At 45.3% G+C, this 135303-nt stretch overlaps 2 protein-coding genes and 1 long non-coding RNA gene across 7 annotated transcripts; 1 reads left to right on the top strand and 2 right to left on the bottom strand.

Annotated features, from left to right (window-relative positions):
* Positions 1 to 15727: 15727 nt before the first annotated feature.
* Positions 15728 to 16561, bottom strand: LOC137335515 (protein TsetseEP-like). Its single transcript, XM_068000853.1, has one exon. The coding sequence runs from the start codon at positions 16559 to 16561 to the stop codon at positions 15728 to 15730; it is 834 nt and encodes a 277-aa protein (XP_067856954.1).
* Positions 16562 to 45579: 29018 nt separating this feature from the next.
* On the bottom strand, positions 45580 to 86352 carry LOC137335111 (uncharacterized). 5 transcript variants are annotated; one of them, XR_010966336.1, is made up of 5 exons: positions 86282 to 86352; positions 78736 to 78902; positions 62516 to 62652; positions 61233 to 61308; positions 45580 to 45675 (listed from the first exon to the last, which is right to left on the bottom strand). It is a non-coding gene; the product is annotated as an uncharacterized lncRNA (long non-coding RNA). The 5 variants fall into 5 exon arrangements; XR_010966339.1 differs by lacking the exon at positions 45580 to 45675 and adding an exon at positions 52427 to 52825; XR_010966337.1 differs by lacking the exon at positions 45580 to 45675 and adding an exon at positions 65057 to 65237 and having other exon boundaries at positions 59716 to 61308.
* Positions 81332 to 109147, top strand: gdf5 (growth differentiation factor 5). The gene is made up of 2 exons (XM_068000228.1): positions 81332 to 82107; positions 107851 to 109147. Exons 1-2 carry the CDS (start codon positions 81603 to 81605, stop codon positions 108720 to 108722), a joined length of 1377 nt encoding a protein of 458 aa, XP_067856329.1. The 5' UTR covers positions 81332 to 81602; the 3' UTR covers positions 108723 to 109147.
* The last annotated feature ends 26156 nt before the right edge of the window (positions 109148 to 135303 follow it).

Here is a 135303-nt window from a genome sequence, read left to right as displayed (position 1 = left end):
TATGTGTGTGTGTGTGTGTGTATGTGTGTGTGTGTATGTGTGTGTGTGTGTTTGTGTGTGTTTGTGTGTATGTGTGTGTGTATGTGTGTGTGTGTGTGTGTGTGTATGTGTGTGTGTATGTGTGTGTGTGATTGTAGTCCTCATCACAGCATCCAAGATCCAACAATGGTACAGGTCAACAGAGCAGAGTAAATAAATCCTGAATAGGATAAACCTGCTGGTGAATGGGCGCAAGATTAAAGGGCAACCTTCAGGAAAACAGTGATAAAATAACTGCTTAGGCGCACATGGAACAATGATCAAACTACAATGGGCAGCAATAAATAATATAAATTAACTGGACCATACACAACCTAAAATTTCTATTCACGATGAAACGTATAATGCATTGAGGCGTGCCATGTCTTTTTAGAATGGCTTAACTGATTCGCTGCCAATTAATGGGTCGAGGGAGAGAGTGGGAGAGAGTGAAGAGAGTATTAAAGACTGATCGAGGCAGAAACAGAGAGAAAATGAGTGCTGTTACAATCGGGATCAATGCCAATCTCTACTCAGCATGCACGTGCAGCTCTCTTTCTCAAAGTTTTAGGGATAAATAAGGAGATTTGCTACATTTATGTTGTGACGCTGGGGCCATTTTGTTTTGAAAGAAAAGAACAGACTGTGCAAGGAAAGAAAGAAAGAGCTTGTGCCTTTCACAACCTCAGGACGTCCCAAAGCGCTTTACAGCCAATGAAGTACTTTCGAAGTGTCACTGTTGTAGGAAACGCGGCAGCCACTTAACGCACAGCAAGATCCCACAAACAGCAATGTGATAATGACCAGATAATCTGCTTGTTTGTTCTTTTGAATCGGTAGATACCATCTACTGCCCACACTCATCCCTAAAACCTTCAGAAAGAATGACATATATAGAAATCACAACACGGAAACAGGCCAATGGGCCCCAACCAGTCCGTATTGGTGTTTATCCTCCACAGGAGCAGTAGTCCTAACCCCACGTGGCCGTGCTCAGTTCATGAATCCCTTTATTCCCCTTTCCGACAAACAGGCCTCCTGACGCAGCTCGCCGGATTGAGGCCTCAAGATCGGGGGGGGGGGGGGGGGGGGGGTGGGTGGGTGCTGCCGCCGGAAAGGTAAGCTGCGGGGCTGGGGGGAGGGGAGGAACATTCCTGTTCCTCCGGGGTCTAGAAGAGGAATTGAACACTTAAATTTAGAGGGGGCCTCTTTGGCTCCATGACTCGTGGCACCAGTTGGAGTGCGCGCTCCGCCCAGTTCCGACCCAAGATGGCCAATCGGGGTCCCACTTACACCAAAGGACCCCGATTCCCATATTAAAAGGGGCCGATCGCCTGAAACAGGGACGCCTGGCTGCCCCTTTCAGAATGCCGCCGGCCGCATCTCCTGGTGCTAACGGCGGCGGGAAGGAGACCGACCCCATTTTGAGGCCTTTACCGCCTCGTTAACGCCAGTGAAACGCGACTCTAGAGTGTTTTTTTTATCGAAGCACTCACAGCTAAAGCAGAACGACAGAGATTGCCAGTGGCATTGCTATAAACTGTACTGAAATATTCTCTTGCCTCTGGGATTAATATACCAAGTTCCCCCCCGCCCCCCCCAACTCTGACTGTTAAAATCTGCTCCCTCACTGAGGACAAGGCTGCAGTCAATTATAAGGAGCTAATACTTTTCTTTTCCCCAGTTGGTGCTGCCTTTGTTGGTGTGAACCAGAAAATCAAGAGTGGGTGAGAATTGGTCGATTAACATAATATCCTGTGCAACGAGTGGCTCATCGGACTTGTACGTCCTCTTAGGACGACTCAGTATTGATAGTGCGCTGTTAGCTCCTCATTCCCAGAGCTGCTGGCACCCTATCAATGAAAAGCACTAAAGTCCAGGACCTAACGTCCTTCCTGGTTCCCAACAGGGTCTGGTCAGATGTGGGGCTCATTCTCCACTAGGGATACGGGTAATGAAAAAATCGGGAGAGCAACGCTCGGCCGCTATGAGTCGCCACTTGAGCTCTGCTCTCCCAACATCAACATAAAGGCAGCTACCTCAACAACTTGCGTTTATATAGCGCCTTTAACGTAGTAAAACGTCCCAAGGAGCTTCACAGGAGCGATTATCCACCAAGCCACATAGGGAGCTATTAGGACAGGTGACCAAAAGCTTAGTCAAAGGTGTAGGTTTTAAGGAGCGTCTTAAAGGCGGAGAGAGAGGTCGAGAGGGGGAGAGGTTTAGGGAGGGAATTCCAGAGCTTAGGGCCGAGGCAGCTGAAGGCACGGCCCCCAATGGTGGAGCGATTAAAATCGGGGATGCGCAAGAGGCAAGAATTGGGAGAGCGCAGAGATCTCGGAGGGTTGTAGGGCTGGAGGAGGTTACAGAGATAGGGAGGGAGGGGCGAGGCCATGGAGGGATTTGAAAGGCAGCTATGTCCTGTGGCTCAATAGGTAGTGGCACTGCCTTGAACTGGATGGACTCAATCTGGAAGATCACAGATTCAATCCCGAGTCTGTGCTAACTTAGCCGATCTTAGCTGGGGGATGGGGGCAATGGTAGGGGATCTATAATTGGAACAGTCCTCGCTCCTGATTGCTGTCCGGTGGGATGGGTGCTTGTGGATGGTGGTTGAGGACAGGGTGGGACTTGGTTACAATCCCCTCCAAAGAAAGAACTTCCATTTCTATAGCACCTTTCACAACCTCAGGACGTCCCAAAGTGCTGTACATCCAATGAAGTCTTTTTGCAGTACAATCACTGTTGTAATGTAGGAAACGCGGCAACCAATTTGCACACAGCAAGATCCCACAATCAGCAATGTGATAATGACCAGCTAACCTGTTTTTGGTGTTGATTGGGGGATGGATATTGGCGAGGACCCTGGGAAGAACTCCCCTGCTCTTCTTTGAATAGTCATAGAGTCATAGAGTCATAGAGTTATACAGCACGGATAGAGGCCCTTCGGCCCATCGTGTCCGCGCCGGCCATCAGCCCTGTCTACTCTAATCCCATATTCCAGCATTTGGTCCGTATGGGTGCCGTAGGGTCTTTTATATCCACCTGAGAGGCAAGCCCCCGTCGAGTGAGTGACGTTCCCCATTAATAGGTATTTACTACAGATAAACTGAAAAGAATAAAACGAGACTCTGGAGGAAGGACTTGAACCCACAACCTTCTGATGTCAGAGGCAAAAGTGCTACCCACTGAACCAAAGTTGACCCCCCCATAACTAGATAACCTACTGAGACCTATTGCCTAGGCTCATATGTGAAGTATCTCCTCTTGGGTGAGGCACTGGAGGCTGCCGCCCGTGGAACAGTCACATTGACCAGCTCTCCCACGTTCAACTGGGGTCTTCAGTTATGTGGAGAGACTAGAGAAGCTGGGGTTGTTTCTCCTTAGAGGAAAGAAAGGTGATTTAATAGAGGTGTTCAAAATTTAGAGGGTTTTGATAAGAGTAGATGGGGAGAAACTGTTTCCATTGGCAGGAGGGTTGGTAGCCAGAGGACACAGATTTAAGATAATTGGCAAAAGAACCAGAGGGGGAGATGAGCAGAAACTTTATTACGCAGCGAGTTTTTATGATCTGGAATGCGCTGCCTGAATGGTTGGTGGAAGCAGATTCAATCGTAACTTTCAAAAGGGAATTGGATAAATACTTGAAAAGGAAAAACTTGCAGAGCTATGGGGGAATGGGACTAATTGGATAGCTCTTTCAAAGAGGGCCGAATAGCCACCTTCTGTGCAGTGATTCTATGATTCTATGCGATGCCAAGATCCTGCCCGAGGATTGTGACCTCTCATCAACTTTGACTGTGCTGTTAGTCCCCAGAGTTTCCGAGCGTGAGGGAGGGTTAGCCCAGGTTCAACAGGAATGGGTAATATCCCCTGTGCAATCTGTGGGCCTTACTATAGATTCAGTAGAGGGTTTCACCATAGCTCTTCAGAGATATGAAGAGAAAGATGGTCAAAAGTTCCACAGACCATGGAGAAAGAAAGAACTTATATTCATCGTCTGATCTTTTGAAGTCCGGTTGCCATTATTATGTCGGCAGTCATTATGCGCACAGCAAGATCCCACAAGCAGCAAATCGATTCCTGTTGGTTGAGGGAGGAATGCGGCCTAGGTCACCAGACCTTCTCCGAATAGGGGGCCGTGGGATCTTAAAGCATCCTAAGCAGGCAGACGGGGCCTCGGTTTAACGTCTCGTCTTCAAGATGGGTGTGTGATAGTAATAAAAGAAATAAATGCAGAAAGATAAGAGAGAAGGACCTGGTTAATGTGCCCCCTCGAGGGCTGAGCTGATTGAGGGGACTGATCTATACAGACCAGGAATCGCCTCTTCCAATTCCCAGTCTCCCTTTTGATCGGTAAGTGAGCAAAATATTAGGAACATAGGAACGGGAGTAGGCCATTCAGCCCCTCGTGCCTGCTCCGCCATTTGATAAGATCATGGCTGATCTGTGATCTAACTCCATCTACCTGCCCTTGGCCCGTATTGCCCTCAATACTCCTGCGTTAGGGGGAAATAAACCAGTGCTCCCCCTACTGATCACGGTCCAGCAATCCCTGGTGGAGGCGCGGTGTGGTCAAGCCCGGGCTCTGCCGTGATGCCCCGTGTGGCCGAATAGTCTGTCAAGACTCCCACGTGAAAAATTGCTCAGTTGGGCTAGGTACTGGAGGGTGACTGGCGCCTGTGGAGCCAAACTCCAGTAAGGGGCCTATGCCTTCAGGAGATGAAGAGGGGAGGGAAGAAATTTTTGCAGAAGGAGGAAAGAGGAACAAAAGAAAGAAAGAAACGAGGTATTCTCCACCAGTCGGTGCCAGCTGGCCGCCATTAGCCACTGTTTGTACTTCGGTGCGAGTTGAGTCCGCTCTCCACCGAAAATCTCACGCCTAGGAGTTGTCGAAAGCATAGGTCAGTTCAGGAGAGGAGGGGAGAGAATTGGAATAAATTAGAGGGAAAAGAAGTGACTATTTCATAGAATCGGAGAATTTTACAGTGCAGAAGGAGGCCACTCCCCTCACGGCGGCTTTGCCAGTTCTCTGAAAGAGCTCTCTACTCAGACCCATTCCCTGTACCATTTCAATTTCTAATTTAAAATTTGGCATTTTAATGAGGCAGGAAGGGGGGGGCACTCCCGTCCTCCACGTCCTCTAACTCTGCTCATCGACAGTCCCATTGGAGGCCGAGCTCCGGACCTGATAAAACCTGGGACCCGACAGTCTGTCGAAGGATTCACCGTTGTGATTTTTCTTCAACTGCTTTGGGTGCCTGGGAGAATTCAACGACAATAATAACTTGCATTTATATAGCGCCCTTAATGTAGCAAACTGTCCCAAGGCGCCTCACAGGAATGTAATCAGACAAAAATTGACACCGAGCCATGTAAGGAGATATTAAGACAGGTGAACAAAAGAGGTAGGTTTTAAGGAGCATCTTGAATGAGGAGAGAGAGGTAGAGAGGTGGAGAGGTTTAGGGAGGGAATTCCAGAGCTAAGGGCCGAGGCAGCTGAAGGCACGGCCGCCAATGGTGGAGCGATGAAAATCGAGGATGCGCAGGGGAACTGAGTTGGAGGAGCGCAGAGATCTCGGAGGGTTGTAGGGCTGGAGGAGATTACAGAGATAACGAGGGGCGAGGCCATCGAAGGATTTGAACATGAGGATGAGAATGTTCAAATCAAGGCGTTGCTGGACCAGGAGCCAATGTAGGTCAGCGAGCACAGTGGGGTGATGGGTGAATGGGATTTGGTGCGAGTTAGGATACAGGCAGCAGAGTTTTGGTACTCAGGGCCTTCTACATAAGAACATAAGAAATAGGAGCAGGAGTAGGCCAATCGGCCCCTCGAGCCTGCTCCGCCATTCAATAAGATCATGGCTGATCTGATCCTAACCTCAAATCTAAATTCATGTCCAATTCCCTGCCCGCTCCCCGTAACCCCTAATTCCCTTTACTTCTGCCGGCTGCTGTCCAGTACCAGCCAGAAGGCTTGATCGCGAGGGTGTGGAGTGCAGCCACACGTTGGGTTTCCTGCCCATCTTTCAGGCACACAGCCCAGCCAAGGTGGGCCTGAGCTTGGAGCCCACCCGGGGCCATGCTACTGGCCCAGGGATGAAGAGAATGGGCAGTTGCTTCCTCAAGGGGTACCCAGGACAGAGAATTGACCCCATTGTTACCGGCAATCTAACCCTGACACTCTGACTCGTTCGAGACTGCCTCAAGGAAGACCAACTGGAAAGTGAAAAGGGGAAATTTTGTTTGATAATCGCTCCTGTGAAGCGCCTTGGGGATGTTTGACTACATTATATAAACGCAAGTTGTTGTTGTTGAAATAGAAACTGAGACATGGAGTGAAATAAAAAAGGGAAAGGCCGGAAATGTGAAATAAAAACAGAAACTGCTGGCAGAACTTAGCAAATCAGTCCCCATCTGTACAGGGCAGAGACAGGTGTGACAATTTGGGTGCGGACCCTCTCATTACTTCCATCTTTACCCTATACAGATGCTCACTGACCCACTGTGTATTTCCAGCATGTTAAATTACTGTGCACAGTTCTGGTCTCTGGTCTAAAAAGGATTCAGAGGCATTGGAAAAGGTGCTAAAAAGATTTACAAGGAGGATACCAGAACTGAGAGGTTACACCTATCAGGAAAGATTGAACAGGCTGGGGCTCTTTTCTCTAGAAAAGAGAAGGCTGAGGGGTGACCTGATAGAGGTCTTCAAGATTACGAAAGGGTTTGATAGGGTAGATGTAGAGAAAATGTTTCCACTTGTGGGGAGCCCAAAACTAGAGGTCATAAATATTAGATAGTCACTAATAAATCCATTGAGGAATTCAGGAGAAACTTCTTTACCCAGAGAGTGGTGAGAATGTGGAACTTGCTACCACAAGGAGTTGAGACGACTAGTATAGATACATTTAAGGGGAACCTAGGAAAGCATGAGGGAGAAAGGAATAGAAGGATATGCTGATAGAGTTAGATGAAGTAGGAAGGGAGGAGGCTCGTGTGGAGTATAAATGCCAACATGCAGCAGTTGGGCCAAATGGCCTGTTTCTGTGCTCTGCATTCTATGTAATTCCATGTAATGTTCAATGTCACTCTTTAAACGCCTGGGCTAGGCCTTTGAACACAGTGGGGAATATAAATCATGCTTGCAAAAATAGGAATGGGTCCATACAGAATAGTGGATAAATGCCAGCATAGACCAGTTGGGCCAAATGGCCTGTTTCTGTGCTGTAAACTTGATGCAATTCTATGTAATTTTAATTGAGCTACAGAGACAAGCACAGGGTACATGGGCGGGAGGAGAGAGAGAGAGAGAGAGACTGAGATCCAAATGCTATGAAGCGTGAAATTGGATGAATCGTGAGGTAGTTAAGGAGATAAAGCAGATAAGAGGAGGTGTCAATGACAGACAGAGGAGTGAACAATGTGATGGAAGTAGGAGCTTGATGTGATGAACAGCACAAAGACAGATTAACGCAGATTACTCAGACAAATAGAAATTGGTGCTGGTGGGGGAGGGAGAAGTGCAAGGTGCTACAGAGTAAGAGGCAAGTGTTTTACACCAGGGATCTGAAGACAAGTTAATTGAATGTCAAGAGTGCAGGTTGAATGGAGTGCAGGTTGAGGCCTGATATCATCCATTCCCTGGACATTTTCAGCAGAGCATCCTCAACGCTGCTCAAGTCATAGAATCATAGAATCTTACGGCAAAGAAGGAGGCCATTCGGCCCATTGTGCCTGCGCCGGCTCTTTGAAAGAGCTGTCCAATTTAGTCCCACACCCCAGCTTTTTCCCCATAACCCTGTAAATGAGTCCTCTTCAGGTACGTGTCCAATTGCCTTTTGAAAGTTCCTATGGAATCGGATTCCACCATCTCAATGGACTCAATTGGTCCTGATCTGTGATCAACGGCCAATGAGTATCTGGACAGTCAAATGATCCAGTAAAAGGTAATGGGGCGGGTTTTTCTCTTCTACCGTAAAGAATCGCACAGAGGGAAGTAGGGCGGGGGAGGATCGCAAGCCTGGAACACGGCAGTCCCAACTTTCTGCTCATTAAGGTTGTTACCTCAGAACAACAACAACAACTTGCGTCTAAATCGCGCCGTTAACATAGTGAAATGGCCCAAGGCACTTCACAAGAGCGATTATCAAACAAAATTTGACACCGAGCCACACAAGGAGATATTAGAACAGGTGCTTGGTCACAGAGGTTTTAAGGAGTGTCTTAAAGGAGGGGAGAGAGGCGGAGAGGTTTAGGGAGGGAATTCCAGAGCTTAGGGCTTAGGCAGCTGAAGGCACTGTCGCCAACAGAGGAGCGAAGAAAATCGGGGATTCGCAAGAGGCCAGAATTGGAGGAAATGCAGTAATACCTTTGTGATTTTTCACTTGACGTGAGAATTTGTCAATGTGATATCGGGCAGAATCTCTGTAGAATAATCATAAATAATAAACCCTTGCACTTTAATATGTCACCTTTTCACATCAAAATGTCTCAAAGTGTTTCACACAGTAAATTACTTAATTTTTGTGATTTGCAGTGACTATTGTGAACCGGAAAGCTTCAAACCGAGGGAGGTCTTTGGTTAAAAAAACCATCACCACGGTAACAACTACTGAATATGAAAGTGAAATCGCAGAGAAAATAGGGTCACTTCAGTTTTCCATTACAGTCAGTCTCTTTCACCCAGTTAGAAAGTCGGGAAACACACAGTAGAATCTGTGTGATTTTAAACCTGACGTGAGATGGGGGGGAAAAAATTTATGCAGTGAGTTGTTACGATCTGGAATGCACTGCCTGAGAGGGCGGTGGAAGCAGATTCAATAGTAACTTTCAAAAGGGAATCGGATAAATACTTGAAAAGGAAACATTTGCAGGGCTGTGGGGAAAGAGCAGGGGATTGGTACTAATTGGATAGCTCTGCCAGAGATCCGGTACAGGCACGATGGGCCGAATGGCCTCCTTCTCTGCAGTATCATTCTATGATACGTTATTATGACTAGTAATACTTGTATTTATATCGCATGTTATCACATCAAAATGTCTCAAAGCGCTTCACACAACAAATTAAAGTGCAGTGACTGTAGTTATGTAGGCGATTGCTTCCTGAGGTCACGGGGGACGCCTCCACCTCGAGGGGGGGGCTCCGATCCCAAGGCATAAGTCATACGTCGCCCTGATTTCTCTTTTCAATCTTGCTACATTCAAGCCGTACTGATCACATCTTATATAGCATAATACTCACCAGTTCAAGGGACCAGGCAGTGGGGAAGAGTCCTGTCTAATATAATCTGACCTGTTCAAGGACCAGGGGAAGAGTCTTATAAAGCACAGTGAGAAACACATAGAGAAATGGAGACAGAGAGAGAGAGTAGCAGAGAGAGTTAAAAACAGAGAAAGAGAGCGGTAACAGGTACAAGGAGAGTGTAACTGAGAGGGAAAAAAAGAGTGACAAAGAAAGAAAGACTTGCATTTATATAGCGCAGGACATCCCAAAACGCTTTACAGCCAATAAAGTACTTTTGAAGTGTAGTCACTGTCGTAATGTAGGCAATGTGACAACCAATTTACGCACAGCAAGGTCCCACAAACAGTAATGTGATAACGGCCAGATAATCTGTTTTTTAGTGATGTTGGTTAAGGGATAAATATTGGCCAGGATACTGCTCTTCTTCTAAATAGTGCCATGGGATCTTTTATGTCCACCTGAGGGGCCAGACGGGACCTCGGTTTAAGGTCTCTTACAGGGAGAGAGCAAGAGCGAGAAAAACACAAAGAGAAAAGAAAGAATAATAGATAAAGGGAGAAAGCAACAGAGGGAATGATATATTGTGAAAGGGGGAGACTAACAGGGACACAGAGGGGGAGTAACAGGAGGAAACACAGAGAGAAAGAGGAAGGTTATGGGGAGATGTGATAGAGGTGTTCAAGATCATGAACAGTTTTGATAGAGTAAATAAGGAGAAACTGTTTCCAGTGGCGGAAGGGTCGGTAACCAGAGGACACAGATTTAAGGTGATCGGCAAAGGAGCCAGAGGCGACATGAGGAAACATTTTTTACGCAGTGGGTTGTAATGATCTAAAATTCACTGCCTGAAAGGGTGGTGCAAACAGATTTAATAGTAACTTTCAAAAGGGATTTAGATAAATAATTGAAGGGAAAAAATTTACAGGGCTATGGGGAAAGAGCAGGGGAATGGGACTAATGGGATAGCTCTTTCAAAGAGCCGGCACAGGCACGATGGCCCGAGTGGCCTCCTCCTGTGCTGTACCTACGAGGATACTATGGTACTATGATAAGAGAGATAGAAAAACACACAGAGTAAATTGTGTGGTGGGCTAAAATTTTCGGGGATGAATTTCAGCAGGGGGTTCTCCCGATCACCTGCCGTAACTTAGGAAGAAGATCATTGGAATCCTGGAGTAAAGGCGTATTTGCTGCTTACGCTGTTTCTCCGGGCTTTCCATGGATCTTCCATCGGAGCTACGGCAACAATTGGGAAAACCCTGGCGGAAATTCAAGCCTCCTGTCTTCATCGCAGGAAGCAAGGAAAGAATAATTTAGAGAGGCCGACACATGACTGAGAACACATGATGGGACAGGAAATAGGACTAAGAGGGTATAGAATGTCTCGTAAAGATAGTCCAGAGAAACTGATTGGAGGAGTGACACTATTGATGGGAGAAGACTTAACACCTGTCGAAAAGATGGTCCTAATAACAGAAGAAATTTGGAAGTCAGAAAATTACCCCTTATGTCCAATGGAAGAGCTTCCAATTATAAGAATCAGAAGTGTGAAAGATTTGGACATTGTTTAAGAAAGAAAGGCTTGCATTTATATAGCACTTTTCACAACCTCAGGATATCGCAAAGTAATTTACAGCCAATGAAGTATTGTCACTGTTGTAATGTAGGAAACATGGCAGCCAATATGCGCACAGCAAGGTCCCACAAACAGCAATGTGATAATGACCAGATAATCTATTTTTAGTGACGTTGGTTGAGGGATGAATATTGGCCAGGACAGTGAGATGAACTCCCCTGCTCTTCTTCGCAATATTGCTGTGGGATCTTTTACATCCACCTGAGAGGGCACGATAGGGCCTCTGTTTAATATCTCACCTGAGAGATAGCACCTCCAACAATGCAGTACTGCACTAGAGTGTCAGCCTAGATTTTTTTATACTCAAGTCTCTGGAGTGGGATTTGATCCCACAACATCAGAGGCGAGAGAGCTACCTACTGAGCCACAATAAACTGAACACGTTTATTGATGATTGTTCTCAGTTATCGTGTTGAGGCATCTCAAAGGTATTTCATTACAAATCAAAGCAGCTTATTTTAACACTCACTAACTCATTGCCCAGGCCACCTTTGAAGTCTGTGTCCAGTTTTGGTTACCTTTATCTTTGAAAAAACCTGGAGACATTGGAGAGGATACAGAGAAGAATGAGACTGGAAGCATGCCGGAAGTTAGAGCTTAAATTATAAGGATTGACTGTAGAAATTGAATTAGATTGAGAGGCGACAAGATTGAAGTTTTTAAAGTTTCCCAACATTACAACAGTGACTATGCTTCAGAAGTATTTCAATTGGCTGTAAAGCACTTTGGGACATCCTGAGTTATAAATTGGATAGCCAGGAGGTGAAGGATAGAATACTGGAGCCTGGTCTTCTGTTGCTTCCAAGCCTCTATTCTCAGAGCTCCACATTACACCCACCCCACTCTCTAGATCAGCTCTCTTATAAATGGATACAAGAGAGTTCTCAATTGATATGCTCCACCTGGATACAATTAACACTAATTGATATAAATTAAATGGATACAATTAACACTGAGGTCATGAAAGACAATATATAAATGCAAATCTTTCTTTCTTTGAAGTAAGGAGAGGAACAGATGATATAAATGTAAGTACTTTTTTGTTTCAGCTGTGATTGTGAGACTAAAAGAGCTAGATTCGAAATAGTCAAGCCTCGTGCAAGGCTAGAGGTTTGTAGGATTTTTGGTCCCTCACACAATGATTGATGTGAGCAATTGACTTTTATCGAAGTTAATGCTAATTCATTGAGCTCATTTAAAAAGAACCTGGACGGTTATCTGGCAAGAAATAGGACTGAAGGTTACAAAGACAAACTTGTGCAAAAGTTATTCATTAGTTTATAGAACACTTGTTGTGTGTCATTTAATGACCAGAACATTTGAGGGATGTTTGCTGTTTTGGCTATTTGGAAATTATCTAGAAATTATAACAGGGAAACTGGCCATTTGGCCCAATCAGTCCGTTAGTGTTTATTCTCCACATGAGCAGTAGTCCGAATCCCATGTGCCTGCTCAGTTCCCAAATCCCTTTATTCCCCTTCCCTTCAACCACCTATCTAGCCTATTCTTAAATGTTGACATATTCTCTGCTTCAACCATTAACTCCGGTACATTCCACATTCTCACAACCCGCTATGTAAAAGAAAATTCTCCTGCTCTCTGTTCTAAATCTCCTGCATTTAATCTAGACCGCTCAGCCACTGGAAACAGTCTGTTTCTACCTATCCTGTCTATCCTGTCATCCCTTCCTAAAGTTAACAAGTTTTAAAAAATTCGTTCATGGGATGTGGGCGTCGCTGGCGAGGCCAGCATTTATTGCCCATCCCTAATTGCCCCCTTGAGAAGGTGGTGGTGAGCCGCCTTCTTGAACCGCTGCAGTCCGTGTGGTGACGGTTCTCCCACAGTGCTGTTAGGAAGGGAGTTCCAGGATTTTGACCCAGCGACGATGAAGGAACAGCGATATATTTCCAAGTCGGGATGGTGTGTGATTTGGAGGGGAACGTGCAGGTGGTGTTGTTCCCATGTGCCTGCTGTCCTTGTCCTTCTAGGTGGTAGAGGTCGTGGGTTTGGGAGGTGCTGTCGAAGAAGCCTTGGCGAGTTGCTGCAGTGCATCCTGTGGATGGTACACACTGCAGCCACAGTGCGCCGGTGGTGAAGGGAGTGAATGTTTAGGGTGGTGGATGGGGTGCCAATGAAGCGGGCTGCTTTGTCCTGGATGGTGTCGAGCTTCTTGAGTGTTGTTGGAGCTGCACTCATCCAGGCAAGTGGAGAGTATTCCATCACACTCCTGACTTGTGCCTTGTAGATGGTGGAAAGGCTTTGGGGAGTCAGGAGGTGAGTCACTCGCCGCAGAATACCCAGCCTCTGACCTGCTCTTGTAGCCACAGTATTTATATGGCTGGTCCAGTTAATTTTCTGGTCAATGGTGATCTCCGGGTTGTTGATGGTGGGGGATTCGGCGATGGTAATGCCGTTGAATGTCAAGGGGAGGTGGTTAGACTCTCTCTTGTTGGAGATGGTCATTGCCTGGCACTTGTCTGGCGCGAATGTTACTTGCCACTTATCAGCCCAAGCCTGGATGTTGTCCAGGTCTTGCTGCATGCAGGCTCGGACTGCTTCATTATCTGAGGGGTTGCGAATGGAACTGAACACTGTGCAATCATCAGCGAACATCCCCATTTCTGACCTTATGATGGAGGGAAGGTCATTGATGAAGCAGCTGAAGATGGTTGGGCCTTGGACACTGCCCTGACGAACTCCTGCAGCAATGACCTGGGGCTGAGATGATTGGCCTCCAACAACCACTACCATCTTCCTCTGCGCTAGGTATGACTCCAGCCACTGGAGAGTTTTCCCTCTGATTCCCATTGACTTCACTTTTACTAGGGCTCCTTGGTGCCACACTCGGTCAAATGCTGCCTTGATATATCAGCCTTGGCTCATTGGTAGCACTCTCGCCTCTGAGTCAGATGGTCATGATGTCAAGTTCCACTACAGAGACCTGAGCACAAATATCTAGGCCGACACTCCCAGTGCAGAACTGAGGGAGTGCTGCATTGTCAGAGGTGCTGTCTTTCGGATGAGACGTTGAACCGAGGCCCTGACTACCCTCTCAGGTTGACATAAATGATCCCGGGGCACTATTTTGAAGAAGAGCTGGGGAGTTCTCCTCGGTGTCCTGGCCAATATTTATCCCTCAACCAACATCACTAATACAGATTATCTAGTTATTATCTCAGTGCTGTTTGTGGGATCTTGCTGTGCGCAAATTGGCTGGCGTGTTTGCTACATTACAACAGTGACTACACTTCAAAGGTACTCCATTGGCTGTGGAGCGTTGGAACGCCCTGAGGTTGTGAAAAACGCTATATAAATGCAAGCTTTTTTTTTCTATTTAAATGGGTTAACCCTTCCATTAAAATAGTGCACTGAAGAATGTCACTTACGAACATAAAGAGGGCCATTTTAACCTAACCTGGCGGGCAGGAAACAGACGGGTTCGGGTTGGATGCCCGTTTTACACACCGCCCGATTTTACTCTCCATTGACTGAGCGAGCTTAAAATTATCCTCAAAGTGTTATTCCACCGACAGCAATGTTGAGATCTTTACCCCCCCTCCCCACGACCCCTCACCACACACACGCACATACACACGCATCCTGGGCACCCCCTTCCCCGTCTGAAAGAAAGACCTGTCATCACTGGGCATGAGGAAGGTGTGAGATTTATAATCCCAGGCCTCACTATACCACACTGCCTTGCACTCTCATCTTGTCCACGCTCTCTTGAGCTGCCATAGTTGGGATGGACCTGAGTCTGACTGGTGGTAGTGAAGTTTGGTAATTGGCAGCACAGTTTAACCGAATGAGAAAGCTTCCAAACAAAGACCGCAGTGTGAAAACATCCATTACGTGTAAATAGAAGTGACACACATAACATTAGGTGGTTTCACCTGAACCTATCACTAATAGTAGATTTCCTGAAACATCTCTAAAGCTATTTTTTGAATTATGCCAGTGTGGATTTGTCTTTTCCGATCTCCTTCTCTGTCCTTTAAATGCCCACTTTTTAACTTGTGCCTGCTCCCAGCTTCAGTAAATAATAATTAAGAGGCAAACTCCACTCCTTGTGAAGTATTTCCCCTGTTCACAAGCACGCACACTCCCTATTGGTGGGATCCTGCGCACAGGTAGAATGTTAAAAGTGCAGTTTACAATTGCCCTGCTGTAAATGAATGGACGTTAATTAAAGCAGAAATAAAATCCTTGTTTTCCAATCCCTCCATGGCCTCACCTCTCCCCATCTCTGTAACCTCCTCCAGCCCTTCAACCCTCCGAGATCTCTGCGCTCCTCCAATTCTGGCCTCTTGCCCGTCCCCGATTTTCATCGCTCCACCATTGGCGGCCGTGCCTTCAGCTGCCGAGGCCCTAAGCTCCAGAATTTCCTTCCTAAACCTCTCCGCCTCTCTACCTCTCTCTCCTCCTTTAAGACACTTCTTAAAACCTACCTCTTTGACCAAGCTTTTGGTCACCTGTCCTAATAATCTCCTTATGTGGCTCGGTGTCAAATTTTGTTCGATAATCCTCCTGTGAAGCACCTTGGGACTTTTTATTACGTTAAAGGCGCTATATAAATGCAAGTTGTTGTTGATTCATGTTCTCCGAGGTATGATAATGGTTGACTTTATCTCTCCTAGAACTAACTTGTAAAACTTTATTTTTTGAGAGAAAGTTTCTCTTTCACCCAAACCCACTCTTTACTTCCCGTTTGACCAACAACAGACCCAGCACAATCCACTGGAAACTTTTGCATGGCAATCTGTGATTTCAGCTTTAGTTGTGTGTTCCCTGCCACTTTGAAAAGTTTCACTTTCAATTTTCAAATATACTTAATCGATTTTATCTCTTTTAATTTCTCTTCTCGCTGCTCGAGATGCTGGACCGTGTTCGGGCACAGATTCGCGCACAATTTCGGGCACAGTTTCGGGCACAGGTTTGGGCACAGATTTGGGCACAGTTTCGGGCACAGTCTCGGGCACAGTCTCGGGCACAGGTTCGGGCACAGTTTCGGGCACAGGTTCGGGCACAGTTTCGGGCACAGGTTCGGGCACAGGTTCGGGCACAGGTTCGGGCACAGTTTCAGGCACAGTCTCGGGCACAGTCTCGGGCACAGGTTCGGGCACAGGTTCGGGCACAGGTTCGGGCACAGATTCGGGCACAGGTTCGGGCACAGTTTCAGGCACAGTTTCGGGCACAGTTTCGGGCACAGTCTCGGGCACAGGTTCGGGCACAGGTTCGGGCACAGTTTCGGGCACAGTTTCGGGCACAGGTTCGGGCACAGATTCGGGCACAGGTTCGGGCACAGTTTCGGGCACAGTCTCGGGCACAGGTTTGGGCACAGTTTCGGGCACAGTTTCGGGCACAGGTTCGGGCACAGTTTCGGGCACAGTCTCGGGCACAGGTTCGGGCACAGTTTCGGGCACAGTTTCGGGCACAGGTTCGGGCACAGGTTCGGGCACAGATTCGGGCACAGGTTCGGGCACAGGTTCGGGCACAGTTTCAGGCACAGATTCGGGCACAGGTTCGGGCACAGTTTCGGGCACAGTTTCAGGCACAGGTTCGGACACAGGTTCGGGCACAGATTCGGGCACAGTCTTGGGCACAGTCTTGGGCACAGGTTCGGGTACAGTCTCGGGCACAGGTTCGGGCACAGTTTTGGGCATAGGTTCAGGAATAGGTTCAGGCATAGATTCAGAAGCTGTTTTGGGTGCAGTTTCAGGCACAGGTTCGGGCACAGGTTTGGGCACAGGTTCACAACTGCAGTCATCCCCCTCTGTACCTCTCTCAAGTACTCATTCTTCATATGGGAGTCTGGCTAGTGAATGTCGGTGGGCTATTTAAAAAAAAAACATTTATACAGTACCTTTCAAGACCCCAGGACATCCCAAGACACATTACAGCCAATGAAGTACTTTTGTTGTAATGTAGGAACTGGAGCAGCCAATTTATGCACAGCAAGGTCCCACAAACAGCAATATGATAATGACCAGATAATCTGTTTAAGTGATGTTGGTTGAGGGATAAATATTGGCCCAGGACACATTCCCTGGTCTGCTTTGAAATAGTGCCATGGGATCTTTTATATCCACCTGACAGGGCCTCGTTTTAATGTCTCACGGCACCTCCGACAGTGCAGCACTCCCTCAGTACTGCATGGAGAGCATCAGTCTGCATTACATGATCAAGCCTCTGGAGTTGGGACTTGAACCCACAAACACTCCTGACTCAGAGGCGAGAGTGCTACCCACTGAGCCATAACTGACACCTTAAACGGCACTGAGATATAGGGATGATGTAATCCTAGGTTTAATCTCTGGCCGTTGCTGAGTAGCAGTCAGCCTGCTCCACTGAGCCTCAGTTATGGAGCGTAAACATCAGCTCGGGTTCCTGCATCGGATCGCAATCCAATGACCCTTGGAAAGTGCATGTGTGTGTAGGTAGCATATAGAGTCATAGAATCATAGAATTGTACTGCACTGAAGGAGGCCATTTGGCCCATCGTGCCTATGCTGGTTGTTTGAAAGAGCTATCCAATTAGTCCCACTCCCCCTGTTCTTTCTCCACAGCCCTGCTTTTTTTTCCAAGTATTTTTTTTTATTGAATCTGCTTCCACCACCCTATCAGGCAGTGCATTCCACATCAAATCAACTCGCTGCGTTAAAAAAAAAACTCTCCTCATCTCGCCTCTGGTTCTTTTGCCAGTTGCCTTAAATCTGTGTCCTCTGGTTACCAACCCCCCTGCCAGTGGAAACAGTTTCTCCTTATTTACTCTATCAAATCCCTTCATGGTTTTGAACACCATAGGAACAGGAGTAGGCCATTCAGCCCCTCGTGCCTGCTCCGCCATTTGATAAGATTATGGCTGATCTGTGATCTAACTCCATATACCTGCCTTTGGCCCATATCCCTTAATACCACTATCAAATCTCTCCCTTAACCTTCTCTGCTCTAGGGGGAATAGTATAGGTACAGGACTGGGCTCGGCTGTCAAATATGTTAACTGAGACTCACTGTTTAGACACACGCATATAGAATGGCCACAGAGTAAAGTATCGCTGGGCTACTTATCATGCATCTGCACCTTCGAGAGAGGAAGTGACAAAACTGCGATAAAGAGAAATCATGCCAGATACGAGCAACACCAACCGTTGCTTGTTGCCAAACACGACAAAATATGCTGAAGTGCACCTTACCCTAGTGACGCTGCCCCTTTAAGGGAGCAAGCATCGAGAAATAGGAATTATTTTACTCACTGCCAGCAGCGTCGAACTACAAAAACAGAGCGAGCAGGTTAAGAACTGTTTTATAACCTTTGATGATTACTAATTAACTGCGCGGGAACTGGGCCAGGCTCACTCAATGGCAAGGTCGCAGTTTGATCTGTCTAAACATTTACTGATTTAGTTGGTTTCCCAGGGGGTACGGGATATAAAAGCAATTCAGGGAGTGACTTGGCCCAACACAAGGCAAGGGCCTACAAGCTTCATTAAGTTTTAGGGGCAAGTAGGCGGCTTCATTTGCAATCCTGACAATAGTTGTTTTTTAAAAAAAGTGAGGTGATTATTAAAGCAGCAATACTGGGCTAGGTTCATAGAATCATACAAAACAGAAAGAGGCCATTCAGCCCATCGTGCCTGTGCCGGCTCTTTGAAAGAGCTATCCAATTAGTCCCACTCCCTCCTGCTCTTTCCCCATAGTCCTGCAAATTTTTCCCCTTCAAGTATATATCCAACTCCAGTTAGGGGATCTCAACTTGAGTGGCAGTAGGGTGAGGGGGGGGGTGTATAATTAACTTCAATGATCCCGACTGGGGAAAGGGGACCGAGTCACAACTCCTGCCTGTTTACTTTTTATTCTCACTGGTGATTATTGCTCACAAGGTAATACTGACCGTTTTTAACAATTGGGCGGCTTGCGAGAGCACAAAGAGTCAACCACATAACACGGGACTGGAGTCACATGTAGGCCAGACAACAACAACATGCATTTATATAGTGCCTTTAATGTAGTAAAACATCCCAAGGCGCTTCATGGGAGCTTAACCAGACAAAAATTAACACCAAGCCACATAAAGAGATATTAGGACAGGTGACCAAAAGCTTGGTCAAAGAGGTAGGTTTTAAGGAGCCTCTTAAAGGAGGAGAGAAAGGTCGAAAGGTGGAGAGGTTTAGGGAGGGAATTCTAGAGCTTAAGGCGTAGGCAGCTGAAGGCATGGCCGCCAATGGTGGACCCATGAAAATGAAGGATATGCAGGATGCCAGAATTGATTAGGGCCGCTTCAGTGTTGTGGCAGAGTTGTGTTGGCAGTGCTGAAGGAGATGTGGGGTGGGGGCAGTGATGTGGAAACCTGATCGGAGGGGTTCAAACATGGAGTTACGGGAAAGATGGGCAAGGATTTGGGAAGTGACAATACGTTCAAGGACTTTGGAGAGGAAAGGAAAGTTGGAGGTGAAGTGTAACTGAAGCTACACTGAAAGAAAATGGTAGTCAGGGACTCCCTCGATAGCTCAGTGAGTGAATGTGCCACTCAGTGTAGTACTTAGCCATACGGATAGACAAGTCCCAGGTGCAATGGTTTGTGTTGAGTCAGCTAGCCACAGCCAGCACTCCAATTGGCCTGAATGTCCCTGTGGAATTGTAACCCCGAATGAGCCAGAGCTTTGGGGAAAGGATGGGAGGCAATTGAGGTTAGAGGGGGTCATGAACTCTGATGCCACTCTAACGAAATGAAAACGGTGGCTGTCGGTCTGCGATAGGGGCCTGAAACTTCTGAAACTTCCATCCCAGATGCAAGTGCACAAAAGGGGGCGACAGGCAGGGTGCGTCCAGTTTTTTTTTAATTGGTTGCCTATTCTGCCGTTTTGTGATGAAGTCATTGCTCTTTCATTGGGTGCGGGTACGCAGTCGTTGTGAGTTTTGTTTTCAACCCAAGCTGGTTGAGGTGGCAATTGGTTCCTTTCTTTTTGAAACTGCTGTGTTAGGAAAATGCCTAAACCCTAACCCTCCCGCTTTAAGAGTGAGGATTTATAGAGCGCCTCATCTTGTCATTAGAATGGCCCCAAAGCTCTCACATACAGTGCAGTGACTGTTGATATCTACCTCTCTCTCCACCTTTAAGATGCTCCTTAAATGCAAGTCTTTCTTCGAGTCTTTCTTTTACCTCTTTGACCAAACTCTTGGGTCATCTGTCCAAATATCTCCTTATGTGGCTCGGTGTCAAATTTTGTTTGATACTCGTTCCTGTTCAAATCGCTCTATGGCCTCGCTCTCCCCATCTCTGTAACTTCCTCTCGTCCTGCAACCCTCCGAAAACTCTGCGCTCCTCCGATTCTGGTCACTTGTGCATCCCCCACTCCCTTTACCCCGCCATTGGCGGCCGTGCCTTCAGCTGCCTGGGCCCTAAACTCTGACATTGCCTCCCTGAACCTCTCCACCTCTCCACCTCTCTCTCCTCCATTAAGAAGCTCCTTAAAACCTACCTCTTTGACCAAGCTTTTGGTCACCTGTCCTAATATCTCCTTAAGTGGCTTGGTGTCAAATTTTGTTTGATAATCGCTCCTGTGAAGCGCCTTGGGATGTTTTACTTTGTTAAAGGCGCTATATAAATGCAAGTTGTTGTTGTTGTTCCGGGAATGAGCCTTAAATGGAAATTGTCCGCAATGGATGATCCTGCCTCTTTAAACCCTGACGCTGGAGATTGGAGATGGGGCTGAGCAGAATGTTTGTAATTGGCAACAGCGTTGTGCTTCCAGGAACTGTGACTAATGTGTTTCAGCCCATTAAAACGTAAAAACCAAACCCAACGACTGAAGTTGCTGGAATCATAAAGTTTAAATGGCGCAATAATGAAGTACAATCCGCCCAAGTGGGATGAGTTAAGGGCGGTGGATAATTGAAGGGTTTTATTTATTTGTTCTCAGGATGTGGGCATCTCTGGCAAGGCCGACCTTAATTGCCCATCCTTGCTGTCCCAAGAAGGGGGTGGGGGGCTTTCTCCTTGAACCGATGTTGCCCTTATGGTGGGGAGATGCTCCCACGATGATGCTCGGTAAAAGAAACAAAAAAGAACAAACTTGCATTTATATAGCGTCTTTCACAATCTCAGGATGTCCCAAAGTGCTTTACAGCCAATGAAATACTTGTTGAAGTGTAGTCGCTGTTGTAATGTAGGAAACATGGCAGCCAATTTGCGCACAGCAAGATCCCACAAACAGCAGTGTGATAATGACCAGATAATCTGTTTTAGCGATGTTGATTGACAGATAAATATTGGCCAGGACACCTCCCCTGCTCTTCTTTGAAATAGCAGCCATGGGATCTTCTACATCCACTTGAGAGGGCAGACGGAGCCTCAGTTTAACGTCTCATCCGAAAGACAGCACCTCTGACAGTGTAGCACTCCCTCACTACTCCACTGCGAGTGTCAGCCTAGATTATGTGCTCAAGTCTTTAGAGTGGGAGTATGAAACCACAACCTTCTGACTCAGCGGTAAGAGTGCTACCCACTGAGCCACGGCTGACAGGTAGGGAAGTCCAGGATTTTGATGTGGCAACAATGAAGGAACAGCGATTTATCTCCAAGTCAGGATGGTGTGTGACTTGGAGAGACACTTGCAGGTAATGCTCCTTTCCTTCTCAGAGGGAGGTGCTGTCGAGGTAAGCTTGGTGAGTTGCTGGAGTGCATCCAGCAACAACTCACATATATATTGTGCCTTTAACGTGGAAAACACATCCCAAGGCTGTAAATTGTGCATCCTCGGCGTGCCAGTGGTGGAAGGGGCCGAACAAGGAGATTGCTTTTTCCTGGATGGTGTCAAGCTTGTAGAATAACAGATACCCTTGGAGTGAGGTGTGGGCTGGAATCTAATCCTGCTCCCGACTGCTGTCCAGTGATGTCTGCCGGAAAATTGCGCGCGCGTGGATATTAGTTCGGGACAGGATGCGGCTCAACTGGGATGCCCACCGTGGTCAAATAGCATTGCTGGCATTCACAACCCAGACTAGGGGTTGCCAACCCTCCAGGGTTGTCCTGGAGTCTCCAGGGATTAAATGTTAATCTCCAGCATTGGAGAAAAATCATAGGGCCATTCAAGAGTAATGTTTTTTTTTTCATTTTGTTTGAACACTCCCGTTTATTGGTTATAAAAATATTAGCGATAGGGGGAGAAAAGGCTGTTTGACTGACGCTCAAGAAGCATCCAATCGGGTAAAGGATGGATGCATTCGGCGACCAATGCCGGGGCGGTTGGAGGCGGGAGGGTCATGTGACGATTCATTCAACCAGAGTTGGCAACCCGAGCCCCGACCCATCAATGAAGAATATGGTTCCTGTCAATCTTGTTACAGTATGGTGATATAGGCCTCAGCCATACTCCCGGAGCTCACCTAACTGGCCTTCTTTCGTGAATGAGCCTGGACAGACAGTATCAGCAAGGCCAAGCCTGACACTATAGAATGTACAGCACAGAAATAGGCCATTCGGCCCAACAGGCCTATGCCAGTGTTTATGCTCCACACAAGCCTCCTCCCACACATTTTCCAACAGGAAGCACTGGACGGTGATCCAGTTTGGGGATCCTGTCTGGTCTTATCCCTTCCCTAACCCAGGGGTATGAGAATCAATCATGGCGACCCTGAAGCATCCCCAGCTAGGATCAATTCCCACAACGGAAACTTGGGATCTGGAGTACATCAGGAGCACTGTGCCCAGTTCTGGGCACCTCACCTTAGAAAAGCTGGCCCCTGTGGAACTCTACACTAACTCAAGTCACCGGTCACTGCCTTCAAAGTGAAAATTACGAGAACTAACTCAATCAATCTGGCTGATTAAGTGGCCATCAGCTCTCAATTACTAGTGAGTAATATGATTAGTGTGTATCAAAAGAAAGAGTCAGTAAAGGGACAATGTGATCATTGCACAGTTCACATTACTAATGTGTGGTAGTTAGGCTCAGAAGAGACACTCCAGGACAGACAGAGGGTGTGCCCATTGTCGGAGATGCTGTCCCTCTGGATGAAACATTAAACCGAGGCCCTGTCTGCCTGGTGAAGTGGCTCAGGTGGGATTTAAAGATTCCTGGGAACAGAGGAATTATTGGATGAAGAAAGACCAAGGTCCATCTAATTGTCCTTTTACCATGATACAACGCTAATGGAGTTGTCGACTAATCGCAGCAATCAATCTCCATCAATCAGTCTGCAACGGACCCAGACATGAGGCGAGGAAAACCCCCAGTGGTGGAGAGCTTTGGGAACCATAGGTCCAAAGTCACCTTTCTCTTTCTGCTGCCTTCCCAGCCGTTTAGATTTTTACCACACCAAATCAGGCCATCGACGAGGCTCCCAGGAAAGGCAGGCTGGGGCCCAGTTAACATCATTAAGTGAACGTCGGTGGGGGGAGGGGGGAGTCTCGGGCTGTCGACTGCCCGGCAACAGCTCCAAGGCTGGAGGAGCCGACTAGGCCAAGTACTAAAGATCTGCTCCTTTTACAACTCCTTGTGGGCCAGGAGGAGCAGGGTGCGCTCCCCCTCTCCCTCAGGCCCCTCAAGGAGTCCTTGGGCCTCCTCCCCCCTCCCGCTGATTTTGCTGTCAATCTGGCCGTGAGTCAGCAGATTTTTATTTACACAGGGCCTTGCCGCGTTTTGTCGCCCACTACCGGGCTCCCATTAATATCGAGGTTGTTGACTCTTGTTTCTCTCTCTCTCTCTCTCTCCGCAGACGCTGCCTGCCCTGCTGAGTGTTTGCCAGCAGTTTCTGTTTTTATTTCAGATTTCCAGCATCTGCAGTACTTTATTTTTGCTCAATTAGTTGAACTGAATAGGTTATGGGAGGACTCGGTTAGATGTCAGGAGGTGGTTCTTTTCCCAGAGAACAGTGGACTTCTGGAACAGGCTGCCGGCTCCTGCAGTGAATTCCTTCGAGCCAGAGCTGGACCTGTTTCTGGCTGGGGTGGAGGTCACCCCATACAAAAGGTAGGTACTACATGACATTAATCAGGGCTAGAGTGATCTCCTGGACTAGTTTCGATCGCCTAAAGGGGTCGGAGAGGAATTCACCCAGATTTTCCCCATCTAATTGGCCTGTGTTTTTTCTCGCCTCTCCCGGGAGATCACATGGATGATGGGTGGGGTGGAGAGTGTCTGTATTGTGATGAATAAGGCATTTGAACTCTGTGTGTGTGACAGTGTGCGTGTGTGTGACTGTGTGTGTGTGACTGTGTGTGTGACTGTGTGTGTGACTGTGTGTGTGTGTGTGTGAGACTCTGTGTGTGTGTGAGACTCTGTGTGTGTGTGTGTGTGTGACAGTGTGCGTGTGTGTGTGTGTGTGTGTGAGACTCTGTGTGTGTGTGTGTGTGACAGTGTGCGTGTGTGTGAGACTCTGTGTGTGTGTGTGTGTGACTGTGTGTGTGTGTGTGTGAGACTCTGTGTGTGTGTGAGACTCTGTGTGTGTGTGTGACTGTGTGTGTGTGTGTGTGAGACTCTGTGTGTGTGTGAGACTCTGTGTGTGTGTGACAGTGTGCGTGTGTGTGTGTGTGTGTGTGACAGTGTGCGTGTGAGACTCTGTGTGTGTGTGTGACAGTGTGTGTGTGAGACTCTGTGTGTGTGTGTGTGTGACAGTGTGCGTGTGAGACTCTGTGTGTGTGTGTGACTGTGTGTGTGTGAGACTCTGTGTGTGTGTGTGTGTGTGTGACAGTGTGCGTGTGTGTGTGTGTGTGACAGTGTGCGTGTGAGACTCTGTGTGTGTGTGTGTGTGACAGTGTGCGTGTGTGTGTGACTGTGTGTGTGTGAGACTCTGTGTGTGTGTGAGACAGTGTGCGTGTGTGTGTGTGTGTGTGACAGTGTGCGTGTGAGACTCTGTGTGTGTGTGTGAGACAGTGTGCGTGTGTGTGTGACTGTGTGTGTGTGAGACTCTGTGTGTGTGTGAGACAGTGTGCGTGTGTGTGTGACAGTGTGTGTGTGTGTGTGTGTGTGTGTGACTGTGTGTGTGTGAGACTCTGTGTGTGTGTGTGTGTGTGACAGTGTGCGTGTGTGTGTGTGTGTGACAGTGTGCGTGTGAGACTCTGTGTGTGTGTGTGAGACAGTGTGCGTGTGTGTGTGACTGTGTGTGTGTGAGACTCTGTGTGTGTGTGAGACAGTGTGCGTGTGTGTGTGACAGTGTGTGTGTGAGACTCTGTGTGTGTGTGACAGTGTGCGTGTGTGTGTGACTGTGTGTGTGTGAGACTCTGTGTGTGTGTGAGACAGTGTGCGTGTGTGTGTGACAGTGTGTGTGTGTGTGTGTGAGGGGATGGGCTGGATGGACCTGAGGGTCTTTTACTTTCCAACATATGTTCGCATCTAAAACATTGACAAAAAAATGTGTCCCTAAATTAATGTAAGATGCTTTCGTCGTCGATTTAAACAAAAAAAATTTCTCCCACTTTTGCTGAGGTATAATTCCTGGCGACAGGCCTCCCGCTGATACCGTGCCCAATCAGCCATCGTTCAACCGAGCCCCAGGGGTCACTGTCGGGCAGTTGTGAAGCCACATTGTAGCCCAGCCCTGGTCTGGGCCCCTTTGCCAATTGTGTGCACGGAGACCAGTGGATTCTGATCAGATGTGAAATTCTTGGCTGATTTCCCCCCGCCCGTTCTGTGAATGGAGGCATCGACCCCAGCTGTGAGACCCCTATTACCAGGTAGTTCAGAGGTCAGAGACTTGAGCCTCATAATCCAGGCTGACACTCCAGTGCAGGACTGAGGGAGTGCTGCACTGTCAGGGGTGCCGTCTTTCGGATGAGACATTAAACCAAGACCCCATCTGCCCTCTCCGGTGGACGTGAACGATCCCATGGCACTATTTCTAAGAAGAGCAGGGGAGTTCTCCCTGGTGTTCTGCACAATATTTTATCCCTTAAATAACCTCACTAAAACAGGTTATCTGGCCATTATCACATTGCTGTTTGTGGGATCTTACTGTGCACGAATTGGCTGCTGCATTTCCTACATTACAAAAATGACTACACTTCAAAAGTCCTTAATCAGCTGTAAAGAGCTTTGGGACATCCTGAGGTCGTGAAAGGCGCTATATAAATGCAAGTTCTTTCTTTAAACCTGGGACATTCCTGGTTTGTAGGCACTTTGTCTTGTTCTCCTTTTAATTCTGGATCTCCGGAATCCAGAGTCTAAGAGCCCATCACCGGGCTAGGGAAGCGGCTTTGATGGTGGGAGCAGGATTCCGGATGTAGGCCGTTGACAATCCAAATTACAAGAGGAAGTATAAAGGGGGAATAATCTCAGAATAAGGGGCTGCTCTTTCAAAACTGAGATGAGGAGAAACTTCTTCACTCAGAGGGTAGTAGGTCTGTGGAATTTGCTGCCCCAGGAAGCTGTGGAAGCTACATCATTAAATAAATTTAAAACAGAAATAGACAGTTTCCTAGAAGTAAAGGGAATTAGTGGTCACGGGGAGCGGGCAGGAAATTGGACATGAATTTAGATTTGAGGTTAGGATCAGATCAGCCATGATCTTATTGAATGGCGGAGGAGCAGGCTCGAGGGGCCGACTGGCCTACTCCTGCTCCTATTTCTTATGTTCTTATAAAGGCGGCTTTACACCGAGGCTCAGTCTCCAGGCGGGCAGGCGATGGAGGAGAGGCCTGTGACCCCAGAAAGTTAACCTCACCCCTTTTCTACCGCATCGGTGGTCAGCCTGTCCCCACTGGACAGTTAACAGAAAAAGGCCCCTTGTTTTTTTTTGCAACTCTGATGTCCAGTCTCGGGACTCATGAAAAGTTGGGTACCGTGGATTTTCGTGTGGGGCCTCTGCTCCGACCGGAATAAGACAAGGTGAGGAGTTCTATATTCATCAGTGCCACTTGAAAATGTAAAGTGCACGAGTTGTCATGGTTGCGATAGAGACCTCAGAAATGGCTCGGTTCAAAACTGGACAAAAAAGACCTACATTTATACAGCAACTTTCATGGCCTCAGGACGTCCCAAAGCACTTTACAGCCAATGAAGTACTTCTGAAGTGTAGTCACTGCTGTAATGTAGGAAATGCAGCAGCCAATTCACGCACAGCAAGATCCCACAAACAGCAATGTGATAATGACCAGATCATCTGTTTAAGTGATGCTATTTAAGGGATAAATATTGGCCAGGACACCGGGGAGAACTCCCCTGCTCTTCTTTGAAATAGTGCCATGGGATCTTTTAGGTCCACCACAGAGGGCAGATGGGGCCTCGGTTTAATGTCTCATTCGAAAGACGGCACCTCTGACAGTGCAGCACTCCCACTGGAGTGTCAGCCTGGATTATGTGCTCAAGTCTCCAGAGTTGGAACCTGAACCTACAACCTTCTGACTCAGAAAGCGAGAGTGCTACCAACTGAAAATACTGAGACACCAAATACTGAGTCATGGGACGTGCAAACTGAATTTATTTGCACTGTTAATCAGAAGTAGTATCTTATAAATAAAATAACTCATCTGAATATGATGTGGTGGCTACAAATTTTTCTACACAAACAGTGACACATAGTCTAGGTCACGTACGAGAGGTCCCTGGAGTGGAGCATGAACCTATAACCCGAGTGATGTAATGTACTCCCATTGAGTCCAGGATAAATAGTAAACAAAAAGTGATAACATCCCAGACAGTAATTTCTGCCATACATCCAGTCACATGTACCCCACCCCGAGATTCCAACTTACTTGCTTAAAATCCATCAGCAAAAGTTTATTTTTAAATGTCCTTTCTAATAAATAAACCACGTTAGATTGTGAAGAGGGAGTGGGAATTTGAACCAGGGAGTCGGAAGCCAGTTTCTGTTTTAACTTCACACCAACTCATCTGTCAGCAGCGAATCAAACTTCCAAAGTAACTTTCTTTTCTTTGGATCCGAAAGTGATTTGTTTTACTCCTTTGTCCTTTAATTTTTTTTTTCTCTTTCGTTTGGCACGAATATCCTCAGTGTTCGACCGAAAGTTCTGAGTCATTCCGGAAAGAGATGTCGAAACTCCCGAAAATGTTCCTGAAAGTTGCGATACATCGAGAGACAGGGAGGGGAAGTCCGGGCTGCTGGAGGCGGCTCCGCGGCACGGGCACTGGAGTGTGTGCGTGTGTTTGTAAATGTGTATGCGTGTGACTGTGTATATGTGTGAGTGTGAATGTGAGTGTAAATGTATATGAATGTATGTGTAAATGTCTGTAGGTGTAAATCTGTAAGGAGTGTGTGTAAATGTACTTGTGTAAATATGGTGTGTGTGTATGTCTGTAAATATGTAAATTGTGTGTAAATGTGTATGCGTATGTAATTGTGTATGTGTAAATGTGTGTAAATTTGTGTGTGCGCATAAATGTGTGTGTGTAAATGTGTGTGGGTGTAAATGCATACACGTGTAAATGTGTGCATGTGTAAATGTTGATGTGTATGTGTGTAAATGTGTGCATGTGTAAAGGTGTAAATGTACATGCATGTAAATGTGTATGTTTGCATGTAATTGTATGTGTGTGAATGTGTTCACGTGTGTGTAAATGTGTTTGTGTCTGTAAATTTGTATGTGTTTATAAATGTGTTTGTGTGTAAATGTGTAAATGTACATGCAGGTAAATATATGTTTGCATGTAAATGTATGTATGTGTGTAAATGTATTTGTGTGTGTAAAGATGTATGTGTGTGTGTAAATGTGTAAATGTATGTGCATGTAAAGGTGTGTGTGTGTAAAGGTGTGTGTGTAAATGTGTATATGTGTGTGTAAAGGTGTGTGTGTGTAAATGTGTATATGTGTGTGTAAAGGTGTGTGTGTGTAAATGTGTTAAGGAGATAGAGAGGAGTGGTCCTGTATTAAGAGGGTAACTTTGTGGGTTTTGAGTGGAAGTTTTTGAGTGTGCTCATACTTGGAACAGCCTGCACAGAAAATGCTGCTTCAGATCCCCTGAGTCGGCTTCCGGGGAAACTTCTCGCTGCAGCAGATTGTCGGTTAAATAAGGGGAATGAAAAGATCAGCTAAGTCTGGTATCAGCTGCGATCGGCTCACTCAGCACAGAACGGGGAGCAAAGCAACCTCTAGCAACCTTTCAGGGGAGTTCACCTTCCACTTTATTAAACGGTTAATCAGAGGTGAGCGTTACCCACGCGGAAACTGATATGAGGCATCAATGTGCGGCGTGATGTCTGATGTTAGTTTCCGCGCGGGTAACGCTCACCTCTGATTAACCGTTCGATAAAGTGGAAGGTGAACTCCCCTGAAAGGTTGCTTTGATCCCCGCTCTGTGCTGATTTAGCTGATCTCAGCCAGGGTAGTCGTAAGTGTTCTTTGGTTAAGGAGGGGAATAATTGACCAGGGTTCGTGATGACTGTCCAGCTGGCAGTCCGCTTGTGTGGACATCAGGTGAGAGCAGGACAAGGCAAGCCCGCGAGGCCCTCCTAGGCTTACACATAATAATTTAATTCATACAATGCCTTAACACAAGGAAACACCTCAAAGTGTTACACACTGAGTTACTTTGAGTTATGTAGCCAACATGAAGACTGGCCCAAGCAAGGCGCCTGGGAACACCATCACCTCCAAGCTCACCTCCAAGTCACACACCATCCCGACTTGGACATATGTCGCCGTTCCTTCGTCGTCGCTGGGTCAAAATCCTGGAGCTCCCCGCCTAACAGCACTGTGGGAGAACCGTCACCACACGGACTGCAGCGGTTCAAGAAGAAGGCCCATCATCCACCTTCTCAAGGGGCAACTAGGGATGGGCAATAAAGGCCAGCCTTGGCAGCGACACCCACATCCCAAGAATGAATTAAAAATAAGGTGCCTGTGGGACAGTCTTAACAAGTCAGGGCAAAAGGGGAAGAAAAGTTTCAAAAAGGGGGAGTTTTGTAGGCTGTAACTCATCATTGCGTAGTTGCGATTACAAAGCTGCGAAATGGAATGTAAATAAATTTATCAGGGTGACAATAATTTGACTGATGGGCCCCATCTCTCTTAATGTCGATAGGTTAAATAAGAGGAATCAAGAGATCAGCCAAGGTTGGTGTCAGCCGTGGCTCAGTGATAGCACTCTCGCCTCTGAGTCAGAAGTTTGTGGGTCTCAAGTCCCATCTAGAGACTTGAGCACATAATCTAGGCTGACACTCCAGTGCAGTACAGAGGGAGTGCTGCACAGTCGGAGGTGCCGTCTTTCAGATGAGATGTTAAACTGAAGCCCCGTTTGCCCTCTCAGGTGGATGTAAAAGATCCCATTTGAAGAAGAGGAGGGGAGTTCTCCCTGGTGTCCTAGTCAATATTCATCCCTCAACCAACACCTAAAAGCAGATGATCTGGTCATTCATTTTATCGCTGTTTGTGGGATCTTGCTGTGCGCAAATTGGCTGCTGCATTTCCCTACATCGCAACAGTGACCACACTTCAAAAAATTACTTCATTTTGCGTGAAGCGCTTTGGGATGCGATGAAAGGCATTATATAAATACGAGTTCTTTCTTTGAAATTGAATTTGTAAATATGTAAAACCCGGTTGTTTACATCCCTTAGAACTGGCACCAGGTGAGCCAGAGGGAGCAGCAGATTGGCTGGGTACGGAGGTTTATCAATAACAAGGCGAGGGCATATTAAGGTGGTTTCCAACCTGCTCGTTTGCGATACAGCCTGCCTCGTAAAACATTGGTGCTGAGCCTGTCTTTCAGGTGCCAAGTGTGTGCGTAATATCTGGTTATTGTACGATTTCTCTGTCTCTCTTCCTCTCCTGAAGGTGCTGACTCTGGCGGGAATGCAGTTCCTCAGGTGCTAGCTGACCTCCCGTGCCTCCCCAGTGCCCATTCCTCATGTGCGAGTCTAGACAGAGCGGGGTTGAAATCGGTCTACGCTCCTGGCGAACCAGCAGCCCGTGTTTACACCATTGAAGTTAATGGAAAGGAAAATTGCGTGCGGTGTAAAAATCCAGCTGCTGATTCGCCATCAGCCTGTTTCGAGCTGATGGCGCAGACCAATGTCGCCCCTGATGTTTTGGCTATTTGATATGGAAAGCATCACAAACCAAGCACAGAGATGCATCTTCCAGCAGAGATCATGGGATAGTGATTTGCAGCAGGAACTTGGGGCTGATTATTCCCCCCCACCGCCCCCAGCTCAGGGACACCCTGGCCGACTGTAATACTTCCTATATAGCACAGAACGGGCAATCAGTAGACTCGGAAATGAACCATTGGTGTCTCAATCCAAATAATGACGTTCAGAAAATCTCATCAGTGCTGGGGGAAAGTGATTTCCTATGGTCACAATGTGCTATCAACATCATGAGAAAAGGGATGCTGTAATTGGCCTTAATGGCCCTGGGATGAGGAAGGACATACAAGATGAGCCAGAATTCCTGCTACTGATTGATATCCAGTGACTGCTGTCACCAAGCACATCCGTGTGGGCAAGGGGGGAAGGGGGGGGAGAGGGGATGAGGGCAGCATTGATTGTGAGGCTTTCAGTATCGAATAGCCTGCTGACATTCACTGTCTCGTCTCAGGTGCTTCTTGTTAGAGGTTCTGGGGGGCAGGCAGGGCTTGTAGAACGGTACCACATGGTCTGAGTCACTGCCTTCTGGAAAGGAAGGGAGAGAATTGCAAAAAGAAGCAAAAGTTGGCTTGAAAACTTCTCCAAGTATAGTTAATAGTTTCCAGCTCTTCAAAATTATTCTCATTAAAAAATACAATTTATTTCATACAGTGGTGTGCATGCTCATACAATTATATTCAGAGTCATGTTACTGGTACCATTGTACGTATATAAAAGGACATTACAGAATTCCACATTAGCATTAACACCCCAAACATTTGTGACCGGGGATTATGGTCACGGAGGTTGTTGTACAAAGTGGGAGAGAGGGAGGGGCAGGTGATATTTTCTCCCTTTCTTTCCAGATCCTGTCCTAGGAACATAGGAACAGGAGTAGGCCATTCAGCCCCTCGTGCCTGCTCCGCCATTTGATAAGATCATGGCTGATCTGTGATCTAACTCCATATACCTGCCTTTGGCCCATATCCCTTAATACCTTTGGTTGCCAAAAAGCTATCTATCTCAGATTTAAATTTAGCAATTGAGCTAGTATCAATTGCCGTTTGCGGAAGAGAGTTCCAAACTTCTACCACCCTTTGTGTGTAGAAATGTTTTCTAATCTCACTCCTGAAAGGTCTGGCTCTAATTTTTAGACTGTGCCCCCACTCCTAGAATCCCCAACCAGCGGAAATAGTTTCTCTCTATCCACCCTATCTGTTCCCCTTAATATCTTATAAACTTCGATCAGATCACCCCTTAACCTTCGAAACTCTAGAGAATACAACCCCAATTTGTGTAATCTCTCCTCGTAACTTAACCCTTGAAGTCCGGGTCCTGAAGGCATTCTTACTTTGTTCCACAACCGCTCCCAAGTAGCTCAGCCAAGTGTGAGTGATAACAGTCAGTGTACATGAGTCAAGCCAGCTTGAGAATTTCAATTCAGTTTAAAAAGCAAGATCTTGAAATAAAAAGAAAAATTAGTTTCAGTTAAAGTGACCGTGAAGCTGTTGCATTGTCGTTAAAAAAAACCCCAACTGGTTCACTGACACCCTTTAGGGGAAGGAAACCTGCCGTCCTTACCCGGTCTGGGCCTATATGTGACTCCAGCCCCATACCAACGTGGTTGACTCTTAATTGCTCCCTGTAGTGTCCTAGCAAGCCACTCCGTTGTATCAAATCGCTACACTGCAGCAGTTCAAGGAGGCCCATCACCACCTTCTCAAGGGCAACTAGGGATGGGCAATAAACGCCAGCCTTACTGGCGACGCCCACATCCCGAGAAAGAATAAAAAGAAATGATGCTGCCCTCACCTTAAGATCCGGAATGCAGTACCTGAAAGGGTGGTGGAAGCAGATTCCGTAGGAACTTTCAAAAGGGAATTGGACATGTAGATCAAGTAGGGAGGGAGGAGGCTGATGTGCAGCATAAATGCTGGCATAGACCAGTTGGGCCGAATGGCCTGTTTCCATGATGTAGTTTCAATGTAATACTTGAAGAGGGCTAATTTGCATGGTTATGGGGAAAAAGCTGGTTATGGGGACTAAACTGGACAGCTCTTTCAAAGAGCCGGCACAGGCAGGGCGGGCCAAATGGCCTCCTCCTGTGCTGTAAGTTTCTATGATTCTATGATCTTACCTGACACCAATGAATGATGTCATGAATTTTTTGACAGGAGTCACTTTGATAATGATCGGGAGAGGGAATCTTAGGCTAACTGTAATTCCCCTGTTTATGCACAGGTTGAGATAAGCTTTCTCAGCACAGACAAAGGTTGAACTAGGGACCTTTCTAGTCTGTATATCAGGGATGTTGTCATTCCCTTCCCTCTCCGGGAAGGTGGGGAGGGAAGGGAAACCCCAAGGAATGGAGGTGATGGGACACTAGGACACAGGCTGATACAACTTGGACCTTTCTGGTCTGTATGCTTGAGATACAATTTGGATCTATTTGGGTATCCTGCCTGACGAGTTAGGTTAAAATTACCCCCCTATATCTTTCCTCATTCTTCACTTGTAAGGAACATCCTAGCTCCTGGCTATAGGTTTTCTGTGTTCTGTGAGGACCAGGTGTTTTGCAGAGAAGGTTACAAAAGTAAAAGAAAGATTTCAGGCATGCAGGCCTTCACAGTCTTGCCTTATTACTGAATTCTTAGTTTAGTTTGATTTGCTGTGGCTCCCATATTCTCAAGAGTTAAAACCTCTGGGCCAAATTGAAGAGATTCCTGATCATTGACAGAACAACAAGTAGGATTATTACTATTCCAATGCTCTCCTGGCCGGCCTTCCGTCTTCCACCCTCCATAAACTTGAGTTCAATTAAAATGCTGCTGCCCGAATTCTAACTCGCACCAAGTCCCATTCACCCATAACCCCCTGTGCTCACCGACCTACATTGGTCCTGGCCTGGCAACGCCTCAAATGAAAAATTCAAATCCCTCCGTGGCCTCGCCCCCTCCCTATCTCTGTAACCTTCTCCAGCCCTACAACCCTCCGAGATCTCTGCGCTCCTCCAATTCTGGTCTCTCGTCCATCCCCCACTTCCTTCACCCCACCTTTGGCGGCCGTGCCTTCAGCTGCCTAGGCCCCAAGCTCTGGAATTCCCTCCCTAAACCTCTCCGCCTCTCTCCCTCTCTCTCCTCCTTTAAGACGCTCCTTAAAACCTACCTCTTTGACCAAGCTTTTGGTCACCTGTCCTAATATCTCCTTATTGTGGCTCGGTGTCAAATTTTGTTTGATAATCGCTCCTGTGAAGCACCTTGGGACGTTTTTACTACGTTAAAGGAGTTATATAAATGCAAGTTATTGCTGCTGTTGTTATGGGTGGGTGTGAAATAAGCAGATAGTATCCAGGGCAGAGTGGGTAAGCAGCACAGTGTGAAACAAAAAGGCCCAGCACTCGGGAGGTGACAATCCAATCCCACACGCCTCTCTGCCTGGCGCGAGTCCAGCTCCTTCACGATTTACTGGCACTATTCTCCTTCCTCACGCCCTCCCGTCTTGAAAAGACTGCTTGAGGGGCACCAGTGAGCAATCCTTTTCACAGTCTGATTGTCGTCTGATAAAGATTCACGATAAGATTTTACTGTTCTCCCCTGGGCTCTGGTTGGATTTTACTTGGATTTAACCCGTTCGCGACTTAATTCCTTCTGCCGTGAGGAAGGACAGGAAAGGAAATCAAATAGCTCCATGCTGAGATAGCTCATCTCATTCGGAGTGCTACGATGAGTCTCGTTACCCTTGGGTTAGTGGAAGGAGGGAAGAAAACAGCAATCAGCCAGAGTTCCTGCTCCTGCTCAGCGTACAATGACCCATTCACATGTTCATGGACACTGGGTGAGGGCATGATGCCGTCCGTATAGCCTGTCACGGCACATCGTCACACTGACACCCTGTGCCACTAGACGAACAGAGCTCCTCACAGCATCTGTCCCGACAGTGAAGGGTTTACAGGATATTGTGCAATGGAATTTTCTGAGTAATGCACAAGTCAGACTTCCATGATGAATGAATGCGCTTGACAGGATCACCAATCCCACGTAGAGACACTGACTCCATCCTGAATAGTGCAATTCTTTTTTTTTTAGGTATTGTTAGACTTTTCCAAGTATTGAGCTGCTTCTGAGCTTTTTGATGCTTTATCTGTTATCTGGTTGCTAATGGTACGAGTGGGTAACCTGTCATGTCTTAATTAACTGATGTTTGTGAGGCATCCCAGTCGATGTATCAGAACCAACGGTAAGGAAATCAGATTCTTACAGAGAGGGTCTCACCAACTCACCCCATTACAGAGAGAGGGTCTCACCAACTCACCCCATTACAGGGAGAGGGTCTCACCAACTCACCCCATTACAGAGAGAGGGTCTCACCAACTCACCCCATTACAGAGAGGGTCTCACCAACTCACCCCATTACAGAGACAAGGTCTCACCAACTCACCCCATTACAGAGACAAGGTCTCACCAACTCACCCCATTACAGAGACAAGGTCTCACCAACTCACCCCATTACAGAGAGGGTCTCACCAACTCACCCCATTACAGGGAGAGGGTCTCACCAACTCACCCCATTACAGAGAGAGGGTCTCACCAACTCACCCCATTACAGGGAGAGGGTCTCACCAACTCACCCCATTACAGAGAGAGGGTCTCACCAACTCACCCCATTACAGAGAGAGGGTCTCATCATCAGGACCCATTAAGAGAGGATCGGCTCACCGTGAAGATCCCTTTTATCATTAGCGTTGCACATGGATAAACTTGTTGGATCGAGTTGAGGTATCTGGAGCTGCGAATAACTTACACACTGGTGACACCTGCTGTTTGAAATGAGGTGCATGGTAACCATTTTCTGCTTATGTTATTGACCGCACCAAGAGCAGGGAGGGGGAGTAGAGAGACGGACATAATACCTGCAATATTCACAGTAATGCAATAAATGTCAGGCTGACACTCCCAGTCCTGTATTGAGGGAATGCTGCACTGTCGGAGATGCCGTCTTTTGGATGAGACATTTAAACCAAGGCCCCGTCTGCCTCTCGGGTGGATATAAAAGGTCCTATGCATAATTTCGAAGAAGAGCAGGGGAGTTCTCCCCGGTGACCCGGCCAATATTTATCCCTCAACCAACATCAGTAAAAACAGATTATCTGGTCATGATCACGTTGCTGTTTGTGGGATCTTGCTGTGCGCACATTGGCTGCCGCATTTCCTACACTGTAGCAGTGACTACACTTCATTGGCTGTAAAGCACTTTGGGACGTCCTGAGGTCGTGAAAGGCACTGTATAAATGCGAGTCTTACTTCTCTATTTATTTAATAAACCTGTGTTCGATTGTTCGCTCCAATTTTCCTCCTCTCACTTTCCCCTCGTGAAGCTGCTGGTTCATTCAGCCGTTCCGTTTATTCACCGCTTGGCTCCATCTGGTATCTCAACCCAATGGCCCTTCTTCATTTGTGAGCTTGAAGAGTGAACAGCAGCAGAGTATTCTGCCGCGCCCCATCCTGTCCTCACCCATTGTTAACAAACACTGGACCAGGGGCACAGGACGCTGGCTTAATTTTCCTGCCCTGTCCCAGACAACCCAGATAAGTGTAGTGCCCCACCACTGGTACCTGTAAAAGCAACCACGAAGCTGTCGGATTGTCGTAAAAACCCCAACTGGTTCACCAACACCATTTAGGGAAGGAAACCTGCCGTCCTTATTCGGTCTGGTCTGTACGTAACTCCAGTCCCACACCAACTTGGTTGACTCAACTGCCCTCTGAAGTGCCCTAGCAAGCCACTCAGTTGTAACAAACTGCAGCGGTTCAAGAAGGAGGCCCCCCACCACCTTCTCAGCACAACTAGTGATGGGCAATAAATGCTGGCCTTGCCTGCGACGCCCACATCCTGAAAATGAATTCAAACTATCCTGGCTGCGGACAGATTGGGGGCTTCGCTGCGACGACAACAACAACTTGCATTTATATAGCTCCTGTAACATAGTAAAAACGTCCCAAGGCGCTTCACAGGAGCGGTAATCAAACAAAATTTGACTCTGGGCCACATAAGGAGCTATTAGAACAGGTGATCAAAAGCTTGGTCAAAGAGGTAGGTTTTAAGGAGCGTCATAAAGGAGGAGAGAGAGAGGAGGAGAGGTTTAGGGAGGGAACTCCAGAGCTTAGGGCCCAGGCAGCCGAAGGCACGGCCGCCAATGGTTGGGCGAAGGAAGTGGGGGATGCGCAAGAGGCCAGAATTGGAGGAACGCCGAGATCCCGGAGGGTCGTAGGGCTGGAGGAGGTTACAGAGATAGGGAGGGGCGAGGGCGTGGGGGGGATCTGAACACAAGGATTTATTAGGCGGTCTCTCTGTGCGCCCGTTTGCTGAAAGTACCTCCTCAATTCCTGTGTGCGCAAAGATGTTGGGCACTAGTCCTTGCCCAGCTGCGCCCACGGGAAAAACCCGCTTTCTGCTCGAGTGGAAAATTCATATTTCATTGACACTGAAATGGATTTTTTGCTGCAGAGAAGCGGCTCGGCACATACCGGGAAGAGAAAGTAACCAAAAAAAGAAAAGCTATATTGAGCATTTCAGTAGGTCAGAGGGAGTGCTTGGATCCTGTTTAAACTGGGACAAGTGTCCTCCCAAAAAACAGAACATTTTCTCCTTCTATTTCGCTCCTCCTCTCCCAAAGGTCTTGTACTGACCTTGCCAGGCAGCGATTCCTCTTGCACAAACCTAACTATTTTCCTTCGAGGGGGGGGGGTTGCTAAGAGTGTCAATCTCGCATGTTTTGCTTTTCCCTCTTGTCTTTGAAGTGCTCAGACTCTTGGGACTGAGGTGGGCCCTCCCCCCTAAAAGAAAAAGGACAAATTTGACCTTATTTATCCCCTCCGTTTTTCGGATGGGACCTTAAACCGAGGTTCCGTCTGCCCCTCTCAGGTGGACGTAGAAGATCCCACACAGATTCATTAAGTTCGATTTTACAACTGGCCACTGCGGGATTTGAACTCGCAACTCATGGGTCAGTGGGTAACACTCTCGCCTCTGCGTCAGAAGATCGTGGCTTCAAGTCCCACTCCAGAGACTTGAACCCCATAATTCAAGCTGACACTCCCTGTGCAGTTATGAGGGAGCGCTGCACTGACTTTCGAATGAGACGTTAAACTGAGGCCCCGTCTGCCCTCTCAGGTGGACGTTAAAAGATCCCATGGCACTATTACGAAGAAGAGCAGGGGAGTCTGTGTGTGTTTACACTCCAACCCGCAGCTGGAGAGGCGGCGGTCTGCCTTCTTCTGGTCTGACATGGGCCCAACTCTTCACCATGACAACGCGTGTGTCCGTTTGGCTCAGTTGGTGATGCTCCTGCTTCTCAGTCAGAAGATTGTGGGTTGAAGCCTCCCTCTGGTGCATGATCTAGGCTGACCCTCCAGTACAAGAGTGAGGGAGAGCGATTGAATTGGATGAGATGTTAAACCAGGGCCCTGTCTACCTGTTGCAATGAGAGTGATTCCGATGCTCTCCTGGCTGGGCTCCCATCTTCCGCCCTCCATAAAGTTGAGCTCATCCAAAACTCTGCTGCCCATATCCTAACTCACACCAAGTCCCGTTCACCCCTCACCCCTGTGCTCACTGACCCACATTGGGTCCAGGTCCGGGAACGCCTCGATTTTAAAATTCTCATCTTTGTGTTCAAAGCCCCACAACCCTCCGAGATCTCTGCGCTCCCCCCAATTCTTGTCTCTTTCACATCCCTGATTTTAGTCGTTCCACCATTGGCAGCCGTGCCTTCAGCTGCCTAGGCCCAAAGCTCTGGAATTCCCTCCCTAAACCTCTCCGCCTCTCTCTCCTCCTTTAAGACGCTCCTTAAAACTTACATGTTTGACCAACCTGTCCTTATATGGCTTGGTGTCAAATTTTGTTTGATAATGGCTCCTGTGAAGCGCCTTGGGACGCCTTTCTATGTTACAGACGCTATATAAATGCAAGTTGTTGTTACTGTTAAGTGTTGAAGATCACGTGATGTTATTTGTAGAACAGTCTGGTGTCCTCGGCCGATATTCCTTCCCAAACAACGCCATCAAAATACAGAATAGCCAGTCAGTCGTCGCATTGTTGTCTGCAGGAGATATTGATGTGGGAACCATTTTGGCCACATGATGACAGTCACTGTGCTTCAAAGGTAACTCACTGTGTGAAGCGCTTTGGGAGCTCCTGGCATGGTGCTTATATAAACACAAGTCTCTGCATTTTATTTATTCTCAGATGAGTAAAAAGGGTACGGTTGTGTAGTGGTTATGTTACTAGACTAATAATCCAGACAACTGAGTTCAAATCCCAACTGGGCAGATTGAGACTTTGAATTCAGTTTAAAAAAAACTCTGGAAATGGGAAGCTAGGATCAGTAAAAGTGTCCATGAAGCTTTCGGATTGTCGTAATAAACCCAACTGGTTCACAGATATCCATTAGGGAAGGTAACCTTCTGTCCTAACCCAGTCTGGCTCCTTCAAGTGAGAGCTGGACATCACCTCGTACAAAAGGTAGATAATGTAATGCATAGAAGTATCAGGGACAGAGTGGTCTCCTGGGCTAGTTTCAATCGGCAAAGGGGTCGGAGAGGAATTCCCTAGATTTTTCCCTCCCAAATTGGCCTGGGTTTTTTATTTGGTTTTCTCGCCTCTCCCAGGAGATCACATGGTGTGGGGTGGGGAGTGTACAGATTGTGATACACAAGGTATCACGATTGTGTGGGGCAGGCTGGATGGACCAGAGGGTCTTTTCCTGTCCGACATTGTTCGTATGTTTGAATATATATGACTGTAGTCCCACACCAGCGTGGTTGGCTCTTAACTGCCCTCTGAAGTTTGGGAAGCCACTGGGCTGTACGAGGGCAACTAGGGATGGGTAATAAATCCTGACCTTGCCAGTGACATTCACACCTTGAGAATGAAAAGGACATTCAAGGAGTCTTAAAGTGCCATCACCAATCCTGACCATAGTTACTTTTCTTTCCTGTGATTTTTCCACCCTCCTTTCCTACGAGCAGCCACTAATGACAGGATACGGTTCCATGAGCGTTGAGTGCCCTATGACACCTGGCCCAAGCTGCCATTTTTCATTGACTGCCAGCAAGCTATTCCACCACGGGAGGCATCACAACCCTGGCCTCACCTGACCTCCGGTGGCCGGTGAGGGGGGGGTCACCGGATAGTGATCGGGAGCAGGACTCCCCCCCCCCCCCAACCCACGGCCGACCTTTTCTATCCCTAGCCCAGGAACATTGGTGACCCTATCACCTACCAATCAACTGATAGGGAGGTGGGGGGTGGGCTACAGCTGTCTTCAGAGTTAACATTAGCCAGCATTCCCGCTCACCATCGTTGTCCAGTTAGCCGTGTTGGGGAGTGCGTCTGCATTGATGCCAGGTGAGGACACGATCAGGCTGAACTGTGATATCACCGCACTGGTAATCAGTCACCGTCTCTACCGCAGGTAGAAGGGCACACTCATTCAACAACAACTTGCATTTATATAGCGCCTTTAACGTAGTAAAACATCCCAACGCACTTCACAGGAGCGATGATCAGACAAAATTTGACACACACATGTGGCAGGGACCAAAGACAATGGCTTCGGTTTTCCCAATATTTAATAGGAGGAAATTTCTGCTCATCCAGTTCTGGATGTCAGACAAGCAGCGTGACAAATCAGAGGGTTCGAGGGAGGTGGCGGTGAGGTCGAGCTGGGTGTTGTCAGTGTACATGTGGAACCTTGACGTTATGTTTTCGGATGATGTCGCTAAAGGGGCAGCATGTAGATGAAAAATAGGAGGGGGGGGGGGCCAAGGATAGATCCTTGGGGGACTCCAGAGCTAACGGTGTGGGAGCGGGAAGAGAAGGCATTGCTGGAGTTTCTCTGGCTAGATCCCAGCGGGCACCCAGCGACCTTTGAACCGTGCCCCCAGTACGATTCAACACCTTCAAGAGAGGAAACTGGAGGCGAAATGGTGCCTGTTGATCTGCGTCATTACACAGGCTCAGTTCCCCCACGCACCTCCTGTGACAAACTGGCTAACATGTTGACGTTAAGACCTTTGGCTTGCAGCATTAACAAGGTCATTAACCTGTTTAAGACTTCATTAAGATAGTGAACAAGAACATTTCCCCCAAATGCTGTACCTGGTTTGGTACATTTGGTGCACAGGGGAATTTCTGGGCTACAGTCGATATTGGGCAAGCAGCGCCCCCCTGAGGGGGGTTTCAGCAGACTGCCCTTATAATAAACCCCATAGTTCTGTCAAAGGATTAACCTGATGTGAAATGTTATGAGCTTAAGCCAATGATAGTCATAACCTCGCTATAGCCATGCACGCTCGTGTTTACCAAGCTGGGAAAGTATCTTGCAGGACAATTTTATTAAAAAAGCCCTTTAAGATGCACTTTTGTCATCGTACAGACCCCGAATTCTCCATCATCCTTCTCTTCGCTTGGCTTCATCCAACACCTTTTCAATTCCCGACACGCCCTGGTGACAACTTCTGCGCCCTTGGCTTATCTTCCCGTCTCCTTAGCTCCTGGATTCTTCTGGTACGTACTAGGATTGCCTTCTGCACCCTCAGCATCTCGCATCCTGTGCCCCGACTCCTCAGTTCCTGGGGTGGGGGGGGGGGGCGGGTGGTCTCCCGCTGTTTCCTGCCAACATAATCTCAAACCACGGCCTCTCTTCGATCTGCACACTTCCAGCCATCTGCTAGGACATCCTGTCATAGTTTGCTTTGCCCTTGGACTGTCAACATTCCCTTGGGATCCTGGATGCACAATTCTCCTACGGCCTCCTGGTGAGGTCTTTTTTTCCCCTCCGACGTTCCTGTTTTTCTCCTTGTGATCCTTGCTGCCTAACAAATGGAACAGCTCCCAAGCCAAGGTTGCGAACACACGATTATAAATTATTTTCCTTCTTCGTAGAATTTTACTTGCACCTCCTCCTTTACCCACCAGAGGACACCAGAGCACCACCTCGTCGCTTTAAAGGGCGAAACAGAATTTACCTCCCTACCTGTGCACTAGGGGTTTCTCAATTTTGAAACATGTACAATGAAGTTTCTCCCCTCTGGTTTTCTCTCCTGGAGGCAGTGGTGTATGAACAATCCTCTAACACTTTACCGAGTCATTGTTCAAGTGTGAACCCAGTAAGAGAGTGCTTGCCGACTATTTGACTACAGGAGAATCACAACCAAGCCTCACTCTGAACTCAACCAATGTCCGCACACACACACACATTTCCAGTAGGGCTTGCTCAATGGCGCGCAGGAGCAGGAACCATGGCTGATTTGAAGACTGACTCAGGGGACACTAAGTCACAACTCACAGGAGGATTGAACCTAGGACTATCCTGATGTAACAGCACACAGGGTACTCATCATAGAATCTTACAGCAATGAAGGAGGCCATTCTGCCCATCGCGCCTATGCCGGCTCTTTGAAAGAGCCGTCCAGTTAGTACTGCATTTACTCTTTGAGTCATCAGGGAATGGAACAGTTTTGAAATGTAATCTGAATCCATCAGTTTCACTGAAACCTGGCAGAAAACCGAAGGAGATCCAGTAAAGGAGTGAGAAATTCCCCGAAGCACCAAGAACTAAGCCTATGGCTGCCAACCCTCCAGGATTGCCCTGGAGTCTCCAGGAATTAAAAGACTAATCCCCAGGACACTGCTACCAGCAACGCCTGGGAGAAAAATCGTAAGGGGCATTAAATAAAATGTTTTAAAAAATTTTTTATTTGAACGCTTTTATTTGTTAGTTATAAAAATATCGGACATGGGGAGAGAAAAGGCTGTTTGACTGACAGTCAAGGATCATCCAATCGGGTAATGAGGAGTCTATTCTCTTGCCGATTGGCTGTGGGAAGGAGGGGCACCGCGAGGATGGACATTTTGGGTGACCAATGGTGGGAGTGTGGGGGTGTGAGGCGGTCGGAGGCAGGAGGTCATGTGATGACACCTCCAGGAATATGTCCAACCAGAGTTGGCAACTCTAACTAAGTGGAGGTGAAATTCGTCTGGGCGGGGGAGGGGGGGGGGGAGGGGAGGGGATGGAAGTGGGGGGGGGGGGGGAAGCACAAAACAGGCGATAGCGAATCGGCAGCCCTGTTTTTACACCCCACCCGATTTTCTTTTCCGTTGAGACCATCGGCCGATTTGCGATGCCGCCCAAAGGCGAATATCACCCCCAGGGAACTCAAGCGCCTGTTGCCACAACCCCTGATCGTGTGTGTCGGAGGTCTTATACCCATTGAGAGTCTTGTCAATGTGATGAGGGTCAATGAAATCAATGGAAAGAAAAATCAACAACAACAACCTGAATTTAGACAGCGCCCCTAACGTCGTAAAACGTCCCAAGGCGGTTTCGATAACGAGCGGCCAATCTGCAAGGCCAGTTTTACGCCCTGTCGGATTTGTATTCATAGAATCTAGAATGATACAGCACAGAATGAGGCCATTTGGCCCATTGTGCCTGTGCTGGCTCTTTGAAAGAGCTATCCATATTCTGGAAAGGCAGGATCAGATGGGCTGAAGGGCACTTCTTCCCCTCAAACCTGTCTTGTTCATCTCAACCTGGAACAAAAGAAAAACAACCCCGCAGCCTAAAATCGCTACAAGATAAAAGATCCTTGGGACACTGTGAATATTTTAAGCAGCAAGCGACTGTATTTTCCCACTCCTAGTGTAATGTGAAGGGGGGAGGGGGACCCTCTGTGTTTGGAACCCCTCCCCCTGCCCTGTGAGTGTTCGAGGCTGTCATTTTGGCTCAAAGGGGTGAAATATTCCACCTTCGCCAGAGTCACCAAAAAAAACCCCCCAATAAAAACGATGTTTAAAGTGAACAGTGCGGAGTTGTACTAAATCCACGCAGTGCTGGGAGAGTGATGAATCTTGCTATTTTCCTTGAAATAGCGTTTTAATGATCTTGGGAGTCTAGTTTTGGGTTTTATGATCAGTGACGTGGGACCAGTCAAACCTTCACTTTCAGGTCTGTCAGCCCGGTTGAGTCACCAGACACAGGGGAAGGGGCAGACTTTGCTCGTGAGAGAGAGCGAGAGAATTCCAAACAAAGCACTTAACCTGTTGCAGTTCGGGCCCACCAAAGAGTACTAAAACCTAAAACCAAAAACGGGGCAAAAGCCAGGTCTGGCCAGGGATTCCTTCCAATGTTCAGTCTTACTTTGCTGATGATGCAGTTTCATGTTTGAGTCGGGTTCTACAGGTGGCAGGAGCCTCTGGTATCTTGGAACATTAGGAACAGGAGTAGGCCATTCAGCCCCTCAGGCCTGCTCCACCCATTCAATTAGATCCTGGCTGATCTGCACCTCCACTCCATTTACTCCAGTTGCTCCATATCCCTTGATACCCTCACCCAACAAAAATTTACCAATCTCAGTTTTGAAGGCTCCAATTGATCCCCAGCATCCACAGCTTTTTTGGGGGAAAGAGTTTCATGTTTCTACTACCCTTTGTGTGAAAAAGTGCTTCCTGATTTCGCTCCTGAACGGCCTGGCTCTAATTTTAAGATTACGTCCCCTCGTTCTTGATTCCCCCACCAGAGGAAATAGTTTCTCCCTATCTATCCTATCGAATACTTCTATTGTTTTAAATGCCTTGATTACATCACCGGGCAATCTCCTAAACTCAAGGGAATACAAGTCAGGTTCATGAAAGCTGTCCTCGTAGTTTAACCCTTTAAGCCCCTTTAAGATTTTTCCACTTTGTGGGGGAGTCCAAAACTGCGAGCCATAAATATAAGATAGTCGGCAATAGATCCAGTAGGGAATTCAGAAGAAACCTCCTTACCCAGAAAGTGGTTAGAATGTGGAATTCGCTTCCACAGGGAGTAGTTGATGTGAATAGCATAGATGTATTTAAGGGGAAGCTAGATAAACACATGAGGGAGAAAGGAATAGAAGGATATCCTGATAGGGTGAGATGAAGAAGGGTGAGAGGAGGTTCGTGTGGTGCTTAAACACCGGCATAGACCAGTTGGGCCAAATGGCCTGTTTCTGTGCTGTAAATTCTATGTAAACATTCTGGTGAATCTGCACTGCACCCCCTCCCAGGTCAATACATCCTTCCTGAGGTGCGATGCCCAAAACTCTCACCTGAGTGGAGATGACTGAGTATGGGTCATCACTGCCAAGCTTGTTCCTGTCCTCACCTAACACCCATGTATGTCCGTTGTCCAGAAGATGCCGCCAGATAACGATTGGGGATTTTTTTCCCCTCCCATCCCTCCTAAGCCAAGAAGCACAGAGGTACCATGGTTGTAAGATTAGCAACGGGAGCATAGGCCAGGGACAGAGCCTGGGGCTGTCCAGGTCTGTATGGCTCAGTAGCAGATCAGTTGACGCAGTGACTCCCACCTAAACCATCAGGGCAGTTTGAAGAGTAATTTTCATAGAATCATACCATCACAGAGTGATACAGCACAGAAGGAGGCCATTTGGCCCATCAAGCCTGTGCCGGCTCTTTGAAAGAGCTATCTAATTAGTCCCACGCCCCCTGCTCTTCCCCCATCAAGTATTTATCCAATTCCCTTTTGAAAGTTATTATTGAATCTGCTTCCACCGCCCTTTCAGGCAGTGCATAACAACTCGCTGCATAAAAAAATTTCTCCTCGTCGTCTCTGTTTCTTTTGCCAATTTTATCAATTACTACACGACATAATTATAATCTGAAATTAAAAACGGAAAATGCTGGAAACACTAAGCAGGTCATGCAGCATCTGTGAAGAGAGAGAAACAAGAGTTAACGTTTCAGGTCGATGACCTTTCATTAAGGGATGAAGAGCTTCTAAGCAAGTATGGAGCTTAATTAAAATATGGGTTTTGCGAACGAGCAGCCCCCGAATTTGCAGAGAGCGGAGCGTTACTGAAAAATCGTCAGTGATATCGGACGGTGTAATGCGACCTGACCAGTGAAGGCACTAAGTGTAATCCCGATGTCCCGAAGTGATTTCTTTAAACGACGCATGTCAAAGCTGCTGCGTTAATTAGACACCAAACAGCTCCCCCGAGCTGAATAAATGACAGATCCCCAGCTCTGGTGTGTACGACTATTATATTACAGCAAAGTTAATTGTCGCGCTGCATGATTTCGCCTCGACTGTTGCATTTTTGAAACATATTTTGGAACCAGATAAAAAGGCAATAGTTGTCCAGCTAGCTTTTGATCAGTATGGGCGCTCGATGCAACAGCTTGTAAATTGGTGAGGGAAAGAGTGATGAATAAACTAGTTTATAAGGAACAGGTCATATTCAGGTTGTGTAACGCACTGAGCCTGCTATTGCATTATAATATATACCGAGTCTCTGAATCCCCGAGAGTGGTTACGCTCTGGCAAAGCCACGATTTTAAGATTTTCATCCTTGTTTTCAAATCCCTCCATGGCCTCACCCCTCCCTATCTCTGTAACCTCCTCCAGCCCTACAACCCTCCGAGATCTCTGCGCTCCTCCAATTCTGGCCTCTTGCACAACCCCGATTTTCATCGCCCCACCATTGGCGGCCGTGCTTTCAGCTGCCTAGGCCCTAAGCTCTGGAAATCCCTCCCTAAACCTCTCCGCTTCTCTCTACCTCTCTCTCCTCCTTTAAGACACTCTTTAAAACCTACCTCTTTGACCAAGTTTTTGGTCACCTGTCCTAATATCTCCTTATGTGGCTCGGTGTCAAATTGTGTTTGATAATCACTCCTGTGAAGTGCCTTGGGACGTTTTACTACATTAAAGGTGCTATATAAAAGCAAGTTGTTGTTGTTGTTACGCTGAGTCCCTCCTGCTGATTTCTTGGTTGGCCTTTTAACCTGACAGGGCCAAGGACACCAGGGGAGACATTCAGGATCTGCTCTGCCCCTATAACAGGTACTTAGTTAATGATCACTTCACAATATTCACTGGGGATGCTGGAAACCTGTTGTACAAGGACTTCTGCATTATAGTATAAATAGGGATATTCATACAAGCTCTGTTATTCCTCTACACTATATGGAGTTTGTGCTACTCTCCAATATATACAGGGAGTACTATACCTCTACATTATATAGAGTTTGTGCTACTCTCTAATATTCAAGGTAAAAGGCGGGAGGTTTAGAGGGGATTTGAGAAAGAACTTTTTCACCCAGAGGGTGGTTGGAGTCTGGAACTCACTGCCTGAAAGGGTTGTGGAGGCAGGAACCCTCACAACATTCAAGAAGCATTTGGATGAGCACTTGAAATGCCATAGCATACAAGGCAACGGACCAAATGCTGGAATATGGGATTAGAGTAGACAGGGCTGATGGCCGGCGCGGACACGATGGGCCGAAGGGCCTCTATCCGTGCTGTATGACTCTATGACTCTATGACTCTATATACACGGTGCACTATACCTCTACATTATACAGAGTTTGTGCTAGTCTCTAATATATACAGAGTGCACTATACCTCTACATTATACAGAGTTTGTGCTAGTCTCTAATATATAGAGTGCACTATACCTTTACACTATATAGAGTTTGTGCTAGTTTCTAATATATACACAGTGCACTATACCTCTACATTATACAGAGTTTGTGCTAGTTTCTAATATATACACGGTGCACTATACCTCTACATTATAGAGTTTGTGCTAGTTTCTAATATATACAGAGTGCACTATACCTCTACATTATATAGAGTTTGTGCTAGTTTCTAATATATACACGGTGCACTATACCTCTACATTATATAGAGTTTGTGCTAGTTTCTAATATATACACGGTGCACTATACCTCTACATTATATAGAGTTTGTGCTAGTTTCTAATATATACACGGTGCACTATACCTCTACATTATATAGAGTTTGTGCTAGTTTCTAATATATACACAGTGCACTATACCTCTACATTATATAGAGTTTGTGCTAGTTTCTAATATATACACGGTGCACTATACCTCTACATTATATAGAGTTTGTGCTAGTTTCTAATATATACAGAGTGCACTATACCTCTACATTATACAGAGTTTGTGCTAGTCTCTAATATATACAGAGTGCACTATACCTCTACATTATACAGAGTTTGTGCTAGTCTCTAATATATACAGAGTGCACTATACCTCTACATTATACAGAGTTTGTGCTAGTCTCTAATATATACAGAGTGCACTATACCTCTACACTATATAGAGTTTGTGCTAGTTTCTAATATATACAGAGTGCACTGTACCTCTACATTATATAGAGTTTGTGCTAGTTTCTAATATATACAGAGTGCACTGTACCTCTACACTATATAGAGTTTGTGCTAGTCTCTAATATATACAGAGTGCACTGTACCTCTACATTATATAGAGTTTGTGCTAGTTTCTAATATATACAGAGTGCACTGTACCTCTACATTATATAGAGTTTGTGCTAGTTTCTAATATATACAGAGTGCACTGTACCTCTACACTATATAGAGTTTGTGCTAGTCTCTAATATATACAGAGTGCACTATACCTCTGCATTATACAGAGTTTGTGCTAGTTTCTAATATATACAGAGTGCACTATACCTCTACATTATATAGAGTTTGTGCTAGTTTCTAATATATACAGAGTGCACTGTACCTCTACATTATATAGAGTTTGTGCTAGTTTCTAATATATACAGAGTGCACTGTACCTCTACACTATATAGAGTTTGTGCTAGTCTCTAATATATACAGAGTGCACTATACCTCTGCATTATACAGAGTTTGTGCTAGTTTCTAATATATACAGAGTGCACTGTACCTCTACACTATATAGAGTTTGTGCTAGTTTCTAATATATACAGAGTGCACTATACCTCTACACTATATAGAGTTTGAGCTAGTCTCTAATATATACAGAGTGCACTATACCTCTACATTATATAGAGTTTGAGCTAGTCTCTAATATATACACAGTGCACTATACCTCTGCATTATACAGAGTTTGTGCTAGTTTCTAATATATACAGAGTGCACTATACCTCTACATTATACAGAGTTTGTGCTAGTTTCTAATATATACACGGTGCACTATACCTCTACATTATACAGAGTTTGTGCTAGTCTCTAATATATACACAGTGCACTGTACCTCTACATTATATAGAGTTTGTCCTAGTTTCTAATATATACATGGTGCACTATATCTCTACACTATATGGACTTTGTGCTACTCTCTAATATATACAATTGACACAATTAAGCTGGGGCTCTTTTCTCTAGAAAAGAGAAGACTGATGGGTGACCTAATAGAGGTCATTAAAATTATGAAGGAGTTTGATCGGGTAGATGTAGATAAGATGTTTCTGTTTGTGGGGGAGTCCAAAACTAAGAGTCATAAATATAAGATAGTCACTCATAAATTCAATGAAGAATTCAGGAGAAAGTTCTTTACCCAGAGAGTGGTTAGAATGTGGAACTCAAAACCACAAGGAGTAGTTGAGGCAAATAGCATAGATGCATTTAAGGGGAAGCTAGATAAACACATGAGGGAGAAAGGAATAGAAGGATATGCTGATAGGGTTAGATGAAATGGGGGGCAGGGGGGAAGGAGGCTCGTGTGGAGCATAAACACCAGCATAGACCAGTTGGGCCGAATGGCCTGTTTCTGTGCTGTACATTCTATGCAATCACCATGTTTTATCCTTTAAGACTGCTGATTACAGTTGCGTTCTGTGCGTTTGAGTAACGGGTTCCCAGTGATCAATTTGTGTTTATCCCCCCTCCTTTGCCTTCCCAACAGGAGTGATTCAGTTCTTTGCTCTTGGGTTACTGGTAATCGGAGGGACAGGAGCACAGAGATCGGTGGTATGAGTGTACGCAGACAGCTCCCTTCCTGCCATTGTCCTCCGTGTGAGAACCTGACTGTCTTCATGAAGGGAAGAACATTATTTTAACAGACAGGCTTCCTTAACTCTGACCCTGTTAGAAAAAAAAATACATCTCTCTCCTAATTTGAAGGCTTTTTTTGTCTTTGCCCATTATTAATTTTCGGTGCGCTTTTTTTGTGCTTTTCCAAGTGAGGTACGTCATTTCTGAGAAATTGAAACACTTTTTCCAACCCAGTGTCAAAATCGAACACGAGCAGGTCAGTTGGGAATTGTTCCTATTTGCCGTACAGACATCTCTTATTTAAGAGCGAGAGTTAGGATGGAAGGTTAAAAGGATAGACTCATACAGTCAAATCCTCCAGGGAGCAGCATGGCTGGTTGATGCTTTGCTGGGACAGTAGTCATCTACGGGGTGCAATTGGGCAGAGTTTTCAAGTGTGACTTTTAAGGCTGAATTAACATTCTTGAAGTTTGCTTGATCTGGGAGAAATGTTACAAATCCCCATTCACTTAGAAGTCCACCTGTGTTTTTGGCCATCTTAAGGTATCAAATTGGGCAAGGTTGTGCACCACTCTTGTGTCACTGTGAAGTGATTTCAGATGTGTACTGATGTGAAAGTGACAGTAATAGAATCATACAGCACAGAAGGAGGCTATTCGGCCCATCGTGCCTCTGCCGGCCCTTTGGAAGAGCTATCCAATTAGTCCCACTCGCCCTGCCCTTTCCCCATAGCCCCGCAAATGTTTCCCTTTCAAGTATCTATCCAATTCCCTTTAGATTACAACTGAATCTGCTTCCACCGCCCTTTTAAGGCAGCACGTTTCAGATCATAACAACTCAATAGAGCATCAAATTGGTCTATGCCGGCAGCACAAATACAGCCTCCTGGCGAACCGGCCGGCCATTTTACACTCTGTCTATCTGATTTTCTTTTCCACTGATTTTAGCGGTGTAAATTGAGCTGATGATTCGCTAGGATCCCGTTTTAGGCTACTGACGAAGACCAATTTCACCCCCTATAACTTTGGCACCTGAGAGCACCGGGGTTTAAATGTGACAAGACTTCAAGTAGGTGCTTTCATACCTCTTGAACTGTGCACTAGATGCAGTATAACTTATAGAGGGATAGAATTGAAAAGCAGAGAAGTTATGTTAAACTTGTATAGAACCTTGATTAGAACACCCTTAGAGAGTACTGTGCACGGTTCTGGTCTCCATATTATAAGAAAGAATATAGAGGCACTGGAGAAGGTGCAAAAAAGATTTACTAGGCTGATACCAGAACTGAGAGGTTACACCTGTCAGGAAAGATTGAGCAGGCTGGGGCTCTTTTCTCTAGAAAAGAGAAGACTGAGGGGGTGACCTGATAGAGGCCTTTAAGATTATGAAGGGGTTTGATAGGGTATACATAGAGAAGATGTTTCCACTTGCGGGGGAGACCAGAACTAGGAGCTATAAATATAAGATGGTCACCAATAAATCCAATGGGGAATTCAGGAGAAACTTCTTTACCCCAGAGAGTGGTTAGAATGTGGAACTAGCTACAACAAGGAGTAGTTGAGGCGACTAGTATAGATGCCTTTAAGGGGAAGCTAGATAAACACATGAGGAAGAAAGGAATAGAAGGATATGCTGATAGGGAGAGATGAAGTAGGGAGGTAGGAGGCTCGTGTGGAGCATAAACCAGTTGGGCTGAATGGCCTGTTTCTGTGCTATGTAATTCTATGTATGTAACTTCAGCCTAAAGTGGACCCCATTCTAAATGTGTTGAAACAGAATGCTGAAGCTTCTGGGAACTTTCAAAAACTTTTAAATGTTTAGATGTCGTTTGCACTCTTCAAAATTTACAGGCCAGACACCCAGAGCTGAAACTTTATGGGGGTGAATTTCTCCAGGGGATATCGCACTCGCCTGCCATAACTTCGGGATCTTCTGCCCATGTTGCAGAATATGATCGGGGGGAACCCCTGTGAAAATTCAACCCCAAAGAGACTAGAAGAGGAACGAAAAAGGAGAGTGAATGAAAGTGAGGAATAAAAGAAAGATTGCATTTATATAGCGCCTTTCACGACTTCAGGACATCCCATAGTGCTTCACAGCCAATGAAGTATTTTTGAAATGTGGTCGCCGTTGTAATGTAGGAAACATGGCAGCCAATTTGCACACAGCAAGATCCCACAAACAGCAATGAGATAAATGACCTGCTAATCTGTTTTATTGAGTGATTGGTTGAGGGATAAATATTGACCAGGACAATGGGGAGAACTCCCCTGATCTTCTTCGAAATAGTGACCGAGATCAGCTAACTTAGGTCAGGCTAAGGGATTGAACCTGGCACCCTGCTCTTCTACGTGTCTGAGTTGCACATTTCACAAAATGCATTCACCAACTGTTCGGGCATCTCTGTAATGCAAACGTGCAGCTACAGGTGGCTAATGAACAGGTATAATTACAGGCACAAGAATGTGAAAACAATATGAGGAAACCCTACCTCTGTAAGGCCTGAGAGTTCATTTTTTTTTTGTCGCTTTTACAAACTTGATCTACAAGGAAGTGTCTTTAATGGGGCAACCCTGGGCTTCAGAGTTGGCATCAAGAGGACATGATACCATTGCTGGTTCCATGTTATTGGACCCAGAGGTCGATGGAGGAGAATGGATTTAAACACTGTTTAAACAATTTCGCAGGTTCCACACAAAGTTCAAAGCATTCAAAAAAAAAATTTCACTAAGTGAGATTGTCAGTTTAATGCTGAATTACAAGATGCTTTATGCTTTGGGCTCATGGCCAATAGGGGCCTGGTTCAAGAAAGCCTACCTCATTCCCCGTTAGGACCCACACAGCAGGCAGATAAAGGGAGCTTCCATCCCATCAGTTGGGGGGGCTGTTGGCTACGAACCCAAGTCCCAATCCAGCGTCCCTCCCAGTCCCCAGGTCCTCTTCTTGGTCACCCTTCCCAAGATGGAAGCACCACCTAGAATAAGGCTGCTGTTGCCTTTGGCCAATTGGCCGAGCTGTTAAAGCTTGCCCAGTGTGGGCAGAAAAGTACAAGCCTCCCTCGCCCCTGTCCTGTTGGGAGAAAGGGGACATCATTCATTTCCAAATATAAAAGTGGAACTTATATCCAAGAGTGACTTGTACACCATTTTTAGCAATAATTTTGAGTGCATTCCCTTTAAGCCGAACCCCAGTGTAAGCTGACAGACAATATTCTCTAATAGTTTGATGTGTGATCAAGTTTACACTGAAGTGTTAATCACTGCCATGGCATTACTGCAGGTTTATTGAGAAACAATTTATAGTTGGCTAATAGGAATTTCTATAGTCAAGACATCAGGGGGTCGATTTTAATCCCGCCCAGTGGGAATGGTGCGTGAGGATAGGGTTAAAATGGACCGAGTCCATTTACAGGCTTGAGGCTGCACCGTTCCCAGAGGCTGGCATCTTATCTTGGCCGACTTTGAAGTCGGCCGAGGCTCCCACTGCAGGCGGGCAGAGGGAGGCCTGATTTAAATCTAAAACTTGATGATGTAATCGGCGCCGTGACGTGATTTTAACGAATACTCGAGGGGGGGGGGGGGGGGGGGGGAAGCCCGTACGGTGTCAAACCCACCAGGGAAACCAGGCAGGGTGCAGGAGAGAGGCCAGAAGAGGCCGCGGGAAGATTCCTTGGGCGTGAGGAGGGGCAGGAATGTTCCTTCGGGCCCCGGAAGGAATCCTTGTGCTCCCTTGTCCCAGCTCTCTCTACACTGGTGTCATTTTGGAACCTCTTCTCCACCCCCGAGCACTCACCTCATGCCAGGGATCAATTCTTTGGGTCCCCGGTGGGGCCGCCTCCTGCCCCAATTCCCGCTCCCGCCCCAATTCCCGCTGCCACCCCAATTCCCGCCCCCGACTGCCGGCTTTGATGTCATTCCCGTTGGCCTTGGTCATTTATTTCAGCGCTGTTTGTGGGGCTTTGCTGTGTGCAAATTGGTTAGTGCGTTTCCTATAATACAACTTCAGAAGTACTTCATTGTAAAGCGCTTTGGAATGTCCTGAGGTTGTGAAAGGCGCTATATAAATGCAAGTTCCTTCTTTTTTCTTTCTAATCATGGAGGTCAGATGGTTTATATTCATAAAATAATGGATATCCAGGAGGAAGTTGCAGGCTACAATTTAATTGTGGGCTTGAGATAGGTTATATATAAAATAATGGATACCCAGGAGCAATTTATAGGCTGCAATCTAATCAAGGGTTTCAGATAGTTTACGTATAGAACAATAGATACCCAGAAGTAAATTACAGACTGGAATCTAATTGAGCAGTTCAAATAGTTTACACGTAGAATAATGGATACCTGGGCGGGAGTTACAGGTAATCTAATTGAGGGGTCCAGATGGTTTATATATGGAATATTGGATACCTATGGGTGTTTACCTAATATTATATGGTAAGGAGGAATGTAATAACCTGTCTAATATTTCCTTCTTTGGCTTGGTGCAACTAGTTATGATCTGGAATGCACTGCCTGAAAGGGGAGTGGAAGCAGATTCGATAGTAACGTTCAAAAGGGGATTGGATAAATACTTGAAAAGGAAAAATTTGCATGGCTTATGGGGAAAGAGCAAGGGAACGGGACCAATTGGATAGCTCTTTCAAAGAGCCGGCACAGGCACGATGGGCCAAATGGCCTCCTTCTGTGCTGTAAGATTCTATGATTCTGTATTTACGTTTTAAATCCAACACGTCAATTCCTTCCAACAAGCTGACAGGTTTGAATGTTTCATTACTGGGTTTAAATGGTGAAGTAATCAAGTGATATCCAACCATGAGCTGCTTCGTTTGAACCCAAAACTTCAGAATCTGTCCTTTCCTCTTTACAGATTCTGACTAACCTGCTGGGTAATTCCAGCATTTCCTGTTTTTATTTCAACCGGGGTAGTTTCACTGAACACACCCGCCCTTCTCTCTCCTCCCCAACCCCTCTCTCCTCCCCCTCCCACTCCCCCCCCCCTTTCTCATTTCAGGCATTCCAAAAACCCTCACATACCTATGTCGAGTAGCCGGTTTTACGTGGGAGCCTAGACAGTGAGCTATTTGACCGCAGTGTGCATCACAGTCAACACTAATCCCGTCTTCGCCCAACATCTACACCCACGTCCTTCCCAGCAAGGTGGATTTGCGGGGAGTCGGGGGTCACTGGATAGTGATCAGGAGTGGGAACCCTGGATGATTTAGTCCCGGCCACTGAGGCCAAATGTAATGAACCTCATGCCACCCCAGGCAAGATCAGCAAAATTCAGGAGAGACCTAGAAATCAAACCAGCGACCTTCTGGCCACTGGATGTATTCGCTCGAGGTGAGAAATTACAGCTTCTACAAGTGTCAGCAACACAGGCCTAAAGGGGCCAAGAGAATTCTTGTGTTCATGGAACAGGCTCGAGGGGCTGAATGGCCTTCTCCTATTTCTAGTTTCCTATGTTTGAACCCTTGTTTTTTTTCCCAGGGGGTGGGGGAAGGGGGAGAGGAAAAGACAATTTCATATAGTTATAACATTCCACGGAAAAATGTTAAAGGGAAAATTCCTGCTAGTTTTGACGAGTACTTAAAATTGTGTCGTACAATAATTTTTTTCCCGTCTCAACAGGAAATGACTTTACTGCAGCCTTAACAATGTCATCTAGTTACTGTCCAAATGAAACAACAGCGCTTAGTCAGTGCTGCGTTTTTATATTTTAATCTCCTGCTAATATAAAAGGCAAAATCCTGTGACCCTTAATTGCAACATTATTTATTCAGGTGTCCGGAGGTTTTGTCCACTGTTAGTACTGTCACATTATTACCTCTGTGCTCAGTCCAAACTGACAGCTAACAGTTTGGGTTATGAATTAATGGAATATTTGGGCTAATCTTTTATTATTTCTATATCTTGAAAGATGGAACTTTTGTTCTTCGCCAGCACTCCAACTTTCGATTTTTGCCAATTAGTTCAAGAAATAACATTCACCTCACATCTCCAGCAGCTGTGAAGAATCAGCTCAATTCCCCCCCCCCCCTCCTCCTCTTTCTTTTCCTTCCGTCTTTTCTTCTCTCCCGTCCTGGAGGTGCTAATTCCTGGTTCGGGACACGCTTCCATTGGCATCTGCGGTCCTCTGGCACCTGAACCAAATGGCCCATTTCTCACGTGTCAACCTGCTGTCGGCAGTGATTAGGGATGCAATCTCTCCAAAAATCCAGCCAGTCCCAGGAACGACTGAAGCGAAAGGCACAATAGCGAGCTTATGTAGCATTGAGAGCTGGCTGGCTGGCTGGGAAGCTTCGCAGCCAAGGACCAATCCAATCGTCACCCACTTCCAGAAGGAGCCCCCCGTCACCTCTTATGACTGAGCTCAACTAAATCATCTCAGGCTAACGTTTACTAGCAGGGTTCAACGGACCAACACTGGGAACCGAGGGTAATTCTTCCTCCATTTAACCTGGGGATGCAGAGGCACATTGTAGCACCCCTACCATTCCCCCACCCGAGATAAACAACAATAACTTGCATTTATATGGCGCCTTTAATGCAGTAAAACGTCCCAAGGCGCTTCACAGGAGCGTTATCCAACAAAATTTGACACCAAGCCACATAAGGGGATATTAGGACAGCTGACCAAAAGCTTGGTCAAAGATGTAGGTTTTAAGGAGGGTCTTAAAGGAGGAGAGAGAGGAGAGAGAGGCAGAGAAGTTGAGGGAGGGAATTCCAGAGCTTAGGGCCCAGGCAGCTGAAGGCAGGGCCGCCAATGATGGGGCAATGAAAGCCGGGGATGTGCAAGAGATCAGCTAACCCAGCACAGTTCAGAGATTGACCTGGGACCCTTGGGTTTGTGGTGTTCAGCACCACTTCAGATAGTGGAGTTAATCAATAATTCAACAACAACAACTTGGAAAAACCTTTTTACGCAGCGAGTAGTTATGATCTGGAATACGCTGCCTGAAAGGGTGGTGGAAGCAGATTCAATAGTGGCTTTCAAAAAGGAATTGGATAAATACTTGAAGGGAAAAAATTTGCAGGGCTACGGGGAAAGAGCGGGGGAGTGGGACTAACTGGATTACTCTTACAAAGAGCTGGCACGGGCTCGATGGGCCAAATGGCCTCCTTCTGAGCTGTAACCATTCTATGATTCTAACAACAACGTGCATTTATATAGCAACTTTAATGTAGAAAAACGTCCCAAGGCGCTTCACAGAAGCGTAATCAGACAAAAATGGATGCTGAGCCAAAAGAGACTTTGGGATTGGTGATCAAAAACTTGGTCAAAGTGATCGATTTTAAGGAGGGTCCTAAAGAAGCAGAGGAAGGTGGAGAGGCGGGGAGGTTTAGAGAGGGAATTCCAGAGCCTGGGGGCACAGCCGCCAATGGTGGGATGAAGAGATTGCCGGGGGCGGGGGGATTCACAACAGGCCACGAAGAGATGTAAACATAAGGATAAGAATTTTAAATTTGAAGTGTTGGAGAACCGGGAGACAATGCAGACCAACGAGGACAGGAGTGATGGTGAGCAGGGCTTGGTGTCTGTCTCAGTACAAGCCAAATATTAGGCCCAAAATTTCCTCAAACGGCGTAATCAGCAAGTTAAGCCAAAGTTACGCCCGTTCTTACGCCGATATTGCCGGCAGGTACTTACACCAAAATTTCCTGCCAATCCTACTAGCATACGCCGGAACGTAAAAACTGGTGAAAACAAACGTAAATCAGAGTAAACAATCGGGGCCAGAGGAAAGGGCACATATTCCTTCTTTAAGTCCCCCTTTATCTAAGGAAATTTTAATTTTAAACCACTTTAAACCATCAAACCATTCATTCAAGGAGAGCATGTTGAAAAAAATGCAGGAGTGAAACCTTTTTCAATTTTTAGTGTAACTAATTCTGGTGCTATAAAAATGCATTCACAGATACAGAAAATACTGTGCAAGGCCTTAGTGAGGAGAAATTAAACAATACACTAAAACACCAGAAATATGACTTACTGCTGTGCCTAAAATTTTGGGCATATATTTACGTTGTTCAAAAATGACGTAAATGCAGGAAACTTGCATCCTCTGGTCTTTGGAACGTTATGTTAATGAGCCGAAGAAGGATTCGGTGGAGGTTTCACTGAATCGGCGCAAAACGTCGAGGAAATTTGGGTGTAGCGTAAGTCACTTAAGGCCGAATTTCCTCAATCTTTTACTCTGAAAATTAGGGTAACTGTGAGAGTTCTGAGGAAATTCTGGGCCTTAGACACAAATGTGTTTTTATTAGTGTCTGAATGTCTGCTTTTTAAAAAAATTCGTTCATGGGATGGGGGCGTCGCTGGCGAGGCCAGCATTTATTGCCCATCCCTAATTGCCCTTGAGATGGACAGATTGAACAAAGTACAGTAAATAAATGATATTCGTACAAAGTAAAAAAATTACTCGTACAGCTCAGCGTAGTCAAGGCAGCAGCTGTGGCACTATGATTGGCCTCTTGTGCCCCTGAGCTAGGGAGGGGGAAAATGAACCAGGGTTGTTGCTTCCACAGACAGTCTTGCATTTATATAGCGTCTTTCACAACCTCAGGATGTCACAAAGCGCTTTACAGCCAACGAGTACTTTTGAAGTGTAGTCACTGTTGTAATGTAGGAAACACAGCGGCCAATTTGGGCACAGCAAGATCCCACAAACAGCAATGTAATAATGATCAGATCATTTGTTTTAGTGATGTTGGTTGAGGGATAAATATTGGCCAGGACACCAGGGGAGAACTCCGCTGCTCTTCTTTGAAATAGTGTCTTGCGATCTTTTACATCCACCTGAGAGGGCAAACGGGGCCTCGATTTAACGTCTCATCCGAAAGACGGCACCTCCGACAGTGCAGCACTCCCCCAGTACTGCATTGAAGTGTCAGCCTGGATTGTGTGCTCAAGTCTCTGGAGTGGGACTTGAACTCACGACCTTCTGACTCGGAGGCAAGTGTGCTACTCACTGAGCCACGGCTGACACCACCCCATCACTATCCTAGTCCTACTGGTGAGTTTTGTCTGAGATCAGCGGAGCACCCAAGGAGGGCTTCTGCTGGATGCTGGCGTGTGCGGACAAGTCTTGGGCGAGGACGTGAAGCCTCCTGTGGTCAAATAGCCCGACAACATTCGCCATCGCAGCTCACACACGAAGAGTGGCCCCTTGGATCGTAAGACCGCTGGCACCTACTGAATCTCAACAAGACGAGGGAGAAAACTCTGCATGTACTGTATCAGAAAAACAGTTGCTTCCTTTCTGAGATGAATTTGTCAAGTTTCTGATAGCTCACCATTTTTTCCTAAGGTGTGACAGCTCGTATTAAAACTATGAAATCTTGCAGAAAACAATATATGTGATTTTATTGATCAAAAACGGCAAGCACCTGTTAGTGGCTGGAAAGTGGCATCACAAAAATTAAAGCTCGAGGGAAAATGTAAATAAATAAAGACACCAGGTGCTGGAAGTGTTGAATAAAAGATTCCAAGCCAGCTCTCTCACCTGGAGTCTATCAAATCCTCAGTGAGGTAACTCCAGGCCTCCGCTTTCCCAGAAGGTATTTACTCTCCGGGCCTGTACTTCAGGCTTTCGGCGGTGACCTGAGTTGATGTCCAACAGCTAAAAATACCAGGGTCTAAATTCAACGTCGCTGTGGCTTTTTACGGGCGTAAAACAGGGGCCAACCCTAACCAATTTAGCAGGAGAGAGGCCCACGACCCATCTGCATGGGCACTTGGGCCACTGCTAAATTGGTCGGGCCCTTTGTATTGGCGGCCCTGGCTGCCACTTGAAATCAGCACAGGCCTCATTTCAATATCCCTTAAAAAGGGAAAAAAAAAGCTCCAAAACTTTGTGAAATTTTGCTTTTTGTGGAGTCGGCAGGAGCAGGAGTGCCAGCCCACCCTTGCCCCCCAATCAACCACCACCCGCCACCCCCCCCGCCCCTCCCAGGCATGCCTCTGGGCTTCGGCACTGGCAGAATTTGGTGAGGCCCAGACAGGCGAGCCGATTGGCACCTTCAGCTTCTCCTGAATTATGATGATGAGGCCAAGGATGAATTTAATTTGGTCCTCTGGGCTCTCCGTTCTGGCGCACCATTGCTGGTTTGGGGGCGCTAACGAATTTAGGCCCCACTGTCACCTGATGAACACTACTTGGGATTTTGTCTTCGATGGGAGAACCATCATAGGCAACAATACAAGGGAGCAGGGCGGTGCAAAGAGGAAGAGAAGGAGATCCCAAAATTTGCCCTTTACAATTCAGAAAGACTGCTGGGTGCCCGTGGGAGATAACCTCTGAACAATGTCTCACATGCCATGCGGAGGGAGGTGGCAGTGGTACTGGCTCTCAGTGCCCTCAGACCAGTACTAGAGAAACTTCAATGATCTGACAAGGGCAGGCAAGACCTCCAACCGTCACAAACTCCAACTTGTCCAAAGCTCCATTGTCCGTATTCTCTCCTGCCGCACTAAGTCCTTACCGAGTCCTGACATTGGCTTCCTGAGCCCCAGCGCGTTGAATTTGAAGTCAATATAAATCCCTCCACGGCCTCACCTCACTCTACCTCTGCAACCTCAGAACTTATATCCCTTCCCACACTCTCTGACCTTCTCACTCTCTGCTTCTTATTGGCAGCACAGCCTTCAGCTACTTCAGCCCCAATCTCTGGATCTCACTCCTTAAATCCCTCCACCTCTAAAAGCCTCCTGAGAACCCATCTCTCTGGTCCAGCCTTTGGTCATCCCTTTTAACTCCCCTGCCAAGAACTAGCATCTATTCCTCTTTTCCTTTGTGAAGTGCCTCAAGACATTTTTTCCACTTTAAAGGTGCTACATAAATGCAAACAAGAAAGAAAGAGCTTGCATTTATATAGCACCTTTCACATCCTCAAGTTGACCCAACGCGCTTCACAGTCAATGAAGTACTTTTGAACTGTAGTCACTGTTGTAATGTAGAAAAATGCAGCTGCCAATTTGCACACAGCAAGATCCCACAAAGAGCAATGAGATAAATGGCCAGATAATCTGTTTAGTGCAGGTAGTTGGGGGACGAATGTTGACCAGGACATCTCCCCTGCTCTTCTTTAAACAGTTCCACCTAAGCTGGAAAACGGAGCCTCGGTTTAACTTCTCAGCTAAAAGACAGCATCTCTGACAGTGCAGCACTCCCCTCAGTACTGCACTAACGTGTCAGCTTAGACTTCTTACTCAAGACCCCACGGGGACAAGGACTTAAACCCATAATTACCTGACTCAGAGGTGAGATCATGACTACTGAGTCAAGGCTGGCAGTGTCGTTGGTGTGTTGTTGTGGAAGTTGTTGTTATCACAATCCCAAGAAATGGAAGTGTCCGAGTACCCCCAAGCTATTGTGATTCATCTCAAATGAGCTCACATTCTCAGCTGGGCCCATCTGACAAGTTGCTGTTTAGATCCAGTGCCAGTGAGGTTCATGTTTCCTATGGTGTCCTACCTCAGAGATTTGCTCCGAGTCTCAAGCCTTCATTCTTGTAACACGTGCATATTTAGAAGCAACGCCATCCATCAACCTTGACAAGAATACATATACACACAACATAAGGAAAAATACAGTTGCTTATATCACAGGTGCAATAATACACTCTTTGAATATCAGTTACAGAAGTAGAATAACAGCCATTCAATAATATTTTCTTTGTGATATCTTAACGCCACCTCCGATGTTAGCATGGCTGTAGAAGAAGTTTAACTGTTTCAGTGCCATCAGCAATTTGTCTATAGTTAGACAAGCAGACTGCAATTTTAAGAGGGGGGGGGGTTCCCGTCATTTCGCTTGCTCGCATGTAACCAGTATTAACATTCTTTTGTTTACTTTATTACTTCATTGGGATATTAGGCTGAGTGAGTTACTGAGAGGAAGTTCAAATGACACCAGTAGAGATAGAACAACAACCAGAACAACAACTTGCATTTATATAGCGTCTATTAACGTAGTAAAACGTCCCAAGGCGTTTCACAGGAGGGTTATTGAGCAATATTTTGACATTGAACCACTAATGGGGATATTAGGACAGGTGACCAAAAGCTTGGTCAAAGAGGTAGGTTTTAAGGAGTGTCTTAAAGGAGGAGAGAGAGGTGGAGAGGTTTATGGAAGGAATTGCAGAGCTTAGGGCCTAGACGGCTGAAGGCACGGCCGCCAATGGTGGGGCGATTAAAATCGGGGATGCGCGAGAGGCCGGAATTGGAGGAGCGCAGAGATCTCGGAGGGTTGTAGGGCTGGAGGAGGTTACAGAGATAGGGAGGGGCGAGGTCACGGAGGCATTATGAGGACGGGACAGTGCCGAGCTCCTTTAAATTGGGTGTGGTTTTAACAAGAGGCGTACTGATCATAACTTGGTAGATTATTTAAAAAATTTATTTTGCAAAACTTATGTCAATGTGATGGAATAACACATCAGGCTGGAGTTTTGTTTCCTCCTTGATAGTTAATGGGGGGAAAATTCAAGCACTGATGGTGCAGGAGATGTGAACCTGTCTGGCTGTACAAGAGCGCGGCCCCATTACTACCAGATCACAGTATCGAGCCAAGACACACATGGGTGGGGAGCAGATGGCAGTGAGCTCCCTCGGCGTATCCAGCCAGCCGGTTCGATTGTGCCGATTGCACTGTGATTTTGGCTAAAAAGACCATTGTCGGAAAAGGGGGTCCCGCCCAAGCTCCGCCAATCACCTTCACCCCGCGAGAGCAGAGCAGACCACAGCCAACACCCTGCTGACCTGCTTTTGATCTTTTCTTCTTGCTGGCTCATCAATCATACACTGCTTTCCACTTGCCGCTGCATCAAAAGTTTTAAGATAGGAGTTGCTCCTGATAAATTGTCCGGATACAAATTAATCTGTATCTTTATTGGCTCCTGTAATATAAAATTCGACTGTTATTTTTGGATGTAAGCAAGCAATTGCTCCAGTTACGGAGTGGGTGTAGCTGTGTTTAATTGGTACGTAATTGAGGATATTCTTCAGGCAAAGGCAAATTGTTGGGCACCCAAAGAAATAAGGAAAGACTTGTATTTATACAGCATAGGGTTGCCAACTCCGCTTGGACATATTCCTGGAGGTTTCAACATATGACCTCCTGCACACCCCCCCCACACCATTGATCGCCTGACATGTCCATCCTCACGGTGCCCCGCCTTCCCACGGCCAATCAGAAAGCGAACAGGCTCTCTGTTACCCGATTGGATGATTCTTGACTGTCAGTCAAACAGCCATTTTGCCCCATGTCCAATATTTTGATAACAGTAAACAAAAATGTTTAAAGAAAATATTTTTAAAAACACATTTTTTTTTAATGCCCCTTATGATTTTTCTCCCGGGTGTTGCTCGCAGCAGTGTCCGGGAGTCTTTAATTCCTGGAGACTCCAGGGCAATCCTGGAGGGTTGGCGGCCTCAAAACAGCACCTTTCACGTCCTCAGGATGTTCCAAAGTTCTTTACAGCCAATGAGGTACTTTTGAAGTGTAGTCACTGTTGTAATGTAGGAAACACGGCAGCCAATATGTGCACACAGCAAGGTGCCACGAGCAGCAATGTGATAATGACCGGATAAATATATTGAGGTAGGTGCATTGCTTTAGCAACAGGCACCATAACACAAGGGAGGAGCTTTGAGGAAAGGGGCACGATTTTAGCAGGGAGCCGGAAATCCAGCTCGTGGGTAGATGTTCGAGTGGGGAACCCGGAAGTCAAATGAGTGCGTGGCATTCTGCGATCGTAACTCAATTAAAGATGAATTATTTGTGCTTCTGGGTTTCCCACGCGACAGCCAGCCAGAGATTGACAGGCTGGCTGCCTTTTGGGTGGGAAAGGAGACGCGAATCGGAGAGGAGGGAGGGAGAGGCCGTGGGCCGTGGAGGACATCGAGTGGGGGGCCTTGGAGAAGATCGGGGTTGTCATCCAAAGATGCTAACAATTTGCTCACTAATATCACCAACAGTCATTTCCAGGCTCAGATATGCTGGTTACTTTCACAAAGAGGCAGCTGAAGGGTTTATTAGCCTGTTAATAGATGTAAAAGTGCTGAAAAGAGGTGTGAAACATTGAAAACTATATAAAGGTCACCTCAGTCTGGCTTTATTTGTTGCATTCTGAGAAACGTTCGAGTTGACTCTCTCAGACTGCAACGTAAAAGGATAATCACAATGCACAAGGGCCTCATGATAGGTTCGGATTAAGAAGGTTCTTCAGCTCATTTGATCTCATCCTCCTAGAAAACCAACCCTACCAACTACAACAACAATTTGCATTTATATAGCGCCTTTAACGTAATAAAACATCTCAAGGCGCTTCACAGGAGCGATTATCAAACAAAATTTGACACCGAGCCCCATAAGGAGATATTAGGACAGATGACCAACAGCTTGGTCAAAGAGGTAGGTTTTAAGGAGCATCTTAAAGGAAAGAGAGGTGCCCAGGTGGAGAGGTTTAGGGAGGGAATTCAAGAGTTTAGGGCCTAGGCAGCTGAAGGCATGGCCGCCGATGGTGGGGCGATGAGAATCGGGGATGCACAAAAGGCAAGAATTGGAGGAGTGCAGAGATATTGGACGGTCGTAGGGCTGGAGGAGGTGACAGAGATAGGAAGGGGCGAGGCCATGGGGGGGATTTGAAAACAAGGATGAGAATTTTAAAATTGAGGCTTTCCCGGACCAGGAGTCAATGTAGGTCAGCGAGCACAGGGGTGATGGGTGAACGGGACTTGGTGCTAGTTAGGATAAGGACAGCATAGTTTTGGATGAGCTGAAGTTTACGGAGGGTAGAAGGTGGGAGGCCGGCCAAGAGAGCATTGGAATAGTCAAGTCTGAAGGCAACAAAGGCATGAATGAGGGTTTGCAGCTGCAGATGAGCTGAGGCAGGGGCAGAGACGGAGGGCGGAGACTGTCTTCCCATTACAGATTAATTGAGTCCAGAGTCCTGGACCCAACCACCTTTCCTGGCAGCATGCTCAGGCTGTTCATCCCCCTCTGTTTATGGAGAAAAAACAAGGGTTCATTAATGGAATGGAACATTCTGGAATAACTAACATATTTTCTGCAACATGATGCATAAAATATATGTCCAGAAGTGAACCTGATTGGACAAGTCATGAGTCGTTTGTGGTCTTTGTACCCATGTTGTAGCTAACTGTGTCATATTCTCCAAACCTGCATCTTCTGAGGGATTTCTGTGCTTGTTACGTGAGGGCGTTTACATCAAGCACTCCCAGCAATGGTACAACACTGTGACAGACTAAAGCTCCCGCTATTGTGCTCCAACAATGTACCTTCACCCCAAACTCAGAGGGGCACCGCCTATTGCACCAATGTCCATTTTTCCAAGTCCCACTCCAGCTGTTCTATGGCCTTGATCAAGTGAGATCACCAGTGGTGATTTGTACTGAATTTGAGGTGGTGTTTTTGCCTTATATCCACGAGGAACTCACGGAGATTGTCTCTCTAAGGGTCCTATATGGGGCAGAGAGGGAAGGAGGAGAGATTATCGATATATAGATGCTTTCATGGCCAACCTTATATAAATTGACAAAGCTTTTTCTCCCCTCCAAGAATAAAAAGCTATCCATTGTGAAGTAAAACATTGTTTTCAAATGAAACAGAAATCAGAAATTCCAGTATAAAATTCAAATTTTTGGGAGGGGGACCACGTCCAGGATCCCGGAAATGCAGCAGACAATTTGCGCACAGCAAGGTTCCAAAAACAGCAATGTGTGACAATGTCCCGATCATCTATTCTTTAGTCATGTTGGTTGAGGGATAAATATTAGCCAGGGCACCGGGGAGAACTCCCCTGCTCTTCTTTGAAATGGTGCGGTGGGATCTTTTACATCCATTTGAGAGGGCAGGTGGGGCTTCAGTTTAGCATCTCATCTGAAAGACAGCCCCTCTGACAACGCAGCACTCCCTCAGTATTGCAATGGAGTGTCAGCCGAGATTATGTGCTCAAGTCTTTGGAATTGGACTTGAGCCCACAACCTTCTGATTCAGAGGCGAGAGTGTTACCTGCTCAGCCACGGGCGACACAAGGCTGAAATACTTGACAAAATTCATGTAATCAGAGAGCAAGTTATTAATTTTTATATACATGTTGCGAATCATATTTTTCAAAACCATAAATATCTGTTTCATTTATTCAGATTTAAACTCAAGTTCCTTTGCCCCCTTCTTTCAATATTGTTGGGCTCCATCTCAACTAATCTCCATTCTCCCCGCTCCCAATTCCTTTGATCTCCAGTCCAGAACAAGGGGGCATAACCTTAATATTAGAGCTCGGCCATTCAGGGATGATGTCAGGTAGCAATTCTTCACACAAAGGGAAGTGGAAATCTGGAACTCTCTCCCCCAAAAAGCTGTTGAGGCTGGGGGTCAAATGAAAATTTCTAAACTGAGTTTGATAGACTTTTGCTGGTAAGGGTGTTAAAGGATATGGAATCAAGGTGGGTAAATAGAGTTAAGATACAGATTAGGCACAATCTAAGTGAATGGTAGAACAGGGTAGGGGGCCTGAATGGCCTACTCCTGTTCCTAAGTTCCTAATTTACAGCAAGACCCAATGCTCACACTCTCAGTGAAGTAGAACAAGACCCAATACTCACACTGTCAGTGAAGTAGAACAAGATCCAATACTCACACTGTCAGTGATGTAGAACAAGACCCAATACTCACACTGTCAGTGAAGTAGAACAAGATCCAATACTCATACTGTCCTGATGTAGAACAAGACCCAATGCTCACACTGTCAGTGAAGTAGAACAAGACCCAATACTCACACTGTCCTGATGTAGAACAAGACCCAATGCTCACACTGTCAGTGAAGTAGAACAAGACCCAATACTCACACTGTCAGTGATGTAGAATAAGACCCAATACTCACACTGTCAGTGAAGTAGAACAAGATCCAATACTCACACTGTCCTGATGTAGAACAAGACCCAATGCTCACACTGTCAGTGATGTAGAACAAGACCCAATGCTCACACTGTCAGTGAAGTAGAACAAGATCCAATACTCACACTGTCAGTGAAGTAGAACAAGATCCAATACTCACACTGTCCTGAAGTAGAACAAGACCCAATGCTCACACTGTCAGTGAAGTAGAACAAGACCCAATGCTCACACTGTCAGTGAAGTAGAACAAGATCCAATACTCACACTGTCCTGAAGTAGAACAAGACCCAATGCTCACACTGTCAGTGAAGTAGAACAAGACCCAATGCTCACACTGTCCTGATGTAGAACAAGACCCAATACTCACACTGTCCTGAAGTAGAACAAGACCCAATGCTCACACTGTCAGTGAAGTAGAACAAGACCCAATACTCACACTGTCAGTGAAGTAGAACAAGACCCAATACTCACACTCTCAGTGATGTAGAACAAGACCCAATACTCACACTCTCAGTGATGTAGAACAAGACCCAATACTCACACTGTCCTGATGTAGAACAAGATCCAATACTCACACTGTCCTGATGTAGAACCAGACCCAATGCTCACACTGTCAGTGAAGTAGAACAAGACCCAATGCTCACACTGTCAGTGATGTAGAACAAGACCCAATGCTCACACTGTCAGTGACGTAGAACAAGACCCAATGCTCACACTGTCCTGATGTAGAACAAGACCCAATGCTCACACTGTCAGTGAAGTAGAACAAGACCCAATGCTCACACTGTCAGTGATGTAGAACAAGACCCAATGCTCACACTGTCAGTGACGTAGAACAAGACCCAATACTCACACTGTCAGTGATGTAGAACAAGACCCAATGCTCACACTGTCAGTGATGTAGAACAAGACCCAATACTCACACTGTCAGTGATGTAGAACAAGACCCAATACTCACACTGTCCTGATGTAGAACAAGACCCAATACTCACACTGTCCTGATGTAGAACAAGACCCAATGCTCACACTGTCAGTGACGTAGAACAAGACCCAATGCTCACACTGTCAGTGAAGTAGAACAAGACCCAATACTCACACTGTCAGTGATGTAGAACAAGACCCAATGCTCACACTGTCAGTGATGTAGAACAAGACCCAATGCTCACACTGTCAGTGATGTAGAACAAGACCCAATACTCATACTGTCAGTGAAGTAGAACTGAGAATCCCTACGTGGTCAGTTTTAGTAAAATATTAAAATGCCTACGTGGCAAAGAAGCAGAATGCAAAATGGTTAGAAAGGGTTAATTAGTTAGTAACTGAGATTGATACAAGTGGCCTGGCCCTCCTGCTGGGCCATATGTTTGCTTAGTCAGCAGGCCTGCATTGTCTTATCAACGATAGGTCTTTGATGTGAGTCAAGGACTGGTCTGAATGTCTCCATGTTTATGGCAGATCAATATAGGGAACGAGCTTAGCCAAAGTTGAAAGACATTCCAGGTTGGGAGATAAGGAACAGAAGGAACAGGGAAGAACATTCCAAGTTGGAAGATGAGGAAGTGTCCCCTTTGATGTCTAACAGCAACATAGTCAGCACATGATTATTTATGATTGGCCGGAAATAATGTAACCTTGCATGGCAACCTATGCCCGGCTTATGATTGGTGTTGACCCTCGTTAAGTATGTTCCAACCCTATTGATTTGTATAAAAACGTGTGGATTTCTGTATGTTTTTGTTCTTGCTCTGCCAGCATAGAGGGACTCTATCAGGAGTCCAAATCAATGCTGCAGACTAAGAACCCTGCTATTAAAGATGTGTTGGACTTTAAAATGTATTCGACTTCAGTTATTACTGAACCAGACTGAGGGGAAAGAATCCGGATCGTCATTTGGTGGCAGCGGTGGGATCTTAACGGTTGTTCACTGAGAGTTCGCGGAGTAAGAGGCGGATTGTCTCAGACACGGAGGAAGGAAATGGCGCCCCGATGTAAGTAGTCTTAATTTACTATGTCGGTTTTCCTCCAATCCGTCAGTCTGACGACGAATCGTCCAATCGCTAACACTCGTGTGCGTCCTTACAAGATTCAGGTCAGTCTGGCGAATACACAGAAATAGCAGGAAGAGGTCAGTGGTCGAATATCACTGAGGGAATAACGTGTAAGCGGTAGGTCAGTGGTTAATATCACTGAGGGTAGTCAAGGTTTAAGTTCCTGATGATTGGATATAAACAGGAACTATTGATAAAACTTAGATGCCGAAAAAAGGCTCAGGAATTAATTTGGAAAAATAACAGAGGTACCTCAGCCAAAGAACTAATTGCTTTATGGAAACAGTACTGTAAAAAAATATGGATAGAATTAAGTGACTAGACAAATGTTTAAAAGACAGAGACCCGAAAAAGAAAGGTTTTGTTGTTTAAGTGTACTGTCCCTTTAAAAAGCCTGTCTTGATCAGTGTTTTTTTTGTCGGTGTTGTGGGCCACGCCCCCTTCTTACTGTGTCTTGTGTGTTTTCTTCCTTTGTGTAATGTATCTGTCTTGTCGTGTGTTTAATTCTGATACTGCCGAATTAAAATTGGAGTTATTGAGGTTAAGTGACCTATTAAATTCTGGTTCTTATAAAGTGTGGGCATGTTAAATTCCAGACATGGGATCTTCAAAAAATTGGCATTTTGAATGTTTATTTTGTGATTGGCTGTGGTTTAAAAAGAGGTTAAAAATTAACGGGATACATTAAAAAACTATCAGGATCATTGTGATAGGAAAAGTCGGAAAGCTGGAACAGCTCGGAGCGTTGATTATAATCACATCCACGAAAAGTATGTGAAAAAATAGTGTGCAAAAATATAGTATAAAGCAATCCACAAATGTGAGAAGTAAAAAAATCAGTCAAACCTGTGTGAAGAGAAATTTTGAAGGTGGGAACTTAATCTCAAAAGGGAGAAGGATCAAGTTACTCCTACCACAAGAGCAAGTTAATATTAACCCCTTCCATCCCAAGAAGCCAGACTGTCATGCCAAGACCAGTTCAAACAGATAGAAATGACCCAGTCGGTTGAGAACTGTCTGAGGCTTGCCCAGAACACAGGTGAACATGGGGTAACAATTGGTATAGGTTATATTAGTAAAATTGTCCCAATCACTCGGAAATGCCAAAGGCTACAATTGACTGAGATATAAGTTTTCACGCTACAGTGAAAAATTGATAAGAAAGGAATGTAAAACAAATCATATGAAAAGGAAGCATAGGTTAGACAATTGGAAGTCCATTACTTGAGCTATGTACTGACACAGGGTACTAAACACCTATCAGTTTTACCCTGCCACAGTATGATAAGGAAGTTTTGACAAGTTCTGGGGCTGTTCAATTTTATTTGAAATTAATAGTAGAATACAAGATCTGACCAAAGAGGGGAGACCTTCCCTGACAAATTATATAACTCGCATTGAGAATGCTAAGAAAACTCAACAATTAGATCAACACCTCCTAACTCAAGTGTTAAAACAAAGAGCCACATGGAATGGAGGTGGACATCGTAAAAAGAGATAGGCAAATATGGAGACGTAAAGATCTGTGATAAGTGATATAGCAACTGCCTTTGCCTCAGTTGTTAACACCATTGATTTGACAACATTAGATCAAAAGGTCAGAGATTTAGGGTCTCGCATTAAAGATATATTAAAAGATAAATGAAAATACAGATAAGGAATTGTCTGAGGATCAAATGCTGACCATATATTGCAAAGGATAGCTACAGTGCTAGAAACACATGCCCAAACCATTAATAAATTAATAAAAGAGGAATATAACGTATCTTAGCAGGCGGCTGCTAATGATATCTGCTTAATGTGGTTACATCTTGAAAACACAGAGATTAGGACTTGGAGTTAGAAATTCCAGTCTGCAGCCCTGTGTACATCTGTATGTGGGAGAGACGGTGTTTATTTCAGACAGGCTGCGTGCTTCAGAGAAAGAGCAAGAGTGGAACTAGGCAATTTCTCTCTCCTGTTTTGTTTTCTGAATTTGTTTCGGGTATAGGGATTATTCCTTTGGATAAATAAATAATAAATGAAGATTTGACAAATTAATCACTTGGGCTCTCAAGAAGAGCCGCAATGGATTTTCTGTGTTTCTTTTAAAACAGGTGACCCTGGTTTTTTTTTGGGACCACGTGAGTGTTGATGGTGCAGGATTACCAAGAGTAGTTACAAAGTTACGGTGCAACCTTTGCTGGAGAAATTTGGTGCAGGAAACGATCCAGTGGTGTTAAAGATTTAAGACTTTAGCTGCAGACATCAGCGGATACCAAATGTCACAGCGTGGTGATATCAACCTGATTCTCTTCTTTTAAAAACATTTTGATTTGTTTTGTTTTAGCCTATTTGTTGTCTTCCGAGACAGAATGCTCGAGGTGGGGAGATATGGGAATTTCTCTAAAGTCATTGAATTGGGCATGATAAAAAATCAATCTGGCATAAATATACAATCTAGTGAAAGTCAGGAAAGTGTAGTTGAGAATAGTAAATTGATAGCTTTCTCGTGGAGATATTTGTGTCCTTGCCTATAATGAATAATGAGAAAACTACACTCAAAAGCCTGGCCACGACCCTGACATCGGGACCATTCAGGGGGAGATAAGCACTCTAGATACCCCTGATCTTTTTGATAAGATAACCTGAAAACCTAAGAATGGCTACAGTGGACATAAAAGATACAAATGTATGTTGCCATCATCTGAAATGGAGATCAGGATGAAGAACATGATTACAAAGGCCTATGGCCTGGTGAGCTATTGCAACCACTCTTTAAACAAACCAGTTGCTTTTACAGGACTGAATCCTACAGGACATATGATGTGTGCCATGGAAAATGTTCGGAAATACCATGAGGAAGAAGAGACTGGCCAGCAGAAAGTTAATATCCAAGAACACTAAGCTCATTCCTATGAGATGCTGCTAGTATGCGGAGATACATGAAGAAGATACAGTGAAGAATGAGTCTCAGACAGGCTCAGTTACTTGACAACAGCACAACAGGAAAATGGTTAATGTGGTCCAGGCGAGTGAGAAATCCTTTTAAACAAGGCACTGACACATGGTCCATAGAGAAACCAACTAATTAATGAAACAGTCAGGAAACACTGGTATCAATCAAAAGGACTGAAATTAAAGTAAAGAGGGACACAGTAATTTGGATTTCCAAAATTCAGGGTTAGGTTCCCATCAGTTAACAGTGAAATTGGGAGAAACAATATTTAGAAGATATCCGCACGATGGATACAAAAGTACAAGATTATGAGGGGCCCAGATAAAGTAGACAGGAAGTACCTGTTTCCCCAAGCAGAGGGTTCAAGAACTAGAGGACGTAGATTTAAGCTGATTGGCTGGAACAAAATTAAAGGGATGTGTTACTAGACATGTTGTCACTGTGTGTCCACATAGTGTTGGACACAGCCTAGAAGCACAGTGTGGGTTTAATAATACCGGTACCAATCGGGATATTAACTGTACCATGGAGGTCCTAGAGGTGGATCTAAAACCCACTTAAGTGGTATATGCCGGAGAGGGCGAATACTGTGTTACAACTAATTTGAAAACGTTTAAATATGCCAATCTAACTTGTGATATTTTAAGTCCAGAATTCTACTCCATTTCTGAAGTCCTGGTTCGGATTGGACCCGAGGAACTGGTAGAGGTACACCGGCATAACCTCACCACCGTACAAGTTTCTGAGAATGTCAGAAAGGACTTAAAAGCATATCAGGACACATTTGGGTATCTGACACCCCTGTTGCCTAAATACTTGGAAGCATTGCGAATGGAGATACGCCTCTCCCAGAAGGTTTGTTATAACCTACAACAGGACAATAACAACATTAAGCATGACATTGACCAAATTAAAGTCACCACCTGGTGAAATGACCTCTGGAATTTGGGACTGAATATACAGATCCATCTTTGGATTAGATTAATTTCATATGTATTAGTCGTAGTGCAGTTTGTTGTAATGTGCTTCTTGATTTTCATTGCATGTAATAAATGTAAGCAGAGGATGAAGGGTTTGGCAAAGATAGTAAAACAGAGCCTGGGTGAGAATGTCCCCATTGTCTCTGTGGTTTCAACTAAGAACACATCTTAATGGTACTGGGAGTAGCACCCGCTGGGGTAAGGTGCATGTAAAAGGGAAGACAATTATAGTTTGATAGGATTATCAGATGCTCTGCCTCTCTTCCACCCGGACTGGTGGCCAACACGAAGGGAACCTGGTTAAGATGAGGTACAGCATCTAACGGGATATTGTAGGGAGAATTTGGATTAAGGGATATAATGGGGAGGGCACCAATTCACAGGTGTAAAATGGTCTGAAAGGTACCATTCAGTCTAGTTAGGCTGGAAACAGAATATAAAGCACCATAGGATATTTGACTATGTTAGCCTTTTCAAACTAACATGAATAGGTTTAGCTGACCAAGGACATTTGCAGCTTACTTGAGAGATGTTTAGAAGGAGTCTGTTCCTGAGAACAGATAAGAGTACAAAGGCGTATTGATGAAACATGTCTGTGTTCGATTGGGACTTCTCTAGTTCAAGGGCTAGTCATATTCATTGTTATAATTCTTATAGTTTATTGCTTACTTAAATGTTGCTGCGCTGCAGAACCTGCAGAACCAGTGAGCACCGTAATAATTGGTTATCATAAAATGATAAAAGGGGGGAATGAGAATCCCTACGTGGTCAGTTTTAGTAAAATATTAAAATGCCTACGTGGCAAAGAAGCAGAATGCAAAATGGTTAGAAAGGGTTAATTAGTTAGTAACTGAGATTGATACAAGTGGCCTGGCCCTCCTGCTGGGCCATATGTTTGCTTAGTCAGCAGGCCTGCATTGTCTTATCAACGATAGGTCTTTGATGTGAGTCAAGGACTGGTCTGAATGTCTCCATGTTTATGGCAGATCAATATAGGGAACGAGCTTAGCCAAAGTTGAAAGACATTCCAGGTTGGGAGATAAGGAACAGAAGGAACAGGGAAGAACATTCCAAGTTGGAAGATGAGGAAGTGTCCCCTTTGATGTCTAACAGCAACATAGTCAGCACATGATTATTTATGATTGGCCGGAAATAATGTAACCTTGCATGGCAACCTATGCCCGGCTTATGATTGGTGTTGACCCTCGTTAAGTATGTTCCAACCCTATTGATTTGTATAAAAACGTGTGGATTTCTGTATGTTTTTGTTCTTGCTCTGCCAGCATAGAGGGACTCTATCAGGAGTCCAAATCAATGCTGCAGACTAAGAACCCTGCTATTAAAGATGTGTTGGACTTTAAAATGTATTCGACTTCAGTTATTACTGAACCAGACTGAGGGGAAAGAATCCGGATCGTCAGAACAAGACCCAATGCTCACACTGTCCTGATGTAGAACAAGACCCAATACTCACACTGTCAGTGACGTAGAACAAGACCCAATGCTCACACTGTCCTGATGTAGAACAAGACCCAATGCTCACACTGTCAGTGACGTAGAACAAGACCCAATACTCACACTGTCAGTGATGTAGAACAAGATCCAATACTCACACTGTCAGTGAAGTAGAACAAGACCCAATACTCACACTGTCAGTGATGTAGAACAAGACCCAATGCTCACACTGTCAGTGAAGTAGAACAAGACCCAATACTCACACTGTCAGTGAAGTAGAACAAGACCCAATACTCACACTGTCAGTGAAGTAGAACAAGACCCAATACTCACACTGTCAGTGAAGTAGAACAAGACCCAATACTCACACTGTCCTGATGTAGAACAAGACCCAATGCTCACACTGTCAGTGAAGTAGAACAAGACCCAATACTCACACTGTCCTGATGTAGAACAAGACCCAATGCTCACACTGTCAGTGATGTAGAACAAGATCCAATACTCACACTGTCCTGATGTAGAACAAGACCCAATACTCACACTGTCAGTGAAGTAGAACAAGACCCAATGCTCACACTGTCAGTGACGTAGAACAAGACCCAATACTCACACTGTCAGTGACGTAGAACAAGACCCAATACTCACACTGTCAGTGATGTAGAACAAGACCCAATACTCACACTGTCCTGATGTAGAACAAGACCCAATACTCACACTGTCCTGATGTAGAACAAGACCCAATGCTCACACTGTCAGTGAAGTAGAACAAGACCCAATGCTCACACTGTCAGTGACGTAGAACAAGACCCAATACTCACACTGTCAGTGACGTAGAACAAGACCCAATACTCACACTGTCAGTGATGTAGAACAAGACCCAATACTCACACTGTCCTGATGTAGAACAAGACCCAATACTCACACTGTCCTGATGTAGAACAAGACCCAATGCTCACACTGTCAGTGAAGTAGAACAAGACCCAATGCTCACACTGTCAGTGATGTAGAACAAGACCCAATGCTCACACTGTCAGTGATGTAGAACAAGACCCAATGCTCACACTGTCAGTGATGTAGAACAAGACCCAATACTCACACTGTCCTGATGTAGAACAAGACCCAATGCTCACACTGTCAGTGATGTAGAACAAGACCCAATACTCACACTGTCAGTGAAGTAGAACAAGACCCAATGCTCACACTGTCCTGATGTAGAACAAGACCCAATACTCACACTGTCAGTGACGTAGAACAAGACCCAATGCTCACACTGTCCTGATGTAGAACAAGACCCAATGCTCACACTGTCAGTGACGTAGAACAAGACCCAATACTCACACTGTCAGTGATGTAGAACAAGATCCAATACTCACACTGTCAGTGAAGTAGAACAAGACCCAATACTCACACTGTCAGTGATGTAGAACAAGACCCAATGCTCACACTGTCAGTGAAGTAGAACAAGACCCAATACTCACACTGTCAGTGAAGTAGAACAAGACCCAATACTCACACTGTCAGTGAAGTAGAACAAGACCCAATACTCACACTGTCAGTGAAGTAGAACAAGACCCAATACTCACACTGTCCTGATGTAGAACAAGACCCAATGCTCACACTGTCAGTGAAGTAGAACAAGACCCAATACTCACACTGTCCTGATGTAGAACAAGACCCAATGCTCACACTGTCAGTGATGTAGAACAAGATCCAATACTCACACTGTCCTGATGTAGAACAAGACCCAATACTCACACTGTCAGTGAAGTAGAACAAGACCCAATGCTCACACTGTCAGTGACGTAGAACAAGACCCAATACTCACACTGTCAGTGACGTAGAACAAGACCCAATACTCACACTGTCAGTGATGTAGAACAAGACCCAATACTCACACTGTCCTGATGTAGAACAAGACCCAATACTCACACTGTCCTGATGTAGAACAAGACCCAATGCTCACACTGTCAGTGAAGTAGAACAAGACCCAATGCTCACACTGTCAGTGACGTAGAACAAGACCCAATACTCACACTGTCAGTGACGTAGAACAAGACCCAATACTCACACTGTCAGTGATGTAGAACAAGACCCAATACTCACACTGTCCTGATGTAGAACAAGACCCAATACTCACACTGTCCTGATGTAGAACAAGACCCAATGCTCACACTGTCAGTGAAGTAGAACAAGACCCAATGCTCACACTGTCAGTGATGTAGAACAAGACCCAATGCTCACACTGTCAGTGATGTAGAACAAGACCCAATGCTCACACTGTCAGTGATGTAGAACAAGACCCAATACTCACACTGTCCTGATGTAGAACAAGACCCAATGCTCACACTGTCAGTGATGTAGAACAAGACCCAATACTCACACTGTCAGTGAAGTAGAACAAGACCCAATGCTCACACTGTCCTGATGTAGAACAAGACCCAATACTCACACTGTCCTGATGTAGAACAAGACCCAATGCTCACACTGTCAGTGATGTAGAACAAGACCCAATACTCACACTGTCAGTGAAGTAGAACAAGATCCAATACTCACACTGTCCTGATGTAGAACAAGACCCAATACTCACACTGTCAGTGATGTAGAACAAGACCCAATACTCACACTGTCAGTATTGTAGAATGCAAATCAATCCTCCCACTGTCCATAATCTAGAACAAGAACCAATACTCACACTGTCTCTGATGTTGATCAAAGAGCAACGTTCACACTATCAATAATGTGAGGCCTCTAAATGGCTCAGACCTCCTGCCAGCAAGAATGATCTGCAGTTAAAATCAGCCTTAGTATTTCTTGCTTGCACATTCACCGTGTGAATTGAGGACACAGCTCCAGCTTTGTATTTTATGGCTTTGTTTTAATGATTAAGACTGTATGTATATCTTTCTAAGTGGAAACTAAGTCTCAATAAACGTACTCAGCTGTTCTGCTCCTCAATATTGCCAGGTGAGACCTCAGCTATATGGCTACCTGTGACATTGTGTGCCAATCATTTTGTCATGAATTTGTGAAAGGTTAACAAAGGATTTATGAGATAAAGTATTGTGAGTGGGTGAGAGGTGGGATACACCATAAACTGGAATGCAGAGTGACATCCAGACCAAATCACTGCTAAACAAGTCTTGTCCAATATGTAGCCGTGATTCATATGTGGCTAATCCAGATGTGGCTAATTGCATGTCTGATTAGTAAATAAAAAATGAGTAAATGAGTAATTGGGCATGTGATCTCAATACTCAAATGTACACGGCGTAAGCATGTGTACTTTAACCTTTTTGTGCGTTTGTTGGTAAAATTGTAAGACAAAAAGCAAAGTGTGCTTTTACGTGCACCAGGATTTGAGCACGTAATCTAGCTGAAATTCCAGTGCCACATGGAAGGATTACTGCATTGTCACAGGTGCTGGATAAAGCAACAGTTTGAGGTTCTCTGCACCATTGGTCAATCACTTCCAGGTCATCTTCAGTGACAGGACAAGCAAAAATAGTTCCACTATAGCGGGTCCCAGTGTTTCAACACCATTGATAATAACCATCGTAAAAAATCCACAACACACTGGTTTGGAGAACATCCTTGCCTCTACCTTTTAACATTCAGGTCTGTGGCTTCAAAAGTCACTAAGAAATTAGTGCCGCCACATATGACAAAAGCCAAGATGAAACTACAAGACACGGCATTCATAGGGCCAGGCCTGCTGTTCCTGAAACAATACTTTCATTTTTTAAAAATTAATGAGTGGTCTCAGATGGAGGATAAAGAACCCATGGCAATATTTGAAATAGAAGTAGGAATTCTCCCAGTAGCTTGGCCAACATTCCTTCCTCAGCCAGCACCACCACAAATAGAGGTTACCTGATCATTCGTCTCGTTGTTTGGGGTATGTTGCTGGTGTTGAATGGCTGCTGTATTTGTCTACATAGCAGTCACTGCACTCCAACGGTAATTAATTGCATGTTAATGTGATAATGTATTGCACAAATGCAAGTGTTGTTCATTTTTTATTTTGACAACCCTCCTGCCCTAGCTTTGGTGGAAGAGCCACGGAAACCCCAGAAATCTGGCGTAAAGATGCCGTTTACGCTGTTTTTCCAGGGTTTCTGTGGCTCTCCCATCAATGTTACGGAGGACGAGTTACGATCTGGAATGCACAGCCTGAAAGGGTGGTGGAAGCAGATTCAATAATATATTTCAAAAGGGAGCTAGGTATATACTTAAGGAAAAATTTGCTGGTCTATGGGGAAAGAGTAGGGGGAGTGGGACTAATTGGATAGCTCTTTCAAAGAGTTGGCACAGGCACGATGGGCCAAATGGCCTCCTTCTGTGCTGTATCAGTCTATGATTCTATAACCCGCCCCACACCACCACCCATGGAAAGTCACAGCCAATGCCTTCAGGAGATGAAGAGAGAAATTTGCAAAAAAACAAAAAGGCCTTCAGACAATCTATTCCACAATGTTAAGTGGGACATTTGTCTGTTAAACTCAGTTTCCCACGATCACCACTAACTGACAAAACTGAGTAGATTCTATCAGTGTTCATTATTTTATTATTAATAATGTCATCTCTGGTCACTTCCTTGTCTCTCACATCATTTACAATTCTGTGTGATCAAAAGCCCTCACCCTCTGTCTGTGGGGAAAACTACCCCTTAGCAGTCTCACCAGCATCCTCGAACTCCAAACTCCTCCTCCTCCTCCTTTGGCCCCCACCTGCCAGGACTTTGCCTCCACAGTTACCGATGGTGTCACACCCACCTCTGCATCCTCACATCTGAGGGCTGCAGGCTTAACTGCACATGAAGAAAAAAAAGAAAGACTTACATTTATACAGCATCTTTCACAGCCTCATGATGTCCCAAAGCGCTTTACAGCCAATGAAGTACTTTTGATGTGTAATCACTGTTGTAATGTAGGAAATGTGGCAGCCAATTTGCGCACAGCAAGGTCCCACAAACAGCAATGTGATAGTGACCAGGTAATCTGTTTTAGTGATGTTGGTTGAGGGATAAATATCAGCCAGGACACTGGGGAGAACTCCCCTGCTCTTCTTCAAAATAGTGCCATGGGATCTTTTATGTCCACCTGAGAGGGCAGATGGGGCCTCGGTTTAAAGTTTCATCTGAAAAACAGCACCTCCGCTAGTGCAGCACTCCCACTGTACTGCATTAGAGTGTCAGCATTGGTTTTGTGCTTAAGTCCCTGGAGTGGGACTTGAACCCATGACCTTCTGTCTCAGAGGTCAGAGTGCTACCCACTGAGCCACAGCTGACAGTTGACATGGTGCAAGACTGATGATGTACAACTCATCAGATCTGGCTTAAGTTATACTGCCTCCTCCCCTCTGCAATCAAAGTCTCCTATTGCTCCAATATCTTCCTGGAGAGTCCCAAACTCATTTTCCCCACCAAAGTCCCATCTCCTCCTCCAATCTCTCCTCCAACATCAGCTGCGAGGAACCCAAGGAGTTCTTTGTCTCCAAACCAAGGCAAGCTACTAAACTGCTTTAGCTTCCTCCTCTCCCCCTGACTCTCTTGTCCTTAACTTCCCTAGCTTCCTCCCTGTCCCAACTCTCAACCTTACCACACTTATTGTTTCTCCTTCATCATTCCTCCATCCATCATCAGAATCATTTCCTCCACAAGCCCCATCACCTGCACTGACCCCCTTCAACCATAGGCTACTATGGTTGACCACTATCAGCTACTGACCACTCAACTACCTCTCCTCAGCCATTGCTTACTGACATTAACGACTGATAAACAAAGACATTGCTCCTGGCCCTTTCAAAGCTGCGTCATTAATCCATCCTCTCTAACTACTCTGCCAACTCTAAGCTCTTCCTCCTTTCTAAAGTCCGTGATGTAGAGAAAATGTTTCCACTTTTTTTTCCCCTTGTGTTTTAGGCTCCCCTTTTATAAGAAGGGGGGGTTAGGGTGTGTTTATGTGCAGCAACTCAATAAAACCAAAATAAGTGTCAAATTATAGTTTTATTATATCGGTCCAGGATGCACTCCAGTCCCTGCGGCACCCACCGGTCGCGGAAAGCAAATGTGGGGGAGTCCAAAACCAGGGCTCATAAATATAAGATAGTTTCTAATAAATCCAATAAGGAATTCAGGAGAAACTCCTTTACCCAGAGAGTGGTTCAAGAACTCGCTACCACAAGGAGTAGTTGAGGCAAATAGCACAGATGCATTTATGGGACAGCTAATTAAAAACACGAGAAATAAAGGAACAGAAGATTATGCTGATAAGGTTAGATGGAGTAGGCTCCCGTGGAGCATAGACCACTTGGGCCGAATGGCTTGTTTCTGTGCTGTAAATTCTAGAAATGTGTTATGGTCACCAAACCTCAACTTTCCCAGTCTAAATCACATCAGTCTGGTAGCTGCCCACCCACAGCACTGAAACCATCTTGGTAAAAGGCACTAACAGTATCCCTTGTGGCTGCAATGAAGATTTTGATGCAAACGCACCGGGGAACGGAAGCAGGTGGGGTTTGGCAATGAGAGGGATGACAGGTGAACGGGAGTCAGCACCGAATGCAAGTGGTGGAAGAGTTTTGGGTGAATTGGAGTTTAGATAGGATGAAGCTAGCGAGGGTGTCGAAGGTATCTGTTACCTTCCTCCAAATTCCCCTGGGTTGTTCCATGTTAAAGATGCTATATTAAATGCACATTGTTATGGATGGATTTTTTTTAAAGTGGGGCGGGAGGGCTCATTTTCTTTTTCTTTTTTAAAAAAAAGCAAATTAAATTTGGTTACGTTTTGAATTTTTTGCTACTACATCCGACCGGCCAAGAATTTTGTTTCCATTAAAAAAAAACATATTTCACCTTGCCAATATCCAAACTATGGAGAAGTGAAGCATATGGTGCTTGAAATGAGGCGTGCAACCTCTCACTGCAGATCGGATTGTAGATATTAAGTCTATATATTATTTTTACAGAAATATATTGCACCTAAACAGCTTCGGACAGGCTGACTGCTCAACATCAGCAAGTAATTAAAGAGATTTTTTTTCTCTCTCTCTCGCAGTGTTGTTGAAATTCTCTCGCCGATTCCTGAGAGCAGGTTTGAGAGCACCGCGAGCACCTGCCTCTGGCCCGCAGCCTGAGTGTGAAATATTTTTACTGGAAATGATTCAAAGTTTGGAAGTTTTTAAGAGAGAGGGCGCTGGGCAGGATTACGCCATTTCTGCCTCTTGGATCTGGGATTTAAACAAGACTGAGTCACCTCTTGGGCTAGAAAAGGAGCAAGGGAAGAAGGAAGCTTAGCAAAAGAGAATCTGATTTTTTTTCTCTTCTCTCTCTGGTTCCTTTGCTGGCTGAAAGAGTCCGGGATTACTGTAATCAGCGGAATTCCACTATGGGACAGATTCATAAAGTTCGGAGGAAAGTTTTGGAGAAGTTTGTCTGGAAGTTTGGGGAGCCGTTGCCTTCGCAGCTTGGAGTCGATCTGACAGAATTTGTCCCCGGCGAGGTCGGAGCATGGAAGCACTGAGAAATCTCACCCTTCTCATCTGGTATCTGAGCTGTTTCTGGTACCTGCCCAGTTCAGACTCGGCGGCGGTCATCGGCCACTCCGGCAGCGCCGGCAAGAGTCACGCCGGGGTCCGCCAGGGGCTCCTCGGGGCTGGGGCAGGCAAAAGGAACCCCACGGGGAAGGCGCCCAACCCCGGGGCTGGGAGATGGAGCCCAGGAGCTGGGAGAGGGACCGCAGGCGTTAGGTCAGGAATCTCCGGGAGCAGGAAAGGGAACCCAAGGGCTGGGGAGGGGAGCGTCAAGGTGGAGAAAGGGAGAGCCGAGGGAGGAGCGGGCACCAACTCGAGAAGGTCGAAGGAGAACACTGGGATTCCCCAGGTGACCCCTCACGATTACATGCTGTTCCTGTACAGAACCCTGTCAGTCGCGGAGAGGAGTGGGTTAAACGGCAGCTTGCAGCAAGCGGCAGGGCTGGCGAACACCATCACCAGCTTCGTGGATAAAGGACAAGGTAAGAGTCCAAGTGAACTTGGAGAGAGGTCGGTGGGTGGGTGGGTGTGGGGGGAATACGGCCGAGCTTTGGACGGATCTGATCATTAATGGGGGGGGGGTGAGGTTCACACTTAAGCAACTACAATTTTGTCCCGTTATTTCCCTTCCTCTGGTTAAATTTCTCACTGTGAAATTGACAAAAGGTCTCTTTTTTGGGGGGGAAGAGAGGGCGATGTTTTGTGATTAAAAACACACACACACACACACACACACACGGAGGCTGCTGACTCACCACCGGTGAATCTCATCCTAAACACAAACCAGCCTCCGGATTCGGGGCTGTCTCTGGGGTAGGTAGGGAGAGGGGACCAGGGACCGGCGTTAGATTCGGAGCCCGAGTCCAGGTTGGTTTTTGTCACATCTAATTCTTAACATTAGTTTCTGATTTGCAATTTATAGAAACGAGTTGTGTGGCAGGGCACCGATAGATAGATAGAAGCAACTTTGTTGTATAAGGGACTCCCAACAGGTAAAGGGTTCGAATTAGTGATAAGTGAAAATGGAAGAGGAGGGGAGGACCAAGAGAACTCATCAAAAGAATTTCGAGAAAGATCGGGATGGTGAGTGTAACTTGCTCGGGAGGAACAGGTGACTTTGGACCTATGGTTCCCAAAGCTCTCCACCACTGGGGGTTTTCCTCACCTCATGTCTGGGTCTGTTGGAGACTAACTGATAGAGATCGATTGCTATGATTAGTCAACAACTCCATTATCGTGGGACTGCCAGGATGGTAGAAGGCAAATTAGATGGATCTTGGTCTTTTTTTGTCTAACAATCCCTATGTCTTAAAACCTACCTCTTTGACCAAACATTTGGTCACCTGTCCTAATATCTCCTTCATAGAATCATAGAAAGTTACGGTACAGAAGGAGGCCATTTGGCCCATCATATTCGTGCCGGCCGAAAAAAAGCTATCCAGCTTAATCCCACTTTGCAGCACTTGGTCTTTAGCCCTGTAGGTTATGACACTTCAAGTGCACATCCAAGTACTTTTTAAATGAGTTGAGGGTTTCTGCCTCTACCACCCTTTCAGGCAGTGAGTTCCAGACCCCCACCACCCTCTGGGTGAAACAATTCTCATCAGCTCCCCTCTAATCCTTCTACCAATTACTTTAAATCCATGCCCTCTGGTCACTGACCTCTCTGCTAAGGGAAATAGGTCCTCCCTATCCACTCTAACCAGTTCTGTCATCATTTTATACACCTCGATTAAATCTCCCCTCAGCTTCCTTTGTTCCAAAGAAAACAACCCCAGCCTATCCAATCTTTTCTCATAGCTAAAATTCTCCAGCCCTGGCAACATCCTCATAAATCTCCTCTGTACCCTCTCTAGTGCAATCACATCTTTCCTGTAATGTGGTGACCAGAACTGTTCGCAGTACTCAAGCTGTGGCCTAACCAATGTTTTATACAGTTCTAGCATAATCTCCCTGCTCTTAAATTCAGTGCCTCGGCTAATAAAGGAAAGTATCCGGTATGCCTTTTAAACTACCTTCTCTACTTGTCCTGTGACTTTCAGGGATCTGTGGACATGCACTCCAAGTTCCCTTTTGTCCCTCTACACCTCTCAGTATCCTCCCATTTATTGTGTACTCCCTTGCCTTGTTTACCCTCCCCAAATGCATTACCTCACACTGCTCTGGACTGAATTCCATTTGCCATTTTTCTGCCCAGCTCACCAGTCCATTGATATCTTCCTGCAGTCTACAGCTTTCCTCCTCACTCTCAACCACACGGCCAATTTTTGTACCATCTGCAAACTTCTTGATCATGTCCCCTACATTCAAGTCCAAATCATTAATATATATCACAAATAGCAAGGGACCTAGTACTGAGCCTTGCGGGACCCCAATGGAAACAGCCTTCCAGTCTCAAAAACACCTGTCAACCTTTGCTTCCAATTTTGGATCCAACTAGCTACTTTCCGTTGGATCCCATGGGCTTTTACTGTTTTGACCAGTCTGCCATGTGGGACCTTGTCAAAGACCTTGCTAAAATCCGTGTACACTACATCAAACGCGTTACCCTCATCGACCTTCCTTGTTGCCTGCTCAAAAAATTCAATCAAGTGAGTCAGACATGACCTTCCCTTAACAAATCCATGCTGATTGTCCTTGATTAACCCATGCCTTTCTAAATGACGATTTATGCTGTCCCTCAGAATCGATTCCAATAATTTTCCCACCACCGAGGTTGGACTGACTGGCCTATATTTATTCGGTCTATCTCTTTCTCCCTATTTAAACAACAGTGCAATGTTAGCAGTCCTCCAATCCTCCAGTACCATGCCTGTAGCCAAGAGGATTGGAAAATGATGGTCAGAGCCTCCGCTATTTCCTCCCTTGCTTCTCTTAGCTGCCTGGGATACATTTTCATTCGGGCCTGGCGATTTATCTACTTTCAAAGATGCTAACCCTTTATGTGGTTTGGTGTCGAATTTTCATGGTAGGTAAAGCACAGGAGACCTTCAGGGTGAGGAGTCCAGTCAGCCTCTGCCAATTATCTGATTCAGTCTAACAACCTCCCCCCCCATAACAACCCACACAGAGCAGCTCGTCCGATGGGCATCTTTACTGCCGTGAGGTTTACAACAATCCATCTTAAAACCACTTTTTTAGTATAAACCAACGAAACAACTTGTATAAAAAGAAAATCGTCTTTGAAAGGGTTAACTACTAGTGTATGAGTCACTCTGTATGTGATACACACTGGGGTACTGGACACGTTCATAATCTGCTGGCTCTCTAGGTCCTCTTTGCCAGTATCTTCGAGATTCGATCCACATCTCCGAAATTATTAAATGTTGAATACTGATCGGCGGCTAGGGACTGAACTAATCGATTAAAGAAATAAAATACAGGTTGCTATGATGGGCTCCTAGAACGCGGTGTATCCCCTCAGCGGTAAATGGCAAGTCCGGTTCGGTTGCTGGAGCTCACAGCCCAGTGTCTGCTGAAGTTTTACTAAGCTTGAAAAAACTCCAAAAAAAGACACAGCCAACTGCAGGGTTTATCATTTCGAAACGTTGTTATCAATAATCTGGAGCTGCTTTCGTCCAAATCACAAGGCCTTTTAACAGCAGGAATTAGTTTTTAAAAAATAATCGCACTCAAACTGACCTCTTCCCACCCCCCATTTCAAAAAACCCTTATCTACTTAAAACACTAAATGATACCCCCCGCCCAAATGGGTCACTTTGCAAGGATGCTCGAACTCTCGCCTCTGTGCAGCAGATGGTAAGCGTTTAGCTCAGCCAGGCTTGTCCTTTCCATTCTCTCTTATAGGTTCACACCGTCTTTTCCAGATCTTGAATGTTTAACCCAAGTGCTGATATATCTATCCGTACGCTGGGGCGCTTGTAGCTTCCCTGGATTCGAATTAAATTTGAAACTGTGTGCGAGGAGCTGTGTCCTCACGGAGGAAGCTGTTGCTGCACAGAGCTGAGCCTCCATAGAAAGAACACCGAGGGTGGCTAGCACTGAAAATGCCACAGTTTGTAAAGTAAAAACAAAGGTTGCCTTTTTCCTAGGGAATATATTTTAAAACAAACTTGTGTGCAAACATAAAGCTACATGTGCTCAACTTGAATGTGATTTTTTTTCCTTTAGTGACTCTTTTTGTGTGTTTTTTGTTTGCTTTTGATTTTCAGTACCATAAAAGTCATGTCCTTGGTGGGGGAGTGGGGGTTTGAAAATGTGCATCTCTGGGCTGGGGACATTAGACAGTGAAGGAAGGTGGTTAATGCTTGACCGCCTCACCTGGGGCTCGTGTGCGCATGCGCGAGCCCCGGGGCTTGGGGCGTCAGGTCGCTGTCAGCTGGAGCTCAGCCCCCCCGGGGCGGGGGAGAGAAGGGGCGAGGGCCACATCGTGATGGTGGCGGTGATGGCAGTGAGATTCCACAAGATGGGCTGACAGGTGAGCGTCGGAGGGGGAAGCCGGGTGGTTGGGAGGGTCGGGTTTGAGGGAGAGGCCTAGTCTGTGAGAATAGCCTGAGGGACGAACGAGTTGAAGATGAGTTGCCTTTACCAAAGTGCCAGTTCTCTCTCTCTCTCTCTCTCCCACTCTCACTCACTCTTTCCCTCTCCCTCCTTCCATCTGCTCCCTGTTTTTTTCCCTCCCTTTTTTTTCCTTACCTTTAGCTTTCCTCTGATAACGAAAGAGAGAGAGGCGCGAAGAAGATGGAACGCACCGCGCAGGCGCGAAGGGACCCGTTGCTATGGCGACCCGGCGGTTTGGTTAGGCATGCGCACCTGTGCCTCACCTGTCAGGGATCACCAGCCACCATATGGGTTCCAGTCGAGTTGGGATAAGTCACGGTGTTTACTTGGAGCCAGCCGTATTATAAGGCCACTGGTTTCTCATGGAAAACCCACTCTACAGGGTAGATGCTGAGAGGTTGTTTCCCCTGGCTGGAGAGTCTAGAACTAATGGTCATAGTCTCAGGATGAGGGGTCGCCCACTTATGACCGAGATGAGGAAACATTTCTTCACTCAGAGGGCTATGAATCTTTGGAATTCTCTGCCCCAGTGGGCCGTGGATGCTCAGTCATTGAGTATATTCAAGACTGAGATCGATAGATTTTTGGACTCTAGGGGAATCAAGGGAAATGAGGATCGGGCGGGAAAGTGGAGTTGAGGTAGAAGATCAGTGATGACCCTATTGAGTGGCGGAGCAGGTGCAAGGGGCAGTACGGCCTACACCTGCTCCTATTTCTTATGTATCTCTCTCCCCTCTTTTAAAACGCTCCTTAAAACCTACCTCTTTGACCAAGCTTTTGGTTACCTGTCCTAATATCTTTTTACGTGGCTCAGTGTCAAATTTTTATCTGACAACGCTCCTGTGAAATGTCTTCAAATGTTTTATTGCTTTAAAGGCACTACATAAATACAAGTTGTTTGTTGTTGAATATTATCCCAAACCAGGACCAAAATCCCATGTAATAAGAATGGAATTTTGATTTATCCAGGCACTGTAAGAAAAAGGTCCCAATTCTTGGGTTTGGCAGCCCAATCATAGGCAAGGCCGCTGGTTTTCATTTTCATTGGAAGAAAAACAGACCATTTTAGGAATGTGAGCCTTCAAAACACCAGCAAAAATCCTGATTCTCGTGTAATTAAAATGGAAATTGTAAACTCAAATCCTCTGGGAGGCTTCCTTAAAGCGTGAGATTTGCAGGGTGCTAGATTTATAGTTCGGGTGACAGAAGGCTGACCGATGGAGGTCCTGCAAGAATTGCACGTTTTCACTCAGCTTATCTCATCCTGTCAGGGCACTGTAGGGAGCAGTGGGGATGGTGCATGAGGGCACGGTTGGAATGGGGCAGTGATGTGACCCATACCACCCCCCCCCCCCCATGGTCGATGAGCCCGCTGACACTCGCTGTCCAGGCTCACATATTGAAGAATGGCCACTTGGATGTGATGGCAGAGGGAAGCTGTCACGTGTGGATCTGCATCCCAGCACGAATCAGCACCTTCAGCGGAGGCAGGGAGAAAATCAAAAACATTTGCAGATGGTAACTTAAATAAGTGTAAAAAAACTCATTAGAAGCATTAGACAATAATACACTTTTAACCCGAATGTGTCAGATATGTGTCTTTATCCAGATTTTTGTGGGGCTTCTTGGCTTCATCCCATTCAAAACTCGACTTTCATATGTTGCGATAAATGTACACGTTCTCATTCATTGTTCAATATATAGTTCACCATAGATGCTAGTGTTCTGCTCAGTAACAGTAGTGCTGTAAATTCTTAATGTATTCAATGATTTTAGGATTTTTCTTTATTGCTTTTCCTGTCCAATTTTCTCCCCCTTTTTTCCTGGACATGCTTACTCATTCTGGGCACCAGCTGCTGTACATCACCTTGCCAAATGGCCATTCTTTATATTTAAGCCTACACTGTGTGTGTGTGTGTCAGTGGGCTGGTCTCCTGTGAGTGGCACCAGCCTGATCCTGTTCTCATTTGACATCTGCTAACATGCACTTTCCAGCAGGGGTCACTGGGTAGGATCCTTAGTTGATATTTCACTCCCTAGTCTAGGGACCTAAAGTCAATTGTAGTGCCCCTATAACCAGCTTGACTGAGATCAACTAACTCAGCACTGACCCAGGATGGAACCTGGATCTTCCTGCCCCATGTGGCTCGGTACAACTTCATTCAGAGCATTTACCTGATGCATTATTCCCTACTAGAAAAAGGGAAGGCATTCAGGAAGGTTTGGTTTGGCTGGGAAAGATTTTAAAATCTAACAGCAGTTTTTGCTCCCTCTTGTGGCCTTTACTTATTTTGAGATGTTTATAGAAGAGATCCCAATTAACATAGAAGGCTTATTAAAGGTCCCTGTGGTGAGTTGTGTCTTTTGATCACACTTGGGCATGTTCTTGGCCAAGGGTACCCACGGATAACGGCAATTGGACATGTACTTGAAGAGGACTAACTTGCAGGGTTATGGGGGAAAAGCTGGGGTGTGGCACGAAATTGAACAGTTCTTTCAAAGAGCTGGCACAGGCACGACAGTCCGAGTGGCCTCCTTCTGTGCTGTAAAATTCTTTGTGACACGTCACACCACAGGATAGCAGTGGACGCATCATAGGTCAACCTGTTACAGTGTATAATATTTTAAGTCATTTTTAGTCCGACCACAGTGGTAACTTTCTCAATGTAGCGTCTAATCTTCTATTCAAAAATTTGGAAGACCAGGATGCCAACCATATATCGGACACAGAGTATCACTTTGCCCCAAAGCCACTGCTGAAAAGTCAGAGAGATCAGAAGCAGCACTGGAAAATATAACCAACTGTAGATAAGGGCCCCCAAAACATCATAATCTGTCTTTTCTCTTTACAGATGCTGACCGGTCTGCTGCATATTCTGTTTTCCTTTATAAATAAAAAAACAAAGGGCCATAACTTGTAAATCCATGGCAGTAATGTGTTCAGTGGGCAGTTCACATGTCTTAGTACATCAGAATCAATTTCAACGCTTAGCTTTATCGCTTGCCTAATTGACTACTGGTGGGATAACTAATCATTAACACAATCATGACTTGTTCCTCAACTATTGCCCAATTTTAGCCCATTCGTTAATATTAAAGGAAGAGCCTCACAAGGGTAACACTCTAATTTCTGGTAACATACTTTGTATTGTATCCCCCTCTTTGTCCAGCTCACACTGTGCTACAAACCGGTCCGGAGCCTTTTGTCATTGCTGCTCTGCATTTAGACCACTGGGAGGAGCTCAAGATCCTTCACCTGGTTTATAAACACAGAAGGATGCGATGATGCAATGAGTAGGGTGATTACACCATGAGTTAGCCAATTGCATTGGACACTATTCACTTCATGCCGGTGACCCCAGGAGCAAAGGCTTTCAAAGCATGGCGTTCTGGAAACTGAGCAAATAACACCTAACTGAATAACCCCAATATTCACCCTCCCTCCTTCATAGCAGTGTGGAACTGAGCCGGGCAGACCAGGATGGTCCCAGGTTTAATGGCTGAGATGGCAACTAGCCTGATCTGCAGTAATGAAGAATGCACTAGCCATCAGCTATTAGTCGCTATCTGTAAAATAAGAACTAAAGAAGCAGGGACTAAGAAAAGGCTGATTAATCCATCAAGCCCATTCCTTCAACAATTTATATAAAATTTGCTCTGTCATGGACTCTACTGATTTTATTTCCTGAGGGAATATTGCAAAATTTCTCCCTGATCTCAAAGATAGTCAAGCAAAACCCCCAAATATCTATCTAAACTCCAAACTACATTATCCAGATCAGGCTAGTTGCTTTTTATAGATCATATGTCCCTGACCCTAACTGGAGCCAACATTGCTCCATCATTTGATCATCTTAATCTATAGCTCTACATTATTTTATGCGCAATGTATATTAGACTCAGTTCCCTTTAACTTTTTTTTAGAATAATGTTCTTATACTCTCCACTGAGTTATAACTTCATTCTGTTGTAGCAGCACCCCAATTGTTTCTCTGCTTCCAAACAGTATCATTCCAATTTTGTGTCTCCTCAAGGTGCTAACTCTGGTTCCGTAGGTGGCCATCAGCTCTCACAATACAGGCCATTCTTCATGTGTGAGCCTGGACAGTGAGAGCTGGCAGGCTAACTTCACACAGGCGTGCGTCACAGCCGAGTACAAGCCTGTTCACATGGATATTCATACACAAGCACATCCCAGCAGGAGTCATTTCCTCCATAGTAATCAAGGGGCCGAAAATTTGGCTGGTTTCTCCCTCCCCTCCCTAGCCTAGGAATGGAGAGGCTAATTGCAGTGCCCCGGCTATTAGCCCAGCTGAGGGGAGCTAACTCAGTAAAACTGGTGATTGAACCTGCAACTTTATGGATTGTACAGGTAAATGAAGCGATTCTGTGCTCCCAGCATTGAGCTGCTCTCAAAGGGAGGTGCAAGTGGGAAAATTAGGCCTACAGTGTTGTAATCCTATCTCCAACCCCCACTCCCTTCAGGCAGAGCACGACGGTGGGATTGGTGAATTTGCTCGATGGTGTGTGGCAGACCCTTTACTTACCGTGGTATTGGGAAGCTCCAATTCTATTTTTAACTGACGTGTGCAATGATTTATTTTATAGACCTGTGGATGTACATTAGAATAATAATGAATGGCTTGACTGAATAATGAGGTTGCCAGGGTTCAGACAGCTTCTCTAAGTTTCCTTCTCGTGGTTTATGACATCATTTGAACCCGGGGATAAAATGACAGCCCCATTACTCACTCTGCACCATCCAGAATTGTGTGTATATTTTAAATGTCAGCACAGAGCTGAAACTCATTTTCCTCTTTAGAAAATGCATTCATCTTTTCTTTCGTGTAATATTTCTTAACAAACAGATCCTTGTAAGTTAGATGATGAATTTGGTAAAATAGAGGCAGATCTGTAGAAGCTACAGGACAGGGATACCGCTCCCCCTGCCCCCCCAATTATCGTGCCCTGCCCTGAAACCTGGATGTCGTCTTTAAAGTGCGGCGTTGCCACAGTGAAGGTCTCAGAAGACCTTCTTCCAACTTCCTCTCTCCTATAGGTAGTGACTCACTACAGCTGCCAGGTAGCCCCTCCGGTACTTCGGCTAAGTGGTTATTTCTCAGGCGTGACGGCTAGACATTGATTGTCGTTGGGGCTATTCAACTTTGGAGGTCTTCACAGCCAATCCTTACTGCGTCCCTTAGTTGACATTCACCCTTGCATGCCTCCAGTAGGTGTCATTCAGTAGTGATCGGGGGAGAGAATCCTGGGTGATTTTCTTCCACTTGGCCCAGAGTAGCTGAGGCAAATTGCAGTGCTCCAAAATGCTGGATTTTGCCATTTCCCTATGGACAGGACAAAGCCATTATGTCTGCCATGAGCAAATGACTTTTAATTTTAGTTTCAGTAATAACACTGGGGCGAGAGTTGAGCTACAGTTAATAGAATCAGCCTGGATCCTAAAACTAATCACTATCTGGGCAGTTGCTCCTGTAGATTATTGCTGTTGCTTGGGGGAAAAGGATGGCAGAACTGAGTAACATAGTGAATTAGCACAGTATCCTTTCATCTCAGGGGAGTCTGAGGTTAAATCAAGCCCAGATTGATGGGGGATGGTCCCCTCTCTCAGGAGATGAGATTGGAGTGATGTCTCGATCCAGTTCCTAGTAGGTACAAGTACACAGCACAAAACTGCACGCAGCTCAGGGCAAATTGACAGTCCCATTCAGATGATGGCAACTATTGAACGGCTGCTGTGTGAAAAATGAAGTGTCACACGGGTGCTTTAGGAATGCTCCCTGAGGTTGGGATACAGGGACCTTGTTAGAGCAGAGGGGCTCCACTCTGCATCTCATCCATAGTTACAAACATACATACCAAAAAGACCAGGAAATGGCCAGCTGATCCATCAAGCCTGCTCTGTCGACTATTTAACCCACCCCTCTAACTCCATGCAACCACTCATTCTCTTGGAGAGGCAAAAAAATAGAAAAAACACTTTTGACCAATTTAGAAAAACAGAACTCTGAGAAATTCCTTTCTGGCCCCCCATGGGCAATCAAGCAAGCTCCAGGAGATGATGGTGATTTATATCACTGTCCCATCAACCCAGCTACCACTGGTGCAAAAGAAGAGCTTCCTGGCATCTAACCTAACTCTGTGCTTCTGTAGCTTATGCTGATTCCCTCCTTGTTCTCCTCTCCTTATCTAACTTGTTTAATGTACCAACCTGGAAAGAATCTATTCCCTTCCTGAGAGAATTTGATGCTAACGCTGGGTGTTCAGGTGGGAAGGACCTTAAATTTTTACTCAGCTGTAACATTCCTCACTGTGATGAGGGCAAAAATTAACAAAAAGATAAATTGGGGAAAAAAAGAAAATCCTGAAGCCTGGAAATTGCATTGTGCGATATTATCGTCGGGACACTGAAGGGTAAATTTTCGCCTTCACCACTTTGGGGGCAATCTCGTGGAATGGGTCGCCCTCCCATTGTGGAATAGCTGATTTTCATTCTATTGAAATCAATGGGCGGCAATCCATTCCCAACAGATTACCGCTTGGGTGAATAGGGAAATTTACCCCTTAATGTGTATTAAATTGCTCTGTGCATTATTTTGATGGAGGCATTAATCTATTTACTTCAAAACCATATGCATTCATATGATGAGATTGCACCTTGTAATTTCCAGGCATATATAAAATTATGCAAAATAAGCACAATGAACTGCTATTACATTACTAGTGTAGCAGGACATTAAAAGACAGCACCACCAGTGAGGAGTGAGCGATGCCCTTTTAACAGAGCTTGTATATAGCAGCAAATAGCATCATCACCAATGCCATTTATATCCTGCGTAAAGCCTCATGGGTGGGGAAAGGAACCGTCAGCAAGAAACAGGAAGTTTACCTGTTTAAATATTAGATTTTTAACATTCGGGATAAATTTCAAGAGCTGTAGAATCCATGATACTTCAAACAAAAGCACTTTAATTTATTTTTCGGTGAGGGGGGGGGGAGGAAAAAGCAGCTGAATGTGATACTCAGCCCCCCTCTCCCCCACTTTGCCCACCTCCAGGGGCAGTGTTAGGACTGTTAAACTTGTATGCAGCTCCGAGCCAGTCAGAGGCCTCAAGACGATCCAGTGAAAGGACCTACTCAATGATGCTAGCTAATCCCTGATCTTTTTGTCATTTATTTTTATATTGCCTGTTGCAAACACGCTTTCTCACAATCGTACGTGCACGGATTTGTCACCAGATTATGTTGGTGGTGGTTAGTATCATTGTCTAGTAAAACGTAGGGCCCCCAAACCGAACTTTTGCTCAGGGCTCCCGCAAGGCAAATGCCACTCCTGCCGCCCTCATTGGTTCCATGATCTATTTATATTGAGGGATTCAGATGACATTAAAGACCTCCACAACAACAACTTGCATTTATATAGCACCTTTAACGTAGTAAAACGTCTCAAAGGCACTTCACAGGAGTGTATTCAGACAAAATAAAATTGACACCGAGCCAAAGAAGGAAACATTAGGACAGGTGACCAAAATCTTGGTCCAAGAGGTAGGTTTTAAGGCGTGTCTTAAAGGAGGAGAGAGAGAGAGAGAGAGAGAGAGAGGTGGAGAGATTTAGGGAGGGAATTCCATAGCTTAGGTCCGAGGCAGCTGAAGGCACGGCCACCAATGGTGGAGTGATGAAAATCGGGGATGCACAAGTGGCCAGAATTGGAGAAACTCAGAATTGAGTTACCACCTTGAATTCACTGAGAGGGAGTCCTTATTCATGCTTTTAGTGTTCTTTGCCTGCCAGTGCATTGCTATGTACCTCCTGGTATTCATAGATGTAAGTAGTGGCAGTGATGTAAGAGGAGGTTTCCTGACCTGAGGGCTTGTAAGATTGCAGCGTAGCAGGTTTATTTTTTTAAGAATGAATTTCAGGAAATTTTAGTACCTTGTATTTAATATCTATTTATATTACAAGCTGACTGTTATTTCCTGGCAATCAACTGTGGATTTATCATTCGCTAAACTTGGAGTAATTACACTACAATCATTAATCCTTTAGTGAGACATCATCAGGTATCGACGACATGGCAGTCTGTTAGCTGTTCACGTTACAGTGTGGCCTCCAGAGGCAGTATAATCAAGGCAGTGCCTAAGCTCCACTTCACAGGGTGGGTTTCGAAGGGCCTCTGAGGTAAAGCACCAACAACATTGCCAGTATTCTGCTGCGCGGTAGGGTTGCCAACCCTCCAGGATTGCCCTGGAGTCTCCAGGAATTACAGATTAATCTCCAGGACATTGCTGCCAGCAACACCTGGGAGAAAAATCATAGCGGCATTAAAAATTATGTTTTAAAAAAATTTTCTTGGAACATTTTTATTAGTTATAAAAAAATATTAGGAGGGCTGGGGAAAGGCTGTTTAACTGATTGACAGTCAAGAATCATCCAATCGGGTAATGTTTGCTTTCCAATTGGCCGTTGGAAGGTGGAGTGCGTGAGGATAGACGTGTCGGGCAACCAACGGCAGGAGTGCGGGGGCGGAAGGTGATGCAATGAAACCTCCAGGAATACGTCCAACCAGAGTTGGCAACCCTACTATGGGGACCTGGCCATACAGGCGGTGTTTGTTTCGAGAGGCTGTAAGGAGCTTTCCCTGACACACAAGAGGGTGCAAGGGCAGAAATAATAAAGTCATAAAGATTGGTTTTTGAGTAATTGTGTTGAGGGGAGAACTCTAAGGTCCCATCACGATTTCCAATAATTGTACACTCACGATTTTGTGGCTCTGTGGTTGCTTGAATGTTTTGCCACCAGTGCTGTGACCAGCAGTGGCTGTTTTTATCTTGGCAAACAGGCAATTTCAGAATTCCAGCCGCCGATTCTTGAAAGCAACTGCACGCAGGGTAATCCCTCAGATCCTCATGTGAACGTTCCTGAGATCTTCCCACAAAACTCTGGCCACTGATATTGTGTGCAAATGAGCGCCTGCCATTCCACTCCCCCCCCCCCGTATCTTGCAAGTCATTTTATCTCTCAGTACTATTCCTTTAAAAGTCAGAAACATTACAATACACGGGTCTCTTTTCTCATAGAATGATACAGCACAGAAGGCGGCCACTCGGCCCATCGTGCCTGTACCTGCTATTTGAAAGAGCTGTCCGATTAGTCCCACTCCCCTGCTCTTTCGCCATAGCCCTGCAAAATTTTTCCCTTCAATTATTTATCCAATTCCCTTTTGAAAGTTACTATTGAAACTGCTTCCACCGCCCTTTCAGGCAGCGCGTTCCAGATCAGAACTCGCTGTGTCAAAATTTTTTTCATCATGTCGCCTCTGGTTCTTTTCTTTTATTGAAGCTCTATTTCACAGCACTGGAGTCAGATTAAATGCTGAAAGTGAACGATCAAATCTTCAATCACTACTTTTTAAAAAAAAATTGTTGAATTCAATTCCAGACATTCAGCATTTATGTTGCATTTTGAACATACACAGACCAGTGAGGGATCATTATACCCAGGGCAATCAAACTTTGGGCACAATCACATGGTTATGGGGTCAGGTGTAGCATTTCTAATGATTGCAAACCATTAGTTTTGAATCTGCTGATTTAGAACACCATCACTTCCCAAGTTCCCCTCAAGCGTCTCACACCATCCTGACTTGGACCTATCCCTCCGTTCCTTCGTCATCTCCGGGTCAAAATCCTGAATTTCCCCACGTAACACCATTACCACAAGGACTGCAGCGGTTGAAGGAGAAGGCCCACCAGTACCTTCTCAAAACAACTAAGTGGGCAATATGCATGGCCTTGCCATTATCGCCCACATCCCCGGGCACAAATAAACAAAATTACATAGAATTTACAGCACGGAAACAGACCATTCGGACTAACTGGTCTCTGCCGGTGATTGTGCTCCATATTAGCCTCCTTCCACCTTACTTCATCTAATCCTATCTGCATTTCCTTCTATTCCTTTCTCTCTCATGTACTTAGCTAGCTTCCCCTTAAATGAATCTATGCTATTGGCCTCAACTACTCCATGTGGTAGCGAGTTCCATATCCTAACCGCTCTCTGGGTAAAGAAGATGGGGAAAGCTTTCTACGTGCAGTACTATTAGTGAGATCATAAACAGGTTTATAAAGAATAAATGATGTCCATGGGAAATGTTCCCCCTGTAATCACTGCTGAATGCCAGTATATAAATATTTATGGTTTCTGGGTAGAGTCCAGAATAGGGCAAGCTGCACATGGTTTACGGATAGCTTTGATCAGGTGAACGGCCTTCTCATTCCATTTTTTATGTTCTCAATTACTGTACAGACTGATAAACCTCACAGATTTTTTTTATTTTTCTCCATTTTTAAATCTTTTATCTCTTTAAAAAAAAGATAAATGAAAGCAATGAGGTATCATTTCCATGGGGTTCGCCCTGATCTCCTACGGTAACTTCGGCAGAAGGTCGGCAGAAACCCTCAGAGAAAGGGCTTCAACGGTCATTTGCACTGTTTCTCCGGGGTGTCTGCAGAAGTTACCGTGGGAGATCGGGAGAATCCCGACAGAAATTTTACCCCATTATATTTATCAATCTCGTCCCAAAGGGCTTATTCCTTATGTGTGAGCCTGGGTAGTGAGTAGTAATAGGGAATTCCCCCATGGGAAGGAAGGACAGACGGACACACACACACACACACACACACATTGATGGCAGTAACTTTGCTAATAACGATCTGGAAGTTACAGTGAACGATGTTGTCATATCCCTATGCTATTTTAATGGAGGCATTAAACTTTTTTTATCAATGGCTAAGTGTTAAAATAGCAGAGCGAGGAATTTGATACTGACATGTTTGCACACTGATGTTGCTCATTGTAATTTACATTTGTGTTTTTACCATCAACAATCTATCAGTCAAAAATTCAGAACGCAGTGAGTATATGCACTTCGTGTTGTGTTACTGATCCATTCAGACCATGAGGTTCCTAGGTTTAATCATTGATCTGCGTTAAGATAGCTAATTTCAGCTGGGATAATGTTAGGAGTGATAGAATTGACCTTGGTGTTCTTGAGTTAGGGAAGGGAAAGAAACCACAGCAGAACCTCTTGCTCCTGATTGCCATCTGTTGATTCCTATTGGAAATCTAGATGTGGGAAGCATTGAGCTCGATTGTGATATTTCCCCCCACCCATTGTGCACACACCAGCACCGTGAGAATTATCACTGTTGACATTAATAGTCCAGGCTCACACGTGAAGAACTCGGCCCCCACCTCACACAAGTGCTCTCCTGCATGACGGGCGCTATATAAATGCAGGCTGTTGCTGTTACTTAGTTCCCCCTCACCCAGCAGTGCACCACTTACTGAAGTCAGACTGGGGACCTGTTCCTAGATCTCAGCCAGTGCCACCAGCCGTTGATAAGTGTTGAGTGTGATGTCCTTCAACACTCTGAACTACTCTGTGTGCCAGTGAGTGTTGCATGATGTATGTTGTACGTTGGAGAGAGAACCTATGGATTTGGCAGAGAAAACAACTTAAAACAGGGAAAAGTATGATACACAAAGGGGTTAAAATTTTGCTGAGTGATGAATTTTTGCATGAATTTTTTTAACAAAGCTGTTAAATTTAAATTTCACACGAGCGTGGGAGCCAATATTATTATAAATGTCACACAACGGATTTTCAACTCCAAAACGTTTTGAGAAGCTGAGTGTACTACTCTGTAGGATAAAATGTCAATCAGGGATTCTGCGTTGAGTCAGCTACGCGTTGCCAGCCTTGTATGACCTTTCTAAGAGGAGTCCAGTTACACTCCTGGAATGCTGCACGTGCTCCATTCGCATCAAGGCCATGGAGAGGGTGCAGGAGAGATTCACTAAAATGAGAGGCTTTTGTTAGAGAAACTGAGGCTCTTTTCATTAGCACAGTGAAGGTTAAAGAGGAGATCTGATAGAACTGTTCAAAATTATGAAGAATTTTGGTAAGGTGGTCAGTGGGACAGTAACCAAACAGAATAAATTGAAGATCATCACCAAAAGAATGAAGAGATCAGGAGAATTTTTTTTGTGTGCAGAGGGTTGTTAGGATATGGAATGTCTGACCAGAAACAGTGTCGGAAGCAGAATCCATAATAGCTTTTAAAAAGGAACTAGATGAATATTTGAAAAAAAGATTGAAAGGGTTTATGGAAAGGCCAAGAAATGAGACTCAGTGGATACTTTTTCAAAGTGCCAGTATAGATGCAATGGGCCTCCTTCTGTGCTGTAAAACTCTACGATTCCAAGCAAACCTTCTGCCAGCCAAATTCATTTTAGACCATTTTCCTGATCCATTATTCACAAGAGAGAACAGCCATTGTGATTGAATTAGGTACAGTGTTTAATACCTGTATTACACTGGCAATACCAGTTTAGCTCAATTTCTGTAGTGGTGCGAGCTCAAAGCATTTTACGCAATGAATTATTTGACTTAACTGCCTATTATCTGATGCAACAAAGCTCTGTGTGCTTTGCCCAATACACTCCCCTCTGTCTCATTCTCTAATACCCACTAGGTGGATGTCTTCTGGCCTGGTGCTTGGGAGGGAGAGTGTGATTGCCGGTGTGAGTGAGGAAATGCTGGTAGGATTGGATGAAAGGGCCTGGGTCATCTTCCTTCCCCCCGCTTCCTGGGCACATCCGGAAGAGAAAAACGAGATGGGTTAGAATGAGCTGCTGCGGAGCAGAGTGTCACTTTCATTACGAGGGATGACATGATCGTGAACTTGCAACAGGCACTTGCCCTCCTACTTCTCTTTCTCTATCTCCCACTGTGGCCTGCCGCCCCCCCCGCGATCTGCAATGTTTCCCCTCTCTTAGGGGTAAGGGGGCAGAGTTTGGGGGTCCACCACCTCTCTCTGCTGTCATGGTCTGTCTTCCCCTCTAAAAAGTGAAAGTGAGATGCAGTCAAACCCAGGTGCCAGTGTGCGGGCCTTAATGGGTATGTTGAAAGGTGCATGAAACTAGTAATTAGATTCCGTGAGAGCCACATGTGGGACGAATATCAGGGGTGATGTGAGTGAAAGTTTAGGGGTGTAAGGGGCACTGTGCTTCCTTATGGGCATTGATGATAAGCAATTCAAGCATTTGTATGAAAGGGAGAACTTGCATTTATATAGCGCCTTTCACCTCCTACGAACATCAAGCACTTCACAGCCAATCGATTACCTTTGAAGTGTAGTCACTGTTGCTATGTAGGCAAGCATGGCAGCCAATTTGCACACAGCTTGGTCCCACAAATAGCAATGAGATAAAGAATCGATGAATCTGTTTTAGAGGTATTGGTTGAGGGATGCATGTTGGCCAGGACATGAAGAGAAAAAGGAGATGGGCTAGAATGAGCTGCTCTTCTTTATAGTGCCATAGGATTAGGAGGTGAACAGGCAGATAGGACCTCAGTTTAACATCTTGTCTGAAAGACGACATGTCCAACAAAGCAGCACTCCCTCAGCACTGCACTGAAGTGTCTCTCTAGATTATGTGCTCAAAGCCTTGAATCGGGGATTGAACCCACAATCCTCTAACTCAGAGGCAAGAGTGCTAACACTGAGCAAGCTGACCCTTTAACACAGTGAGGGGGAAGATGGTTGCAAGTGGCAGACATGTTTAGTACAGTGCATTCTTGGATGGTATGGTTGATCCTCTTACCTTGCCTGACCTGGTGAGGCCATGAAACATTTTGCAGCATTGGCCTTATGCCACATTGTGGAATTGGCATGGCATGCCATGGCTACCCCCTTCCATTTCTCTGCTGTGGAACTTCTATCCGTTCTGAAGAGGGCCTCTGTTCTGACATTTGTGTTCAGCAGCTATTTCTGATTAGCAGCAAAAAAGTCTTCTGTTGATGTCCGCCCATTTAAGCTGCCACTGGCAAGCTCCAACCAGAAGCATTTGCAATGCTTGAAGCAGGCTCACAACATTCAAGTTAAACTGATGCTGGAAACTATGGCATTGCCAGTGATAGTGCAGTTAGAAGCCCTACCCTGCTACACTTCCAGTAGCAATCATACCACAGAGGAAAATACGATCTAACATATCCATCCAGACAGACCATCAGTATAATTTTTAATGAAAAATGAAAATGAATGAAAAACATTTTTTACGCAGCGAGCTGTTATGATCTGGAACACATTGCCTGAAAGGGTGGTGGAAGCAGATTCAGTAATAACTTTTAAAAGGAAATTGGTTAATTACTTGAAGGGGGAAATTTTCAGGGCTATAGGGAAAGGGCAGGGGAAGTGGGACTAAGTGGATAGCTCTTTCAAAGAGCTGGCACAGGCACGATGGGCCGAAAGGCCTCCTTCTGCACTATATTATTCTATGATTGTATAATGAACCAACACAACTTGACGCTTTGCCAGTAGATGTCACTAGCACATTCAGTAGCTACGAATTATATCAAATTGGAATGCATTATTTTTTGGATTGAGAAACTGAGGTGAAGGGCCAAGACGTACAGTGCAGGACAGCAGGAAGGCTGAAAACAGTAGGAAAGAAGTGAAGTAACTCATAAAGCAATGATTAAGGGGCTGCCAAACCTATAGATCATTGGAGCAAGGAGTTAAAGGAAATACGGAGATCCACAGTTTTGAATGGGTTAGAATAAGATGGATCATTAAGCCTTAAGCTTAACACAGTGAAGGTGCAGTGATGAGGAAGAGTGTACAGGGGGTAGCCTTGTTGAATTCAAAATGAGACCCATATATTGGAGCTGGATGTTTGAATAGCCTTCTAGTTTCAGAATCCACGATCTAAAATCAATACTGTGCTGACAGTGAAGAAAACCAAAGTAATTGTATAACTATAATGAACGCCTAGTATTACCATGGCACTGGACCATTGCACAAAGGCCATGAGTTGCGGTTTACCACAACACACTGGGATACCATGGCAAACATCTTAATGGGGACGTTTTTAGGGACTGTACCAATCGCAGCAACACCCAAAGAGCAGAAAACAAGAACTGGCCCGGAGTCAGTGCTCAGTTAATGGTCCACACAATGCGGTGCATTCTGCATTGTTCCCTTGGTTTGCTTTTGTGGTTAGTGACGTCATCTGAAAACACTCAGAGATTGTGGTAGTGCCTTTCTAATTCTCTCCCGCAGATCCATTATTCCAAAATGCTGGAATGTGTGCAGATTGCCCCAGTAGTACTTTTACAGCCAGCGGGTTACAGCCAACAGGCCTCACTGCTGATGTCACCTCCGAGAATTGCAGCCTCATTACCGATCACTGACTGCAGTTCTGTGTCAAATGGGCACCAGTTTGTTTTACTGGTGAACTGTGCCTTTTCAACCAAAGTGTCTTCCTGTAAAATAGAGTACTTCACCACAGGGAAGGATAGCTTTCTGTAAAATTAAACCACTGGTCACCATAGCATCCAGGCGCATAATGCGTAAGGGTTGTCGTTTCCAGGGGGATCACATTTAGTTAACCCTTTTAGTGTTGGTGTTAAATTATATTGTCCTTGGGGCCCCTAATAATCCAGCATTGAATCTTTCAAGGAAGAACAACGTGATATACTAAGGTTTTAAAAACAATTTGACGATCAGGCAGTGTTTCTCAGCTTTACAGCTTACAGCCTCCACGTTTCAACCACTGTTGTTAAGGGAATATCTTTCAATGCACATACTCAAACTGATGTTGAGGGAGGAGCATCTATCAGTGTTTGTACTGTATCACTACACCTCATTCTAGGGTAAATTTTCTGAGATTCCGCTCCTGGTGAAAAGTTTTGCTGATTGAAGAATCGAGGGAGGGGTGTAGGTGCTCCTGATTTCCTGCACACCCAATCGGAGAGCTCCCAATTTTCTGTTGTTAAAATGAATTGTCGGTAAATTAGAAGTGCCGACAATTGGGTGTGCTGAGCTCCACATCCCGATTCTCCATTCGTCACTCCCGTCGAGCGAGACTCCACAGTGGGAGCAGAGTCTCGGAAAACTTATCCCTGTCATATCTTTCAGAATAGAAACCTCTTTCCCAATGGCTAACGTTTAGGGCTAACTTTCTTTGCCTTCAAAATCATGAAGGGTTTTGATAGAGTTAATAAGGAGAAACAGTTACCAGTGGCAGAAGGGTCAGTAACCAGAGGATACAGATTTAAGGTGATGGGCAAAAGAATCAGAGGGGGAGAGGAGGAGAATACTCAGTTCCCAGGCACAAAGCTGAAAAAGATGGATGGAGACCCATTACACTGAGTCTCCACACCCTTTGAGTTGCCATGGGATTTCCTGGGAACTGCCTGAATGGGAGTGGTCATGTTTCAAGTAGATACAGCCCTGCATGTGAAGTGGGAGGAGCCTCTAGTCTCATTTTCCTGTGGATTTCCTGCTTGCACACTCATTAGAAAGGCCACCTGGTAGATGCAGGCATGGGGCCTTGCACCTTGGAGAAGCTGAGATTAGCAAGCAACAAGGTCACAAAGGACCTGGAAAGGCAAGTGACGATTTTTTTTTATTTAACAGGTCCCCCTGGATCTTTGTGCCCAGAGACCTGTTTTTGGATAGCAACCAGAAAGCCCCAAAGCCGGCCATTACTTGGATTAATCCAAGTGCGGGCCCTTGTGCCACAAAGAGTTTTGTAGAATAGCATAGGAAAATGGGAACAGGGGTAGGCCATTCAGCCCCTCGAGCCTGTACCGCCATTCAGTTAGATCATGGCTGATCTTAACTCCATCTACCCATTTGGTTCCATAACCCTTAATACCCTCGCCTAACAAAAATCTATCAATCTCAGTTTTGACATTTTCAATTGACCCCCAGCCCCAACTGCTTTTTTGGGGGAGAGAGCTCCAGATAGCGTGAAAGAAAATGGAGTACTTTGAATAAAAAGTACTCACCCTACGGTTTCGTTCCCCTTTAGGTAAATCAGCCATTAGTTATTACAAAATGTTGGCACTGTGCACTGATGGATGGACCATGATTAAATTCTAATTCCAGTAACAATTTCCTGTTATGCAAATTCCTATATCAATGCACATATAGGCTATTCCACAACTTCTGCTGATTGCTTTGCTTTAAAAAAAAAGTGCAGCCGATATGAGAATCCATATGATAGATCCATCAAGCGTACATTGCACATGACAAAGAGTATTAATTGATTTCTGATATAGGACCTGATCATGTTGTGGCTAGCACGACAGAACCTAAATTACCCCTAAGTCAATTCAGTTCATAGTGGATTACAAGCAACTGTCTGATATATATCAAAAACAGTGGATGGCTGGGAATGATTTTAAGGCTAGTATCCAGCCAAGGGGTTCAGATGACTCTGTACATTACAACAACTAAGTTGGTAGCTTACAGCATCTTTTTGAAGCCTTATAATTCACGTCAAAGTGCTTGTTATTTAATAACTACACATATCACTTACTTAATTCCTATTCCTCCACCACCAATGCCACACGGACTGCAGTGGTTCAAGAGAAAGCCCCCCCACCACTTTCTCAGGGCAACATGGGATGGGCAATAAATGCCGGCCTTGCCAGTGACACAAACACCCAGAAAACAAATAGAAAAAAAGGCTAGCCAATCATTGCAGCTAAATAACATAATCAAGGTGTCTAAGTTTTATGTAAACCCCACCCTACGTGCTAACTCCTCAGCATTGCAATGAGCAAGATTCTGTACATGTGTGACCCAATCCCTGTGCACCACCCATGTTTCCCTGGCCTCCCAGTCACCTTGTTTTTTAAGCCTAGTTTTCCTATAAACACACTTGTCTAATAACTTATTTGTTTCCCAACTCTTTCTGGGTATGTTTGCACATATTGCGAACGGAGCTGTATATAGACTCAATGTTCTAACATTTGTGGGGATGTGGGTTGAATTATTATTAGAGACTTTTCACAGTTTTTCACAGTCCCTTTTCTCCTTTTCTGTCTCATTGCTTTCTTGCTCTCTCACATATTTTATTCATGAGTCGAATGATAAGGCAGTGCCAGTATTGGTGGTCATAGATAGGAACAGACCCAAAACAGCTTTCATGGGCGTGATGTATGTCTTTTTTTTCATAAGAACATAAGAAATGGGAGCAGGAGTAGGCCATACGGCCCCTCGAGCCTGCTCTACCATTCAATAAGATCGTGGCTGATCTTCGACCTCAACTCCACTTTCCCGCCCAATCCCCATATTCCTTGATTCCTTTGGAGTCCAAAAATCTATCGATCTTAGTCTTGAATATACTCAATGACTGAGCATCCACAGCCCTCTGGGGTAAAGAATTCCAAAGATTCACGACCTTCTGAGTGAAGAAATTCCTCCTCGTCTCAGTCCTAAATATCCGACCCCTTACCCTGAGACTATGCCTCCTAGTTCTAGACTCTCCAGCCAGGGGAAACATCCTCTCAGCATCTACTCTGTCAAGCCCTCTTAGAATCTTGTATCTTTCAATGAGATCACCTCTCATTCTTCTAAACTCCAGAAAATATAGGCCCATTCTACTCAATCTTTCCTCATAGAACTACCGTCTTATCCTAGGAATCAATCTAGTAAACCTTCATTGCACCGCCTCTAAGGCAAGTATATCCTTCCTTAGGTAAGGAGACCAAAACTGTACGCAGTACTTCAGGTGTGGTCTCACCAAAGCCCCATACAATTGCAGCAAGACTTCTTTACTCTTGTACTCCAACCCCTTTGCAATAAAAGCTAGCATACCATTTGCCTTCCTAATTGCTTGCTGTACCTGCATGTTAACTTTTTGTGTTTCGTGTACAAGGACACCCAAATCCCTCTGAACACCAACATTTAATCGTTTCTCACCATTTAAAAAATATTCAGTTTTTCTATTTTTCCTACCAAAGTGAATAACCTCACATTTCCCCACATTATGCTCCATCTGCCACCTTCTTGCCCACTTGCTTAACCTGTCTATATCCCTTTGCAAACTCTTTGTGTCCTCCTCACAGCTTACTTTCCCACCTATCTTTGTATCGTTAGCAAGCTTGGATATATTACACTCGGTCCCTTCATCTAAGTCATTAATATAGATTGTAAATAGCTGAGGCCCAAGCACCAATCCCTGCGGCACCTCAGTAGTTACAAAAACTGCCAATCTGAAAATGACCCGTTTACTCCTACTCTCTGTTTTCTGTCCGTTAACCAATCCTCAATCCATGCTAATATATTACCCCCAATCCCATGAGCCCTAATCTTGTGTGGCACCTTATCGAATGCCTTTTGAAAATCTAAATATACTACATCCACTGGTTCTTTCTTATCTACCCTGCTAGTTACACCCTCAAAAAACTCTAATAGATTTGTTAAACACGATTTCCCTTTCATAAAACCGTGTTGGTTCTGCCCAATCATACTATGATTTTTTAAGTGTCCTGTTACTACGTCCTTAATAATAGATTCTAGCATTTTCCCTCCTACTGATGTCAGGCTAACTGGCCTATAGTTCCCTGTTTTCTCTCTCCCTCCATTCTTGAATAGCGGGGTTACATTTGCTACCTTCCAATCCATGGGGACCCTTCTAGAATCTAGGGAATTCTGGAAGATCAAAACCAATGCATCCACTATCTCTACAGCCACCTCTTTTAAAACCCTAGGATATAGGCCATCAGGTCCAGGGGATTTGTTGGATTTTAGTCCCATTAATTTTTCTAATACTTTTTCTTTACTAATCTTAATCACTTTAAGTTCCTCCCTCTCATTAGACCCTTGGTTCCCCACTATGTTTTTTGAGTCTTCTACTTTGAACACTGTGAAGACAGTTACAAAATATTTGTTTAACATCTCTGCCATTTCCTTATTCCCCATTATAATTTCTCCTGTCTCTACCTCCAAGGGACCTATGTTTACCTTCTCTAATCTCTTCCTTTTTATATAATTGTAGAAGCTCTTACAATCTGTTTTTTATATTTCTTGCTAGTTTACTCTCATATTCAATTTTCTCCCTCTTCAAAAATTTCTTGGTTATCCTTTGCTGATTTCTAAAACCCTCTCAATCCTCAGGCTTACTACACTTTTTGGCAACATTGTAAGCCTCTTCTTTTAATCTAATACTATCCTTAACTTCTCCAGTTAGGCATGGTTGGATCACTTTTCCTGTGGAGTTTTTATTCCTCAAGGATATGTATATTCGTTGGGAATTATGAATAATATCTTTAAATGTTTGCCATTGCTTATCTACCATCATATCTTTTAATCTAATTTCCCAATCTACCTCATACCTACATAATTGGCTTTATTTAAATTTAAGACCCTAGTTTCGGACTTAACGACATCACTCTCAAACTCAATATGAAATTCATCATATTATGATCACTCTTCCCCAGAGGATCCTTTATTATAAGATTACTAATTAATCTTGTCTCATTACACACTACTCGGTCTAAAATAGCCTGTTCCCTAGTTGGTTCCTCGACATATTGTTCTAGAAAACTGTCTCAGATGCATTCCATGAACTAGTCCTCCAAACTACATTTGCCAATTTGGTTTGCCCAGTCTATATGAAGATTAAAGTCCCACATGATTATTGCATTACCATTGTTACATACTCCTCTAATTTCCTGATTTGTACTCTGTCCAACACTATAACTACTGTTTGGTGGAAGTAGTTTACATGCCCCCTGTGTTTTCTGCCCCTTGTTATTTCTTAGCTGTGTCAGCTGTGGCTCAGTTGGTATCACTCTTGCCTCTGAGTCAGAAGGTCATGAGTTCAAATGCCACTCCAGAGATTTGAGCACAAAATCTAGGCTGACACTCCAGTGCAGTATTGAGGGAGTGCTGCATCGTTGGAGATGCTGTCTTTTGGATGAGATGTTAAACCGAGGCCCCGCCTGCCCTTTCAGGTGGATGTAAAAGACCCCACGGCACTACTGTGAAGAAGAGCAGTGGAGTTCTCCCCGGTGCCCTGGCCAGTATTTATCCCTCAACCAATATCACTGAAGCAGATTATCTGGTCATTATCAAATTGCTGATTGTGGGAGCTTGCTGTGCGCAAATTGGCTGCCGCGCTTCCTACATTACAACAGTGACTACACTTCAAAAATACTTCATTGGCTGTAAAGCGCTTTGGGCCGTCCTGAAGACGTGAAAAGCGTTATATAAATGCAAGTCTTTCTTCTTCTTCTTTCTTAGCTCCACCCATACTGATTCTACATCCTGATTTTCTGAGCTAAGATCCTTTCTCAGTGCTGTCTTTATCTCATCCTTTATTATCAGGGCTACGCAACCCCCGCCCCCCCAACCCCGGCTGTGGGAACTAAATATTCCAGATCATAATAACTCACTGTTATGTTAATATTAATTGTAAACAATTTTACAACACCAAGTTATAGTCCAGCAATTTTATTTTAAATTCACAAGCTTTCGGAGGCTACCTCCTTCCTCAGGTGAACATCGTTCACCAGAGGAAGGAGGTAGCCTCCGAAAGCTTGTGAATTTAAAATAAAATTGCTGGACTATAACTTGGTGTTGTAAAATTGTTTACAATTGTCAACCCCAGTCCATCACCGGCATCTCCACATCATGTTAATATTAGAGAGAGATTTCCTGGAGCTTATTTATCAATGAAAAATATGTGGTATTTTGGTTCTAAGCGTCATTAAAATATAATCCATTGCCTTCACAAGTGCTTGTATTGGGATCTTTATGTTTTTTTCATTAACCGGGCTGTTGATTCCTTTTGTGCATCAACTAATTCATTTTCTCTTTTCTCAGATGATCGCCACCCTTATGTGAGGAAACAGAAGTATATCTTCAACATCAGTGCTATGGAGAAGGAAGGGTTATTGGGGGCAGAGCTCCGAATCCTGAGGACACGACCAGTAGATCCAAGAAGGGCACGAACTCCAGGAAATGTGTACAATCTCAGATTATCCAAATGCCCTGCAGACAGACAGAAGCCGACCATACTAGACTCTCGCTCTGTTGACATTTTGGATACGCCCAAATGGGAAGTCTTCAACATTTGGAAGCTCTTCAAAACATCCAGGAAGGAGCAGCAGTTGACTCAACTGTGCTTTGAGCTGGAGGCATTGGACAGAGGAAGGACAGTGGATTTAAGAAGCTTGGGTTTTGGCAGAGTGGGACGCCAAACCAAAGAGAAAGCTCTTCTGTTGGTGTCTGGTAGGACCAAAAAACGGGACCTGTTCTTCAATGAAGTCAAAGCCAGATCTGGGCAGGATGACAAGACTGTTTATGAATTCTTGTTCAACCAGAGGAGGAAGAGAAGAGCCCCTCACACATCCCGCCAAGCAAAAGGCAAGAAGGCCAAGCCAAGGTGCACTAGAAGACCTCTCCATGTGAATTTCAAGGAGATGGGCTGGGATGACTGGATCATTGCTCCATTGGACTATGAAGCTTATCACTGTGAGGGGGTTTGTGATTTCCCCCTCAGGTCTCACTTAGAACCCACAAACCATGCCATTATCCAGACACTAATGAACTCCATGGACCCAGAATCCACTCCACCAAGTTGCTGTGTACCCACAAAACTAAGTCCCATTAGTATTTTGTACATAGACTCTGCCAATAATGTAGTCTATAAACAGTATGAGGATATGGTAGTAGAGTCCTGTGGCTGCAGGTAACATTGGTCTGAATTACCAGGCAATCAGTAATAGGTACAAATATGGGACTTGTGCCATATTGAGTATTGCAGGCATAGTTGGTTTTCTGGTGATGTCATTTGCTGTCAAGACACCACAGGCCATTGGTAATAAGTCATACTCTATGGTGGCGAAACTAAATTGCTGCTGAAGCCAAGCAAGCATCAGCTTTGGCTCCAAAATTAACTAAGCAACCACTTTGGAGCCAACCACATTTATTACTTGGCTCCAAAGTGCTTTCCTCTGGATGGCACACCCGTTCACTGGAGTGATTTGGAGCCAAGAATCTGATTGATTGACTCAAACAGTACGTGCTACCGGTAGTTCACACTACCAGCACAATGCACCTACCCATCACTGCCTGCTTAACTCAGATAGACAGGAGAAGGTGTTGGGGGATAAGTAATCCTGGGAGGAAAGGGGCGGGGTGGGGGGGGGTGGTTGGTTGTTAAATCTGAGATTTAGTTCCAGAAAGATTCTTTTTACTAAGTTAGGGCAAACTGTAATCCTTGTTCTACATTCAAGCGACCGATGTTGCAGCCAGTTCATGAATTTCAGAGCAATCCCATTAAAACTGAAGGCTGCTCCCCTTTGTCTCTTGATCAGTGCGAGCAAGCCAGCACTATCCACAGTGTTCTCCACGGTCTCCTCTGTAACACTGAATAAATATTAGAGAGAAATTGAGACCAATTCCCCACTATATGTTAGCATCTTCTGCCACAAAGATGGCACCATTCATCCATGACCCATTGTAGGGGGGAGGAGGGCTCATATGGTGTCACAGAGAATCTTCTCTAAGTCGCCAGACCTGCCAGAACTCTCACTCAAGGGGTGATTTCACAAGCCCGTGTTGTTGATGAGCGAGGCTTGCAACATGGACTTGTAAAATTACCCCCTAAAACATTCTCTTACAATTTGCACTCTCCAATCTCTGATCCAGATGTTGTGGGAGAGCCCCTTGCCTGATATTCTAACCTTTTGTTATTTGTTGAGCAGGTAGCAATCGAGCCCTGCACAATATCTGGTTGAACTGTCTCAGAACCGCTTGCAAGTTCTTGTCGATAGCAACGCATTAAACAGCTGCCTCCTTGTTAAAGTGAACCTATAAATCATGCAACTTTCAAACTTTTGTTAGAAAACAAGAGCTCTTATTTAAACCAGCATGTTCCGGAGGTTCAAACTCCAACTAAGTTGGGTTCCTAATCTTAGTCCTGTTAGGAAACAAAAGAAAAGGGGAAGGGGAGAACAGTCAGAGGCTGAGGCAGCCAGACCACACTTCCAGCTCCCCTCCTCTGCAGGACACTGGAAGTGACAATACCAGAGGCCTGAAAGTGGGCCAGCTCTGGTTTAGGGAATGTTGTGCATTGTGATTATACATTTTCTCCCCATTTTTTCTAATGTCTTTTAAAAGCAACAAAAAAACATTAAAATTCTGGTCACTTATCTATTCAGTAGAGATGTCATCGGGTGAGCAGCACTGGCAAAGGAGTAAAACCAGTGACCTGAGCTGTATATTAATTTAATATTATATCGGAACATGATTAAAGTAATGAGAAAAGGCCATTCAACCCATCAAAGCTCCCACCCTCTTGTACCCTGCCTCTATCTGAGGACCTGGATTAAGTAGTTGGTGATGATTAAGCTTGCTACAGGGAATTGAGCTTGGAAATCTAGAACATCTAAGATGCTGGCCTCATGAAGCTGCTCTGTGCAGGTCCTTCCACCATGCTGAAAGCAGATGCCCATTGTATAACCAATGAGCGAACACTGACTCTTGGGACAATAGGTGCTGGGAGGTGTTACCTGGAGGCCAGGTATGAGCACATGGCACATATATCCATGATTGGCTTGTAGAAAAGCAAATAGCTGGTGCTGAACCTGCTCACCTCCAAATGGGGGATAGAGCACCAATGAATGGCATATGGTGTGCAACCGTACTGTGGTCAAGAGGATTGTAGCAACGCACTGGCACATCTTATGTTTATTTGTGCTGCTCGCCATGCCACTCATAATGGGCTCCTGGTAACTGCAGTCCACCTAATGGGTTCAAACCCACACTTGTCAGTTGTCTGACAATCAACTAGTGACTATCCTCCTTGGTGGGAATCTAACAGTCTCCTTGTGCATAATTAGAGGTTCCGAAGTCTTGGCTCGGCCAACTTGTTGTGCCTAAGCTTTCCACTCTTAAAACAAACAGAAATATATTTCAGTAAATTTTCTGTTGGAGATCACCTTGACAGTAGTTCTGGTTATGTATCTATCCCTTGGGTGTCACCATCAGTTTCAGAGCATGTTTCATATTGTATCCCTTCACCTATTAACATCACCTAGGAGACAATCCTAAAGGGGGTGTTATTGCCTTAACAGGAAGTTTTTGGTTAGGCACAATTCCTCAACTATGTCAAAAACTCCACTAACACTCACCGTCGTAGCGATAGGGCAGGAAAGTGGAGTTGAGGTAGAAGATCAGCCATGATCTTATTGAATGGCGGAGCAGGCTCAAGGGGCCGTATGGCCGACTCCTGCTCCTATTTCTTATGTTCTTATGATTGATGCAATTATCCAACCTGTTCTCTGCTTCAAGCCCTCTGCAAACGAGCTGATAAATCTTACGATACACTGTCCCTTTAACTGGGAGCAGATTACCTGCACAAACTGGATTCTAAAATTGAACTCTTTCCCTTCTGGTAATTGCAAACTCACGAACTTTTATCGCTGCTTTTGTGAGGGAAAGGGTTAAACGTCTGAGTAATGAAAGACTTCATTGGCTTTAAAAACCAATCTTTCTTTTCATAACGCATCTGCAAAATTACATTTCTGGACATCACTAATGAGAAACATGGTAAAATAGAGTCAGCGGGATATACGAAGGCACGCTGGTGTATGGTGATAAAATTCTGGCTACCAAGTGATGACGTTATAGTTTGCTTCTATTTTTGCATTTGGTGTTAAAATGTTCCTACAGTCCTCAAAGAGTTAAGGAACGTGTTTGGAATTTTAAACAATAGGAACTAATCAGCTGTCGGGATTTGAAGTATGCCTCTCTTCTCCCCTTTCCTTTCCATAATGCTGTGATTAGGCTTAATCCAAGCACGGATTAGTGAGAGAAACCTAAGGCAGAGTTGTGACGATCTGAGAAAGACAAATTTGGAATATTTTCTTAATTGTGAGAGACTAGGAGCAGTGGAGGAGCAAAGGGATTTGGGTGTCCATGTACACAAATCACTAAAAGGTAGTGCACAAGTACAAAAAAAATCAAAGAGGCTGATGGAATGTTGGCCTTTATCTCAAGGGGGTTGGAATGCAAAACTGAGGATGTGATGCTCTAGTTATGCAGAGCCTAGGTCAGACCCCATCTGGAATATTGCGTTCAGTTTTGGGCACCGAACCTCAGGTAAAATATATTGGCCTTGGAAGGGGTACAGCTCAGAGTCACCAGAATGATACCGCGGCTTAAAGGGTTAAATTACGTGGACAGGTTGCATAAACTTGGCTTGTAATCCCTTGAGGTTAGAAGGTTGAGGGGTGATCTAATCGAGGTTTTTAAAATGATCAAGGGATTCGATAGGGTAGATGCAGAGAAACTATTTGCTCTGGTGGGGGGAGTCCAGAACAAGAGGGAATAATCTTAACATTAGAGCTATGCTGGGAGTGGAAGCAGTTTTCCACACAAAGGGTAGTGGAAATCTGGAACTCTCTGCCCTAAAAGAATACGGATGAGTCAATTGATAATTTTCAAGACTGAGATTGTTAGATTTTTTTTTGACAGGTAAGGGTATCAAGGGAACAAAGGCGGGTAAATGGAGTTTGAGATACAGATCAGCCATGATCTAATTGAATGGCGGAACAGGCTCGAGGGGCTGAATGGCCTTTTCCCATTCCTTTGCTTCCATGTCCCATTCCTACTGTAATGCATTGGCATGTTTGTGGCGTGACATTTGTAACTGATGCTAATTTGTGGAATTATTCCACACAAGTGGTTCCATACGTTCAGCCCCCCATTTGGCGGCCGTGCAGATTTTCAGCCTTGCCGTGAGCTCAGGAAGGGGGCAGGCTGTAGTCCGCAGAAGTGCAGAAGTTGCCAAAGGAAAGTCTTGGCATCACTGCAGCTCCCAACCTAGCAGGTTGATTTGAAAACCATTTGGTTGTCCGACAGTAAAGTGTGTCGGCCACCACTTCCTTTCCCCAGTGTCGGCCAAAAGGACAGCGTGTTCCCGTTATCTCTTGGTGCAGTGATTCCCTCCTCCAATTCTACACTGGGCACCAAGACATTAGCATGGGAGAAGTGTCCATGGCCTGAAGCCGACATGCTCACCCCTGTGTCACCCATGTGCACCATGGTAGGTTTCACTATTAGTAGTGATATCCATCCCATTAATGGGTATGTGCCCTTCAGGTGGCTCGATGTGCCGGTCAGCCCTGTAAAGAAGAATCTTAATACTGTACAGAATTTGCTTGGGGAGGGAGGGAAAATTCACTATAACTTTCAGCAACAGCAATGGATGTAATCACCGCATGTTTGAAGGAAATCAGATATGTGAACTGTTTAATGTGTATCATGAGGAACTTGTTACCAGTTTATAAATGTTACTGTAAATTAGAAGTTGTTGCAATTTTTCTGAATGCATGTACCATAGAAAGAAATGAACAAGTGAGATGTGCTCGAGATAAAAAGAACCTCGAATGCTGGAAATCTGAAATAAAAACAGAAAATACTGGAAATGCATAGAATTGCATCGAATGTACAGCACAGAAACCGGCCATTCGGCCCAACTGGTCTGTGCCGGTGTTTATGCTCCACACGAGCCTCCTCCCTCCCCACTTCATCTCACCCTATCAGCATATCTTTCCATTCCTTTCTCCCCCATCTTGCCTCCCCTTAAATGCATCTATACTATTTGCCCCCAACTACTCCTCATGGGAGCGAGTTCCACATTCTAACCACTCTCTGGGTAAAGTAGTTTCTCCTGAATTGTCTATTGGATTTATTAGTGACTATCTTATATTTGTGGTTTTGTGAGTTTTGGTCTCCCCCCGCCACGAGTGGTAACAGAAATGCAAAGCAGATTCCCTCAGCATCTGAAGGAGAAAAGACAAAGCTGATGTTTTAGATGCGACCCTTCACCAGGACATTTAAGGTGGTATTGGTACCGCAATGCTGTGACTCCAGACCCAGAGGTGAGTGAACCATGCCAACCCAGCGCTGTCAACACTCGGCAAATCTCAGGTGTGAGATTTTCAGTCGTGAGACAGCATATTCGAGGCATCGTTCTGTGCTAAAAGCATAAGTGTGGTACGAGGAAGTGGTGGCCATGAGGTGGGGGGCTTGGGGGGGAGGTGGGGGTGGAGAAGGAAGAGCAACTCTTCCATGAGCTCTTATGAGGGTGGGGGGGAACAATTTTTAAATTTAATTTACATCATTTAATTGAGAAAGAAGCAGGTGAATTAGGAAAGGGGGTGAAAGTAGCTCAGAGAACAGGGTCCAAATAAACACTCAAATTGGTATGGTAATAAGTAGCTGCTTTTATTTCCTGACCCACTATAATCTTCCTTCAAAGAATAACAAAAGCAACACAGGAGAGACCATGGAGCATAATTAGTACACTATGCTTACTCCTATCAGTGGGCCATCTAGTATTCAGTTAACAATATGCAAGTACCATATATATCGGGGGGTGGGGGGGGCGCTTCCAAGACTTGGGGGAAGGGATGTGCACCACTGGTACAAAGGTACCAAGGGAAGGTCTGTACACACCTTGCTATCCTTTTCTCTCTCAACTTCCCTCTGTCCCACACAACTATCACCCGCTGTCAATCTCCACTCGGTCCCTACCCCCACCCTCAATGGATTTAGTTTAAGGCCCCTTCTCTCCACGGTCTCCCAGAACCGTATCTGAGTGACCTTCTCCAGATGTATGTCCCTGTCCTCACCACTTGCTTCTCTTGATTGCTCCCCACTCCCTCTGCCATTGGAGGCTGATTTTTTTCAGTCACTAAATTCTACTCTTTGGGCCTCTCTCCCAGGCCCGTGTTGCCTACCGTCCTCCCTCTCTTTAAAAGCCTCTTAAAAACCTAACCACTCAACTGTGCTTTCGGTCCCTTTCCCCCCAAACTATCCCTGCGTGGCATTCTCCCCTCTTTGCAAAGCAATCTGAGATTTTCTTCTCTCTGAGGACACTATATAAATGCAATGCGCTGTTTCTCTTTCCCCTTTTTTCCTCTCTCTCTTTATTTCCCATCCCAAACCACCAGTCTCAAGAGATAGGAGCCACTATAGCATTGGGTATCTCCTGTCAATCCACACAGTGCAGGGTTAGCTAGAAATACATGCACAAAATAGGATGTACCTGTCGGAAAATCTTTATGCACAGATCAAGTGGTCGTGGCCTGATGTCCCGTGACAAGTAGCACCATTTACTACACTCATCGCGTGTGGTGCCGTTTGCTAAGCAGGCACTGCAGTTTAGTGTTTGTAAAAAAAAAGTCCTAGAGGCTGGAAAAAAACACGCTGGTTTCTCAGCAGACCCGAGTGGTTACCCTTACCTACTCAAACAGAAAATCACTGGACTTACACAGCAGGTTAGTCAGCAGCTGTAACAGTACGGACCTTATCTAGACAACCTGCTCCTTCTAGGATTCGCTGTTTTTTTTTCCAGTTAAAAATCACACTACACAACCACGAGAGGAAAATCTGTCAAGATTGGCCAAAAATATTAAGAGAATGATTTTTTTCCCCAAATGGAATATTGTTAATAACGGCAGCAAAAAATGTGATAACCCGCCCCCTCGATCACAGATACACTTCAGAATCTAAAGCTTCTCTTTATTTTTAACTGCTTTTCCCCCTCTCTTCAAATAGAAGTGATGCTTTTTTTCACAAAATAGGTGTAGTTACTTTAGCCAATTTTTTTTTTTGACATTCCTCCATGTGAGAAAACATAAAAAATACTCATTAAAAATACCACAAAGTAGCTCAAGAGGAAATAACACTATTTGCAGTTGGGGAGTGGAGGAAAGGAGATAGCCGCCAGTAATAATACCAAAAGATGCTGCGTGAAGGATTTACCCCTTAAAGTGACAAATCAAATATGATTGCCTTAGGAATGATGCTTTGCATCCTCAAAGGAGCAGTGCCACCAAGGCTCCTTCTAAAAGTCAAATAGCCACAACGAATTATTATTTTTTTCCCCTGTTTCTTTTCTTATGCAATATCTTTAATTCAACAGTAACTGTTGCTCGGTGTAGCAGTAAGCCATACTAACCCAGGTTTGGTTCCTGATCTGTGCCGAGTTGACTGATCTCAGCAAGGGGGTAGAAGTTGGCGGTCACTACAGTTGGCCATAGCACCTGTGGGCTAGGAAGGAGAAAATCAGCCAGGGTTCCCACTGCTGATCAACATCCAATAAAGTCCTGTTAGAAGTGCACATGCGTGGGCATTGGATGAGGGCAGGATCAGGCTTAACCATGATGACTTCCAGAGTCAAATAGCCTGGAGTCCAGGCTATTGTGATCTCCACAACTGATGGAGAAAGTTTAAAGGTGCTGGTATCAGAGTTTCTGTTATGGAGGGCAGAAAGCCCAGGCTGCAAACACAAGGGGCCAGCTCTTGTGTTCCCACTACTAGCAGACAGCAAACACCACCAGGATCCTTTCAAAAATTTGGAAATGTAGATTTAGATATGAAATCTACGCTGCCAAACTATTTCACATTTAACAAATATCAATAACTTGTTAGTGATTCTGTCAATTTTTGCTGCTTAGGTTAGGAACACACATAGGAACAGGAGTAGGCCATTTAGCCCCTCAAGCCTGTTCCACCATTCCATTAGATCATGGTTGATCTGTATCTTAATTCCATTTACCCGCCTTGGTTCCATGACCCTTAAAACCCTTTTCTAACAAAAATCTACCAATCTCTGTTTTGAAATTTTCAATTGACCCCCAGCCTCAACAGCTTTTGGGGGAGAGAGTTCCAGATTTCCACTCCCCTTTGTGTGAAGAAGTGTTTCCTGATATCACCCCTGAACAGCCTGGCTCTAATTTGTGCTGCATTGTTCTTTGTTTTTGAACTGGGCCCCCCCAACCCTGACATCTGCCTGTTGCAGTGGACGTTAAAGATCTCATGGCACCATATTAAGAGCAGGGAGTTCTTTGGCCAGCATTACTCCTTCAACACAAAAAGCAGATTAACTGGCCGCTGGTCTCGTTGGCGCTTGTGGGATCTTGCTGTGCACCACGTTTGCCTACAATCTGCTCCTGATGCCATCACCGAGACCCGACAAGCATAATGTTAAAATGGACCCCTCCGGCCTCTGGAGAGCAGGTGAAAATCGCGGCAGGCTAGCTCCCCAGAGGTTCCAGGGCGGGCGGGTGAGTGAGCTCCCCTCTTGGGGGGGAGATGTTAACTGTCCAACCACCCGGTTCCCGCCAGGTGGGGAGGGCTAAAATCGTCCCACTCTGTGGTGAAATCACTCCCTGCATAGTCTGCCAGTGTACAGTTCTGGGCACCGCACCTTAGGAAGGATATATTGGCCTTGCAAGGAGTGCAGTGCAGATTCACTAGAATGTTACCAGGGCTCCAAGGGTTAAATTATGAGGAGAGATTCCATAAACTAGGCTTGTATTCCCTGGACTACAGAAGGATAAGGGGTGATTTGATTTGAGGTTGTTAGGATTTTGAAAGGAATTGATAGGGTAGATAGGGAGAAACGTTTTCTGCTGGTGGGGGAGTCTAGGACAGAGCCAGGCCACTCAGGAGCGAAGTTAGGAAACACTTCTTCACTCAAAGGGTGGTAGAAGTGTGGAACTCTCTCCCACAAAAGGCAGTAGACGCTAGCTCAATTAATAATTTTAAATCTGAGATTGATAGATTTTTGCTAGCCAAGGGTATTAAGGGATATGGAGCCAAGGCGGGTAGGTGGAGTTAGGATACAGATCAGCCATGATCTCATTGAATGGCGGAACAGGCTCCAGGGGCTGAATGGCCTAAGCATGTTCCTACGTTTGCTTAATAGAAGCGACTGGATAACTTGGACACTTCGTTCACCAGAGGATGTTTTGTTTAAGAGGTTTTTATTGCACAATATTAGATTTCCCGTTTCTCTAAGGCTGTACTGTAAACCTAGATCGGTTCCACATGTCTGTAATTTTTCTCATTGTGGTCTGTCATATTCACAATTATGTCTTTATTCCGCAATATCATCTTAGAATGAAAAACGCAATGGGAACTACATCTAGGCTCAAGAGTCTCCTTCGGATTCGAAAGGGGTGAACAGGGAACAGGACCAGAAATGGAGACTTGGCAGCCTGGTGTGTGTGTGTGTGTGTGTGTGTGTTGACAAATACTGGCATACTTTAAACACAGCGCTGTGGATTGGGTGGCCCTTTGAAGCCATAACAAAGTAGACTTGTCCATGAGTCACACACATGAATCAACGATTGCAAGTGCATGAAGGGTACCATTGCAATCAGGCTGTGTGGGCGGGTGAGGGGACGAGCCCAACAGACAGATGCCCGCCACATATCTATCAAAGTCGAAGCTTTCCTGGGACTTACTGAATACCACACGTGCAATATGGAGGAGCCAGTGCGGAGGAGGAGGTGGAAGGAGGTGGGGAGAGGGCAGGGCTTATTTGAATCTGGGCTGGGCTCAAAACCAATGGCCCTGATCCAAATGACATCATCTGATAGCACTCCATTCCATTCTGTAGAAAGCAGCACACACACAAAACATGTAAGTATATAGATTATGCAATGCATATATAAATATGTCTTTATTTCTAAGCAGTGGGTGCTGCAGTAGTGATATAAAAACAGGGTGGAATACTGGACTGTTGAATAAAATCAACAGTGGTCGCACTCTCGCCTCTGAGTCAGAAGGTTGTGGGTTAAAGTCTCACTCCAGAGACCAGAGCCCATAATCCAGGCTGATACTCCAGTGCCAGTACTGAGCGAGCGCTGCACTGTCAGAGGTGCTGTCTTTCAGATGAGACATTAAACCGAAGCCCCGTCTGTCCCCTAAGGTGGACGTAAAAGATCCCATGGCATCATTTCGAAGAAGAACAGGGAAATTCTTCCCGGTGTTCTGGCCAAAATGTATCCCTCAACGAACATTGCTAAAACAGATTATCTGGTGATTGTCACATTGCTGTTTGTGGGACCTTGTTGCACAAATTGGTGCCTTGTTTCCTACATTACAACAGTGACCACACTTCAAAAGTACTTCATTGGCCGTAAAGCATTTTGGGATGTCCTGTGGTTGTGAAAGGCGCTATATAAATGCATCTTTCTTTAAAATAAATTTAATTTAAGGCATTCAGCAATTAATAAATTGACAGACTCAGTGAGTTAACAAACTACACTTTCACTTCTGGGAAATGGGTTTGAATGCAAACCAGACTAATAGTTTTCTGTATGTACCCTGATATATCGTGCTGCAGCAACTCACCAAGGCAGCACCTCCCAAACTCACGACCTCCACCACCTCGAAGAACACCATCACCTCCAAGTTCCTCTCCAAGTCCCACACCATCCTGACTTGCACATATATTGGCCGTTCCTGCATCGTCGCTGGGTCAAAATCCTGGAACTCCCCTACCTAACAGTATTGTGGGAGCACCTTCACCACACCGACTGCAGCTGCTCGAGAAGAAGGCCCACCACCACCTTCTCGAGGGCAACTAGAGATGGGCAACAAATGCCAGCCTTGCCAGCGACGCCTACATCCCGAGAATAAAAAAAAGGTTTCCATTTTACTAGCAATGAGGGCCCTATGTGAAACAAGTTACATCTTAACCTAGAATGAGCCCCAGCAAGAAATTGCCTCAAAGTGGAACTCTTACTCAGAGAGGCCACAGGATAGCTAGTCTAAGAAATGTTCACACCAGACTGGTGTAACTTGGGCTGGTTGTCTGCTGTTAGGGTTAAAGTATATCACTGGGGCGGAATAGAAGGAGGTTTATCTTGTATCTGATGCTATGCCTGCACTCAAGAGTGCTTGATTCTGACACCGCATGCCTGAAATGGAAAAGTGTTACATCTCCTTTCACTTTGATGGGCACAAAATGTCACTGCAAATGAATAAAATTAATTAATGAATTTATGAGAAGCAGATAACGCCAGATAGGCAGCCGACCATATTTTGCAAGGCTGAACTTCAGAGGCCTTTGTTATACCAGAATGGGGTTCTCGAACAGCTAGAACAGCAAACATGGTGGTACTGTATTAAACTCAATAAGGCCACTGCTGACAGTTATCTGCGAGCAGGCAATTAGGTCTGTTGGGACCCCCAAAACCTAAATCTAGGGAAAGTGCCAGCCTGGGGAGGGTTAAGGTGTCACCAGCTAGTTTCAAAAGCAACTTGGCTGCAAGAGCAACATCTTTCTTCCAGCGTTTTTTTCCTGTCAGTCCTGGAGAGATAGAAATGATATTTCTCTACTGTTTATGTTCATTGGAGTAGTGCAAATTTATTTAGAGTTCAGTCTATTCCATAGGAAAACTCTGAACTATTTACACTGCAAGACTTGAAATTCTCAAATATCCGCTGTTGGAGGGGAATCAGAGGCTAAGAATAAATTCTCTTTTGACTAAAATGCCCGACTATCTAAGTTGGGTTGGAAATTCTAGTATCCAAATACATTTTTTGGTAAAAACTGTATATGAGTCCGTAGTGACATCTGGTTCAAAAATGAACATTCCATGTTTTTTGAATGAATGAAGTCAAAACAGGAATTATTATGTTTGGGTGAAATGAAGATTATTTTACTTTTTTTTTGCTTCCTTCCTTTCTTCATCTACTTGTATATATATATATATATATATATATATATATATTAAAAAATGACTTCATAGAACGGTACATTAAGAACAGGGGAAATATATTTTGTTTAAAAAATCTATACGCACAGTATGCCAACACTTATAGGAACATAGGAACAGGAGGAGGCCATTCAGTCCCTTGAGCCTGTGCCACCATTCAATTAGATCATGGCTGATCTGTATCTTAACTCCATTTCCCTGCCTTGGTTCCATAACCCTTAATACCCTCGCCTAACAAAAATCTATCAATCTCAGTTTTGAAATTTTCAATTGACCCCCAGCCTCAACAGCTTTTTGGGGGAGAGAATTCCAGATTTCCACTCCCCTTTGTGTGGAGAAATGCTTCCTGACATCACCCCTGAATGGCCCAGCTCTAATTTTAAGGTTAAGCCCCCTTGTTCTAGACTCTCCCACCAGAGGAAATAGTTTCTCTCTATCTATCCTATCAAATCCTGTAATCATTTCAAACACTTCAATTAGATCACCCCTTAATCTTCTTTACACGGAAAAATACAAGCCTAGTCTACACAGCCTGTCCTCGTAATTTAACCCTTTTAGCCCCGGTATCATTCTGGTGATTCTAAGCTGAACCCCCTCCAAGACCAATATATCCTTCACTGAGATGCAGTGCCCAGAACTGAACACATTACTCTAAATGGGGTCTAACCAGAGCTCTATACAACTGCAACATAACTTCAATAGCCGCAAAGGACTGGAGATCAAAGCAATTACCTTTAAAGTAAAGAGGCAGCAGATCACAATCATCTCATGCTTCCTGCTGTGAAGTGTCAGAGACAGTATGTTCTGAAAACCTTAACCAGGGCATCAATTGGGAGGTAGAAATCAATTTGAACAGCACGGCCACCCCTGGGGAAGTAATCAGAACACTGACTTCTCCCAAAGTAAAGCACTCAGCTGTCAAAAATACTATGGGGATGATGTCAGAAGCACAGAGACACAGGATCCCTAAACCAAACTGCAGCCAATACAAGATTTCCATTTCAACCGTTCTCCATCTTATGTTATCTTGACCTTAGGGACACATGTACAACTCGAGCACTCTCGCCTCTGAGTCAGTAGGTTGCGAGTTCAGGGACTTGATCGCAAAATCTAGGCTGACACTCCCAGTGCAGTACTGAGGGAGTGCTGCACTGTCGGAGGTGCCGTCTTTTGGATGAGACGTTAAACCGAGGCCCCGTCTGCCCTCTCAGGTGGACGTAAAAGGTCCCATGGCCCTCTTTCGAAGAAGAGCAGGGGAATTCTCTCCGGTGTCCTGGCCCATATTTATCCCTCAAATGACACCACAAAAAAAACAGATAATCTGGTCATTATCTCATTGCTGTTTGTGGGACCTTGCTGTGCACAAATTGGCTGCTGCGTTTCCTACATTGCAACAGAGACTACACTTCAAAAAGTATGTAATGGGCTGTAAAGCGACTTGGGACATCACGAGGTCTTGAAAGGCACTATATAAATGAAAGTCTTTCTTTCTTTCTTTCTAAACCTGATGGTTTTTCTCCCATATGTGGGGACCGGAGATGGGGAGAAGCTCAATTTCTTATTGTCTGAGTGCCCAGGGTGAGAAATCTGGGGGTTGGGGTGGTGTCGTGGGTGAGAACAATGTCCTTGCACATCTGGGACTTGGGTTTGAACCAGATGTTCTCTCTGTCCTACTACATACAAATGTTCGAACAATGATGGACAGGAAAAGACCCCTGGTCCATCTAGCCTGTCCCCACGCAATTGTGATGCCTTATGCATCCCGATACAGACACTCCCCATCCCTTCTGAAACCATGGGAGAGGCAAAAAAACAGATTAAAAAGCCAGGCCAAATTGGGGGGGGTGGGGGGGAAATCTGGGAAATTCCTCTCCGAGAAACCCCCCTCGTGTGATCGAAACTAGTCCAGGAAACCACTTTGGTTTGGAGAAAGCAAACATCAAAGACGTTTTTGTGTTCTCCAGTAAGTTCTGTGCATCAGAGAACTAGTCATAGCTCACCATCAATTGGGACTAAATTGATAATCACGAGGTATAGATTCTGCTCTGTGCCTCTGGAAATGCATATTGAGAAATTTCACACCACCAACCTACAGTTCTCTCTCCAGTGATTCCCCATATGCCAGAGGAGAACTTTTGCCCCCTTATTCAGAAGGGACACGGGACATGGCATCAACGCAATAGGGTGGTGATCTTCAGAGGTGGTGGGGGCAGAATTGAAAGAGCTTTACTATGCATCTAACATGTTATTTAAGGGGAAGCTAGATAAGCACTTGAGGGAGAAAGTAATAGAAGGATATGCTGATAAGGTTAGATGAAGGAGGGAGGCAGGAGGCTCGTGTGGAGCATAAACACCGGCATAGACCAGTTGGGCCGAATGGCCTGTTCCTCAGCTGTAAAATTCAATGTAATTCTGTGTAACAATTCTGTACCCGACCTGGGCATGTTTGATGTTGACAGTGGGTGTAAAATGTGTGTGTGGGGAGCGGGGGGAACGTTCAGTCAGTATTACCATTATTCACCTTCGTTGCCCACCCCCCAACTTTCCTGAAAAGCAGAGTGATTATTGCAAAATATAGGAGTGAAAATTTTTCTTCTTTTTTCTAACCAAATACCAACTTGGCCATTGAATCAACAGGATTTGGACAATGGCCTGCTCACCCATGCCCAGGGCTCCATTCAAACCAGTCAACGTTTCTTTCAACCAATCATACCCTTTCATGTTGCCCGAAATGATGCTCTGAAACACGTCTGGGATTATTCTTGGTCAATAAAGGTACATTGAATCATAGAATGGTACAGCACAGAAGGAGGCCATTTGGCCCATTGCGCCTGTGCCGGCTCGTTGGACGAGCTATCCAGTTAGTCCCACTCCCCTGCTCTTTCCCCATATCCCTGCATGTTTTTCACCTTCAAGTATTTATCCAATTCCCTTTTGAAAGTTATTGTTGAATCTGCTTCCACCGCCCTTTCAGGCAGTGAATTCCGAATCATAACAACTCACTTCGTAAAATTTTTTTTCCTCATCTCCCCTCTGGTTCTTTTGCCAATTACAATGGCAATATAAACGAGAGGGCACAACTCTAAAAGGGGTACAGGAACAGAGAGATCTGGGGGTTTATGTGCACAAATCATTGCAGGTGGCAGGGCAGATTGAGAAAACGGTTAAAAAAGCATACGGTATCCTGGGCTTTATAAATATCTCATCTGACGAAGGAGATAATCTCCGAAAGCTTGTGATTTTAAAATAAATTTGTTGGACTATAACCTGGTGTTGTAAGATTCCTTACATTTATAAATAGAGGCAGAGAGTACAAAAGTATGGAAGTCATGATGAACCTTTATAAAACACTGGTTCGGCCACAACTGGAGTATCGTGTCCAGTTCTGGACACCGCACCTTAGAAAAGATGTGAAAGCCTTCGAGAGGGTGCAGAAGAGATTGACTAGAATGATTCCAGGGATGAAGGACTTTAGTGGATAGACTGGAGAGGTTGGGGTTGTTTTCCTTAGAACAGAGAAGGTTGAGAGGAGATTTGATAGAGGTATTCAAAATCATGAAGGGTCTAGACAGAGTAGATAGAGAGAAACTGTTCCCATTGGTGGAAGGGTCAAGAACCAGGGAACATAGATTTAAGGTGATTGGCAAAAGAACCAAAGGTGACATGAGGAAAAAATTTTTTTACACAGCGAGTGGTTAGGATCCGGAATGCACTGCCCGAAGGGGTGGTGGAGGCAGATTCAATCATGGCCTTCAAAAGGGAACTGGATAAGTACTTGAAAGGAAAAAATTTGCAGGGCCATGGGGATAGGGTGGGGGAGTGGGACTAGCTGGATTGCTCTTGCAGAGAGTCGGTGCGGACTCAATGAGCCTAATGGTCTCCTTCCGTGCTGTAACCTTTCTGTGATTCTATGATTCTATACCTTAAATCTGTGTCCTCTGGTTACCAGCCCTCCTGCCACTGGAAACAGTTTCTCCTTATTTACTCTATTAAAACCATTCATGATTTTGAACACCTCTATCAAATCTCCTTTTAACCTTCTCTGCTCTAAGGAGAACAACCCCAGCTTCTTCAGTCTCTAACTGAAGTTCCTCACCCCTGGTACCATTCCCTTTTGCACCCTCTCTAAGGCCTTGACATCCTTTCCTAAAGTGTGGTGCCCAGAATTGGACACAGTACTCCAGCTGGGGCCTAACTAGTGTTTCATTAAGATTTAGTATATAGGTACATAAGAACATAAGACCATAAGAAATAGGAGCAGGAGTAGTCCATACGGCATCTCAAGCCTGCCCTGCCATTCAATAAGATCATGGCTGATCTTCAACCTCAACTCCACTTTCCCGCCCTATCCCCATATCCCTTAATTCCCTTAGAGTCCAAAAATCTATCTATCTCAACCTTGAATATGTTCAACAAACAAGCATCCACAGCCCTCTGGGGTAGAACATTCCAAAGATTCACAAACCTCTGAGTGAAGAAATTCCTCCTCATCTCAGTCCTAAATGTCTGACCCCTTATATTGAGACCATGTCCTCTAGTTCTAGACTCTCCAGCCAGGAGAAACAGCCTCTCAGCATCTGCGCTGTCAAGCCCTCTCAGAATCTTATATGTTTCAATGAGATCACCTCTCATTCTTCTAAACTCCAGAGAGTACAGGCCTATCCTACTCAATCTCTCCTCATAGGACAACCCTCTTATCCCAGGAATCAATCTAGTGAACCTTTGTTGTACTGCCTCTAAGGCAAGTATATCCTTCCTTAGGTAAGGAGACCAAAACCGTACAAAGTATTCCAGGTGTGGTCTCACCAAACCCCTGTGCAATTGCAGCAAGACTTCCTTACTCTTGTGCTCCAACCCCCTTGCAATAAAGGCCAGCATACCATTTGCCTTCCTAATTGCTTGCTGTGCCTGCATGTTAACTTTCCGTGTTTCGTGTACAAGGACACCCAAATCCCTCTGAACACCAACATTTAATCGTTTCTCACCATTTAAAAAATATTCAGTTTTTCTATTTTTCCTACCAAAGTGAATAACCTCACTTTCCCCCACATTATGCTCCATCTGCCACCTTCTTGCCCACTCGCTTAACCTGTCTATATCCCTTTGGAGACTCTTTGTGTCCTCCTCACACTCCAGGTTCCAGCCAACTTACACAAAGCTCTTCAGTATCTGGTTCCCGGCACTAATTCAGTTTATATTAGTTGATCTGCTCAGTCAAAACGAGGCTTGAAAGGGGATATTTCTCACCCTTTGAGAGCAGCTTATGGTCCTTTGTCACCAGGTGATGATGTCACACTGTTTGTTACTGTTGGCTTAAGAACACAAGGCTTGATTGGCACCCCATCCACCATCTTAAACATTCACACCCTCCACCACCGGCGCACAGTGGTTGCAGTGTGTACCATCTACAGGATGCACTGCAGCAACTCACCAAGGCTTCTTCGATAGCACCTCCCACGCCCGCGACCTCTACCACCTAGAAGGACAAGGGCAGCAGGCGCATGGGAACAACACCACCTGCACGTTCCCCTCCAGGTCACACACCATCCCGACTGCGAAATATATCGCCGTTCCTTCACCGTCGCTGGGTCAAAATCCTGGAACTCCCTTCCTAACAGCACTGTGGGAGAACCTTCACCACACGGACTGCAGCGGTTTAAGAGGGTGGCTCACCACCACCTTCTCAAGGGCAATTAGGGATGGGCAATAAATGCCGGCCTCGCCAGCGACGCCCACTTTCCATGAATTTAAAAAAATGTTCCCCGAGAGATCTTTTAATAATCAGATTTGATCGGAAGAATCTTGCTTTACAATGTAATTGTTTAATCTTATCTAGAAAGTGCGTACAAAGTATTGTGTTCAATTCTGGGCACCACACTTTAGGAAGGATGTCAAGGTATTAGAGAGGGTGTTGAAGAGATTTATTGCCTCCTCTCTGCAAAGATACATCTACTTTTGGCTGTTTTAAAGCAGAAATGCCTCTCAGCCAGAAAAGTCGCACTGGGAGACAAAACCCTGGCTTTACATGTGTCAGCCATTGGGTAGCACTCTCGCCTCTGAGTCAGAAGGTCATGGGTTCAAGTCTCACTCCAGAGACTTGAACACATAATCCAACCCTCCTGCCAATGGAAACAGTTTCTCCCAATGTACTTTATCAAAACATGTCATAATCTTGAACACCTCTATTAAATCTCCCCTTAACCTTCACGTACACATTTTGCCCAACTCATAGAATCATAGAAAGGTTACAGCACGGAAGGAGGCCGTTCGGCCCATCGAGTCTGCGCCGGCTCAATCCAGCTAGTCCAACTCCCCCACCCTTTCCCCGTAGCCCTGCAAATATTTTCTTTTCAAGTACTTATCCAGTTCTCTTTTGAAGGCCATGATTGAATCTGTCTCCACCGCCAGCTCGGGCAGTGCATTCCAGATCCCAGCCACTCACTGTGTAAAAAAGTTTATCCTCGTGTCACCTTTGGTTCTTTTGCCAATCACCTTAAATCTGTGTCCTCTGGTCCTTGACCCTTCTGCCAATGGGAACAATTTTGCTCTTTCTACTCTGTAGAGACCCTTCATGATCTTGTACACCTCTATCAAATCTCCTCGTAACCGTCTCTGTTCCAAGGAGAACGACCCCAGCTTCTCCAGTCTATCCACGTAACTAAAGTCCCTTATCCCTGGTATCATTCTAGCAAATCTCTTCTGCACCCTTTCTAAGGCCGTCACATTTTTCCTGAAGTGGACACAATACTCCAGTTGTGGCCGAACCAGTGTTTTATAAAGGTTCATCTTGACTTCCATACTTTTATACTCTATGCCTCTATTTATAAAGCCAAGGATCCCGTATGCTTTTTCGGTAGTTCCCGAGCTACCTCTACCTTTTCCGATTCAATGGTCGAGGTTATCTATGTCTGCGGCTTGCCAGCCCATAGTTCTCTGCCAATAAAGATGTCTGAGAGGGAAATCGTGGGCTGGGAGGGGAGAAGCAGAAAGCTCAGGTCGATGAGTCTCCTAGATTGCTGATGTCTGCGATCTGTTGATCAGTTTGCACTCAGCTTTCCAATCCAAGTTGCAAATGTAAATTAGAAAACAAGTGAAGGGTCCCACTGCTGCTCCTGGGGTACTGCACTTAGTAATTCCCCCCCCCACTCTAAATTAACTCCTCTAAAATATATCTGCTGCCTCCTACCCTTCAACCAATTTCTTATCCAAACCCAGGTTTAACCTGAGTCCCCATCGCTTTAAGGTGATGTGACAGCTTTTTATCATTGTATCCTAGTAGGTACAGCACAGGAGGAGGCCATTCGGCCCATCGTGCCTGTGCCGGCTCTTTGAAAGAGCTGTCCAATTAGTCCCATTCCCCTGCTCTTTACCCAGAGCCCTGTAAATTTTACCCCTTCAAGTATTTATCCAATTCCCTTTTGAAAGTTATTATTGAATCTGCTTCCACCGCCCTTTCAGGCAGCGCGTTCCAGATCAGAACAACTCGCTGCGTAAAAAAATGTTTCCTCATGCCATCTCTGGCCTATCGCCTTAAATCTGCGTCCTCTGGTTACCGACCCTTCTGCCACTGGAAACAGTTTCTCCTTATTTATTCTATCAAAACCGTTCATGATTTTGAACACCTCTGTCAAATCTCCCCTTAACCTTCTCTGTTCTAAGGAGAACAACCCCGGCTTCTCCAGTCTCTCCACATAACTAAAGTCCCTCATCCCTGGTACCATTCTAGTAAATCTCCTCTGCACCCTCTGCAATGCCTTGACATCCTTCCTAAAGTGTGGTGCCCAGAATTGAACACAATATTCCAGCTGAGGCCTAACCAGTGATTTATAAAGATTTAACATAACTTTCTTGCTTGTGTACTCTATGCCGCTATTAATAAAGCCCAGGATCTCATATGCTTTTTCTAACAGCCTCCTTTACTTGTTCTGCCACCTTCAAAGATTTGTGGACGTTCACCCCCAGGTCTCTCTGTTCCTGCACCCCCTTTAAAATTTACCATTCGATTGCCTCTCCTCATTCTTCCTTCCAACGTAAAACTTTGTCAAACATTTGTATGGAACACAAAGTACACCACTTCATACATGCGCCATTGTAGCTCCCTTGAACAAAACACTTCTGTACAGAGCCGTGAATTCAGAATCACAGGATGTGAATAATACAAACAGGTTACTTGATCATCAGTGCACAATGCACCTGGCCTTCAATACTGGGAAATGGCACTACTAAAAAGAAAATCTTGGCAGCTGAGGGAATTGTTTTGTTGTAAAATTGATGTTAGACCAGAAAATCAATTGAAGTTATGGCCAAAGTGTAATTTGATAAAGAATCCCAAAGCATAGCAGAAAAAACATCTCCCTTGAAACAACTGGTCGGCCTCTTAGCTTCCCATTGCTGGTGGTGTAATCACTGATACTGCAATTCTACAATCGATATGTGTATGAAAGTACAAACAAATACGGGGTAGTCGTTCTGCTGCAGTGTATTACCATGGGGCCGTGGGGCTGCTCCATCTCTCCTCCAGCTTTGGGCCTGCTCAGTCTAAAAAAAGAAAGACTTGCATTTATATAGCGCCTTTCACGACCTCAGGACGCCCCAAAGCGTTTTACAGCCAATGAAGTACTTTTTGAAGTGTCGCCACTGCTGTAATGTAGGAAGTGCGGCAGCCAATTTGCGCACAGCAAGGTCCCACAAACAGCAAAGGGACACGTGACCAGATAATCTGTTTCTTTTTAGTGATGTTGGTTGAGGGATAAATTTTGGCCAGGACATTGGGGAGAATTCCCCTGCTTTTCTTCAAAATAGTGCCAGATTATGAAAGGGTTTGATAGGGACGACATAGAGAAGATGTTTCCATTTGTGGTGGAGACTAAAACTAGGGGCCGTAAATATATCATTGTCACTAATAAATCCAATAAGTAATTCAGGAGAAACTTGTTTAACCAGAGAGTGGTTAGAATGTGGAACTTGTTATCACAATAGCATAGATGCCTCCACAAGGGAGAAATGAATAAAAGGACATGTTGATAGGGTTTAGATGAAGCAGGATGGGAGGAGGCATAAACACAGGCTTAGGCCAGTTGGGCCAAATGACCTGTTTCTATGCTGTGCATTCTATGCAATTCTACGTAAAGTTTGGCAGAAACCCCATTTCCACGGTTACAGCCAGAAACCCCATAAACAATAACAACAACTTGCATTCATATAGCGTCTTTAACGCTGTAAAATGTCCCAAGGTGCTTCGCAGGAGTGATTATCCAACAAAATTTGACACCGAGCCACAGAAGGAGGTATTAGGACAAAAGCAAAATACTGCGGATGATGGAAATCTGAAATAAAAAATAGAAAAATAGAATAGTGCTGTAAGCTGCAGGGCCACGGACCGGGTGCTGGAAGGTGGGATTGAAATGGGCACCTGGTTGTTCTTCGAGCCGGCGCGGACACGATGGGCCGAATGGCCCCCTTCTGTGCTGTATCTTTTTTATGTTCCATGGTTCTATGGTTCTAAAATGCTGGAAATACTCAGCAGGTCAGGCAGCATCTGTGGAGAAAGAAACAGAGTTAACGGGGGTAATTTTAACCCCCAAGAACAAGTGGGTTGGGGGCAGATGGGTGGTTAAAATAACAGCTTTTTGGAGCGGGACCGCATCCCGGCTCCAACTCGCCCACTTCCGGGTTTGACCCAGGACGGTTTGCCTGCGTGTGGACAAAAGGCACCAGGATGTCCCACCCTCACTTAAAGCCAGCGGGCCAATAATTAAAGGGGCAATGGACCTCACTGAAATAGTTGAGGTACTTAATATTTTGTGTATTATAAAAGTAAAATTAATTTAACCTTACCTGTCCGGGTTTCCCATCACTTCCGATTCACGTCAGATGAAAGCAGGCGGGAAGGGGCGGATCCATGAGGCGAGGGCTTTTGTTGCACTGCTGGTGGGCCTGGAGGAGCAAGACTGATTCACCCAGGCCCAACAATCTCACCTGGCCGACAGGACCCCCACGACCACATCCCCCCCCTGATGGTGGAAAACCCCCCCAACACTGGAATTCCCCCCCATTCCAATGCTGGACCCCCCCCTCCCCCGATGCTGGACCCCCCCCCCACAATCCCGATGCTGGCTGGACCCCCCCCCCCAAACCCGATGTCATCCATGTTCCTCCACCTCCCCCCCCATCTCCCTGCCCCTCAGACTTTTTCCAGGGCCCACGATCTCTCTCTCCCTCCTCTCTGATTCACGGTTTCTTTCCTTCCCTTCCACGTTTGGTCTCCGCGATGTACAGGAGGCCGCATCATGGCCGGCGAGTACAGTATACTAAGTTGAAAGAAGTACAAGTTATTCCCTGTTTCACCTGGAAGTAGGTGAAAGGGCAGGTGTTGCATCTCCTGCGCTCGCACGGGAAGGTGCCGTGGGATGTGGAGGGGGAGTTGAGGGTGATGGAAGTGTGAACCAGGGAACTGTCCCTTCGGAATGCTGAAAGGGGAGGGGGGGGGGAGAAGATGGTGTTTGGTGGTGGCATCACATTGGAGGTGGTGGAAATGGTGGAGAATGATGCATTGAATGTGGAGGCTGGTGGGGTGGAAGGTGAGGACATACTTAAGAAAAGACATACTTGCTCTCGAGGCAGTACAAAGAAGGTTCACTCGGTTAATCCCGGGGATGAGGGGGCGGACATATGAGGAGAGGTTGAGTAGATTGGGACTCTACTCATTGGAGTTCAGAAGAATGAGAGGCGATCTTATTGAAACATATAAGATTGTGAAGGGTCTTGATCGGGTGGATGCGGTGAGGATGTTCCCAAGGATGGGTGAAACTAGAACTAGGGGGCATAATCTTAGAATAAGGGGCTGCTCTTTGAAAACTGAGATGAGGAGAAACTTCTTCACTCAGAGGGTAGTAGGTCTGTGGAATTTGCTGCCCCAGGAAGCTGTGGAAGCTACATCATTAAATAAATTTAAGACAGAAATAGACAGTTTCCTAGAAGTAAAGGGAATTAGGGGTCACGGGGAGCGGGCAGGAAATTGGACATGAATTTAGATTTGAGGTTAGGATCAGATCAGCCATGATCTTATTGAATGGCAGAGCAGGCTCGAGGGGCCGATTGGCCTACTCCTGCTCCTATTTCTTATGTTCTTATGACAAGGGGGACCCTATCGTGCTCCCAGAGATAGGGAGGGACGAGGCCATGGAGGGATTTGAAAACAAGGATGAGAATTTTAAAATTGAGGTGTTGCCGGATTGGGTGCCAAGGTAGGTCAGCGAGCACAGGGGTGAAGGGTGAACGGGACTTGGTGCGAGTCAGGATATGGGCTGCAGAGTTTTGGATGAGCTCAGGTTTACATAAGGTGCAAGGTGGGAAACTGGCCAGGAGAGCATTGGAATAGTCGAGTCTAGAGCTAACATAGGCGTGGATGAGGGTTTCAGCAGCAGATGAGCTGAGGCAGGGATGGAGACGGGCGACGTTACGGAGGTGACAGCAGGCGGTCTTGGTGTTGGAGCAGATATGTGCTCGGAATCTCAGCTCCTGATCAAATAGGAAGCCGAGGTTACGAACGGCCTGGTTCAGCCTCAGACAGTAGCCAGGGAGAGGGATGGAATCTCCTTTGCGTTAACATCGTTTTGCCTCAGAAAAAGTACAAAGGGCTGATTTTCGGAATGCTTGCTCTGAGCTCAGAGCCACATCCACTGGCAGCATCAATCAGGAAATCGTAAGCAGACTCCCCGCAATTTTTCACGAAGGTTTATGTTGAGATTTTTATACACACATACACAACAAAAAATCTCGCAGGTTTCCATCAGTGAAGGGGACAGGGGCTCGTGTATAGCAAATCTCAGCATGGCATGTCAATGCCAATTAGACCCAGAAGAGAAACATCCTTAATTGCATTCTGGAGCCAAAATGAAGGTGGGAGGGGCTGGAACGAAATGGATGGCAGCCAATCAGGAAGAACCATGCTTACAGAAAAAACATCAACAAATTCCTACCCAATAATTCAAGGTCCAGTCAAATAGTCCAAATTGAGCCTTAGGCTTATGACATAGGAATAGGCCTCTCTGAGAAAAAAAATCCCCAGGGATTTACATCAGGAAGAGTAAACATTGGGTTTGGATTAATTTAATTTTTATATTGGTTTCTTTTGGTTTATCGGTGGGTTTTTTGCTGACTGGCCGTGGTTGATTTGTTGCTTACACATGTCATTGGCAGTCCCTCCTTGAAAGTTTCCCCATCCATTCTCCTTGCATTTGATTCACTCGTTCTATGTCTGCTCAGCACTGATTTGTTGTTTTATAAATACATAATTTGATCAAATCACCTGCAAGAAATTAGCATACGAATAGGTGTGACACCCAAAGTGTGACAGCAGGAATGTGTCACAGGACGTTTGATGCCTGAGATGTGACAAGCACAGGTTCACACAATGTTTGGCATTTTTTGACCAACAGATTGTTGGATAGATCGGCAGACAGACAGACAGACTTAATGTACAGAAGCATTCTACCAGGGCAAAACTACGGCAGATGGAGTTCAATGTGGACAAGTGTGAGGTCATCCACTTGGGACCTAAGAAAGATAGCTCAGAGTATTTTCTAAATGGCGAGAAGCCAGGAACTGTGGAGGAGCAGAGAGATTTAAGGGTCCAAGAACAGAAATCACTAAAATCTACTGGACAGGTACAAAAAATAATTTAAAAGGCTAATGGAATGTTGGCCTTTATCTCAAGGGAGCTGGAATAGGGGTAGAAGTTATGCTACACTTGTATAAAGCTCTGGTTAGACTGCATCTGGATTAACTGTGGACAGTTCTGGGTATCGCAGCTTGGAGGGGGTGCAGCTCAGATTCACCAGAATGATGAAGGGTTAAATTATGAGGCCAGGTTGCACAGACTAGGCTTGTATTCCCTCGAGTATAGAAGATTAAGGGGGTGATCTGATTGAGGTGTTTAAGATGATTAAAGGATTTGATAGGGTAGAGAGAGAGAAACTATTTCTTCTGGTGGGGAGAGTCCAGAAAAAGGGGGCATAACCTTAAAATTAGAGCCAGGCCGTTCAGGGGTGATGTCAGGAAGCACTTCTTCACACAAAGGGGAGTGGAAATCTGGAACTCTCTCCCCCAAAAAGCTGTTGAGCAGAGAGATTTGAAATTTGCAAAACTGAGATTCATAGATTTTTGTCAGGTAAGGGTATTAAGGAATATTGAACTAATATGAGGGTAAACGGAGTTAAGGTACAGATCAGTCTTGATCTAATTGAATGGTGGTACAGGCTCGAGGGGCTGAGTGGCCTCCTCCTGTCCCTATGTTCCAAGGACTGGCGTTTTTTTTTTGTGTTACGTGCTAGACAATGAAATACTTTTACTCCCCAGTATCAGCATCAAGCGCGCCCAGCTCAGGTACGGGACGGGCCAGATATAGTTAAACGACTCCTGTTCTCCCTCAAAAGTATTCTGCAACTTGCTATGGCATCAGTGTGACAGTCTCCATTTCTCACCCCAGCCATCATATGACCTCACTGAGCGAGCGTGCCAATTTAGTGGCAATTAGTCTTGAATTATAGGCAGTCTTGTACTATGGACTCATACCCCTTGGGTACAATATTGAGATTGCCCTGAATCCATTTCACACAGGACCTAAGTCAACATACATCAACAAAGAGAATATTTTCCTCCCATCCATCTGTGCTGGATTCAAACTCAGACCCCAGAGGTGAAGGTATAGTGTACTTACCTACTAACCCCCCCCGTTGCCTTTACAAAAGCTTTATCTGTAGTTGAGAAACATATCTCTACATTCCATAGTCACCAAGATTTTGTTTTAGATTGCGAGTGTGTTTTTTCTCTCTTTTCCTTTCCTTTTCACACTTTTAGGTATTTGTGTGACTTTAGAAATGTTCACCAAGGTGAGGGATGTCCAACCCTAACAACAACAACAACTTGCATTTATATAGCACCTTTAACGGAGTAAAGCGCCCCAAGGCTCTTCTTAGGAGTGTTAGCAAACACAATTTGGCACTGAGCCACATATTAGGACAGGTTTTGGTGAAAGAGATAGGTTTTAAGGGGCGCCTTTAAGGAGGAGAGAGAGGTGGAAAGGCGGAGAGGTTTAGAGAGGGAGTTCCAGAGCTTAGGGCCTCGGCAGCTGAAGGCACGGCTTCTCCATTTTTATTTTTGCCTCTCCCCCCAGTGTCAGTGTTAAACATTCCCAGGCCAGGGTTAGCACAGGCCTGTTGTGGGGTTAGTACGGGCCTGTTGTGGGGTTAGTACAGGCCTGTTGTGGGGTTAGTACAGGCCTGTTGTGGGGTTAGTACGGGCCTGTTGTGGGGTTAGTACAGGCCTGTTGTGGGGTTAGTACAGGCCTGTTGTGGGGTTAGTACAGGCCTGTTGTGGGGTTAGTACAGGCCTGTTGTGGGGTTAGCACAGGCCTGTTGGGAGAGTACGGGCCTGTTGGGAGAGTATGGGCCTGTTGGGAGAGTACGGGCCTGTTGGGAGAGTACGGGCCTGTTGGGAGAGTATGGGCCTGTTGGGAGAGTACGGGCCTGTTGGGAGAGTACAGGCCTGTTGGGAGAGTATGGGCCTGTTGGGAGAGTACAGGCCTGTTGGGAGAGTACGGGCCTGTTGGGAGAGTACGGGCCTGTTGTGGGGATAGTACGGGCCTGTTGGGAGAGTACGGGCCTGTTGTAGGGATAGTAGCCCGCTTGATTGGCACCCCATCCACCACACTAAACATTCACTCCCTTCACCACCGGCGCACTGT

The sequence above is a fragment of the Heptranchias perlo genome, chromosome 19 (assembly GCF_035084215.1).
Source record: "Heptranchias perlo isolate sHepPer1 chromosome 19, sHepPer1.hap1, whole genome shotgun sequence".
Classification (NCBI taxonomy): Eukaryota; Metazoa; Chordata; class Chondrichthyes; order Hexanchiformes; family Hexanchidae; genus Heptranchias; species Heptranchias perlo.
Note: the sequence above shows the minus strand (reverse complement) of the source record. Positions and strands in the feature narration are given on the sequence as shown.

What these genes read in the sequence shown, in the direction of transcription:
- LOC137335515 (XM_068000853.1), bottom strand. Translation starts at nt 16,561, where the DNA reads ATGCCCAAAACTGTGCCCGAACCTGTGCCCGAGACTGTACCCGAACCT.
- gdf5 (XM_068000228.1), top strand. Translation starts at nt 81,603, where the DNA reads ATGGAAGCACTGAGAAATCTCACCCTTCTCATCTGGTATCTGAGCTGT. An exon ending in CTTCGTGGATAAAGGACAAG is followed by an intron (nt 82,108 to 107,850) that starts GTAAGAGTCCAA and finishes CTCTTTTCTCAG; the next exon opens with ATGATCGCCACCCTTATGTG.